At 37.0% G+C, this 137,536-nt stretch overlaps 2 protein-coding genes across 5 annotated transcripts; both read left to right on the top strand.

Moving 5' to 3' along the window:
* Positions 1-22,687: 22,687 nt before the first annotated feature.
* LOC113060658 (forkhead box protein N3-like) lies at positions 22,688-78,834 on the top strand. The gene is made up of 6 exons (XM_026229767.1): positions 22,688-23,647; positions 26,712-27,268; positions 41,932-42,068; positions 53,867-53,935; positions 74,055-74,163; positions 76,784-78,834. Exons 2-6 carry the CDS (start codon positions 26,726-26,728, stop codon positions 76,811-76,813), a joined length of 888 nt encoding a protein of 295 aa, XP_026085552.1. The 5' UTR covers positions 22,688-23,647; positions 26,712-26,725; the 3' UTR covers positions 76,814-78,834.
* Positions 78,835-87,718: 8,884 nt separating this feature from the next.
* On the top strand, positions 87,719-111,708 carry LOC113060657 (stonin-2-like). 4 transcript variants are annotated; one of them, XM_026229764.1, is made up of 8 exons: positions 87,719-87,805; positions 92,289-92,448; positions 93,160-93,321; positions 98,028-98,225; positions 104,667-106,538; positions 108,428-108,630; positions 109,883-109,980; positions 110,090-111,708. In XM_026229764.1, the coding sequence occupies exons 2-7, from the start codon at positions 92,373-92,375 to the stop codon at positions 109,931-109,933; spliced, it is 2,562 nt and encodes an 853-aa protein (XP_026085549.1). In that variant the 5' UTR covers positions 87,719-87,805; positions 92,289-92,372; the 3' UTR covers positions 109,934-109,980; positions 110,090-111,708. The 4 variants fall into 4 exon arrangements, with proteins under 4 accessions (XP_026085549.1, XP_026085548.1, XP_026085550.1 ...); XM_026229763.1 differs by having other exon boundaries at positions 109,883-111,704; XM_026229765.1 differs by having other exon boundaries at positions 98,043-98,225; positions 109,883-111,692.
* The last annotated feature ends 25,828 nt before the right edge of the window (positions 111,709-137,536 follow it).

The raw sequence follows: 137,536 nt of genomic DNA, 5'->3' as shown, positions 1-137,536 counted from the left end.
TTTTTTATTAAATGGCAACATCAATATGATAGCATACACTTATGTTCAATAAATAATAAAGAATTCTCCTGCTTATTAATGCTGCTGGTGTCTGTTTATGGTTGCACAACGCACACATAATGATGATAGACTAGTGCTGTGCACATTAATATAGGATTCAATTGGTGTGCAATCACAGGTGTTAATATAGTTGTTCATTCATCATACTGTATAGATTTGTTTAATAAACCGAAATGCTGGTTTACATTTGCTTTCATGATAAGGTTTTTAATTTATTGTGATATCATGAGTTATTTTTGCAACCATATAATATATATTAATATCTAAAATAATGTTGTGAATCACTTTTTGCTACCCTTCTTGTTTTTATTCGCACTTGAATATTAGTACTGGGGAACCCAAACAGAATTCCATCCTACAGCTGCTGCAAAAGCTGGATCTTTCTGCCAGACGTTCAGAGGCCAGAGCGTTTGGCAGCTCAGTCGGTTTCTGTTACTGAAACATTATTGAACATGATTAACTGCTTGATCTGAAAATGTACAGTTTTGGAAAGCTCCCGTGCTCACAAGTCTGGCTTCGGTCACGTAACATAAAAGGCAATAGCTCTATATTTTCTACACATCAGCCAAGGATAGGCTTTTTTTTTTCCTCTTTACACACAGTTTTTGTTATAGTAAAGATGTTTTCACAGTTCAGTTGTGTACATACTGTCAAACACTGAACCCTCATGTCATTATGAGCCAGTTATATTAGGATTAAACTGCAGATATAGAGTAATTTACTCTGCATACAGGTTGCATTAAAGCATGCATGCAATTGCCTTTTTAATACTGTGCAAATTTGACATGTGTTAACAAAGAAATCACAATCATGGAAAACAATGTACTGTATCATGCTTTTAATTGTTATATTGATATATGAGCACAGTGGACAAAATACAAACACATTTTTTTATTCATGCTCTGTTTTAGAATTGCATGATCACTTGTGACAGTCAAATCTTTACTAACTGGTTAGAATTTGCATACTCGCTGAAATTAAAACTTGAAAGATATTTCCACATATAAATAGAAAAATAAATAAGGATATGAGAGAAGAAAAAATAGCCATAATAACATGACTGTCTGTCTCTATCAGATGCTGTCCCATCTTGTGTCTAGGTCCTCATCTCATGGTTCACGGGGGTCTCCCAAAATTTCCAGTAAGCCACTGAGTTTACATTGTGAGCATACTGGTCGACTGTTATTTAAATAAGGGCCAAGTTTCAGTTGAGACACTTTATGATCCTCATGAGGCATTTTTCACATAAGCATCCAGGGTATTTTACTAAAAAAAAAAACCTTCTCTCTCAATCTGTTTTTTGGAAAAGAAACGAGAAGCGCAGTTACAAAGCTCCCTGCCGAGGAGGTGGACTCAGCCCCCAGGCTGATCATATGGCCAGCGGCCTGATTCGTACAGCTCTTGACAGATATAAGCAGCCCAAATTTCCCCCTGTTTTGCAGTCTGCCGCTCCATGTGTTGCTTATATTTATAGCCTTGGCTGTAGCGTCGGTGCACATAATAGTTTTAGCATTGCTGCCACATTTTCAATAGCAAGCACTTCAGAGTGGTAGCAAAGGATTTTGGGGTTTAAATATTAGTATGTTCTTGAAGGACATAACTAACATTAGGCTTTTAGGTTTTCAATCTGTTTTCTAAGGACTGAAAGGGAGATAAAAAGCAGGGGTTTTGACCTTTTGTAAGATGTTTTTTAATGGCAGTGATTTGTGTGCTTCGATGCTGCTGATGTCATGGAGGGATTTTGCAATGACCTACTTTAGTCTGCTTGAGCCATTTATCTGAATTTGAGAAAAAAAGTATATAAACATTGACTCTTTTAAAGGAGTAATGCAAACAAATATTCTCATCTGCCCATCCTTATGGTGTATTATTATTATTTTTAATCTGTGTAACAGATGTTAACCAGAATATCCAAGCTGCTCTTTTCCTTACCCGTCAGTAGATTTTAAATGTCAGTCTCCAAAAAGCACCATGAAAAATAAAACCAGTTGATACACGCGCACCATTCTTTTAAGTCTACTAAAGCTTTGCAATAGCCCTTAAACTGTACAGTATTTCCTGTTGCCTCTTTAGCTTGCTGCAATGCAATTGGTCACATGAAATGTGAGAAGCAGTTTTTGACGTCATTGATGTCAAACCTGCAGATAAAATTTTAGATCTTACAATGAAGACAAATTTTATAGGAAATGTTGTAGGTGAATAGCCACGTCCAGCTATTGCATTCCTCCAGGAGACTATATATAGCACTATATAAGTTTTATGCATAAAAACATAAATGTATATATTCAGCCCAACAAACTTGAGCAAGACTACAAACAGCGCAAATGCTAAAAATGCAGTCTTTTATCAGAGTTTCTATCACCTATGGATAAAAAAAAACCTCAGTATCAGTATCATTTACCAGTTAAAATATCTATAATTTTGTTCTTTTTTTTATTTTAGAAATCTAATTGACACTGGATTAAGAAAAATAAAGATAACACTTAATTTGGATGGAACACTAATTTGTTTTAAGTTTCATTATGAAAACCTCATTCAGTTTTGCTAGATTTCTCTAAAAGCAAGATTTGGTATTTTAATGTCCTTTTATCAAAAAAAGAAAAAAAGAAAAGAAAAGCTTAAAGCAGGATACATTTACCCCAACCAGGGTTTTTTTTGTTGGTGGTGGTGTTTTTGCAGTGTAAATTTTTTTTTCTTTTTTTTTTATAAGAATCAATTTGTAAATGATCTTGTAACTATTATATTGTTTATCCAGGTAATGGATATCGGACAGCTCTAGATCTTTATCCATCTACAAACACCCAGTGGATCTGGCACAGCGCAGGTCTTATCAGCCGTCTGTAGAGTGTAGCCCTGGGTTACACATGAAAACAATGGATTCTTTCAGTTAACACCAGAGACATTAGGACCCAGCGAGTCTCCTCCTTCCTCATCAGGCTCCCTTAGTTCCAGAGCTCAGTGAGCGGTCTCAGAACAGAGTGCAGAAAGAGAGGGAGGGAGAAAAAAAGCCAAGTGAATGTTAAAACCCACTGTGGTCACTGCTAAAATACCGAATCTGAGAGAAATGGAGGGATTAACCAGTGGGATTTAAAAATCTGGAGCTCATGCGGAGGCAGCCAATCAGTGGACGATTTGGATTAAAAGGTTTGTGTGCGATTGATCATTCTTGCTGTTATCTATCAGGGCTTTCTGTTGTGTCAGGAGTCAAACAGTTCGCGAGCACATAGACGTCGCTGGGAGCTCCTGGCTGGTGAGTCTAGTTACGTGTGGGACATGTGCTACTTATGCCGGATGAAATATTGTGACAGCACAGACAGGAAAGAGGGCACGCTCCTGTCACTGAGGAATGGAAGTCCATTGCAGCTGTAAACAGTCCTAGAAGAGGTCTGGACCGTCCCTCACTGAGCATGCCTCGGGGGGTCGTTCCCTCGCTGTCCTAGTGGACCGTGTTGATGTTTTCTTGGTGCCGATAAAGTAACATCTCGCCCTCACGGGGTTGGGCACGCTGTTCTGGTTGTTATTGTTTGTATTTGAATGTTCTCGGATTCAGCACCCAGGGTTCCACGCAAGGAACTTTGCTCCGAGACTTGTCAACAAATGCAGTGTTAAATAAACCAGCCACCGAGTGAAGTTTGAATGTGCTTACGGGTGGAAACAAGTCAGCCGCAGGGAAGAAGTGAGCCACATCGCTCCAAACGATTTCACCCCGCTTAAACCAAGGAGACAGAGATATTACTGGGAAACTATGCAGTGAGCGCTTGTGTGTGTGTGTGTGTAGCATGAGCTTCCTATAAACACACAAACAGTGTTCCTGTCTGCAGGGATAAATAAGCATATATTGGTTCATTTCTAGTCTTGTGTTTTATTCCTTTGCTGAGCTGGGAAAATGAAGTTTTCTCATTGTAAATTCTCCAGTTCAGCTGTCTTTTCTCTGCACGCTTGGACACAACAGCTGAAAGTCCTGTCCTGGAAGCATGCTCCATGTCAGCTTGTTTGCTTTGCAACAGTAATCCTACAGAGTGTCTATTCATTTGCATTCATGAGCATTAAGTTCTTCTCATCCACATGCCGTGGATTTATTGTCATTAGAGCTGGACTCTGGGAACTCTGGCTGTTCCTGCTGAGCGCTGAGCTTTCTGTGGTTGTCTATCTGCAAGTCTCTTTCTGGGAATCTGAGATGCTGAGCTTGTGTTTTCCACAAGAGTTTCCATTTTTGTCCTAGAGGATACTGAAATACCTTGATGGCAGTGTCCTATTTGGAAAAGCTTGTGGCGCGGACGCTGCTTTGCTGGAAAAAATGAGCTCTAGGATTTCTAACCTACTTTAGTCTAGTCACTAGATGTTTTCTATAAATACGTTAGAGTGCAATGAAGACCGTTTGGGCTGTTTTATGCAGACTGAGATGCCGTGCTGTAAGTTTTTCCCTGACCCTCTGTTTCCATGGCCCCCTCATGTGGCTTGCTCTCCCATCGCCTATAGCACGAGCTATCTCCACCTATGAAAACACGGCACGTGATTGGATGATCCTGCAGATGCACAGGAAGTTCAGGGTTTCTAATAACCACCCAGAGACACAGTTACCATAGAGACAAAGATAAGCCCCCTCAAAAAAAAGGAAAAAAGCCTGCATGTCATCACAGCAGCCTGCAGAAGGCGTCTGCTTTCTCTCTCTCTCTCTCACTCACTCACTCACTCACTCACTCACTCACTCACTCTCTCTCTCTCTCTCTCTCTCTCTCTCTCTCTCTCTCTCTCTCTCACTTGGCAGTTCTCCTATTAGCATCTGCTCAAACAGTACAGCCCCCTGCCTCATGAAGGTTGCCTCAGGTTTTCTCTCACCGCTCTTCAAATGCACTCTGCACTCAACGTGAGTTCTGCTTTGCTTTTTACAAACTTTCCTCAAATCCTTTCTACGTCGTTACCGCACTCGTGCACTCACTCGTGCACTCACTCGTGTAAACTACTGGTGAGCACACGAGCACTGGAGGCTTTTAACAAACCTAAAGCATTGACCCGTGCCTAGAGGGCATGTTTGTGCTTTTGTTGTGCACCCTTTCCTCTGTTTTGCACAGGCCATAACGTTTGTCCGTCCGTCTGGCCAGAGCTATTTGTGGATCTGATGTAATGGCAGGCTGTGTGTAATGTTGATACCACCGGCTGCACGTTAATTGATTTCAGGAGTATTGTTGAGGCTGTTAAAACGCTGCCTCTCAGACCAGGCGCATTTGAAGGACTTGAGGCCACAACCCACACTTTTAAAGTCTGGCTCCTTTCAAACTGATTTCTTCTAGCTTTAGCAAGCCTCTTCTGCAAGTTTCCTCAACAGTTGGAGGGGAGGCTGTGGGGGCTGGGGTTGAGGAGCTGTTTAGTGTGACGTGCCGAAAGGGAGGCAGAGCTGCCGGTGAAAGGGCTTCCTGTTGACGGGAGTTCTTGTGTTATCTGAGGAAAGGGCCTGTTGGCAGGAAATGTGTCAGCCGCTTGTTTTCTTTAAAGTAAGAGGATGTGTTGTGAATCGCTTGTTTCGTCTTCAGTGGGAGGTTTGGAGAGGGGAGGGAAATCGCTTTGCTCTTAACTTTTGTGAAATTCAATATATGTTGCCTTGACAATTTCGCCTCAGTTGGTGTGCGCCGCTGTTGTCATCACGGCATGCGAACAAAGCCTCTTGAAAGATCCAATATCCTTGAGCAAAACTGTATGCCCCACCATACACCCTTTCAAATTCAAATGTCATAAAAAATGCCTGCCTGGAAAAGTGAGTATTTTAGTTCTGATTGGGTTGTCGGTGCAGTCTGAGCCGGTCTTAGAGGAGGGTTTAACCGTGTCCCTTTACACTCGCAGCATGGCAGGGCTTTCCTTCGAGACCCCGTCTCCCGTTTGGCACATTTGCATTTCAGGAGATTAAGCATCAGAAGTTTCCCAGTATGGTGGGTGGCTGTTGGCCCGGGGCATGCAGAGAGGCGGCATTATTTAAGCACGCTGTGCCGCGGGACGAGACTAGAGTGCCGTCCGTCCGTCACAGTTGAGAGGTGAAGCTGGCTGCCGAGGAGGTCAAGCCACTTTTTATTTTGAAGCAGTGGAGTGTGGGGCTCCTCAACGGTGCACCTCGTCGTCTTTGTCTGTCTGAGATCTTATAACAACAGCCAGTGGGTTGTCAACGGACCGAGTTTTGCACCGCCCCTCATGAACATTAAACAGCACGGCAAATCGGAGACGAGTGCTTGACGAGGCAGAGAAATATGTCAAAACATCAGCGGAGTAGACAGGCAAAAAAAAAAAAAAAACACCTGATGGGAAATGTGCATGATGGTTCAGATTCAGATTTTCGCTCAACGCTCTACTGTCGCTCGTCTTCTAGAGCGTAAAGTGAATACGGAAGAGGATAGATTCAGATAGTCCTATTAAATGTTTTCGCTTGTGATTTGCAGCTGAATTCTCCAGGGCCTTTTCCTTGTGATGTGTAGCTCGGCAAACCGTTGGAGTCTGTGATAAAGGTCTCCAGTCAAAACGCATCTGCTCATCGGGTGTTCTGTCGCGTGTGACTGAAAGCGTCACGTCCTCAATCAAAATGAGGCTATACGTCTTCACCCCTCTATGCTATCTCCCCTCTATCGCTCTTTCCCCCTCGTGACCTTCAAGCTTTTTTATTTTATCTCTATCCTAGTGATTAAGTATCTGGAACGCATGTGATGATGGTGGCAGCCTAATGAATGATAGACCCTTGGCAGCAGTACCTCTGGGAAGCACGTTTACCGCTTGCTGGGCACTGGTTAAAAATGAGTACCCTACAAAGAGATGTTCTGAATCTCATACTTGTCCTGTTTTAATCTAAATTAACTTCATCCCCTTCTAGACTACCTTTTCTCCTTTTTTGATTCCTTTTTGCATGGTCTTTCCTTATTTTTGGTGCCTCTCTGGTTGCACAGGAGGGGGAAAAATAACTGTAGATTTGATGTAAACACTCTGGTTTCCAGCAGAGAAAAATGAGAAGTGTAGCTGCTGCCGAAATGACTGGCCACTTAGGTCCAGTGTGAGTGCATGACCAGCTCTCCAATGCACTGGAATTATGTCCCCAGCCGCCCGCTGACGATCAAATAATAACAGACTCTAGAATGGTATTGATACTCAAGTTCACACCTGGGTCAAAAGGCTCTGTGCTGCAGGCACAATGGAGGATTGTGCCCCAGAATGCTGACTGACTGAAACAGCTCTTTACAGTGGCTTTTCAACTATGTTTGTGAACACTTGACACTTTTTTTATAGCTTATAATTAATGAAAGGGGTTTGCTCTAATATAAATAAGTATTAGCCTTTAGCATGTAACTCCACAATGTTTGAGCTACAGCAGTGGTGGCCAACACTGCTCTTGGCGATCGACTGTCCTGCAAAGTTCAGCTCCAACCCTAATCCAAGGCATGAATCAAAGAGCTTTTTAAGGAGATATTAAGAAAAAAAATCAGGTGTGTGTTTTTTTTTTTGGGGTTGGCTTTGTGTGATGTGATGATAGTAGAGATGGGCCATGGTTCTGGGCCTAGTGGATCAGTGTTGTTAAGAGGGCTTGCATTGTTCAGACTGATCCTATTGTCCTCTGTTATGAGCATTGAGAACTCTTTACAGCCAGTGGACATGGTCTATTCCCGCTTAAAGTGATGGACCATTGCCCAAGGACATAAGGACACACGCATTCTCAAACACAGATACACATACAGGTCATATATGAGTCAGCTTTCAGATAAATGTTGAATTTACCTGGTTGTAACAATCGGCAGCGTTTTATGTAGTTTGAGTAAGAGGTTTCGGATCTAGTTGTAGCCTTTAGAGGAGGTTTATAAACAGTTCCACACTTCCGCCGTGTGCTTCATACAAACCTGCTGAGTTTTCTGCTCATTTCAGACAACTCCCAGCGGAGCTGATGCCCTGATTGTTTGAGAAACCTGACAAGCGCGAGCTATCTCAGAGTTCAGCTTAAACACATCCTCGAAGGCCGGAACTCGTTCAGAAAACTCGGGAGAATCAAGTCATTTCCATCTCCTCTCCCGATCTATCAACAGTGTCATATTTCATTGATATTGCTTTCATTTTTGTTCTGTCAGGGAGGGCACAGCCCTGCTGTCGAGCATATAAACAATGTATTTTACAGGGCTCTTGTGCAGCAGGGTGGCTCTCAGCTTCATTTTAGTGCACTATGGTTTGTATCACTCTCTCTATTCGTCACACACACACACACATACTGTGCCCAATCACAAGCCCAAGGCAGAATGTGTCTTCAGTGAATGACTGTCACCTCTCAGTGTCAAAACACATTCAAAACATTGTTGACGTCCAGGCACTGACTCTGCATCGATTTACTACTCAAGCGAAAGTGTTTTATCATGCCGAACATTGAGTTTTTTTTTTTGTCAACTTGGTTTATTTAGAGAGTGTAAATTCTTTGCTGGTGGCTTCCTCAAAGCTGCACTACATTTGCTGCTTTTAATGTGCAAATCTCTTCATTCTCTGCCGCCACCACTTCCCATTGATGACAGGCAACAGCCAATCTGCCTCTGCTTTCCCACTTACACACTCCGCTCATAACATAACACTTTTCTCTTTAGCTTCACTTAGCAGTGTGCCCCCAGTCCTCTTGACCTGTTTTCACTCAATAACTGTTCATTTAACCTGAAAAAAGGGACTGTTTCTAAAGCGGCATCCCGGCTCCTCAGGCTCTATGAACGAGCTCATCAAATAAAGAGGGGTTGTAGAAGCGTTAGTGACTTGTGGAAAGCCCTGAGCCTGGCCTGAGCCCTCATTAATGACTTTAGAGAAGCGGCCAGCGCTGATGAGCCTAACCCCTCAAATTACTCCACTTTCTCCAGTGCATTGTAATGCTTGTTTGATTGTAATGAAATGCCAGATGAGGATCGGTTCTTGATTGGGAGAGGGCTTGGAGTGCTCAGGGAGCCATTCCCGGTTAACAAGTGTGAATTTCAGTTCGGTGGATTACGCAAGAGTGGCTTATTTTCTCAAACATCTGGTTTTTTTTTTTTTTATGTGGTAGTAACACAGGCTGGCGGGTTGGTGCGGAGTCTGACAGCTTTGTTAACAGCACGAGGGTATGGGTCTGTTGACTGACAGATCGCAGACGTTTCCGCTGGGGGTGACGCACCAGACCACACCAGAGGAAGGACAGCACGATGTGGGGGAAGAAACGTTGCACATTTGACATTCTTCTATTTTGCACTTCTATTTTTTCTTTCTCCATCACCCACACTCATCCTCCTCTTCCTCTCTTTTTGAATGTCTGTGCATCAGCACCTTCCCTAAGGTGGACGATCTAATCAGGACGGTATCATTTCTCTCTCCTGTGGCAAGCTTTGCCTCAGCAGCACCTGTCAAATGCTCTCTGTCAGAGGGCAGAGTGACTTTGAAACCCTACTAATGACCCTAGACGGCTTTTCTCTCACAATCTCTTCTGCAGATCTTGAAGAAATGTGCTTCGTCTTGCATAGAGATGATTTGTCAGCTGGAAGTTGTGGTTTCTCTGTGATAATGAGGGAATAAAATGCATCAAAGAGAATTTAAAATAAATAAGCATTATTGTAGCGGTCTTTTAAATGAGATGATACATGAGCAAAGCAACAGTTAGTTCTTTATAAAAATAAGATTTTAAGTTTTCGTCTAGCACAAAACTGGAGTAGGTCGATGTCGAGTTAACTTAATATTTTTCTTTTTCTTTCTTTATTTAGGAATTCATGTAGCATAATGAGCAAAACAGTCTTTTTTTGAGAAATAATGTTTAAAAAGAAAAAGTAAAATTTCATTCAAACTCACTAAGTAAGAGACTCTTTTTTTCTGTTGCTACCAAAGTCATTAAAAGAAAATAATTGTAAAACTTAAAATGATCACAAACACACACACATGCACATATATATACATACACACATACATGCATAATATATTATTATAAAATAATTCAATACCCTTTCTCTCAAAAATCTGAAGGATGCAGTTGATTCTAAAATGGTCATTGTCTTCCAAATCGTTGGCTTCACATTCTCATGTTTTTGGTAGCAAGACAATAATGCCTCTGAAGTCGCGCTTGCATTTTAGTGTGCTTTGCCACCATCCCAGCTGGAGTGCAGTTTCCCTGTTCCCTGTGTTGCCATGACATTATCAACAAGAACAAACTTTGAGCTTCATCCTCCACCAGTGTTTGCTAAAGATAAGTGAAAGAGCCACAGGTCTTTAGATGCCTCAACAACACACGCCAAAGGGAAAATAAAGAGAAGGACCTCTGGCCAGCCATGTTCTGTTTGGAACGTAGATTTCGTTCCCCTCTATGCAAACACTTTCCGTGCCATGAACACTGTGTCAAAGTGCTCCCTCGTGCTATGTTTTGTTTTAACTTGATTATCAAAAGAAAACCAGTCTTCCACAGCCATCGGGCTGCATTGTCCTAGCAGTTTGTCATATTTTTCCAGGCCGAAACAAATTCAATTGAAAATCTAATTTTGTTTGTGCGGGGAGCTGATTAGCAGGGCAGCGTTTCACTGGGGACAGTTTATAGTGTCGTAATGGTATGACATGTATAAATTGTCATTTGACACAGAGATTAAGTGAACCGGAGCACAGTAAACATCGTCGTCACGTATCCTTTCAGTTTATACACTTCACCTTGCTTGGTTTAGTGACTGTGTAGAACAGGGACAGAGATTATATGTTATTTGTCCCCTAGAGTTGATTTCCTGGGGCAATTTTTACCTTTATTAAGGACATTTTTACTGTGTCTTTGTTGTCTTATGTCACTGTTACCAATAAAATGTCATTAACAACACCAGAATCCATGTTTACACTGCAGAGGTGGAACAGAAGCTGCCTCTGTCATGGCATTTGTTTATTTTCACAGGTTGTGAAATGAATTTATAATGTAAATAGCCTACTGTACACAAAGTATGTAAATTATAAAATGAAAACGTAAAACAAGGTTAAAGCTGCAGTCTGTAACTTTTTTGTGATCAAAATGTTCAAAATTTATATAATAAGCGAGTACACAATGGATCCATTTTCCAAACCGTGGCTTGTTCCGAATTACTACGGTACACCTATAATAGGTGTTTATATTTAGACTATTTAGACGGATTTGGGTAGGTACCGGGTACTGTGGAGTAGTCCAGTATCTTTGTGATTCACCATAGACATAAACAAGAGAGATATAGCTACAATGTTCTTTCGCAAGACGCATGCATGTTTAATAACCCGCAAGAGCGCCATAAGATGCGGACCACAGCTTTAAGCCTGCAAAGTTATGACAAAAAACATTGTTTATTTTTGCTTTTGTTATTGTAATAATGATTAAGATTTTTGTGTTTGGGGAAATGGTGCGTTATATTCTGACTTCACAGACAAAATAAGCTAAGAACCCTAAGTCATAAGAACCATTAATGAGTACGTTTAGATGGTTTTACCCATTAGAAAATCAAGACTGGTTTGGTTATTTTAGTAGCATGAAAAAAAAAAAATACCCAGTTAAACAAAATAGGAATATATGATAATAGGGAATAATAAAAGGGAGTTATGTGCTCTCACAAAAAAACAACAACAATCCTGTTACAATTAATCAATCGGTCTACAATGCAAAATGAATCTTTTACATTGTATTTGCAGTTTTTGCGCATGCTGAAATAAACTCATCACTGCAAAGAAAATAAATGAATAAAAATAAATTCTGATGCAGTGTGAGAAGATGTAAATGTTACGCTGCAATTGACACTTTTCATTTATTTTCAAGTTTCACTTTAATCACGACAACTATAATAGAACTGTACAGGGTCATTTTTTTGCCCTCTTGTCTTAAATTTTGTACATTTTTGTAGCTTTTTTGCCCCTATCCCCTATTCATTTCTGCCCCTGGTATAGAACCAAGCAGTCAAGGTTACACCAAGGCCACAGAATATTCTCCCAGGCATCGCGTGTGCTTCCCCAGCACTAATTCTGCAAGGACCCAGTGTTCCTTTTTCAGAACGATGGGATAGAGACATATGCATTTTTTTTTTGGCTGCGCGATATTAACCTCAGCTCTAATTGCCTGTGTCAGCTGTGGGCAGGGATAGCGAGGCGTGATAACTTAATGCGCCAGCCCCGGATCCTGCTGACTCAAGCACAGCATGTGTTTTCCTCTGCCTTTCCTAGCCCAGGACAACACTCCAGAAATCTAAACAAGATGTATGCGCTGCCTTCGTCCCGTGCGCACTACTAAATAGTTTGTCACTGCCGCTTTAAAATTGGATGTGAATTATGCTCCTGGGGAGGTGGCTGAGATGAAAACTCATCTGGATGTAAACATATGGCAGGCAGTTAAGTGTGATAGGTGTGTTGGTGGTTAATTAGCAGAGGATAGCGACTGAGACCGCGTGTTTGCGTGTGTGTAATCGCGGCCTCGGCCTCATGCCTTTTGTTTATCTGGCACACGGTCAGGTTGCAGCTGCGTCGGCCTGAACCAATGTGTGTGTGTGTGTGCTCACACCTGCCCACTCCTCTCCCGCTAATCAGAGCAGATTACACTCCGCAATTAGTCTCCCAACAGCTCATCACACCACGCCAAGACCAGAGCTCTCATCACCTCAAAATCAGCCACACTTGGCAGCAAAAGGTGACTGCTGGATGTATGAAGATCTCAAGCAAAGATCTCTTAGCCTGCGGAGCAAGAAAAGAGAGAGATCTTAGGAAAGGTGACTCTCGTTTCCCTGTCTTCTCTTGCCAGCAACATCTTCTACATCTGTTATCCATGCCTGCTGTTTATGCTCGAATATGTGTTTATGGAAGGGGGTTTTATACGCCTGTGTGTCCTCCGCTCCTCGCAGGGCCCGTTAATCTGTCTAGATCAAATAAAAGTCGTCAGAGATGATAAATCCTGCTTGAGACCATCAGCTTGAGACCCCAAGCTTCGCCGTTGCTAGGCAACTGTGTCAGAGGAGCATTGTCAGATTGCACAGCTCCACTTTTCCGCCAAAGCATTGGCAGAAAGTACAAACACCTGACTCCCTCAGATTAGGCAGCCTTTAAGGAAGTGTGTGCCTGCCACTGATCAAACTCTGACTCCTGCTGATGAGCGCATGAGTGAGGCGGAGAGAGATCGAGAGGAACAGGATTTATATTCTGATTACCTCTGTCTCCTGCCCAGGTTTGAGAAGGATCCATGCTCTCTGTAGATTTAAGTCTCTGCTAGATTCAGGACACGATAAAAAGTCTCTGAAAGTTTCATGACATAAGTTTCTTATGCTAACCAAGGCTACATATATTTTTTACCAAAATACAGTAAAAAATATTGAAATATTATTAACATTTCAAACAAAATGTTTCTCATTATAGTCAGTGCTGAATAAAAGTTTGCTGCTTAATATATATATATTTTTTAACCATAATACATTTTTCAGGATTCATTGAAAAATAGAAAGCTCAAAGGGCATAATTTATTTGAAATTGTATTAACTTTTGATCAATTGAAATAATCTTTAATGCTTATTCATTTCTTTTAAAGAATCATACTCACTCCAAACTTTTCTTTCAGACTTTCAATATTTCTTTCTTTTATGCATATTTTATTCCTTGTTTACACACAATGATGGAGACACTCAACATTTAAAGGCTGAGATGCACTCTAAATTATATAGATGGGAAGAAATTCGGAATTTCAGATTCTCATTCATTCTAATAATTTCAGTTTATTAATGTTTTCATCAATGGTTATTTATTAATCTACTGAAAAGTAGTGGTGTTGTGCCACTGTTAGAATATTTTAATAAGTTGTTCCACATTGGTGGCACGCTGGGAAACTGGAGTACTGCCTCCAGCACTGCAGACATCACAGTAGGCCTGTATTGAGGTAAATGTGTGCAATTATTGCAGTTTTTTTTTAGTTAATTCTGCTGCCATAATTTGGGTTATGTCAGCTGAGTAAGTGTATCATAAACTCCTGTAATCTCACTCTCACTCTCTCTCTCTCTACGTTCACTTTTTATATTTTTTTTAAACCGTTCTTTTCAGAAGAATATGTGTAATATAATCTAACCCATATCATCTAACCCGTCTAACATTTTGCAGAATGCAATGTTCAGTCTGAATAGATCTATCCTAAAATGCACAGATTAGATTATTTTCCATGAGAACCTACAGATGAAGGACTTGAGTTTAGTTAGCACTGAATTATCAGTATCATGGATTGTCTGTTAATGACATAGCAGCTGTTTTCTATAATTTCTGCCTTCATCAAGAGCCCGTGTTTTGCAAATGACAGCTGGGTTCATTTGTATTTTCACCTGGGTCGAATTTCAGTTTCCGCCACGGGCACAATTTCCATTTAATAATGCCACAATGTTAAAAAAAAAAAAAAAAAAAACGGGGGGAAACTGTTGACACACGTATTTACAATTTAATGGTGTTCACCTTTGCTCATGTTCTGTTTAATTGAGGAATAAATAATTTGCAACCATTTAACCTTAATGGTAAATCAAATGCAATGAATAATATTTTAATTATGCTGCGCCAGCACTGCCGGCGTGTGAGTATTTGTGTGTGCACGTTTATGCGTGTGTGATTTCGACTGCCTAAATTTAGTGCTGCAGACAGCAGCTGTTTTACTCACCTCATTAAGGGCTGTATCCTTTTACAGATGAACCGTGCAGCTCATGCTAAGATCCGCCGTCAATGCACACGCAGCACTGCCTTTACACACACAAAAATATATATGCTTATACGCGAGGTGACCTCACATTGACTGTATCTTCGTCAACTCCAAAATTGACTCTCTTTCTCTATACTGTATATAAGGGTTTGCGATCATTGAGATTTTTTTATTTTTTAGAAATTATTTTATTCCAAGTATGCCTGTTTGAAGCATGAATACAGTTTTAAAACCTTTTTATTTTATTTTTTATGTCAGTCGTATTGATGTTGCCAGTGATGTCTCTTCCCCGCAGCCTTATGGGATAGTAAAGTGGATGCTAAGACATTTCTCTCTGTTTTTTGCATACTGTAAAATAGGAGGCATATTCAGATACAAAGATACCTTTTGGCAATATTAGCTTTAAAAATGACATTATTTCCCTCTTTCATTAGCCCTTTTAAGGTCTTTTCACGTACAGTATATTTTTGAGGACTTTTCATAAATTTGTGCTTTACAAGCGTTGTGAAAGACAAGCACATAAACAACATAATAGATCTTGGTTTATATGAAAAGTGAATGAATGTGGAGCTGAGAGCAGGTCATATGAGCAGGAGAGCTTGAGAATCTCGCTCACATGCTTCCACTGACCACGCTATCACTGAGACGGCTTCGTTTAGCGCTGATGTGGAACCTCTTTCTCTGGTACCATGAGCTTAATTCAGGAGTGCCGCCTGCCACATTGATGAATGATAGCTTATCTCTGTGACCACAGTTGACCTCTGGGACATATTCAGCTGGAGGGTGAGGGTCAGGATTTGTCGACATTGTAGGGGCCGGTAAATGACCCAATAAAGAAAATGGCTAAATAAATATACTTAATGTCTTAACGTAAAAGCAAAGAGGTTTTTGCGATACCTTGGTTTAGGTTTACAGAATAGAAAATCTCATTAGCTCAGTTGGAAAGTTCTCAGCATGATTGGAACGTTTATTAGGTACGTTTATTATCATACTGTATCTTTAATGTGGTTAATTTACATGAACGTTTATGTCACTGTTTGTTTATAGAGGAGGATGCTGGGTGATTAGAGGTGGATCCAGAAGATGGTATTATCATCCAACGTTTCTGATCTTGGTGATTTAAAGATTAAGATGAAGCATCTAGTAGGATTTCTGCGGAAAGTCGTGGTGTGCCCGTGTGCGAGGGATAGAGACATGTGTCAGACACTGAACTGTGATTTACTGACCTGATGGTCTCTCTCTCCCTCGAAGGACTTCAACGTCACCTTGGTCCTTCTCTCAGTCCAGTGCTCGCTCTGATAACATCAGTCTCCACTAAGAGAGGCTTATCACTGAGCCAGACCTGCCATTGTGTTTATGGTGGTGCTTTGAATCAGTGAGACCCCTCTAATATATATCTGGAGGGCTCGTAAAGGAGCTGCTGTATAGCTTTTATTGACTCCTCTGGAAGACATTGGAGACGTAGATCAAAAGGAATGTGCTCTGAAAATGCTTGCGGTCGGGGACATATATACTTTCATTTAAAGGTTTGCATGCTGCCTTCTCCTTTGAGTAGTAAATGTAGAAAAAGGATGCGGTGCCTGTGCAGTTGCTGTTTGTTTTAGAGTCAGTTGCTTTGCTCTGAAACCTAGTGAGGCGTCATATTAAGGCCAAGTTTGTTACAAAAACGTAGTGCTTGTTAAATTAACCTGTTTTAGCCATGGCTGCAGCGCATGTACTGTTCACAGAGGATGCAATCCCAGAATGCACTGCAACAAGATCAGTGGAGAAAATAGTAATGAACTTACATTTTATTCAGTACTGAAAAGTATCTGTATAAATATTATAAAACTAATTTTAAAAGAAAAATTGTAAACTATCTTTATGTACTCTTATGCTTATGAGGCCATGTTTCAAATGGGATATTTGATCTGTACTTGCAGTCTTATTTCTATTTACATTTACAATTCAAATTTGTATTTAAACACTTGGTTTAGATTTTTTTTCATAATTGAAATTTTTTGCTACTTTTTTTATTTTTTGTTCCAAATAAGTCACAAGTTTTTAGGATGCTGGCTTAAAAGTCAGTATGCATTGAGGCAGCTCACTAGGGTTTGGAAGAGTAGGGATGTCTGTAAAGCTGCTGCTCTTACTCTCTCTCTCTCTCTCTCTCTCGCTCGCTCTCGCTCTATCTCTCTCGGTCGGTAATAAATGCTCCCGCTGCAGGCTCCCAGAGGTAGTCAGACTGGAACAATTATAATCTTCCCCGTGCTCCCGAGACCGCAGCCCCGCCTGCATGTAACAGCATTAATTGCATTGTTACGTGTTATTGTACCGAATAACACTGCCGTCTTGAGTGCTGTTTACTAATGAAACGCACTGCGCAGCGAGACAGTTTGTGCCCGTTTATCGTGGCTATTAAACCTAAAGCAGCCATACTCTGATCCCTCCCTCCTTTTGGGATTGAAGAAGAAAGAAAGAAAAACTACAACTGAAAAGTTCCCGTGAGGCGCACCTTCATTAGGAGCCTGTTAGAGCGGCCAGAGTGAACAGGAAGAAGCTGTCTTTCCCCTGCCTGCACATACCCTCAGAAAATGAAGTTCTTCAGTGGTTCATTGCAGCACCTTATCTTCAGCAAATAACTCTTTTCTTGTCAGGAACCAGATTCTTACTGTATAGTAAGGCTGTCAATTATTGTACTACATTTTCAGTAGTCAATACTGGTGAAATTGTGCTATTCTTAACACCACAGTCAAAAAAATATTCAGTTCAATTTAATTCAGATTATATCTGTAGTGCTTTTCACAATACGAAGCATTTCAAAGAAGCTTTACAGATTGTTTTATTGTTTCTAATTGTTTCTGAAATTAAGAGTAATGTGTTATTGAAGGTGATTGGGTGACAAAAGTAATATCCAAATGACTGAAATTAAAAAGCAATGAGCACATGTTGTGAATATGCTATTGAGCAAATCTTTTATTGAAAATTTCAACATTAACTTAAATATTAACATTAAATGTCAAATATTAAGTAAGCAAATTTATGTAACTATTTAAATGTAAATATTTATTTTATTATTACTATTATTATTATTATTATTATTATTAATTATTATTTCATACTTTCAATCCATGTGATTTTATTTATTTGTTTTTTCATCCAAAGATGTGATTATTTTTAATTTAATTGCATTTTAATCTGGTAACTGACTGTGTGTACATGGATGTTCTGACAAGACTTTTTGATCAAATAATGCATTTTAATGTCACTTGATACCAGAACTTTCGATATCCCTGTAAAAGGTGCTTGAGTTAGCTGTTTGGGGATATAAATTATTGATGCTATATTTAACTTTTTTTCTTTTTTTTCATATAAGTATCTAGGTTTCTGTAGTATATATAGCACCAGTACATAGATAGAAAGTTCTTTTAGTAGCTTAAAACTTTCTTTAGTGCCATCAGGCTAGTGAAACACAGGTCTGTTTAAACTGTATCTGCTGAATTGAGGGGTTTGGGTGAGCAGCGTCTTGATTTTCATTAAGTGTCCTCTTCCCTTGAAGCCCTGTTTCCTTGGACTCAGCTTCTAACTGGGTTTCCCTTGTCACCGATACACAGGCAAATTAAATTTCCTGTCTCCCGGGTCTTCTCCACAAGTCCTGAGTCGACGCTCGCAGCAACAGGGACTTACTCCATCATACTGCAGCCCCAGGTTGAGCGTGGTGACTAGGATACAGTTACCCATCATCCCATGTTTCCTGTTGAGATATGCTTGTACATGTGTTAGAGGGTTGTGCGGACGTTTTCCTCTGCTCGCGCCTCTGTCATTGGGATTAGATTAGCCTGTACTCTCATGCCTGGATGCTTTGCTGCATTAGCTGAGCCCCAGCAGGGCAGTGGCATTCATGGGGAGATGGCCGGTTTCTACAATAGAGATAAAGCTGCTGGATTTCAAATCACACTATGCTCACTGACCTTCTGTGAAATGTTAAACCTCAGCCCAGCTCGACCGCTGCGCAATCACACCGTCTGGGAAGCATTATGGCCAAGATATAAACCTATGGGAGGAGAATTCTGAGGGAATTTGAATGTCAAGGTGTGTGTCTATGGTTTAAAAGCTCTATGGTAGCCAGGTCCATTTGATTTGCGATGTGATAAAACCTCTGTGGTGTAGTGGGACATATGCATCAACGCAGCAGCTCTGTCAGATTCACTATCGTTGAATGCGGTTCCTCTCTGCTGGGTTGGGAGCGGCAGCCATTCTGATTTTATCACCATATGTCGCCTCCGGCCCCCACGCAGGCCTGTCCTGGGTGGTGGTTGCTTAATGGTTGAAGATCGTAACTGCTGTGAGAAAGGTCCCTGGTTTAATTCAAAGTAGAAGCTGAAATTAGGGCTGTGAGGGTTGCCACCACGGATGTCAACTGCCACCGGCGGCAGTGCATGACGTCACACACTCTATAGCAAGCACAATACAAAGTTTTGTACTGTATACAAATGTAATAACAGTAATGGTTGCAAATTGTTTTATTTAGACTATAAGTCTATGGTAATTCACAAGTTACCTCAAACACCATACACAGCGTTTCCTTTAGATTGGCAGGTTTGAGTGCAGGAAAATACAGTTTATGAATTCAGCAAATTAATTTTGTGTTGGGCGATGGACCTTGTTGGGACACTTGCTTGGCGATGAAACAGTGAACCGTTAGGACCCGGTCAAGTTTTAGTGAACACAGGACATTTGAACTCTGTGTCAGTACCTTATAAATAGGATGAGGTAGTTTACTGTTGGGGATTTGTCATGTGTCCTGGCCCAACCAGTTTAACATCACAGATTATTATAATAATAATAATAATAATAATAACAATAATAATAATAATTATTATTATTATATATATATATATATATATATATATATATATATATATATATATATATATATATATATATATATATATATATATATATATATAAATAATAATTTTTTAATAATTTATTAAAACATCAGTTTAATAATGTTTTTTTTAAATATAGAAAATTTTAAGAAAAAAAGTAGATTTACATTATAAATATTCATTACCATATGCATTTTTCTTCTCATTTGTTGTAAATATAAATTGTTATACTATTATATATTATACAGTTTTAAAATCAGAATATGTATTTTCAGAATTTAATTTCAGAATTTTTCTCGTGTTTATTTTTTATATATATTTTATATATTTTTATCAATATGTATAATTGTATTAAGTTAATGTGTAACATAAAACATAATCTTTTCTAAAATACTTTATGAAAAATACTGTTCATACACATTCTATCTGTCTGTCTGTTTGTCTGTCTAAATCATATTTTTTTTACATCCATATATTCTTTAAAATGTTTTAGAAATGTTTGATTGTTACTAATTACTAGCTAGCTGTCTCATAGCCTGGGTATCCAGTATACCACAGGATCGTGACCCAAGCACAAAGAAAAAGTCCAGTGCTGTTTATAGCCAGGCTGACTGGAGTTCTTAACCCTGCTGTCAGAATGGTAGTGGTGGAGGCTGCATGAGGGGGTTGGTAGATGTGCTTGAGATCCATTAAGCATGATTACATTATGGATATAAATCCATGGCTGAACACAGCTTTGTACTTGTATGGAGATCCATTACAGCATTTATTCAAAGCTCTTGTTCAATTTGTTCCTCCCTTTGCCTCTGATGTATCTGTAAGGAAAAAGAATGAAGCCGTGGCGGTAATAAGCTGAGATGTGGTGGAAATCGGACAGTTTTAATGAGGTCTCAGATTCCGATGGAAATGAAGAGAAATGGTGGTGATCCCCTGGGGTTCATGGGTGAAAGATTTAACACCGCTTGTCGCTCTGTCCCAGTCATCCTCTTGTTACCAGGGTAAGGGACGCCCCTGTGCCTGCGAGTAACAGTGGGGACACAGTTGCTGCTGCAGCCTGACTGAACCTTGTGGGCAGCAACCCAGCCACAGCTGAAACGAACAGGAACTGGGAGTTTCTGCCTCCACAGAACAGTGATAATCTACCCTAATGACCTCTGCGGGGAAAATATATGTAGCCTCTGACACTATTGAGTCTCTGTTTTTGCTTTAATGAGCTCTCAGCTACTAGGTAGAACATTCATGGTAATCTGCTTTTTGGGCACTGTGAGATAAAACAGTTTTAGAATATCATATCTTAAATCCAGCTTTATGTGCTCGACTTGAAACAGATACCGTATAGATCTAGATGAAGGACAGTTTAGATACTACTGAAATGGCAGAATTAGGTATAAGGGTACATCTTTGTTGACTGTATTTTTGTTCTAGTAAATAAACTTGTTAGGATTCAAATTGGATGGCTTAGGAGGGGGGGGGGGGTGAGCATTCAAGACTAAATGTAGACTTTTCCGACTTTTCAGGAGCATGTTATTAAATCAGTTGTTTTCATAAATACTAGCTTTTCCAAGAGTCTTTTTCTTTACAAGTTGTAGCAGTGTAGTGTGACCATAAAGCTACATTGCTGTTTTCACTCTTGCATTGTAATTTGCATGTGGTTTTTACTGTCGCGCGAGTTAAGTCAGCAATCAGACGTGCTCTCATATGTGGCTCTGGAAAATCAGATTCATCCTAATGAATCGGTTCATTTGGAGAATAAATGTCCTGATTAATTTTTTTTTTTTTTTTTTCACAGATTTAAGAATCTGCGTAGTATTTTAGGTCTTCTATTTATATATGAATAATATTTAGTTAAATGTTGCCTTTCATGGCTGTGTTTTCAACTGTTTAGTTAAATTTTATATAAAATTTATATTTAGTCTGAATTAGGGCTGCACATTTAATCTAATTTCTAATCGCGATTACAATTATGGATTGGCACAATTACGTAATCGTTCAAAGCTGCAATTGATCGTATAAAGTCGACTTACGTTATTCTGCATGCTTAAGATACGTTTTCTACATTTAAAAAAAAAATGTTAGTTTTAGTATAACATTTTAATACCATTAATATTTTTACTTTTTATAGGCTTAATTTAAAGAAGAAACCAATCCGATGTATAGTTGACATTTGTAGCTTAATACTATAGAAAAGTTTTTCAGTTAGCTTTTTTACTTTCATATAAAAATATGCAGTTGCATCAAACAATGGTATAAACATCATTCAATGTAATCAATTGAGTGATCATCAATGTGATCATCGTAATTAATATTCGTAATTACAATTTCAAGGAAATAATCGACAGTTATGATTTTTGTTATAATCATGCAGGTGATGCAGATCTAGTCTGAATATAAGTTTGATGCGTTTTTTTTTATTCATTAAAATAATTACTGTTTACCTGCCAATAATTATAATCTAATTAAATTACATCTGTTAATATTATTTTTATTATAAATAAGTATTAATGTGTAATGTTTATATTAAAAGATATTCAATATTTATACAGAATAAATATAGAATTAATTTTTCAGTCAGTGGTTAGTATCTTGTAGTAGTACGGTGACTACATTAAATTGTAGGTTAACAAGCTATAGTTTCAAAGTAGCTTCCACAGCACTAGAAAGTGTATTCTACTCAGCCAGAACTTCATTAATACACCAGATGTGTTCAGCTACAGTTTAAGATATTGTCTGCTCTCACCTCTTTCACAGAAGGTATAATGAAGCCTTGCTCTGGGACGGAAAAGAGAGAGCGTGATGAGATAAGACAGAATCTCACGAGCTACGTATTTTGTCTAGTCTGGGTCTCAAGAAATGTTTTTAAAAGTTGAAATATTTGTCAAACATTTATCCGAATATTGTTAAACAAACCTTGTATTAAACCTGGAACATTCCTGGTCAAGAATGAAAGGAAAGTTATGCTCCGACAAATCTGAAACTTTGAGTCACTTGAGTGAACCAGCATTTCAGTGAAATTGTTCACAGACTGTCTGTGCACAAGGTTTTTTGGCTTTGAATAAGTACACTTGGGTAGATTAATCAAAAGAGTGGTTATAAATCATTACCGCAAGTACTTACCCACGATAACCGCGTTAAGCTGTGGAAACTCTTGCTCAATACTTTGCTTTGGGCATAACAATACTGTGAGAAGAGAGCTGCGCAGACCAGCTGTAATTAAAAGCTGTAGTTTCAGATGGGATAAAAAGACTCTTGCAACTTTTGTAATGTTTTTTTTCATGCCAAGATTAAAGCCCTTTGATTATTTCTTGTGTAATTGGGGCTATTTGAACGCTGAGTGGTTGTTTTGTGTCTGCTTAGTCGAGGCTTTGAGTTGGACGTGGTTTTTGCTTTGAGCCGTATGAAATCCCTACCTGCCACTTCTCTGTTGTGGAGTGATAAGAGAACAGCTCTAAAATCAGGCTGAGTGCAGCTATTTACTGCCACTGCAGCAGAGAGAAAGTGACCTTTCACCTCTCCTTCGTTCCTTGAGTATTGACAGCACATGACTTTTTTTCTTGTTCGAGCCGAGAGGAAAGTCTGGATTTGTTTTCATGGCGTCAAACGTGGATTACCTGAAAATGCCAGGAGTCCTCCAGCTAAGTCGTCTTCTGTTTGTTTTCCTCATGTAAATGACATTTTTTGTCTCCGTTTTCATTGAAACATGTCTCTGCAGCTCATATGAGCTCACAGACCCGCGTCCAATCAGCTGCGACGGGGGCGGGGCTTCTCCAGTCAGGTTTCAAAGCCTGTGATTCCACAGGAGGAGGGGTTTCCACAGGTCACACCCTTTGAGAGAAATCTTCCAGGTAAACAATCCAGGCAGATGAGTCGAGGCTTGCCGGCACTTTGACGTAGGCTGTGAAGTGTTTATGCCGTCAAAAGAGAACTATTACGTACTTCGGAAATATGGGTACCGTGGTGTGAGATTACATATAAATGTGTTTCTGTCTAGAGGGAAGGAAAATGTTTGTCACAAGAGCTGAGAGAAGCCTACGCCAAGCTTATGAATGATATCTCCGAGCAGGTACAGAGTTTGTTTTTACTTTTTCTCAAAGGCCCGTTTATGTGTCAGGTTGATATTAAGTGTGATGTAAGGAAATGGGAGTCTTGTGGGATGGATGGCAATTGTTTTGATGTAAAGCTTAAGTTCTTGTCAAAGTATCCTTAAATCGGATTATTTATTCTAGTGTAGTCCTTTAAAAAAAAAAAAAAAAAAACACTTCTATCTTCAAGCAGCAAAACAAATTTTTCTAGGACATTGCAATCATTTAAACCACATTGACATCTGGTTCATCACCTGGTTTGCCTGAAAACAGAATAAGACTGGGGAGCTTTTGAGTTAATCCAGTATGCCGGCACTTCACAATACCATAACAACGGGCTAAAACACATTTAGAACACCTTAGCAACATCCTGGCAACCATTTAAGAATTCTGAACATGTTGCATTTTCTTCTGACCTTCTAAAAATCTAGTTTAGTCTAATTTGAATCATTTGTTGAGAGTGCGGCATATTAGAAGTCGAGTTGCACAGAGTTGACTTTTTCTTGTTTTTGTGGCCGAGCGACTCGGTGAGCGATTTATGACCAGCATGAATAGACTCATTACTTGTTCTTCACCCACTTTAAATGAGTTTTGCGCTTGTTTTAACGCAGCTCTCCCGATCAAGCGAGCCAAACAATGACAGTTCGGCAGTCGCCCTGCTTGTAATATCAGGACGGTACGCGTCTGCATGTTGAACAGAAGATCTCTCTTAGCACTCGTGTATGTGGTTAATAGTCAGATGTTAAGATGGGTGATGAGGGAGCAAAGTGCTGTTCTTTGTCGTTGTGCTGTCTTCATGTCACTCATACTGGGATGTTAATGAACATAGCTGAATGTAGAATATCATTATGCATTTTAACACATGGCGGACATGGGTGGACGTTAATTTATTCAAGCCCCAACGGCCGGTAGTTTGCATATGCAGATGTACTGTATATGACTGTATTAAACACAAACTGCATGTATGCATGCATTTAATCACGGATTCGTGATGAGGCTGCCAAACAAATGTTGATTTAGACAGGCAGATGGTATTTGGGCTCTGATCAGAGCTTCATGCATGATTATCTGTAGCTTTAACCCACCCTCTGTGATCTGGCTTTCTGTTGTCATCTGGACGCACAACTGGAGCACATTTACAGCTATTTGCCAGTGAAACATGATCCTGCAGAAAGATCCGAGCTTAATGCGTCATTCACAACAATAACTTATGTATGCATGCTTTTCTTTTCTTTTGGTTCCAGTCGTCGTTCAGTTTAGTGCAGATGGCCTTAAGAGTCCGTGTTAAAGTTTACATTTTTGAGGCTATTTTAAGAGCAGAGTGATAAAAACTTGCTTCCCATGTTTCAGTTCATGTTAAACTATTACGAAGAGTTTCAAAAGACACCCTCAAAGAGAAGCTGTCACATTTTGAAATGAATTCGCAAAATACTGTGCACGAAAATTTGTTCTAAAATAAGTCAGGATGGGAGAGGAAAGGGAATTCGCATCATCATCACACTTCCTTGTCATGTGATACTCAGAAGAATTTAGCAAAAACTTTCTTTGAAGTCAAAAATAATGGTCAAGAATGATGTTTCGAGTCTCTCGGGACACAATTGGCAGTTGCCAGCAAATTAGGCCTAAACAGAGCCCTGTGTTGTCATGGCAACAGTGCAATTAAATTACTTTACTGTCAGCTGTAATATAATTTTCCTGTGCAGCGCCTCACGGGACCGGAGCGCCTCCTCATTGGAAAGATGCAGTACATTGATTTTTCATGAATGATTTTAGTGTCCGTGTTGCATTTCAATGCGTGGATGGCTGGTTTGAACAAGAGGACTTCAAAATCCTGCTCTCTCCACAGCGCTCAAGTATAATCTCTAAGCATTTCTCTTTTTCTGAATGACAAGCAGTGTAAAGCAGAGGTCTTGGTGTTTAAAAAATAAAAAAAAAATCTGCCTTTTGAAGAGTTAAATTTTTCTGTTTTCATAGAATTATTTTTGCCAGTATCATGTTTAAATGTTTGATGGTGACTTTCTAGTCATTGCTTTTGCAGATGGACTGGGTGTGTAAAGCGAGAAAGCGGGACAGTAGAGACAGCGCCACACAAATTGATCTTTGTGACAGATCACGGGGACGGTCACAGTCTGTTTTTCTGGTGTCATGTTCAGAGTATTTGATTCAGTGATTGACATGCACCTGTAGTGTCTTTTCCCTCTGTCACACCCACTTCTTTATGGGTTATTGTATTGAAATAGATAGTCGGCAATTTTTAGATTAGTGATACCACAGCTGACATTTTATTTTTAAACTATGTCAGAAATTAGCTGGTTGTGGTGACATCTTAAAATAGCGACGATTTAGCTCATGGATATGTGTGCGCATTCAGTATGCTCATGAATCATTCTAATATGCTGATTTGCTGTTTAAGATTTTTTTTTTATTATCAGCACTTTTGAAAATGATTGCGCTTTTTTCAGGTTTGTTTGAATTGAAAGTTCAAAAGAACTGAAATCGAAATCTTTTGTAACATTATACATGTCTTTACAGTCTTATTTGATCATTATATCACATTTGTGACATTATATGTATTGATGTCTGTGTTTTTATCTGTTTATGGCAACTATAAAAAGAGCAGTTGAGAGCACATAAAACAGACAGAGCAGATCATTTGTCGATGACCTTGAGTGTTATATTCCATTTACTAGAAATATTTCACACTATAGCAAGGCATCTTCAGTTGCTCAATAGCTGTTCAATCATCTCCGAGAGCAGACTTGGATGGTACTCATAGTCTCGTTCTTTTGTGCTCTCTGAGAATGTTTTGTCTCTTGGATGGAAACAAGACTTTCCTGTAGTGATCTGAACATCAAGTGATCTTAGTCATCCTTCAAGACTGTAAACTTCTACAATAGTGGATTCGGATTGAGAAATATTTCAAAATATATGTGAAGTAGTCACTTCATAGTCACTGGCGCTATCCCAAATGGTGCTCTTAATGAGTTTTATTTTCACCTCTGATCTTCTGTGATTGTGATCATGTTCTCTTGGTGTTTTCCACAGGAGCCTTGGTCTAAATGGGTCCAATTATGCCTCCCAGTAAAAAGCCGGAAAGTTCCGGGGTCAGCTTCACGAGCGGCCTGAGCCAGTTCTATCAGGCGAGCTCCATCACGCGTGCCCTGCAGGAGGCCGAGGAGATGGACCTGGCTCTTCCCACCATCAAACTGGAGAAGGGCAGCATGGAGGACGAGGAACTCACCAACCTCAACTGGCTCCACGAGAGCAAGAACCTGCTCAACAGCTTCGGTGACCCTGTGCTGAGGAGCGTCAGCCCCGTCCAGGACTTGGACGATGACACCCCGCCCTCCCCGGCCCATTCGGACCTCCCTTATGACGCCAAGCAGAACCCGAACTGCAAACCCCCTTATTCGTTCAGTTGCCTCATCTTCATGGCTATAGAAGATGCCCCCTCCAAGAGACTGCCAGTTAAAGACATATACAACTGGATCCTGGAACACTTCCCTTATTTTGCCAGCGCCCCCACGGGGTGGAAGAACTCAGTCAGGCACAATCTGTCCCTCAATAAGTGTTTTAAGAAAGTGGACAAGGACAGGAGTCAGGTAAGGATGCCAAAACCGCTGTTTATTTTTGTATATAGCATTAAAAGCCTTATAGCTATGCAAGACCAGGCAAAATAAATGCACTTACCTAAAGTTCTTTGTTGGCTGCTGCTTTGAATTCCAATTCATTTGCAGTGAATCAGTCTGTTGGGATCATCATTGAACCGATTCATAAAATAATTTGTGAATCAATTTGAGACATTTGAATTTTTTTTTTGTAAGAAATACACAAATGTTAACTTAAACTTTTATTTTATTTTTAAAATGAAAAAAAAATATATATGTGTGTGTGTGTGTGTGTGTATACAGGTTCTTCTACACTGGTGGGGACTTAAACCTAACTACACACCAATTCATGGGGTTTCAGTTTAGGTCCCCACGGGTACAAAAGCTTATAAATCATACAGAATGAGTTTTTTTTGAGATTGTAAAAATCCAGAAAGTTTTTTGTGAGGGATATGTTTAGGTGTAGGGTTGGTGTATGGCGATAGATACAGTTTGTACAGTATTAAAAACCATTACGCCTATGAAGGGTCCCTACAAGGATAGTCAACCAGACTAAGTGTGTTTTTATGGTGTGCGTGTGTTTGCAAGTTAGTCAGAACAGTAAAGCCATTCCATGTGACTCTTACAGTTCACTGCCATCTGGTCCCTGGCTATGGAGCGAAGAGTTTTTTTCTGTATACGTGTCTCCATAGAAACAGCTTTGCAGTTGACATGGAAAGTAAGCTGTTGCTGCAGCAACAGAGAAACTGATTTGTGTGTGCGTTGTGTGTGTGTGTGAGTGTGTTCTCGCTGGGAATGACTAATCCACTGATGATAGACTAGTGTCCGATCAACCCTTTCACATTACAGTCTCTTTTGCTGCAGGGAGCCATAAAGAATGAGTGTTTTTTGTTTCATGTTCCAGTATCATCTTTGGTTGACCTGGTCAAAATATTTAACTTTTGGGGCACAAATTTTTGTTTATTTATTTATTTAATGTAGGATCGCAATGACTTAATATTGAGTAAAGTTTCAATTGAAAATCTTCCCTCAAAGCACTGGGGCTGTGGTCAACCGTGATGCTCGACTCGACTAGATATCATTTTAGTTCTTGTCTTTAATGCACTAATCCAATTTTATTTAACAGCTTTGCCATTCAAAATGTATTTGTACCTTGCTGAGATTCACAGGGTTTGAACTGGTTTTCCTTTATTCAAATTATTTGTGCGAGTTTGAGCTCTGGGCTTTTTGGAATTAAAGGTTGCTAGGGCATTGGTGGTTGCATGATTGTTTTTTTTCTTTTTCCAAAACGTGTTACTATGATGCTAGCATATTGTGCATGTGAGTGGGTTTTGGATGGTGTTGCTTGTGCATAACTTGCAAACATGAAGTTAGGGTGGTTGCCAGGGTGTTGCTAGGCGATTGCTGGTTTGTTGTGCAAAACTTGCAACCATGATACTAGGGTACTGTGCATGGTTACTAGGTTGTTGCTTGGTGGTTTATAGGGCGATCTTGGATCTTGGAGGTTACTGGATGGTTCTTGTATGTGCAAAACTTGCTGAGTGTTATGCATTGTTACTAGGGAGTTGCTAGGTGGTTGCAACAGTGATCTAGGTAGTTGCCAGATTGTGATGCATGCACAAAATTCACAACAGTGGTGCTAGGGTGTTTTGCGTTTCTGGATAGTGTTGCATGTGCAAAATTTCCCATCATGATGCTAGGGGCTTACGAGGTGGTTGCTGGATGGTGTTGCATGTGCAGAAGTTGTTGCTGTGCTATGTTGTTGTGTGTGGTTGCTAGAGGTGAGTCCATAAAATATTTGTTACATTTTTTTTATTGTCGGACAGATCTTTACTCAAATCACTCGGAAAATGTCAAAATGTAATACTTAAGCTTTAGGGGTTATTTCAAATTCTCAGGTCTTAGTATGATAAATAGTAACAGTGATAACCTTAGCAAACAACACTAATATTACATGACAACAGTAAATATTGGCAAAGCTTCTACCACTTAGTGTTGTATCTTCAGTTTTCAGAGTTGTTTATTTAACTTTTTTAATTATTTTTAATTATTTATTATTATTTTTTTCTGTTAGGTCACAAAGTCATGATTAGCCGTATGCCTGTTCATTTGGTATTTGATTAAATTTTTCTAGCCTCATTGGCCTACTTAATGAATGAGACGACTATTTTAGGTCTGCTTTAATTTCAGATTCATTGTGGATTTGCTATGCAATCATGCATCACTCTACATAATGAGACAGTAAGGGGCAAATTAAACCAGCAAAATAAGAGTCTGAATAAACAAACATCTGATAGATGTGCAATCCCCAGGGGTTTACAGAGGAATAATTAATTTCGGCCAAGAGGAGAACCAAATTAAGAGATCCAGACCTCAAGATAATGTTGTTTTTGGTTTTTAAAGACTGAGAATGAGTTGCACCTGCTGCTAGCATCATTTGCACATGCTGTCTGCACTGTTTTAGCACCAGATTCGCAAAGGAATTATGCAAATCGAGTAACTGTGCAAAAATTTGTGTTGCATGGGGCAGTTGCACACTGTTCACGTGAATGTGCCTAAACAATAGCTTTAAGAAAGCAAAAGGTACAATTTTCACACAAGGATCTTAAAATTATTGCTTCAGTAATCAAGAGGAAATGTGCAGAAACAAAAAGTTTAAATAAATCTCTTTACCACGAGCTTCCCTGTTCGGTAATAGTGCATCTTAAAATTGGATCAAGCAAGTAGTGCTAACGTTTACAAATCCAGCACATCCTATAATAACCCTTATTTGCATAAAGAACAAGGTGTATTTGCTCAGTTAATTAAAAATAAAAATATAAAATGTATAAATAATATTTTAATATTACTATTACAAGAATTATATAATAATAACAAATATTCAATTTATTAAAGAAATTAAACTTAACTAGATCCTGGTACTAGCAACAAGAAGGCCATAAGGTCAGTTCTCAGGGAATGAAAATACTGATAAATACATCTGCAGATAACTTTAAATAAAATGTGCTTTTTGATAAATATTTGTGCTTGGTGCTTTTGTACTAAGCAGAATGCATTCCCTGGAAATCAAAGTCATGACCTTGGTATTGCTGCGTATGTTGAGTCATCTTTATTTATATAGTGCTTTAAACAAAACCTATTGTGTCAAAGCAACTGAACAACATTAATTAAGAAAACAGTGTGTCAATGATGCAACATGACAATTAATGGCAGTTCATCATTGAATTGTGATGTCATCATTTAGCTCAGTTCAGTGTGCAATCATTTGCTGTCAAGTCAACGATATTGCTGTAAATGAAATGTCCGCAACTAAGCAAGCCAGAGGCGACAGCAACAAGGAACCAAAACTCCATCAGTGACAGAATGGAGAAAAAACCTTGGGAGAAACCAGGCTCAGTCGGGGGGCCAGTTCTCCTCTGACCAGACGAAACCAGCAGTTCATTTTCAGGCTGCAGCAAAGTCAGATTGTGCAGAAGAATCATCTGATTCCTGTGGTCTTGTCCCGGTGTTTGTCTGAGACAAGGTCTTAACAGGGGATCTGTATCTAAAGCTCATCTAGTTTTATGTGAAAATAGACCAGGTTTAATAAATCCAGTACACTAGAGTAGTGGGCGACTGATATATCGCCAAGGCCGATATTTGTCTTTTTTCAAATATCGGCATCGGCTGATAAATTTTTCTGCTTTGTCAAACTCCTGTGCCAGAGCACACAGTGCTCACATTCTTCCTCTTGTTTACTGTTACAGTTCTGTCTAATACGGATAGAAGTCTGTCTAATAATCCGATAGAATGGTTAAACAAAGGAATTAATACAGAAAGTGTTATAATGATTGTTTATATATTATTTGTAATAGAAAGGCAAATGTTATAATAATTCCGCGTTTGAAGTCAGCCTTAAGCAAATATGCATTTATATAATTTAAACAAATCTTTGAATGACTAATGAACAATTAATTTCACAAACCTTGCAAACTTAGTTGAATCCCGCTGTGAGATCATGTGAAGTGTGCATGTGATCTGCAAGATCGCTTGTTCTCTGTCTGACTGGTCGGTCTGTGTTAATTGCTTTAAACTTTAAACTCATGGTTTCAAATTATGCTTTGCTTTATGCATTTGACCACTGTAATATTCATATATTTTTTTTTTGTGTGCTTTATGTAAGATAAGTGCTAGCCTTGCTTTATTTGAAAAACATGATTCCCAATGCACACAAACTTCCCAGAAGGCTGAGTGCCAGGTTGGTTACAGTTTACTTCCTTTTTAATTATATTAATATTAATTATTTATTAATTTGAGAAAAATACTTTGTCATCTAAAGTATGCTGTAAGTATGTTTATTTTACACATTTATTTTTTAATTCGTTGTCAAATGATTTCAAATTTCTTATTAATATTAATAACAAAAATTAAATTTATGTCAGCTTAATATTGGCTATTGGCCCCCTGCTTTCCAAGATTTTGATATCGGCTGTCAAAAAAAATAAAAATAAAATAGTATCGGTTGACCACTACACTAAAGTGGTGCAACAGTTTAGTGGTTTTGTGCATGCACGTTTCTGTAATGCACAGTGACTTCGCAGTGACTGGTGAAGAGTGAGTGATCTAGAAATGACACCCTGTCATCTGTTTCCATGACACTGTTATGAACGCAGGATCTGAACTTGGCACCTGAGAGGTGGTAATATAGGTGGTTCCCCAAAGCTCTTGTGTCACTTACATCGTCTGGTTCACATACAGCCACCTGTATTGGTGTTTATACATTGAGGGAGCTTTGATCATTATCGTGTCTGTTCCATTGTTTATGACATCTCCATAGCAACAGGACGAAGTTACACAAGAGTTGCAATTGAACAAGTAGCAGTGGAGTGGTTTATGAAGAAATGCAGGATGGAAGAGCACGCATTGGCATTTCCAGTAGGTAGCATTTTCTGTACTGTCAGCACAATAATGGTGATGTTCTGGGTGTTTGCCTGGACATTTGATTGAGTTGACAAGTTTAATTATTTAAAGAGCAATGTGTCAGATCTTTATATATATATCACTCTCTGTTTGTTTTTCTCTGATCCCTGCTCTTCAATCCCCATCTATATCTGTGAGGGTTTACTGCGATAATGCTGATCCGTGTGACACGATTTATCCATTGCTCTGAAAGCCAGGTTGATGTAAGATAAAGCCGGCCTGCTCGCTGACATGTACTCTGGCCAGCTGTTGTGGTCCCTCTGGACAGATGTTGGTTGCGAGGGAATTCACGAGAGATTTGCACGCAAACCTACTGTTGACGTCACCAGCCCGCCCAACTTTCGGAGACTGCAGTGTACAATGTAATCAAGGGTTACCCGACCATCCCCCAAGGGATCCTGATGCTGACACCACAGTACCTGCCGATCAATAGCGGATACGGAGCTGAGCTCGGATTTTTAAGATGTCAGCACCTTCTAGAATCTGAATCTTGCACTTAATGAGAGCAGGATGGAGATTTAACCAAAACTTAATGTCTTCTCCTTATTGACATCTAAGTATATGTTTTGGTGGCAAAGATAAGGCTGGCCTTGATGATAAGACTATTTCATAAAACTTTGGGGAACGCTATGAATCTTTCAACCCACTTTACTTTATGGTTATTGTAGGTTTTGATGATAGAGAAAATGAAAGAGCATTCTGTGTTTGATTCATGACTCACTGACCAGTCACTGAAAACGTTCACTGGGTGCTTTCTATGCTGTTTAATCTTTGCTCTAATGGTTGTAAGAGACCATTATTAGCACCTTACATCCTGCAAAAGGAATGCATGTTTAAAGGATTAGTTCACCCAAAACATGACAAATTCCTCATCTTTACTCACCCTTATCTTTCTTTTGGGAAAACAAAAAAGAGAAGTTTTTAAGAGTTGTACAGATCGGTATGGAGCTTTTAATTTCCGAAGTCCTCTGAGGTGATATGATAACTGTGTGAAAACCAGACCAGACAGAATCATGAACTTATAATGAAGACTGATTTTATGTGCTAATTGAAAAGATTTGACTCAAAGCAATGATTAATGATGAATGGACAATGTGAATGAGCTAAGATCTATGGCTTGACACTTTTATTGAATTGGCCTTTATCACACTTCCAGGAGCCGGATGACCTTATTTTAGTACAGAACTGCAGGAAACTTAGCCAAAGCCTGAAATATTAATTATGACTAAAAACCGCATGATTAAATTAAAATGTTGGGGGAAACTTATTGTATTAAATAATAATGCTCTCATTTTTCATGCACGCACTTTACGATGCAATCCTCAATAATTACATTAAATTATAGTTGTTCAAATAAAATCTTTCCAGCCTGTTGATGATTATTCAAAAATAACTAGATTGATCATCTTAAATGATTCATATCCTACATGATTAAGTGATTGAATAGCATTATACTGTGTACAAACAGGAGATTAATTATAATAAATATAATGCTAGAGTAAACAAAATAATATTAAAAATACATTTAAATCAGTATGATTATTCCTCTGGGAGTAACTTGAGCAGCGTGATGCTTTGATAAAGGCCCATACTGACGAGTAAAGTCATTTAAAATGTTACAAAAGATTTGTGCTTTAGATAAATTGTTGTTTTGGAATTTCTTTTCAGAATCCAGAAAAAAAATGTATGACAGTTATAAATCTCATAAAATATTAAGCATCACAACTGTTTTCAACATTGATTATTATTATATTAATAATAAATGAGTATTGAAAATTCCGTTTGTCATCATAAAAATAAATGACATTTTTTAAATATAAGAAAATCATAATTGTTAAATTGTAATATTGCAATATTATTATTTTTTTCAGTTTATTTTTGATAAAATAAATGCAGCCTTCGTGAACATAGTAAAAAAAAAAAAAAAATTCTTCCAAAGTTATCTTTTTTTGTGTTTAAATAATCAAGCAGAAGAACTCAAGTGCGAGTAAACTGACAGAAAATGTTATTTTGTGATCAAAATCGCATCCTGGCAGAATTCGCTCTTAACAAGACTAACGCTGAACAGATGAAAGGATAATTGCAGCTAATGCCGTCGTTTGAGCTGTACAATTGAGCAATTTTAGAGATTGCTTGACTTGTCTGTTGGTCTGTTTCTGATATAACCCCGTTAGTGCTTCATCATTAGGGCTTTTCACCAACGGAGCAGTGTGTCTAAATCTGTGTTGAATACAAGTCTGTCAGGGTGAGAAGTGTTGTTAAGTGAGATAATCTCTGTGTTCGAAATCTTTACCGTCTGATTATGGAAATCAGCATCTTTTGTCAATTGTCTGTGCTTAAAGAGCCTCTTGGCAGAGCTTCATGTGCCTGAAACGCAAGTGAACCTCAGCAGTTCAGTCCTCAGGATGTCTGGCTGTCTGTTTGTCTCCCTCCACAATTATTAACAGCTTTTAGGGGTGCACTGCCTTATTTTCCAGATGTCTGTTGCTCATACATAAGGTTTTGGGTAATTGGGGTATATTTGTAGCAATAGCCTAAAAAATATTGTATGAGTCAAAATTATCGATTTTTCTTTTATGCCAAAAATAATTAGGATATTAAGTAAAGAACATGTCCCATGGAGATATTCTGTAAATGTCCTCCTGTAAATATATATAAAACTTAATTTTTGATTAGTAATATGCATTGCTAAGAACTTAATTTGGACAACTGTAAAAGTGATTTTTTTTTTTCAGTATTTCGTTTTTTTGCACCCTCAGATTCCAGATTTTCAAATAGTTGTATCTTGGTCAAATATTTTCCTATCCTAACAAACTGTACATCAACGGAAAGCTTATTTATTCAGCTTATATATTCTTTTTATTTAAAATATGATGGCATGTGTGAGTCTGTTCACTTCCTGCACAAGTTGTTTCTTTTTTTTTAAAGATTTATTTATGGGCTTTTTATGATTTTTATTTGGAAAGGACAGTGTAGAGTAGACAGGAAAGCATTGGGTGAAGAGAGAGGGGAGCAGGATCGGCAAAGGACCACGAGCTGGGATTCGAACTCGGGTTGCCGTGACCTCAGTTGTGCTGTATGTCGCGCTCTAACCATGAGGATATTGGCACTGACCACTTCCTGCACTGATTTGATTCCAAGGCTTGGTCTCCTCACGCATCATGGCCGTATGCTGCACCCGTGGGGGACACCATATTGCTTGTGTATGATCTCTGCATGCGCTGACTGTGTCAGAATAAACATGGTGCGTGAAAGCCAAGAGAGACGGTTCGCTCAAATGTGTGGATTTTTTTTGGGGGGGAATGCATCTCAGCGGGACTTGATCTGGCCACCCTTCATCACTGTTAATCATGTACAGCATAATACACTCATAAGATGGTATGAATGCACAGGCACAATTTCACACACACACACACACACACACACACACACACACACACACACACACACACCCACCCACTCTGTCCTGGGTACTGTTCTGGCACAGACTGCGCTGTGGGAACAGAACTTGTCTCAATTTATCATGTCATCAGCTCTTACTTTTGTATCTGCCTTACTCTGGATGGCTTCAGGCTCTGCAAAGGAATCCTGTTTAATTAGGATTACACAGGTCATTAGCAGTTTGTCATGTGCTCTTTTCTCCTCTGCCTCAGTATTAGGACAGATTTTGGCATTAAACTAAATTCTTGATCGTGGTTGTCTCAATGGCATTGCTTGGTTTAGCTTTTGGTGAACCAAGCTACTTATTTTGGACTAGTATTTCTGGAAAGATTTTATAACAGTGTCTTAAAATTCTACATCATTAAAAGGCAGCTCATGAAAACTTATGCTGAAAATCCATTTCCATCCATTTTCTGTTGCAAAGAACATTCAAAAATTCAGAAGAGTTTTCAGACATTTTTAGGAGATGAAAGTAAGAAATACTAAAAAGTATATAGAATGATTTTAGAATGATATTTTTTTATAAAAATTTTTTTTTATATAATTTAACTATATTTTTGTAGCTTCATGAATTTTTTTTAATGGTTTTATTAAAAATGTATTGTCAAATCATATCCTGATAATTTCTAGAGACTAGAATATTGTATTTGTATATGTTGTAATTTTGAATTATTTAATAGTAATTATGATTAATATAAATAATAGGAACATATTATTATTATTATTATTATTATTAATAATACATTTTGTAGTTTTTTTACTCTTTAATTTAGTTGAGTATTGTAATGTCCATATATAGTAATTTTGCATTAAAAATAATAATAATAATAAATGTTATTATTATTCATGATTGAATTTTTTTATGTACCAAGTAATATAGTTCATTAGATGTTTGGTTGGTTGTTTATGTTTTTCTTGCAATTTATCAGCTTTGATGCATAATTCAATGGGTGTGTGTCCACCGGTATATTCATTTTAGGATTGAATGCCACAGAAAAAAACCAAGCCATTGTAAAACAATATATAGCAGAAATTTTACAATTGCTTGGGTTTGACCGTGGCAGCTAATCAGAATTCAGAGTTGGCACAATCTTTTTCATAACTGTTCACGTTGTTTTTAATGTATGATGAAAGTAGGACGCAGTGCAGTAGCCATTGGTGTCAGTTGTTAGAGGTGTGATGTGTTTCTATGATGTTCTTTGTGACACACTGCCACTGTGGATCTTCAAACTCTACTCAGCCTACAGAATGAGCTGCACACACTTAGAAAGACTGAAAGGACAGAAGTGCGAGAGTTGGATGGGGGTGATGTGTTGGAATCATCTCCGTGAATAGATCCAACAACAGCCAAGCTTCCCCCTCCCCAAACGCCCTCATTATGAATGACCTTCCATACCCTTTCTAATGCACTGAGGGCCTCTGAAGATGAACAGAGTCATCGGGCCCTTAATGCTCCACTGCAGAACTCCACAATATAGACCTTCTTTAAAAATGCCATTATGTGCAGAATTCAGCCAATATGAACTGAGGTTATCGTGTCTCCACCAATCACAGAGCGAGCTTACCGCTTCTCTGCTCCTTCATGTGATTTAAGCTGCAGAGCCTCAGAAGAGATGACGACTCTGGGGCCGCAGACATTAGCAGCTGAAGATTGCTGGGATTTGGAGACCAAAGCAATGATGTCCTTTTGGACACCTTGATTTATATGATTACCTTACCACGAGAGCATTAACACACTCAGTTTAGGAAGTCAAGTGCTCTGAGTAGTAGTTAGCATGCTAAATAGTTTTGTTAAGAGGTTACTTACTGGTTCAATTTAAAACCAAACCAATGATAAATTCCCTAGAATTGGCTTAGGACCCTATGTAAGGTTTTTTTTTTTTTTTTTTAAATGTGCAACAAGATTAAATAAGCTCATGATGAAGGAATTCATCCAATCTTGACCAAACATTTGTTAATTTGCGGCCAATAAATTATATGGTACTGTTATTGTTGATTAATACTAGAATGATCCAAAAAATTGTTAATTAAAAAAAAAAAAAACGAAAAAAAAAAAAACAGAAATATAAGATTAAAAACTTTGACAACCTTTGTTAAAGCATGAAAAATTACTGCAAGTAAACTAAAACTGAACTAAATCTAAAAATAAATTAAACATTAAATAGTAATATAAAAAAACATAAAAATTACAAAAACGCAAAATTACTAAAAATTATAACTAAATTGAAACCTGAAAAAGCTAGAAGTATAAATACTAAAATAACATTGATTTGAAAAATGTTAGTATGAAAAAAATCTGTTTAGAAAGTAATAGCACGTTTTCTCTCCTTAAGCCGTTAGATTTGAGTTAGTGGTAATGTCTGTAGGACTAATGTATCTTTGAGTAACATGCCATAGCTTAATACTTAGGGTTAAGGATTTTTTTCAGAATCTCTTAAATATAAGCATTGTAATAAAGAAAAAAAGAGCAATTTTTGCTTTAAAACACATTAAATAATTGGCAGTTATCTCATCACGATGGATCCACAACTTGGAATATTGGATTTACTTTTTCCCCACATTTTCTTTTTTCACACACAAGTCTTGAGCATGAAAGAGGGGGACTCTGGACAGTCAGGTTGAAGGAGGGGTTGTTTCATAATAACAGGTTTTTCATTTTGCTCAGGAACTGATAGGATTAACTTTACTGCTTATAATGGAATATAGCATCTTCAGAGGCCCGTGCGTCTTAAAGAGAAAGAAAGATCTCTCTGCCAAGTATATCAAACAGTCTTTATATACTCCACATTGCCTGTTGCCTTGGAGACCTTTTCCCTGGCTTTCCTTTCCCTTTTTCACCCCCTCTCTCTGATTGGAGACTCTATTGGCTGGTGCCATTGAGCTGGCCTTCAGACGGACGCAGCAGCTGTCAGGGAGCTGGAGATAAATCGGAGGCAATGTGCTCTGAAACCTATTGATTTCTCCTGATTACAGAACATTTGGAAAGATAGACCAGTGCAGCCTCTTCTCCACGGAGCATATATGAATAACCTGATGCTCTCAAGATCACATATCACACCCTTTAAAGACGGATGTGGCCTTGTTCCAAGCTGTATTGTGTCTGCACATATACTTATTACTCAAATACACAAGTTGACAATGTAATCACTGCAATTTTAACCCATCAGTAGGTATTTTTTCACTCTCTTGAAATTGTCAAATATGAATTAGTCACTTTAACAATAGTTGTTTTTTCCTGCAGGGCTTATACGATTTATGATGCTATTTTAATTAGAATTGATTGTCTTGTTTTAACTGAAACCTTTTGTCAGTTCCCAAGAAACAAAAATGCCTGTATAACTTTTCAGTTCTATTTTCTTCTTCTGTATATTGTTTATATTTTAAGTGAAACAGTGTAGCACTTTTTATTTAATTCGCTTAATTTTTCTATGTCCCTACAGTAATGATAAGTTGAATGATAAGGGAAGTTGAATGATAAGGGAAGTCGTGGCCTAATGGTTAGAGGGTTGGACTCCCAATCGAAGGGTTGTGAGTTCTAGTCTCGGGCCGGACGGAATTGTGGGTGGGGGGAGTGCATGTACAGTTCTCTCTCCACCTTCAATACCACGACTTAGGTGCCCTTGAGCAAGGCATCGAACCCCCAACTGCTCCCCGGGCGCCGCAGCATAAATGGCTGCCCACTGCTCCGGGTGTGTGCTCACAGTGTGTGTGTGTGTGTTCACTGCTCTGTGTGTGTGCATTTTGGATGGGTTAAATGCAGAGCACAAATTCTGAGTGTGGGTCACCATACTTGGCTGAATGTCACTTCACTCACTAATATGAATATTTATTTTATGAATAGTATAAATTTTATAAATAATAATTTTATCAAAAAAAAAAAAAATCTTTAACCAGTTGCTGTACTTTCCCATTTCATTGCTTCCACCCTGTTAATTTATTTTAACTCCCCTATTTTTCATTTCCATCAGAGGATCTTCTGGACGGTCCATTTAAGGATTGAATTTCATGGTGCAGTTCATCTTTGTGGTTGGTCCAGGTATGGTTTTTAAACACGCTGATGAAAACTTGACAGCTTAATTAGGTGGAGAATGTCAATTTGTGCTGAGAATAAATGCATCCATTGCTTTCAGAAGAAAATTGAATTCTTTGTTAGGAAAGACTTTTCCCTCTGGAAAATATTACATGGCATGAAACAATGCTCCATAGTACTGCTATTCAATTATTTACTGAAATAGTCATATATAATTAAAATATTGAGCATAAATTGTAATAATATAATATAGATTATAATTAGTAGTCATTTTAATATGACTATTTGTAGTGATTTTTGTTAATTACATGTCAATTATTTGATTTTATTAGTATTAAAGCAATTTATTCTATATATTTATATAACCATTTTTTATTGTTGTTTTTCTATCTCAGATTTTACTGGTCAGGCTTTCAAACAGTGCAAATAAATTCTGAGTCCAATAAATGTGCTGTTTATTTTGTTTGCTAAAACACTCCAAGGGTTTGAATTGTTTGACTTGTGCTGGTACAAATCTTTCCACTGAAGCCAAATACTGTGGGTAAAGAACCGAGCGCTCGCTCTGGGCTTTGCTGCAATCAATAAACTTTGTTATCGTTTCCGAGCCCTTGTCAGGAGGATCTAGTGTTCAAGATGAACAAATCTCATAGCAGTTCTGTGTTAAAGATATGTTGGTCAGTAGGTCAGTAGGGCCAGCTGATTTCAGTGGTTTAGGTAGCGAAAATGAAACCTATGCAAAAGCAATGTCCGGTTTGTTAGTTTAGCGAAGTTTGAATACGTGACACATGGCCCTGGCCAGAGTATGTGTATTGGTTCAGGGCACACAGTATGACACACTGTCACTTATCCGAAGGTCATGACTATTGATTCATTGAGAACACACAGTTTGTCTTAACAAAACAGCACACGCTGTCCATAACTTCAAAGTGCCTGAGTGAAAGGAAATGACTTTACTTTACAAAAGCACTGTGATGGTCTACACTTCTGTGGTGGTGGTTTGCTGATTGTGTAAATCTCTGACAGTAGAGGGATAACTTGAGCTGAAAAATGGGGCTTAGTAACACGACACTGATTGTAGTCTGTGCTAATGAGCCCAAGTAATTTTCCCCTGATATCACTTTCAAAGTGACATTTTGCCGTTTCCTCGTTTTCAGCAGGATCTGTCAGAAGAGGTAATTTATATACCAGGAGCATTCGCTCTTAAAATGCTGAGTTTGTCTAAGTGGTCTGTAGCATCTGTGCTAACTGTAGTCTGCACTTCTTGGTTATTTACGCATCATTTCTACCCATTTCCCTTTAATGAACTGGAGAATGTGGAGGTCAAGGGGACGCAGTTGGTCAGGTTCTAATTTTTTCCCTTGTACTGGATGAAGTAAACTCAGTCTTATCTTGCAACCAGAGCAAACCTTTAACTCAGAAATTCACAAAATGAACATATATTTGTATATGAAGTGATCTGCAACAACAAAGTGACCAGAAGTGTGAATACGGTAGTCCTTCATATTTCCATTTGCACCCTGATATTTCCATTTGCACCCTGTTGATTTACATCATACATACAGTATAGCGCTTGTACAGTTGAGTCCAATAAAATTTGTTGTAAAAGTGTTACCTACTTACCCGAAAAAGCATATGAATATATAATCAAATCTTAATAATAATAACAATACATGTTAGTATAAAAATTGCATTTAATATTTAGTAAATCAGTAATGTTATTACATATTTAATATATTTAAATATTAAATATATTCATTAAAATAAATAATATACATGTATTAAATATTTTAGTGTTTAATATAAATTACTATTGACTAAATAATAAATATTCTTAATATAAAATGTTATGTCTGTATTATGGTATTAACATTTCTGTCCATCATGTTGGAAAAAATGCTACAGTATATTAGTATGCTTAGCTATGCGTCATGATTTCATTTATTTACTTGATCTGATGTTTCAGTATGAAGTAAATTTAAATTACAGAAATTACGGAAGCATAATTACGGAAGCACAGCGCAATAACTTGTGTCCATAGATATGATCCATACATTGAAATCCACGTTCCAGAATAACATGTGATTCATTTGAGCCAAAAGGTAAAAGAAGCAGTACACAAACACCAGTTTATGCCACAGCTGAAAATCTCTGACTGGTTCTGCTAGCTGCCCTGACATATTTAGCAGCTTTTTGTCTGTCCTGATGTATTCCTCTTCCTCCTCCACAGAGTATCGGGAAGGGCTCCCTGTGGTGCATAGACCCAGAATACAGACAGAATCTCATCCAGGCGCTGAAGAAGACGCCTTATCATCCTTATTCCCAGGTGTTCGCCACGCCTCCCACCTCTCCTCAGGCATATCAAAGGTAGGCAAGCGGCCCACTGGACACATCGATCCTTAAACCTCACCAAATGTCTCTCTCTCCAAGTTGCATGCTTGTCCCTGTTGGTATTGGTTAGCAGCGTAACCCATGGGTGTCAGCATGCTGAGCGGAGCTATCAGAGCGAGTCCAGGCATTGGGTTCCGAGCGGCACCCTCACCGCTCCATTTCATTTTGATCCAGCTAACAGGTCTGCATGCTCCCAGCCACTCGACTGTGCAGGACAAAATAATTGCTTTACTGTAAAACTCGAACTAGCATATCATCCTTAAAGGATATGGACCAAATGGGCGGCCAGCTCAGAGGCTAGAAAGGGAAAATGCAGATGAATGCTTTTAAAGAGATTGAATTTAACTGAACAGCTCTAGTAAGAGACATCAGTTGGGTTTCAGGTGTTGCTCATGTATGGCTAGATGATTAAGGAATTAGGTGGAGAAAGAGAAGCTCAGATGTTTTTGGATTGGGTTTTGTCACGACGGCCTGCATTTCTCCCTTCAGCAGTATTGCAAGCTGCAAGCACATTGCTGCCTCATCAAGGCAGAAATCTTATAGCTCGACAAACAATTGCTGAATAGGGTTGTTTCTTTAAAAAATATGTACTTTTTTCTCTCAAAATGCATGTGTGCAGGAGGTGAAATTGCGCTGTTTGCCAATTTTTGCGCCACGGAATGCTGAGTGAAAATAATCCCATATCCGATGAGAGGCTTTTTGAGAGGAATGATAATTGGTGTTATTTTACTCTAAGGTTTCTGATTGTATCTGAAAGATTTTTCAAAAGCTTTGCTCCTGGTAAATCAGTCTTATTGAATAACCACCCTCAGTAATATTGAACCAGGTATACTATCAGGTACATGCTTTGAATTATAAAAAAAAAAAAAAAAAAAAAATATATATATATATATATATATATATATATATATATATATATATATATTTCAGATATATTTTTTATGTACTTGTATTTCCATTTTTTATTACATTTTTTATTTAAAAGAATATATATATATTTTTGTAACCAGACTTTTTGCAAACATACATTGATCATATATTTGAAATATGTTGTTGCCAGAAAATATGTGTGTGGGCATTTTGAAGACCCAGAACTCAGAACTGACCTAAAACATGGAATAGAGCTGGGCAAATTGTATTATGCAGTAATTTTTTGGCTGTGTTTTTGCTGTTCCCTGATTTGCATAATTTTTTCATTGAATCACATGCTAAAACAGCGCAGACAGCATGTGCAAATAAATGACTCTATCAGTGGGCGCAGTTCATTGTTAGCGAATTCGCCTTCTGTATTGAGTGTTGCAGTCAGTTGTGTTCTGCTGATAACACTGTGTGGGAAAAGCACTAGGTTGGTTATTAGCACCAGGTGTTCAAAGACGCGGAGGCCCTGTGGGAAGAGGAGATCACAGAGGACGGTCCCTGTAGCCTACACCTCTTAAAAACAACAGCCTAAAACAACCTCACAATACTATTTTCAAAGACACACTCTTAAAAATAAACTTTCCAATTAAAACCCAAAAAGGTTTTGCAGCCTAATGCCCTAGAAGAATCTTTTTAAAGTCTACAAAGAATTTTTAAATCTCTAGATTTTTCGAAGTGCGGCTTTAAAGATCTCAGGCATGTTTAAATTGTTCTGTTTTAACACAGATTCACAGATCTGAACTTTATAATGGAACATTAAGAACTTTTTTAATCTTCAAAGAACCTCGCAACCTAAAAAAATCTAATGAATCTAATGCAATGATTACTTGCAGTGTAAATTGGTCTTTTTTAAGCCCAATGCTTTTTTTATTAGCAAATCTGTTACTCTTATTGAATGAACTCGACCTCATCTAATTAATATCTATAAGTTGCTGCAGTTTATACTATATTCCGCCCTCACATTTCAGATCTTTCTGGTAACCCTGGTGTAAGGGGTGTGTGAATAAGGTAGCAAAGATAGCACAGTAGTGTTTGGCACACACAGGCTCGGCTTCCTCTCTCTCTCTCTCCGGCCAGATGGTCAATCTGCGTATAGCAGTGTGTAATAAAGTGTTTATCTGGCCACTGCGGCTCCCAGGAAGCCAAATGAAGCTTTTTATAGCATTCCTAAGGTTCACGCGAATCAGCTGAGTCATAGACTGACACACTCCTTTTTTTTTTTTTTGCTCATTTTTTAATGCACCACTCTTTCATCTTTGCTGTTTTTGTAATCACAGCAATAACGTGGAGATTATTAGATCCTGAGGGTAGTGAGCTGAGAGCTTCAGCTCTTTTTCAGGTTGTTGGTCAGGAAGACAGATGGAATGAATGCAGAGTTTGCTCTGGTGATGTCATCATCAATCCCTGTGGATGGGTACATATGTGTCCTTATTCACTGTGGAGGGATGAGGTGGTTTCATTTAAAGAAGGGAAAATATGGAGAAATTAATTTGGGTTATCTTTCTTTGAAATAGAATAGGTTGATCTACTTTGTAAACATTACATGAAAGTTCAAAACCTGAAGCTTCTGTCCAATTTTAATTGAATTTCAATTAAATTGTGGTAGCAACAAATTGGGGGACATTAAGATTTATATATTTTTTTGAAGAAACTAATCCTTTTATTCAGCAAGGACGCATTATATTGATCAAAAAAGACTTTTTACACTGTTTCAGAAGATTTCTATTTCAAATAAACACTGTATTGTACATCATGTTGTTTTAAAGGTCAGTGAGAGGATGGAAGCGACTGGTTTTGATGTAAGAAATCTTGACTAACATTTTAATGGCAGGGTGTGGGCTCAGGTAGATGAGCATTCCTTAACATGCTCACAATGTGAACGAGAGCGCAGGAGGAACAACTGGGCCTCGGAGTTCACCGATGCATGTTTGCCCTTGCCAGGTTATTAGCGTGATAGTCGCCATAGCAACAGGAACGCCTCCATGGTAACACATAGCTGAGACAGGTGCAGTTGCATCACAGGGCTATTTGTTGCCTGGCAAAAGGACAGGCCATTAGCGCTCTGGAAATACAGTAGCGCCCTGGAAACATGCAACTCTCCATGGCAACTGCAGATGGCCTGGAGCATATTTTAGGGTTTTCTGTACCCGCTTTTGTCTGTCTTCATAAAAATTCAAAGACGCGTGAAATATTGGAGATGACAAGTGGAGGTCCAGTCGCTTTTGGAGATTAATTTTAAATGGGACTGTGAATCTGAAGAAGCCCAGAAACAAAGAGAGGGAGGAAAAAACAGTGAGTTCACAGAGAGTGACATAGTTCTCATTTTTAATAGTCGTCATTTCAGCCTGTAGGTAAAAATGCATTACTAAAAAAAAAAAAAAAAAATTTACAAGCTGATGAAAAGCTCTAGTTGGGTATCGTCTTGTTTCGCTTCTTTCTCTTTTTCTCTCCCAGACTTGCAGTCTTGTTTGTGTGCCTCTGCCCCCACCTCTCCTGCCGTCAAGTCTTCTCAGTAACACTAAATGACTAGATCGCCCACTTTTCCACGCTTACTCTAATGGCCGGTGCTGTAAATGATGGGGCTTCCATATCTGGCAGAAACCCTCAGTGTGTCAGATCTTCTCCGTCTATAAAGTTTAGAGATATATTAGCTTTTCAGCAGCCCAAGACTGATGACCCTTCCAATGGGACACGTCCCATGTCTCTTTGATTAACATAGGTCTGAGAAGAACATTCTTCGCTGAGAGAAGCTTTGGGGGTTGGTTGAGGTATTTTGAGGATTTAGTGTTTATGACATGAGTGAGGATTTCTTTAGTTCATTTAGCATACACAAACATCTATTTTAGCTTCTCTTACAATCTTTTGTCATCTTTTTAGGTGATTTAGAGAAACAAAAAGGAGGTTGTGGCTTTTTTGGGTGGTGGTGGGCAGTCATTGAAAGCACATCTGTGGAGATTTATTATCTTTGAGGTATTTTAGTTCCCTTGGAAGTTTGTCAACAGCCTGCCTTTTTCCTGTTAAAAGTCCATGGAAAATATTCAGTCTGGATCCACAAGTCGTATTTTTCTGTGCTCTAAAACCACTTCCCTCCAGCTCTGATTTAGTTGTTTTACAGACATGTTTTGTATTGCAAATACACTTTCTTTGAGTTTCACAATCAAGCTTCTAAGGGTGGTTTTGTAGCGATGCAACAGAAGAACCATTTTGGGCTCCCCAGGGACCTTTCTATTAGCGATTTATCAAAAGTTTGCACAAATAAATATCACAACAGCATGCGATATCTGAACCAGATATAAAAGGCTTCTTAAATAAAAATGTTACAAAAGGTCAAAGGTATAGGTCGACGCATATAGCTGAGAATTGTTTGAGTGCGTGTGCGCATGCTTTGGGTGTGTGTGACGTCTATGCACAGAGAAAACTGCCCCTGCGTACAGCGAGTTGATTCTTTCACATCTCCTTTTTGAACAGACAAATATCCACAGAATTGTCAAAATACCTGTCTCGACAATTGTTCTCGTAAAAGCAGTCAGTTATGTTTTAAATGAATGTTAACAGCTAAGAAAGAAATCGGATGTATATCACCATACCACTGGATCTGTGCAGTCAGTCTTAAAGTGACAGCAGTCTATAAATACGTGCTGCTGAATATGTCACTAATGTTTATCAAAAAAAAAGATATTAACAAATATTCATCTAAATTTAATTCATACAGTGAACACTATGCAGTTGTATTTTACACTTGATTCTTACATTTCTGTACCTGAATATTACTGTTTATTTTATCAATTCTTGTCATTTGTATATTTGTCCCCCCCCCCTTTTCCCTACTGTTGACTGTTCAGTTACCTTTAATATTTTTTTAACTTTCATAGGCTATAGGTTTTGCTCTGGTATATGAAGAAGTCTTTAAAGTGTACTTTAAGTAATAAATAGAAAGCAAAGTTATACATTTTCTTGTTTGTTTTTTCATAATGATGTTATAATTATATTTCCTGATTTGTGACATTTTTATGTACCGTATTTTTCGGACTAAAAGTCGCACTTGAGTATAAGTCGCATCAGTCCAAAAATAAGTCAAGGTGAGGAAAAAAACGCATTTATTTAGAACCAATAGAAAATTGGTTCATTTCTCTTGGTTCATTTCTCTCGGTTCATGTCAAATTAATTTTGATAAATGAGTCGCACCTGACTATAAGTCGCAGGACCAGCCAAACTATGAAAAAATGTGTGACTTATAGTCCGTAAAATACGGTAATGCTAAAACTTTTAGAAGTGTCCCAAAAAAGCACGTGAAACATATTGGTTGTATTTTTTCATTTTAAAAATATTTTTAAATATAATTGTAATTGACTTTCCACACTTAAGTCAATATTTTATGTCATATTGAATATAAAATTATTTAACGAGGTATCAAATTTTTCTTCAATATGCCACTGCACTTATTTCAATTAAAAATTCTTAAAAGAACCATTTTTTCTTAGTCTTAGCTGTTCTCAACCTCCTGACCCTGAGAAAACCTCCATTGTGAGCCGTTGAGCCCGGATGAGAGCAGTTCAGATTTCACACGAACAAAAGTTAAAAACCTCAAGGTGAGAAGTAACCTGCAGGGGAGAACCGGTGCTGGCACCAATTAGACTTTAGATTAGTTAAAGAGGATTGCGATTGTAGGGGTAAAAAGAAAATGTAGAGGGCGATAGGATTTGAAATTAGATTATAGAATCAAGTGAAAGGAGGTAAGCTTTGTTTAAAAATGAATGACCCAAGCCTGCTCCTGATGGAGATGGAGAAAGCAGCAATTCCTTGAAAGGTGTGAGTGTTTGCATTTACAGAGCAAACAGATAGAGCACGCCAGATTAAAAATAGATGGGCTATATACTCAGCAAGACTCCAGCCGGTGGCACATGTGTTTTACATTCAAACATCCAGCAAGGGCAAAAGAGCGCCCTTCCCCATTGATGTTTAACATTTTTTGAAAATGCTCCGGCAGGCGTAGCTGCACTATCAGAGCCCTGAAGAAATCTGTTTTTGGCTTCATAGCTGGTGTTAACATTTCATTAAAAAGCATTTGTGCTGAAGAAGTGAGCCACGTTCCCACATAAAGTGTTCAGAGAGGTTCCGCTATAGCCGGTTGGGGTCGTTTCTGCTTAGATTACCGGGATATGCATTTGTAGGCCAAGGTAGTGGCTCTGTTCTGTTCTATGCCCTGTACCCTGGTGCAACCCCTCCCCCTCCACCCCTCAAATGTTGTTATACAACATGTTTTAAATAGATTTTTACATTATTTGAAGAAAATGAGGTGTGCTTACCCATGCAAAACTTACTGGCACAATGCTAGGATATTGAATAAGGCCCACTGAATAAGAGCGTATCAGATTTTTTTGCGTAGTTGACGGAAATGTCACTTTGGTCAGCGCATTATCTTTCATTTCTTTGGTTATGTTCATGCATTTTATACATTAAAATATACCTATTTTATATCTTTTTATTTATGTATTCCTAATTGTAAATTATTTAAAATGTATTCATTATGTACTTTATTTAATTATTGATATTTTATTTTACATATATATACAGTTATTTACTTTTACATACATTATACATACAATTATTTTGAAATAAAATACATAAGTCAAATATAACTATTACAAATATCAAAGTATAATTATACATTTATTTATAATTTAAATAATTTTATAAATAATTTATTTTATTTAGTTTCATTATATATTTTTTGAAATTTTATATATATATATATATATATATATATATATATATATATATATATATATATATATATATAGTTATAGTTATATAGTTATATATTTATAATATTTCATTTTATATTTTGATTTTTGAATTTTTATTATTTTATTATATAATTTTTTTGAAAACTGTTTTATTTATGTGTGTACTGTGTATATGTATGTATGTGTATGTATGTATGTATGTGTGTGTGTATATTATATATATACATAGGTGCGTGTGAGTGTGTATATATACATTAAATAGTTTTGAAATAAAATACTGAATTAATTAAATGTAACAATTAAAAAATCTATATAATTGTATTTTAATTAAAATAATTATATGTACAATTATATAGTTATACATTATAATTAGAAGGGGGAAAAAGGATACCTTTTTTTGTGAGCCACTGAAATTGTGGTAGATAGGAACTAGAAATGTGAACTACTGGCCTTATTGGGCAAGCAGAAAAAAAAATCCTTACCATTGAGACCTGTAGGCTGTTTGCCATGGTGTCGCTAGGGTGTTCTGGTTGGTTGCTAGGTAGTTTATCGTTGTCCTAAGGCCAAAGAGTATACCACAAGTCTCTGATTTTCCCTCCTTTAATTTAGTTTATTGTTTGCCAGGCAACTAACCGTATGATTCACAGTATCATTCATGACCATAGCACAAACAGTTTTGTGCCTAAGCTAAATAGGAGTTCGCTCAAATCACTAACACTTCGTCTGAGTAACAGTAATAGTTCCTTTAGTCAAGAACAAAAGCTGCTATTGATACAAGGCCGCATCAGGGCTCTTGGGCTCAAATTCCATCAGCAGCTGTTTGATTGTTCCCTCCTCTCAATGTGTTAAATAATACTGGCGAAATCATGGGCCAGATAATTGCAGCTGGAGATCTCATTTCTTTTTATTATGTTCAGAGAGTGGAGGGCACATAATAACATATAAATAACATAGTACCATAAAAGCTTTCCTGCTTTTTTGGTTTGGTTCTTACAGCTGATTAAAAAAAGGACCTGGGTCGTCTATCATGAGGCATGCTGTGTCCATGGCAACACATACCATAGCTGTAACCCGATACAAAGCATTTGTGCATTAGGAGTATGAACAGTGCTCTTGAAGTAGAAAGAGGGAGAAATGGCATGTTGAACCCAACACTGCAGGGATCTTGCTCTTTCATACTGTACTTCAGCCTTGTGTCAGCAGCATGAATACCTACACCTAACTGTCCCTCTCATTCATTTGAAGCTTAGTGTGCTTTTAAGTAAATTCAGATAGAACAAAACTCACTTTCTTGGTCTATGTTTTTGTTATTTCATTGGAAATACTACTTCTAACTAACTACTTCTTCTTAAATAGTAGGGATAAAATAATGCTGTATATAGCAGCCTTATAATTTTTATATAATTTTTGGATCATGCCAACATTATCAATTTTTGCAGGTTTTCAGGTAATTAATTTGGTCAATATCTACCTTTTTAAAAAAATTTAATTACATAATATATACAATGTGTATATATATTTATATAACAGTATATAATATATAAAGTATATCAAATGTTAATCAATTGAATATAGTTGTATAAATAAAATATAGCATAAAATGCTATAAATATTAAATATAATTTTGCATCTGTTTATATAAAATGTTAATTAATAAACAATCAATTGAATGCAATATAAATTGATATTAAAATATATGTTAAATACATAAAATATTTATGACTACTATATATATAATATATATATAAATTATATGATACAAAATTATGATTTGTTTAAATAAAATATAATTCTGTTTAATATTACATGAATTTCTGCCTTTTCTACTCAAGTGTTCAACTCCAATATCTCAATCAGAAATTAAATTCACAGTGGTCTTTTTTTATGTGATAAAAGTTTCACATTTTTGTGGTGTAAATGTTCTTATACGCTGATCGGTCTCATTTATTGTGGTTGTAAGGAGTTAAAGTAAACATAACAAACCCAAAAGAATTTATTTTTACCTCCCTGCTTATTTTAAGATGGTACTCTTTCATTTTTGGGGTTTCGGAACTGTCGGATCCTGTACATTAGTAATGACTGAATGCTATACTCAGGTGTAAGGTTAGTAAAAAAAAAAATCTGAAAGTTGAAAGTTAGAGATGTTTTAGTTGCTAGGCGACTAGTATGCTAATGAAGATGTTCATCTCAAGCTGTGTCTGAGCAGTGCTGAGATATGTTTTAATCACTCTCAACGGGAAAAAGTAGGGGGAAAAGAATCTAAAACATTCTGACGGAACACTGTAATTAATGGCTCCGTAAAGAAATCGAAAGGTTCCATTACTTCTCACACTAAATTGTCCTCAATTGTCAGGGCAGATACCTGAAGTCTGACAGCCCTGTGGAGATTAGCAAATGTGAAGTGGCAGTGCTGTGTTTATTCACCTTGGCACACGGCCTCTCGACGATTGGAGATGCCATGCACCGTAGAGCGCTCCTTCATCAGGAGAGGTCCAGAGCCAAAACAGCCCTGTCAACCCGCAGTCTTAGGCTTTTAAATACAACATGTAGACAAATGTGCTCAAAGCCCTGTGCCACCTCTGTTTGTTCTAATTCTCAATTAGTTAATATACTCTAAGAAGATTAAGAAGGGGAAGGCGACAGAGCCAATGTCTACACATACTGAATCTACAGGGAAGCAGAAAGTGGATCGAGGGCTAAATCGAAGATTAGACTGCTCCTGATTAGATTTGTGAAGCTCGCACTGAGCGAGGAATCGTACACAAGAAGGTAATTGATCGCAACTAATCAGCTAATCCACGAAAAAATATTTTGTAACCTTTTGAAGCAAAAATATTCAGATCAGTAGGGACTGTCAGGAAACAGAGATGTGGAAAAAACATTTTGAAATACTGCTAAATGTGAAACCATGCTCCAATAGACCAATACTTCACTAATCAAAAGGTCAGGAAATTCATATTTGCTGTCACAGATGATCAGTGTCTGGGAATGCGAATCATTAGAGGAGATGAAAAAGATTAAGAGAAAATTCATGACTTAATTAAGTTTGATCATATTTGAAGCACTCTTAAATCTTTACAAATGTTTTCATGTAGTACATTTGGATAACATTCATAACGTTACAGTTTACATACAGTTGCAAACACTTATAATAGTTTATCTTTTACATTTTTTTATCATTTATTTTATATTGTTTGTTTTATTTATTATACATTTATATATATTTGAAATAAATGTAAATTTTATTTATAGAAATTATAAATTAAATAAAAAAAATTATATAACACATTTAGTAATAATAATTATTCAATATTTTTTGTAATAAAATGTGTTACTATATTGTTATAATGTATATAATATTGCTTTGTTATTTTTTATTTCTCAACATTTTATGTTAATACAATAATGGTTACATTTAATTATCAAATACGTATTAAATTTACCATATATTGTTTAATTTATTATACTAATGTTAATTTGAGTATGATGTTTTGTTTCGGTGACCCTGACATAGATAGCGTTTGAGTTCGTACACACATCCTGCCTCATACCATCACTTCTTTTCATGAAGGGCCTGTTGACCTCCTTTTCCAACCACCAGGAAAAATCAATAGCTATTATATGTGAGCAGTCCTGAAGTCTGGTTTCATTTCTCACAGCCAGCACAGTAACTTGCTTTTTTCCCCCTGTTCATCGCAGGTATATTCAAATGTCTGTTTTCAGGCATTTTTTTAAACCAGTAATACAGATAAAAAAAAAAAACAACAACAAAAAAAAAACCTTCCAATTTTCCTGCCTGAGTGACAGCACAGAGCATTAACATGGTTTACCAGATCGCTCCGTTCATTTGTTCCCAAAAAAAGGTCCCACCAGTTGTGGGTGTGTAGTTCAGCTGAAGTGTCTCCCGCTGTGAAGCTCCATCACCTGAGCCGGCCTGTCATCTCAGGACTAGAAAGTAATGATTAAAGCTATGAGGGCTCAATTTGAAGGAGTTGCTGCATAGTCAAGTCTCAACATTGTATAAGCCTCCAACCCTCCTCATGTTCTGCCGTTGTACCCAAAGTTTACTTTAAAATATCAAAGTTACTAGTTGCTAATAAAAGGTTGACTAATTTTGGATTTTTTTTAAATTAGATTTAGATTTTCTATTGGATTTTTTTAAATATATTTCTAGAATTGATTATTTAATTAGCTTTACCTATTACTGTTGCTCCTTCAGCCGATAAATCACATGGTAAAACTCTCTAGAAAAGTTGTTTTGAAATTCATCTTATAATAATACGTGAAGGAATGGTTCACCTCAAAATGAAAATTTGCTGAAAATGTACTCACTCATTTGGAGAAATGTATCCAGTGGATCCTCTGCAGTAAATGGGTGCCATCAGAATGAGCTGATCACAGTAAAAATCACAGTAATCCACGCAACTCCAGTCCATCAATTAAGGTTTTGTGAAGTGAAGAAAGAAATCCATCATTAAGATGTCTTTAATGTCAAATGTCTCGTCTGAATCGGGAGTGAAATATGCACAGATATAAATATATCGGATATAAATATAGATATAAATATATGCGAAATGTCATCAGGGGCTTTTTCACTTGAGGAAACCTTATGGATGTAGGACTTATGTTTTGGGCAGAACAAATGGTTTAGAGTTAAATCACCTGGATCTGTTTGTTGCAAACATACAGCTTTTCACTTTATAGTTTGGTAATTGATAGACTGGAGTCATGTGGATTACTTATGGATTATTGTGATGGTTTAACCAACTGTTTGAACATTCTGATGGCACCCACTCTAGCTGCATTCGTTAATGTTATTAATGTAAAACTGTGATAACATGATCTCATAACTTGAATCCTGTATCAATTTATGATTTTACAGTATCAACATAAAAAGTGGCTACGCTCACCATGGTATTCCTTTGTGAATGTGTACATGCGCTCTCTGTCTGTTTCACTCTTGCTTTCTCTTTTGGCACCTTTTATCTCTTAAAATATCTTTCGTGCCATTTCGCTGTCTGTTTTTCAGGATCGCAGTCCATCTGTCAGTTGTACATCATCTGTTTGTGTCACTTTCTCATCATTCTCTCCACTGTGTTTTCTTTACAGTATGTCCAGTCCTCCAATTTGGCCAGGAAGTCCCTTTTACAGAAAAAACAAGGGGGGTCCTGCTACAAGGTAGAGTGACGTGTCTTACCATATTGACATGCTTTGAACCATTTTGTCCTTAATGTGTTGTTTGTTCCACTGACAAGTGCGCTTTGTTCATTTTTACCCACATCAGTTCTATTACAAGAAGGGTTCTTGGTTTATTTGCATGCTCTTTAGATGAGCCTTTTCTTCAGCAAAAGGCTCATATTTATGTGCATGACTAGGTCATAAAGGAATAAGCTGGGTGGGTGATTATTTGATTTGTTTGCCCTGGTTAAAAACGAGCTGCTTCAAATCTGAATATCTTCTATAAAAAATAAGGGTAGTATTTAAAATATTCCCCCATTATACAAAAATCTGTATCATTAAAAAAAAACTTGGTAATAAAATTCTTTCTGATTCTGATTCGTACAGGGTTAATGCTTGGTGCATGCCTTAAAACAAATTGTTTTGTACACAAGAACCCTTTTAAAGTTAAATCTACGATAGCAAACCTTTTAAAACTAGACCCCGTGGCTGTTTCCTTGCTTATTTTAATAATGGCTGCAATGAAAGCCTTATTACACTCATTAGCCTCAGCAGGCAGAGGATTGGACGGCTTGTTGTGCACTTTTCCTGGGTATCTTCATCCCAGCACTCGGAGAGTAAATGTTAACGATAACAGTTATAACATTATTAGTTCATTTATTCAATGCAATAGCAGTAAGTAATGTTTTTAAAGATAGTAGACTTCCTATTTGTTGCATGTGAATTTTGCTGCTTTCTATTGATAGAGATGGTGGGTAGAGGACAGGAAGTTATGCAAAATCAGAATCACATGGCTGGTTCATGAGCGCAAAGCACAGTTTGGTCACAGTTTATGCTATTGAACTAATCCACCTCTTAACAGTTTTATCCAGTATAAGACCAATGCCTACTGTGGCCCAATGTTACAAGTGGTTGACTTATTGACATGCCCAGAAGCGGTTCTTTAGACACCTAAATGAATTTGCTTTTAGTGTGCCTAAGATGTGATCTATATTTAATTTGACTGGAAATTAATTCTCGCCAAGCTCTAAAGACATTGACCGATGGCTTGGTTTGTTTCACAGCGCATGGTCCATCTTCCTGATATACTTGATATTCTTGTCCTGAAAGTTTCCTTGTTCAAATCTCTCCTTAGTATGTGCTGGATCCCTCCACATGCATTTCTTTGATGAGACTCATGCGTGTGAATCATAGTAATCAGAGATTTAATTAACCTGGTGGCATTTAAAGCGGTACACTAATGGAAGTGCGGTGCGAGAGCTGTTATTATAAATATGTTTCTCATCCAAGGTGCAAGAGTGACGCTCACGGCAGTCCAAAGCCCAAGAGACATCCACCACCTACATCAACACAGCAGAGCAACTCTAGTTGCTCACTCACAGCCTGATCATTACTTAGCTTTTTGTGTGTGTGTGTGTGTTCAGTTACATAAACCCCTGCACCATAATGAGTATCTGATGAATGCGAATGTATAGTCGGTTATACATCATCACCCTCTTAAACACGCTTATATGACAGAGAAAATCACAACACACCCTCTCGAAGAGTGGCATTTGAGCGCTACATAGAGGTGCTGTGCAGGCAGCAACTTGCTCAAAATAATTGGCAGTTAACTGTGTGTTTTGTGGCTGTGACATTATCTGACGCGTGGGGAGGCGACAGCGATACACCTGCAGCGGCTGCCATATTTGTAGGAGGGACGTCTGCTGAGCTCTGAAGTGCTAGTGCACACTAACTCGTGTTGCACGTACTGCGCCCTTCGCCATCCTTCTTTCTCAGATACTGTATGCCTTTGAACATTAAAGCGAAGTTTTCTTCTGCTTGTCAAGGCCCTGGTTGTTGCGTAGCCATTGAAACATCAATTAGATCTAAGATGCCTGCTTGATATGATTATCCGTTTTAGAGGAAGTTTTAAAAGGCAAGTAAGTTATTAAGACTAAATAAGCCTTTTTATGAAAAAGATGGATGTGAAGTGAATTCAAAGGCAGGAGAAGAAGTGCGAGCCGGCTTCATTTCAGAGATAACACTTTTCAAGAAGATTTAGCATTTTGTTTTTCTTACAAAAGCTGATGTGTGGTGTATGAGCAGTGGAATGAATTGCTCTCAGTTTGTCTGCTAGCACTGGTGTCTCACTAAATAGTCGAAATGGCACAGAGCTCTGGATTATGTCTCCGAGGATCTTGGGAAATGACACTCCAGACTGTGTGTGGAGATGATGTTTGAGGGAGTGACAGGCAAATGAGCTGTTTGATATTTATTGTGGACCATGATTGACTGTCTTATCACTCTAAAGTACAAGTCTAAAATATTGAGGTTTTTTTTTGTGTGTGCGTGTGGTCTTATACTCTCTGAGATGAAGATTTGCAGTGAAGTCACTGGATGGACTAGCTGCTGGTCTTTTGACTTTGGCTTTGGTGACGGGTCGATCACTGGCACATTGTCAGTCATGGCAGCCCAGAGGTCATTTAATTTCAAAATGGCTTTCTTTGAAGTCTACTAGAAACTTCTTAACTTGCCATAAATTTTAAGCGAGTGCGAACACAGATAGTCGACATGTGTCGTTAAAGTCAGCTGGAATTTCTGCATCTGCATCCCATTTTAAGGCCATAATGTGATGGGAAGTTTGATTAAACAAGACTATGTATGCAAATAAATAAATAGACAAAAAAATATTGATTTTATGTGAGAAGATAATGGGAATTAATGCATCCTTGTGGCATAAAGTACAGAAATTTAAAACAACAACTTACTGACATCAAACTTATCAATGCTGGTGTAAGTATGTATTTATATATTTAATTTGATTAAAAAGTGTCAAATCATTTTCTTATTTTCAAGTGCAGGTAGCTTGTGGTAAATTGTGTAAAATGTGTACTGATCCTGCACACTAGAGATTTGTATTGCAGCACTGTGACAAGTGGTCCATATCCAGCCCTCTTATTGGATTTTAACAGACTTTTTTACTGACGGAAAAGACAAGCACAGAACTGCACAAAGACCAAGAAGTTCTACGAACTATTTAGTAAGGGATTACCAGTGAGATTTACTCCTTCAGTTTCTGTCTCTCTCTCTCTTGCTGTTATTTTCTCACACTCTCTCACAGCTAAGCACCTCTCACCTCTCGCACAGTTACCAGTAGGTCGGGATTGATTTGGTGATTGTGGAAGCCCTTTTGACACTCCATGAAAAACGATCCAAATAAACCCCCCTCTTTCCTCTCTTTTACTCTTTCCTGTTTTTTTTTCTCCAGCCTCTTCACGTTGAGTAGCGCCTCTGAAGTTCAAAGCCTTTAGAAGGCTGTGGCTGTGTTTAGAAATGCTGTAGAACACAAATTCTGCTTCTGTTGCTGAATTGGTGAAAGGAGGCTCAGTGATTTATAACTTTTTACATATTTGTGAAAATCCCTCATAATGCTAGGGTGTTTGCTAGGTGTTTCTTGGTTTGTGTGGCTGCTCGTGTGCTTTCTATCATTTCCAGGTTTTTCTGGGAGGTCACCGAGTGGTTATTTCATCAAGTTGCATGATTTTAGGTGCACACATTTACTAGGAAGAGGTCCGTTTTTTTATGAGGCATGACATTAACAATAAAGATGAAGGAAGTCTTGAGTAGATGTCCCAGTTATCCGTGCACGTTTCCCCTCTTTGTGACTCCCTGTGGTCTTTGGGTTGTTATAGTAAATTTCACTTTATGATTCCATTAAATCATTCCGGACCAATAGGATCAGGACCCAAAACATCCTTGATGAGCTGTGACATATGCATTGGAAGTGCATACATATTGGTCACATCCACTGTTTGAAGGCGGCAAAGAAATGCAGATAAATGTCACACCTTAAAAGTAAATGAACCAAAATTGCTAAAACTCTCTTTCCGCATTCCGAATGTATTCATCATGCAAGCAGCACATTAAAACGTACTTTTGTTTTTGAGTTCTGATGAATTACAGTAAGACTCATCTCTCTGAGAAGAAAGGCTGTCAGGATTGGACGGAGCTGTGGAACTCTTTCAGTAATACTTTTCAGACCTTATTATTCTCAACGCCAGCAAGTGTGCGCTGGAACGAGAGCGCTGTCTCCTGCCTGCCTTGCAGCCTTGCACGTTTCCTCTTTTATCTCCTCTTTGTTCTTCGAGAGTTATATCGAAATGGACGTGACAAAACTGAGCCGTGTTTTGAAAATGTAGTCACGTCTGGTAACATGAGAATGTATGTACTTTCATGTCTGTGTTTGTGTTTGTGCACTTTCCATCCTTTCATCATTGCTTAGTGTTCCCTTACTGCAGTGTCATTAGGGTTATCAGTTATCTAATTCGATAAATGTGACATCACAACCATATGCATTTTAATGGTATAATCCACGTTAAATACAATTTGAGCTTAATTGAATTGTTTTTTTTCTCTCAAGATCAATTATTTTACATTTTAATACGATTTACTGTTTTCAATAAAATTGATTAAATATATATATATATATATATATATATATATATATATATATATATATATATAAACAGTATGCCTACGTCAAACAATAATATTTTTTACAATGTAACCTAAATGCATTTTGTGGGCTAACAGACCTAGATAATGCAAATGTAGCCCGACTTTGTCAACATTTTAACTCGCAGAACAGTTTGTTTTATCAGAACACATGGCTACTTTTGAAAATCTCTTCTGGATTCTTCAGAAATGCATGCTTACTGTAGAAAACTGAATGTGTTTTCTTCATGTAATAAGCAGTAATGAAAGATTGTAGGAGAGTGTCTGTTGGCTTGAGGCTTTGCTTCAGGGGATCAGGCTGAAAATGTTCCTTGTGCTCAGTTCACCTGCCATTCCTCAGATTTCACAGTTGATAAATAGCTGCTGTGTCATAATTGTTCTGCATTTCTTCCTCTCTTTGAATTAGTTGAAAGAATGCGAGGAGCATAGAGAGAAGGGGTGCAAAGAGAGCACAATAGAGTGCTGTGTTGTCATGCCGGTGACATTACCTGTCTTCTCTAGAGGTGGATGCATAAATTCTCATTTCAGACATTCTTTCATTCTTTACTACAGCGGCTGCTTTGAACCTACATGAGTCAGATGAGTTACTAAGAAGTCACACTGAAATGTATTCATCTCTGCCTCTGATGCCACCCCGGCTAACGGTGGGGGGTCCATTCTAAAAGCTACTTGCCTTCCAGCATCTGGGAGAAATGTCTGGGGAACCCTTTTCTCATCATTTCACAAGGTCCCAGCCAACATTAAACATACTGTATAAATGTAAATACACAGTGGGGTTTCCATTCAAATCTGGGAATCCAATATTTTATTAAATCCTGAAAATATTTTAGAAGTATTACAACAAGTTAGAATAAAATAAGTAATGTTAATTAGTAATAATTTACGTCCAGTCAGATTTGACATGCAAAGCAGAATTTAAGTTTATCTACTTAAGATCCTAATTATGAGACGATGAGCACATTGAACTTTGTACTGTGCTGCTTATATTTATCAAGCAGTAAAAATGTCCTAAAATAAGTCCTAAACAAGAACTGGTGGTGCATATGTCCCTCACCATTTCACAGAGGGTGAGTGCAAGGACAATTTTAGAATGACATGAGTCATTTATCTCTCTTTGTAGAGAATATATTGACTCCGAATAGACACTGACTGCCTTTGGGTCAGATTATTAGCATTATTATTATTTTGTATTTTACCTGAGGTCTGTCTATCTTTCCATCTTTCCCTCTTTCCATCCCATCTTTCCTCCATCTCCTTCTCCCACTCCCACCGAGGAAGGAAGGCATTGTGTCTGTATGACTCAGCCGAAACAAGAATAAATCTCCATTTTTGTCAGGCTAGTGTAGACAATAAAATGAAGTGACAGAGAGAAAGAAAGAAAAAATGCTTAAAAAATGCCTTGAATGCCTCATCCAGGACATTTCCACTCTTCTAAAATCAGCTGAATATTTTGAACTTATTAATATACTTTGGTAGAATACAGCAGTTTTTGTTTGGTTGCTAGGGTGTTAGGAGGTTCCTAAGGTATCCTCGAAGGTTGCCATGGTGGTTTTGGGAAGTGCCATGTTGTTCTGAGTGTTCTTTAGAGTTGCTCTGTGGTTGCTAAGGTGTTCTGAGGATGTTGTGGTTGCTAAGGTGTTCTGAGGATGTTGTGGTTGCTAAGGTGTTCTGAGGATGTTGTGGTTGCTAAGGTATCCTGGGTGATTACAATGGTGTTCTTAGAATGTTTGAAAGGTTGCTAAGTGTTGTCGAGGTATCCTGGTTGGTTTCTGCAGTGTTTTGGATGGTTGCTAAGTTGTTTGGAGTGTTTTTTTTTTTTTAGCATATTGTTATGTGATTGCTGTGGTGTTCTGGCGTTTGTAGTAGTGCTTCCCTCCTCAACAAGCTGGACAATTTGAGGTTTCTTTCCTGAATATAACAGTTCAGGACGAAGCTTACAGCTTAGTGTTAGGGGTTTTGAAAAATTATTATGACTGAACAATAAGAATAGTGATGTTTACCTTAGCAAGCAGCCACTAATTATGTGTTGGTCATCTCCTCCAAATCCTTTTTTTTCCTCATCAATTCAGTTTTCCCATTTGGGAAAGAGAAAAATAACAGGGAGACTGACAGAAAGCAGATAGGACAGAACTAGAAATATTAATCAGGAGAAAACTTTTTGGGCTCCCAGATACATCGAGCACTCATCTCTGAGACTGGCGGCAGAGTGTCTGTTCTCTGCATTGTTATCTTGCCCGTCTCTCAGACGGAGGTTTGTGGGTGTTGCGTCTTACTGAGCAAATTGAAATCATCAAGTGGCATGGTTCATGCTAATTGCTCTGTGGAATGTGTAAAGTTTATTGAAAGCTGCTATTGTAAAGCTGTCCACAGTTAACAATCACCATCCTACAGCTCTACCGTCCCGCTGTAAAAGTGCTTTCACTTCAGTGGTTCAGGCTCTAGGATTGCAGAATGACTAAAGAAACATTAGAAGCTTGATGGTATAAAAATGTAAATTTATTGTGTATTATCACCCACTGCCACGTATACCAACAATGGAAATAAGCTCAGTAAGAATAGCAAAATATGTGAGAGAGTGTTGCTGTTGTGTGACTATATTGTATTGCAATTGGTAGCACTTCAGTGTTTTTTTTTTTGTTTTGTTTTTTTTTTTTTTTTTGAAAGAAGACTTTTCTGATTATAGAGGCTACTTTTATTTAATAAATAAAATACAGTAAAAACAGAAATATTGTGAAATATAATTAAAACTGTAAGAAATTAATACTTTTATTCAGGAAAGACAAGTGATAGTAAAGACTTGGTTCAAAAGATTTTAATCATAAATTGAATAAATGCTGTTCTTTTTACAGAATTCCAAAAAGAGTATCACCAAATCATTCAACTCAACTTTCTGTTAACATGCTTGGATACAGCACTCTGTGAACAGCCAGCTTCTTTGGCAATGAATGTTTGTGGCTTACCCTCCTTGTGAAGGGTGTCAATGATTGTCTTCTGGACAACTGTCAGATCAGCAGTCTTACCCAAGAAAGTGTAGCCTAGTGAACCAAACTTAGAGACCATTTTGAAGGCTCAGGAAACCTTTGAAAATGTTTTGAGATGATTTGCTGATTGGCATGTCACCATATTCTAATTTGTTGAGATGAATTGGTGGGTTTATGTTAAATGTGAGCCAAAATCATCACAATTAAAAGAACTTAAACTACTTCAGTCTATGTGCATTGAATTTTGAGTTTCACAATTTGAGTCGAATTACTGAAATAAATGAATTTTCCCACGACATTCTAATTTATTGAGATGCACCTGTAATTGAAATGGCTTAATAACAGCTATTCATTATGGTTATATTCAAACTGGTTTTCAAAATAGATGGAGAATAAAAAAACACATACAGTTAATTGTACCGTGCATTAATGTAGAATGTTACATGAGCGAGGGAGAAACAGAGTTCAGAGACCCGAGAAGAGAGCCAGAGAAAGGATTGCACCAGTGGAAAAAAAGTGATAAGAGCAAAGACTCACCCGCCTTAGCTACTGTTGATACGTCTGACAAGCCATGCTGCTTTCATGCCACACATCGTGTTCTCGCCGAGGAATAATACATAGCGGAGCATAGAGGAACGATACGTTTTACATTTTTACTTAAAGCACAAAATAAACATTAACACCAAAAAAGTCGGAAAGACAACATACACACCATTTTTCAAGTTTAAGTCCACTGACATTAATCTACTCTCTTGTCTGGTTTGTTTGTCTGCCGAAATAGCTGATTCGACATTATGATTGGTCAGATCACCTGTCAGTCAAGCTCCCTGTGAAGGATCAGTTGTTATTCAAACTGACCAATCAGCAGATTGCAGCTACCGACTGTACTAAAAGTGCGACAGTCAGCTAAACCCCAATGTATACACATATCGGCCTTGATCACTATCAGCACCTCTGTGTCCTCAGGAATTCCAAATGGCCCTTTTGTTGCACATTTGGGATAGGAGAGCAAATGTCTTTATTTTCAACCATACACTGTGGTTAAACGGCTCTTTTACGGAGGTGTGCCTGGAAAGATTTGTGTGGATATTGCGTGTGCATTATCAGAGATGAAACGCGTGTAGCGCATTGTGCTGCTACATTGACATGCCCTTCAAAAAATGTCTTGCTCTGTTTTATGTCCACTTTACTGAAAATGCCAAAACAAATAAACCATCCCTGGCTTCAAGATCTTATCTGGGCACATCTCTCGGGTTCACTTAGTAACTCTAGTGCTCTCTCTAACTGCTCACGAGGGCTCTGGGATCAGTGGGAAGTGGGTTTGAGTATGACCGTCATTCAGTAAAGCACACAATCTGCTGACCTGAGAGCAGTCTGGCTCTACAAGTCATTTACAAAAATGCGTTTTTGTCCCTGTTATATAAAGTGTGTCCTAATTTCTCTGCTTCCTCACAGTAACTTCTATAAATACACTCTGAAGTCAGGGTCTGCGTATTATAATATGTGTTATGTCAGCGTCCACATTTATAGTCGCCACCGTGTGTCTGGCTTCTATTACTGGCTGTAAACATGCTTCTGAAAGCCACGACTAAGCAAAGACAGCTATTTCCTGTTTTAGCCTCGGCCGTTGCATGATAAACTGTTCTCAAGTGTGTGAAATGTGAGCGGTTGCCATGGCTACAGCAAGCCCTGGCCAGGGGAGCGAAGGGAAGTGAGAGGAAGGAAGACATCCGGAGATCTTACATAGTGCATGGTGCTGAAGAGCTTACTAAGACATCTTAAAGAGCCGTTTAATTATTTATTATTTATCTCAACACACCGGGCCATTTTACAGTGCAAAGCCAAAAATAAAAAACAGGAGGGAAGGTCTGTGCCTGACAGCTCTTTATTTTCCGCATTGCATTGTGGGCATTGGTAAAACTAGTTTATAGGGATAGTTCACCCAAAAATGAAACTTCTGGTATTTACTCACCACCTGTATGACTTCCCTTCTTCTGTAGAATACAAAAGATGAATTGTGACCCGGAGCTGTCAAGCTCCAAAGCAAAATTAAAGGAATAATTAATGCTGGATGGTATACCGGTTCATACCGTATACAAGTGTTTATTTTTATGATGATATACATTTTTTAAATACCGCAATACCGGTGTAGTTTAAATAATGTTCGGAACTTGTCTGAGAGGGGTCTCTTTTCACTGTTGCACTGTGGCGAGGACACGGCTGTATAAAGATCCGAAACTGAAGCTGTAGAACTAGTAGAACATGACGACACAGAAGAACTCGTCCACAATATCCACTGACCACCACCACTGATCTATAAATGTTCTCTGTTATAGATCAGAGACCACCACACACATCCACCGGCTGCTGCCTTCAGCTCCTGCGCCTCAGACACGAGTGTGACTTCAGCGCTAGATTTAGCAACCCTCTACGCTTTTAGCGGCTTTTTTATACTGACTTTTTTGGATAAACCTTAGCTATGATTCAGTTGGAAGATGTCGCCAGTGCTTCCCCGCGAGCGCAAGGTCTAACTCTCCCGGTGCAGTGTCCTCTCTCGCGGTGTCTGTTCTGTGCAGTGAGCGGCAGAGAAGCATCACTTTCAGCTGGCCGTACCGCAGACGACTCGTCAATAAATGAGTGCAAAACATGTTTCCAAGCACCTGTTGCTTACTGACTGTTTGGAATTACAAATATGAGCATAGTTTGTCTGTTAATATGCACTATTTGTTTTGTTTTTCCTGTTACTCAGATGCAGGCAGTGCGCTGCATGAGACAAAAAAGTAATAAAGCAAAAACCACCATAGCTGCTCAACATGCATCTACTGTATATGCATGTTAATTTTATCATGTCGCGATTATAAATGAGGTTAACCTGTATTTTTGGGCTGCGTTTTGTCACTATTTAGAGTGGAATTTTTCTACAATATTCCTTCATTATGACAGTATATAATGGGGCATTCGAAGTCGAACACTGCAGTAACCTATTTCCTCTCTCAAGAAGTAGAAAATGTGGTTTACACTCGGTCATGCATGGAAAAAAAAGATAAATATGGTCATATTCCGTGAAACCATCATACTGACCCTCACTAGGAATAATTCACTAAAAAATTTAAATTGACTAAACATTTATTGACACAGGCCATCCATGATGTAAATGAGTTAGTTATTCATAAAAATGTAGTATTTCATCACTTGCTCACCAATGGATGTTTTGAAGGTTTTGAAGCCAGTAGACTTTATTGATCAAACAACAAAGTCGAGTTATGGTTTGCCAAAGGTAACACCAGAATGTCGGTTTCACACTGATATATATAAATATGCCTGAAGCTGTTTCATAATGCTCCATATATGGTTCGTTGTATTTTTGGACAAAATGTCTTGTACCATATATGTGTCCTTGAAGGTGATCAATAGCTTGTCATGCATGTCTTCTCCATAAATGTGTTTAACAAGCTTTAAATGGTTCAGTAAGTTTACTATGGTAGTAGCTCTGTGACAATTTCATAATCAAAACTCATTAATTTATAATATTGGATATAAAATTTATATTTTGCCAGATAGAATGCCAAATAGTAATGTATGAAATTAAAATCAGCAAAATTCTTAATTCTTAAGATTTTCACATACTAAAAAAAATATTTTTTTGTCTGTTCTTTACACACAAACTTAAAATCTAGTGCACAACTCGCATATCAACTACTGTTATGGTGCTTTTTGTCATTGTTGGAGCTTGATAGCCTCTGATCGCTCGTATTCAGTTTAAGTTTAAAGCAGCTTGAGCATCCTGCTAAACATCTCCTTTTGTCATCTGTGGAAGCAAAAGCATCGGAAGGGGTTCGGAATGACATGTGAGAGTGGCATTCCGTGACATATCATTGAGAGTGGGTGGACTACCCTTTTACAGACGTGAGGGAGAGGATTGTCCGGCATGTGTGTATTTGTGTTTAGCAGGGCTAGCAGAGGGGGGAGGACAGAACAAGCGCGCTCTACTGTTTTAAGCTCTACTCATGCGTGCAGAGACCATTAGAGGCTGATAAAACACACAGACGCTAGTGGCTTATCTGCCGGGTTGTGGAGGGCAGCATGGGGACAGGGTCATTACGAGAAGGGCGTGTCCCAGAGGGGGCGAGACTGACTGGTGTCCACACGCGCCGAGTGCCACCGTAGTGTTTGATCTCATTCGGCTGATGTGTGTTTGGCTCCGCCACAACGCCCACAATCCTTGTTTGGGGATTTAAAGACAGAAGGGGGAGAAGAAGAACTGTTTGAGTGGACGCTGTTGTAGCAGCGGCTTTTCACGCTCCACTAGCATGTATCGACATGCACCAAAGCAAAGAGAGAAAACAACACAACTCCCTCCTGTGGGGTACCGCTGGGTAACTTAACACCCCACACTCAAAACAAGAACTGAGCTGATTCGGAGTACTGATGGTTGGCTAATTTGCCCACCCAAGTGTGTATGTGTGTTTTGGATCTAGATATACTTTTGGTGATGAATTTGCTGAAGCAGTTTCTTCCCTGTTAGGACATAAAAAATATTAATAAAGACAAAAAATATTAAGGCCTAAATTTACGATTAATGTATTTGAATTACATATAAATGTTTCAAAAAATTTGGACAGTCATACATATATAAACATGAAAGCACTAATTTAATTCATATTTTCAAAAATTATTTTATTCTAATTACTTAGAATCAACAGAAATCTGTTCATTATGGAAAAAAAACTTATTCAGTTAAAAAGTTTGTTTAAATATTGTATTGTTTAAATATGGCAAGCAGTATTCAGTTAGTTAAAATATATGAGATTACAGCAATTGGATTTATTGTTAAATACTGTACAAAAATCTGTTTATTTTAAACCGTTTATTAATGCTATTACATAAGTAACAGTATCTGTTTTATTTTTTACTTTGTTTTGTTAAAATTGTGTAGTATTGTGAGTGCATAAAAAATGCATCTAAATATTTTTTTGTTGTTTTATGTACAATAGTAATAAAATAATACATTTAAAAAAAAATGTATTAAAACATTCATAAAAAGCTCTAAAAGCCTGCATTTTTATTTTAGCTGTGTAGAGGTTACTTGTAAAAAAAAATAAGAATAAAAAAAAAAGCAGAACATTTTTTATTTTCTTTTTATTGACAAATTTTTTGACTACTACATTGCCGAACCATTTCTGAAGTAATTTATTTGTAATATTTTATATTAGACTGTAAAACTTGAAGCCATTCTCACTTCTTTTGCCTTGCATTGAATACCCTCCTTTCACTATCCGTATCAATAAAGGGGCATAAAGGTCAAAACAGCACGAATAATAATTCATATTTCAGTGTGTTGAAGGGTATTTTTAGGATTGTGGAGTAGGACTTTAGCGACGGTTAAGTGGCCCGTTACCAGTGACAGAGCAGGATTCATTTAGCAGCTAATGTGCCAACTGTAAGCCCTTAATCTCTGAGCACTCCTGAGGCCTACGCACCGCCGCAGGGCCTGAGGCGGGCACCTGAGGGAAATGACTGACTTCTCTCAGCAATAGAGCAGTTTCTGCATATCAGCACGGACCACAGAAACACGCTCGTCGTGTTTATTCATCACTGTAACATTGAATGCCTCCAAGCTTAGTTTTAGCGGTACAGTAGAGTCAACGCCTTTGAGGCGACCCACTACAGAAGTCACTTTAATCTTAAGAAAATGAAAAGAAAGGACACCCAAAATTTTGTTTTTATGTTTTTAGTTCGTTGTAGTTTCTAAAAGCACTCTGATTTAAAAGTGTTCTGATGTGTGTGTCTGTGTATTATAGATTTTGCCCACTGAAACTAAAACAACCAATGCATGAAAAAAGTTTAGCCTGTAGTGTCTTGCCTTCAAACAATCACTTCTCAAGTATTTCTGGACCTCTCTGTCTTTTCTGTCTCGTTCTCAGACTGTTTCCCTCCCTCAGCCTCTGATATCTGATTGCTGGGATCTGTTTGCATATTTTGGGAATGCACTTTGTGTTATTAACTGCACAATTAAACTTAGATGTTGCTGCAAACAAGCAAATCCCCATCCACATCATCATAAAAATGGTAATTGACCTTTCGCAGGGGTTTTGTGAGTCCCTCCAGATGGTGGGATGTTCCTCTACTATGGCTCATTGCTTAACTGGGACGGCTGCTCTTGTGGATTCAAATCTGATGATTTATGCTATCGATTCGACTATTTAGCCATTGCAACATGAAAAAGACTATAGAGTCAGATACTTAGTTCACACTCTTAAAAATAAAGGTTCTACATGGGTTTTAATAGTTCCATGAAACCTACCCATTGTACAAAATATTCTTTATTGTGGAAAAAGTTTTTTTTGATATAATTTTTTTTCCACAATAACAAAAATGATTGTTTGAAGGCAAGACACTACAGGCTAAAACTTTTTTCATGCATTCGTCAATGTTGAAATAAATATCACTTTTCGTGACTTTTTTTTGTTTTAAGACTAACACAAAGAAAATATATATATAAAAAAATTATTTATCAATTTATGCATTATGGGACTTCTTCTGTTTGTGATTTGTTATAATACACATCTTTAAATGCCATTTTCTCCAAATCAGCTTTTTCTCCTGCTCTGAGTCAGAAATATACACTAAACATTACAGTTTTATTCCTATCTGTATTCTGAATGTTTTTACAAATGGGTTTGTTCATATACATTATAATTTGCCTGCTTTGATACAACATTTAATTCCTGAAAAACATGGTGAAAATGATCTTCTATGGCTTTTGGCAGTATTTTCTGATTCACGATAAGAGCTATCAAAAATCCTTTCTGTAAAAACATTTAATTCCAATGTCAACAAAATAAAACAAATTTTTTTGAACCTGGCTTTATCCAGTTCACACTTCTGTTCTGAAACTGTGTGCAAATAAGTGCATTTTTAATAAGAATGTCACATTTGCAATTTTATTTTCACATAATATTTCAGAAAACAAAAATGTTTAATTTCACGTCTTAATGTACTTTGGCAAAGGTCTGCAAGCTGGGACTCAAACTCGAGACGCCAGAAGCCCAACGGGTGCTACAAGCCCATGAGGTTATCAGCTCTGACGTGACCTTAATTTTTTAAGGCATATTATACCCAAAAAAATTATTCTGAGTTCTGTTACAAAAAATTCAGAAATTTCTGGTTCCCATTGACCTCAGTTGTATGGAAACCGTTTGTACCAACATACTTCAGAATATCTCATTTAGTGTTTACAGAAGAAAGAAATTCCTACAGGTTTGGAACAGTATGTGGGAGTTAATAACGTAATTTCCATTTTTGGGTAGACTATCTCAGTCCTAGCATAGTTATATGACTTGATTTATTTTGTTTTTCAACTTGCATACTTCAACTTGACCTCAACTACAGGTTTATTTGTAAAAACTTAAAAGAGACTTAAAAATGTTTAACCCCGGGGCCCTGACACAGTCAACGCTAAGTTTGTGTACCCGACAACGTGTGCTAAAATCTCATCAGAACCTAACACTTAAATGAATGCTGGGTCTCCACCCTGTGAATAATAAATATGTTTCAAGCCCTTGAACATGTTCATTTGTCTGGAGAATCAAAGGAGAACTCACACGATGAGCGTTCAGAACATGCGCTGGCATCCCGCCTGCCTCTGTTTAACGCAGCCGGCGCTGACTTAAAAAGAGCATTCGTTTACTCGCATCTGCCTTCTGTCAGTAGGAGCGTTGCTTAACGTTGAGACCCTGTGTGCTGCTTATCTTTTCGGCCTGACCTTGCTCCTGGTCACAGTGGCGAAAGGCAGGATCTGAGTGAGATGTGAACACTCAGATATCAGTCTCGGTCACCGTGGCAGTCTGGTAAATAGTTGTGAAGCAGCGAACGGGAGATTAGTCCCTAAGGAGGTCCCTTGTCACTGTGTGACCTACAAAGGGCCCTTCGATTTCTGCCAGTGTACTGACAGCAACTCCTCCTGAAATGATATCCTTAAACGGCATTTTGTTTGGATTCGGTTCGGTGGCGTGGCATTCACTGTGGCTCAATGAACAAAAAGGCATCTTCTGTTGAACTCTGTTTCTGTCTCTCAAGGCTTTGTATGTGAGATGTATACGCTAGCCATCTCGCAAGTGTGTGTTGAAGCTTTTATTTAGACGTGACGGGAGAAGGACTTCTCATAACCATCCGCAAATCCATCAACACAGCCGAGTGCTCTCTGTAGCATGCAGGAGAATTGTTTAAGACGCCGGCATCACTTTGCTCTGTTATTCCTGCCTCAGTGCCTCAAGATAGCAGTGCATCACTTGACTTTTCCTTCCTTTTAATTCTGGCTAATGCAGACATTTATCACGCTGCAAATATTTGAGCTGAAAACCGATCCCCTCAAATCCAATATACTTCCTATAGTTCATCTGGGAGAAGAATTAAGCTAAATGCATGGGCTTTATTGCACAACAGCAGGTGCCAAGTTTACAGTACAGGGAATTTGTCATCGGCTTTACTCTTCCTTTCAGTGTCTGTCTATGTGTTTATCTGTCTTTATCTCTTTTCTCACTGCGTCTCTCTCATTATACCCCAGAGGAGTGATTCCAGCAGATGCAGTATTAGATGAAATGAGCAGGCATGTAAATGCTTGTTTCTCTGGTGCATTTTTACAAAGCTGTAGTCACCATTTAAGTCTTGCTGGTGTTAATCTGGATTCCTTTTTACTCATTGAAATCAATTTAAAGCAATTACTTCAGAATTTACATTAAAATGGTTAAATTTAAGTCAATTATAATATTAATATAATATATATATATATATATATATATATATATATATATATATATATATATTTTTTTTTTTTTTTTTTTAATTAAATTATCTAAAATTGTTTTGAAAAATGTACTTTTATAGTTCAAAGTCTGAAATCATAAATCATATTACTATTATGGAACTTCTAATGTGTTTGTTTTTTAATTAATTATTCTTTATTTACTTTTTTATTATTATTTATGCATGCTTTCTTGCTTTCATTATTTAAAAAAATGAAAGTGATCATTCTTCAAAATATTTCCTTTTGTGTTCCACAGAAGAAAGAAAGTCATATATGTTTGGATGGTTAAATATTTGGGAGCATTGCATATGAGATGACGACATCACCGCTTGTAGTTGAAAGACTATTGACGTTCATTTTTATTGAAAATCATCTCAGAATATCATGCTGGATAAATACTAATACATGTATAAACACTGCTCTTTTTGTATTGGTCTTTGTGTTGATGGTACATTAACCATGAAGCTGTAAAATGTTTTCATAGCAAGTCAGGCTTTTAGTCTGTCATTCAGTACGGCCTCTGACCTTGCTTACTTGAACCTGCTCATACGAAAGTGTGCCAGTTGAATACAAAAACTCTTTAATTTACATTTACATTTATGAATTTATCAGACGCTTTTATCCAAAGTGACTTAGAGTGCATTCAGGTTATACATTTATTTACCACAACCTTTTTGTCTGCTAACGCAGTGCTCTACCACTGAGCCACAGGAACACAAGTACACCTTCAGTACACCTCCTCCTCCTCCTCCTCCTCCACTGGTGTTTATACAGAAGGAAGCCCAGTGGCCATAGAGCCCATGTGTGCAGGCTGATTCTTGAGAGGACGTGGAGTCCCTGCTGTTAGGCTTTTGTGAGAAGAGAAGCGCTCGCTCTACAGAAGCAGTGGTGCGTGTCATAGGCCCGAATGTACGAATCACGCAGCCCCCAGCTGTATTGTGAGAAAACAATGGCCAAAAGCACTCTCGTCCTGAAACTCTTTGTATAAGAAGCGTTTTTAAGGTACTTCTTAATGAGTGTGTAGTTTGCCCAAGGAGGAGTCCTGTCAGGACGGCTCATCTACAGACTGACTGCTGTGAAATTTCATGTGAAGGAGTTGTAAATCAGGTATTAAAGGGATAGTTCACGCAAAAATGAAAATTCAGGCTTGATTTACTCGCATTTAGTGATGAGGGGCTTTTAGGGTTTATTATTTAGTAGAATGAATTTTAAGGTTTTTTTTTATGCACTTTGATATTGTAATATGGAATTGCATGGAAAGAGTGGACTATGTGCTCCGTTAGACATCTGCTTTGTTGTGAATGACTCCCCCTGGTGGGTAAAAATGGCAAAGGCTGGTGCTGAAAACTTGAGTACTTTACATTTGTTTCAGAATAAGAACTATTGCCAGGCAAACATGAACATACACAGGTTTCAGCATTTCTTTCTTGATTATTTTAATTATTTTATAAATTCTTTCTTTTTCTTTCTTCTATTTTGATTTTTAACAACAACATTTTAACAAGAAGAAAATGTCTTAAGGCGTCTTTATGCATGATGTTATATGTTTCCGCTGTTTAATGCAAAACTTGACTGGTTTGTGATAATTCTCTTTTTTTATGTATTTTTGTAACTTTGTCAACTTCTTGTCAGCTTAATTTGCAGCAGCGTTATTTTAGTACCATTGAAATATTTCTTAATATATTCGTTTTTATTTTAGAAATTTGGTGTTTTCATTTTAGTTAAAAGTTTTAGTAATTTTGTTGTGTGCTTTGTTCATTTATTATTAATTTCTGTAGTCATGTTAGATCATTATTAACTAGCTGAAATAAAAAAAATAAAAATATATATATTTAATTTAACTGAAACTTCATTTTATTTCAAGTATCAAACGTTTTCTTAATGTTTTCTTTTAGTTTTAGTTAGTTGGAGTAACAATGCAGAATACATCAAAGTTTTAAGTTTACAAGACATAAAAAGGTTGATGTTGATACCCAACTCAGCTGTCCCCTGTCAGAATACAGTTGTTAAAGAGGGAATTAGAGAGAAACTGACTTTTCAATACAGAATTGTGCAATTGGGTCGCTGCCACTGACATTAATGTGCTTGAGGGGAAGGCCGAGAGAGAGAGCGTACTAACAGTCTGATATCATTTGTGCACTGACTGCCTCTGCATTGCCCCTGTGAGAGCGCCGGGCCACCTTCCCCTGGGCATCAGCGTGACCGAAACGCCGCTGAATCACAGCTGATGTTTGCACAGTGTTGCGTGTATGCCGAGCTTCCTGGAAGTCACCATCCGTGGTACTTTATTTATTACCTGCTGTTAAATGCAGCATTATCCGCACATAATGCCACATCGAAAATCTCGGTCATTGGTGCTAACGTGAAGCCATTCATTGCCATTGCAGATCTAGATTTCTTTTCTATTGAGCCAGCTAACACTTTTTCGCCTTTGTTTAACAGCTCTCATCCACATAAAAGAGGGAACATCCCCGGGCACAAAAGCCTCACTGGCTTTCTTCCTGATGTGGCTGCACTGTGAATATGATCTGCTTTTGTGTCCTGCTGTTGTTTCTGATGCCTGGATGGATGGCTCGACATGAACCACCTAAAATGGGCCGAGATCATTAGCCATTCAGTTTGCTAGCCCATCCACGCTAATTGGTGGAGAGCCGCACATCTCTGTCAATTCTCATTGTGCACTGAGTTAGCTGGGACGGCCTCTGTCACAGGGCATCGCTTCACCTTGTTATGGCAGTGTGTTCCCTCAGGGCGGAGAGGCGGGTGAAGAGGGCACCCAGCCAGCCCAGATGTTCCACTCACTGTCACCTAGTTGAGTTCCGCAACTATGGCATGCATAGGGGACCAGTTGCCTAGGCAACAATGCTCCTGCCTAATAGCCAAATCAGTGTGCTGGAATCTGAATGGATGGTTATTTTGTCCTTTTTTTGTGTTCGCCATCTGCTAAGAGTCCAGGTTCATTTTCCAGATGGAGCTTTATGTTGCCTCATACTTTGACTGAGAGAGGGACAGCAGACATTACGTCTGTTTGACTGCAGGTTCAACCCTGTTTAAACCTCATTAAGAGGACGCTGCTCTCGGATGCAAAAATGTTTGATTGGATACTGAGTGTGATCTCCATCAAAAAGCTATCTAATAAATAATAATAATAAAAATATATATTTGTTAATAAATATATGTATTTGTAAAATAAATGTTTATATATATATATATATATATATATATATATATATATATATATATATCATTTTACTTTTGTTTTATTATTATATATTGCACATAGTGTGTGTGTATGTGTGTGTGTATATATATATATATATATATATATATATATATATATATAGAGAGAGAGAGAGAGAGAGAGAGATCAATGCAATCAATCAATCAAATAAACAAATTCCCTGTAAAATCATGTGACAAATTTTCGAGACCCGACCTTCTATGGGTTATTTTCATTATTATAAATGAACTAGAAAAGCTATAATCATCCAGTGGGTTTGGAAAACTTGACAATATTTTCACTCTTAGAAAAATGAAGATTGTTTGCTTTTGTGCACTATTTAGGGGTCAAAGTTGCAAAAGCCAGCCTAATATATTTAAACTAGTCCTTTAAAACAGCCCTTGCCTGTTCGAGCCAATTTGAAACCAGAGGGGAATTTCATCCAAACATTTTAAACTGATTTCTAATTGTTTAACATGGTGTGGTGCTTTTAAATGGATTACAGTACATGTCTGCTATAATACATAGCAGGATTGTTTAAATTGTGTATTTTGGCTGCTATATGCTTTTAGGTAGCATTTGCATTAACTTACCTTATCTGTGTTCTCTCTCCAGTCCCTCAGGGAGTGATCCAGAACGGAGCTCGAATGATGAGCCAGGGCCTCTTCCCAGGAATCCGACCCCTTCCCATCAACCCCATTGTCAGCAGGACAGCCGCTGTCAGGTCAGTCCTGTCCCTCAGGTCACTTTGAGCCCATTACATGATTGACAGGTTTATCAGCATATCAGAACCATGCTTACCCTGCAGTGCTTTGACCCATATCTGATCTCTCCCTCTGACTCCCTGAAGTCTGGCTTCTCTGTTCCTCACATTTCATTAGATCAGAGCAGGTCATTGCAGTCATCAGCGCAAAGTCTTATCCGGGCTTAGGCCCCACTCTTGCATGCATGATGTGACCTGAATAATGATCACAAACGCTAAGTTTTTTAATGGCATGACCAAACACACAGACTGACTGTCTTGCCGTGAAACATTCATAAGTTGGGGCTCAGAAACAGGCCGCCCCTCAGGTACTGCATGCTAGTGCCAGTGCACTTCAAAATCTACACAAAATGTCCCGTCAGCCGAAGGTAATTGGGCTCTTGGTCTGGCCTGGTCACGAAATCATACATTACAAGCATTACAAGCTCTGCTGCATCTCAATGTAAGATGTAATGATGTAATCTCAATGTAATGTAAGAACGGAATTAGAACATAGTGCTCGAAAAAGTGTAAACTCCAAAGAATCACCAAATAAAAACAGAGGGGTGTGCATTATGTGCCAACATCATATAGGCCTAATTACATTTTTGACAGGAATGAAAATGAGACATTGTTTTCAGTGGATTGTATTACTGTTTAACAACATACCGATTGTTCAACTGCCGAAACGTCTTTCTGAAAAACAAAAAAAATACTTTAGAATCATCTTTTTATTTAAATCAGCATAAATGAAAAAAAATGTTTTTTGTATATACAGTAACTAACGAGAATTACATAAAATATTTAGGAGTTGAAGACTCTTAAATATTTAATTGATACAGTCCAATATGCAATGCTGTTTTACATTTGATCACTTTATTCAATTTCTGTAGCTAAAATCTAATGCCAAACCTACCAAAAAAATCACTGTTTATTTAATTTGTATCTTTACTATATTGGATTTATTTGTGCTGTTGCTTGTAGTTAGAATATTATTATTTTTTTTTTATTTGAAAGGTTTTTTCCCCATAAACATAGCATATAACGAACCATACCGACTCTAAAACATTGAAATAATCCAAACCGTGAAAAAGTTGTACCCCTAGTATATACAGTGTGTGTGTGTGTGTGTGTGTGTGTGTGTGTGTGTGTGTGTGTGTGTATATAATTTTTGGCACAGTGCTCTACCAATTGAGCTACAGGAACACGATATGAATGATACACTCATGAAGATAATGTCTTAATGGTGCTAAAATATATATTTTTTGTTTATTCCTCCAGTATTTGTGGTGAAATATGACCCAGGTTTATTTTTTCCCCAGTAAGATTTATTATTTTATTAGAATGAAACAAAGGCCTAGACATGATAACTATCTCAGCCTCTTTAAAATGAGTGACACTGCATTTAGGAATTAATTATTGAAACAGTTTCTTTAGCCTGCTGTGCTGTGACTATAATTTATGAGTCATAAATGCACATATGAGGCAGGAAGTGGAAAAGCTCTTAGGATTATTTTTCGAAGCACAGAGGGAGTTTTCGCGTTTCTGCAGTGATTCTGCGAAGCGCGGCTGGATGTTCTTTGTCACTCAGAGCTGCTGCTGTATAAACTGACCAGAAGCACAAAACAGGCATCACTTAAAAGACACTTCATTAATGTTTCTGAGGCTTAAACATAGTTAAACTAGCTTTATTTGCCATTTTGCATCATATTATTTTACCAAAAAGTGGAGAGTTTTGTAATTCACGAATTAATATGCTTTTCAGTGTTGATGTTGGCCAGCTGAAGAGGTGCTTCAAAGAAAGCTCAAGTGTGTTTCAGAGACAAATGTTTAATTGTTTTTAATATTTAATGATGAGGCACTTGAAGGCTGCAGTGTTTATCACATAACACATGAAAAAAAAATATGATATGTGTTAACAGTTGTAGTTACCACATTTAACCATACAATCAAAACTCTCTCTCTCTCTCTCTCTCTCTCTCTCTCTCTCTCTCTCTCTCTCTCTCTCTATATATATATATATATATATATATATATATGACTGAAGACTAGAGTAATGATGCTGAAAATTCAGTTTTGCCATCACAGGAATAAATGAGATTTTTAAATATATTACTATAGAAAGCAGTTATTTTAAATTGTAATAATATTTCACAATATTAGTGTTTTTACTGCATTTTTGGTTAAATTAACGAATCATTGGTGAGCATAAGAGTCTTTTTCAGAAACATAAAAAAATCTTACAACCCCAGAATTTTGAATGGTAGTTTATATTTAACAATTTTTTTTTTTTTTTTACTATTACCTAGGGATAATCTTGACAGGTTTTGTGATTTAGATTTACTAATTTTATATAATACCAAATGGGATGAATTTATTCATGTGTTCCAGAGGTTGTTGCCATCTGTGCAAAAAACTTCAAAACATCAGTCCAGAGTGTCCGTGTTAAACATATTATTATAATTAATTACTATGGTAGCATAATTACATGCAGCTCCATAAAATAATTACACAGTAAGCCCATGTAGTTCATTTGTTTTACTCAGGGACAGGAACAGCATGTGTGCACGTGCACTAATGCATCTCTCGTCTGTGTTAATAGGTCAGTACTCGGATACAGATTAACCAGTGATGACGAGCCAACCCGTAACTCTTCACTGGTCAGCATTGACCCCAAGGAGGACCACACCTACAGTTTTGCCAAATCTTCCAGCTCGGATGTCGGAGAAGATCTCCACTGCGACGGAAGCGAGTTGGACGAGGCCGATGCCGAGGAAGACGACAAGAGCAAAATCAAGAAGGAGCCAAAGGAGTGGTCCGTAGACGCCCTCGCTCTGGCCCAGCACAAGAAACGGCAACATTTGACAAAAGTCAAACAGAGAGTGGCCAGTGACACTCTTCCTCTCAAAAAGAGGCGCACGGAGAAGCCTCCAGAAAGCGATGACGAGGAGATGAAGGAGGCGGCCGGATCTCTGCTTCATTTGGCGGGAGTCAGGGCTTGTTTGAACAATATCACCAACCGGACGGCAAAGGGGCAGAAAGAGCAAAAATAATAAACTGACTATTAAAAAGAGAGAGAGAAAAAAAAACATCACTTTTAATAGAATTTACTATTTTTTTTTCCAGGACATCAGGTGAATTCTACTGATTTGTGGCAATATCAACAATCACTTTGTTTTCCTATCCTAATAGGTAACATTTTCCTGAGGGTTAACTTTTAGTTTGTTTTATTGTGATTTCTGTTTGTAATCTATGGAGATTGAAGCCATAGCATTCCCTTTTTTTAAGATATCCAGCAAGTTTCATTCGACTGATAGAAATATAGCGATAGTAAAATATGCCCTGCTCCATTGTCATACAGTAGATAAAGGAATAGCTCATCCCAAAATGAAAATTCTGTCATCATTTACTCACCTTCATTTCATTACAAAACCATCACACTTTCGTTTGGAATGCAAAGGATTTTTACCCATGAAATTAAAATCTGAAAGAGTTCTGTCCCTCAATTGAAAATCTAGTCAACCAATGTTCATAAAGAGAACAAAAAATTAATCCATGTGAATGAAGTGATTTGATCCAAGTCTTCTGAAGAGACATGATTTCTTTATATGATGCTTTTATTCAAATACAAACACTGAGCGAACTATTTTGGTCACGGAAGCTCAAGAACCAATGAGGTTCATTCCGGCATCATGCCAATACATTTGAGCTTCTGCAAGAACCAATGAGGTTTGCTCTTGTTTTTTTTTCTTCAAAAGACCTGGATTAAACTGCTTGATTAATTTAGATCTTAATGTTTTGAAGCATGAATAGATTTTCAATGGGAGAGAAATCTCTCAGATTTAATTAAAATTATCTTTATTTGTGTTCCGAAGGTCTTATAGTTTAGGAACAACATAAGAGTGAATAAATGATGACAAAAGAAAAATTTGGGGGTGAACTAATCTTTTAAAAACATGACAGCAAATTGAGTTTCCAGAGTAGTTCTCAAGTTAGTGATAATTATGGGTTATAGTAATCTCCGGTGTAATATCAATGTTTTAGAAGCACAGGGCAGTGCCAAAGACAATCCTCAAGCAGTTTCTGTGATGTCACTTCCCCCTGATGCTCTGGCCGTTAAAGAAGACCAGCAGCATTGTGTGGAAAACACTCCTGTCTGTAGTTGTCGTTTGGCTCGTATGAATCATAGTTCACTGGGATGAGAGTAAAGCCATAAACTTTTGTCAAAGTGCTTTTTGGAGTCAAAAAAGTGATTACATTTATCAATAAGTCTCTCAAAACTGCCCCCGTTTTTTTTCTGAGCAATCTAATTGAGCGATATTTTCCATCTAAACCGATAGTGGATGGTGAAACTCTTTCTTCGGCACATTGAAAATGAAAACTCTTGAGCTAAAGCTACAATACCTGCCAAGTTTATTTTAACAGCAGAAAATATTGACTGTGGAGTTGTTTTGTGTATGTTCATTTGTTTGTTTGTTTGTTTGTTTTTTCTAACCCTCATGATGTAATAAGCAATTTCATCCGGTCAGGATAAACACTGTATAAAAGTAACACTAGACCATTTTCCTTTCTTAATTTAAGCAATGTAGCCAGCAGGATTTTCCAAATCGTGTTGCATGGGTTCTGTAAAGAAAAAGAAAACCGTAAAAAAAACAAAAAAAAAAAAAACAATTCAAAGTTCATGTAAGGTAAATGATGTATTTAGCATGGAGCATGAATTATTTTCATATAAATTTAGATCCTAGAGAACGAAGGCGCCGCTTCTAAATTCTATGCCAATAGGCCTAGTCTCTTTCGTTGTTTTTGTCGGATTTGATTTCCATTTGTCATCCTCGTCGCCTTTGTGTTGAAGCGGGCATCTTAACAACTACCTTCTTCAGGGACAAACACTGACTGTTGGGAAACTCTCTCTGCAATACGAGGACTCAGGCTTGGACCACCTCGGTCCATGCTTGTGGCCGCCCCGAATACTCACCAATACCCACTACGTCAATGTCCACGTCGTCAAGGAGAAGTTCGTAGTGAGTGTCGGTCCCCTTCCGGCTTCGTGCCTGCTTTTCATCCATATGTAATCCCGATGTGCGTGTCTGCGATTTATTCAGGGTCTTCCATTTTGTTCTGCGAGACTTTGGATCTACAGTTTTATTTTTCCTGTATTTACATGTAGCACTGTTCAGGAGTCATCAGTATTGATTCAGTTGTTCTTGGTACAGGCATTCAGATGGTTATTTACGACTCCATGCATATATATATATATATATATATATATATATATATATATATATATATATATATATATATATATATATATATATATTAAAGCACTTATAAATAATAAAAACAAGTGATACCAGAGCTCAGTGCAAATGCTAGTGTATATATTCTCACGACCTCAACCAATTGCACTTTTATTGTTTTAAGGTGCAGTAAAAAACTTAAGGATTCAGTGCCAAAGCCTGTAATGACTCTATACACTGCAAAACAGATGATGTATACTTGATATGTCAGTCATAAACATGTCAAAAAGTTGTAGCATTTCTGTCAAGTACTCATGTAGAAGATATTCTCAGTCATATTTGTTGATATCGCTCTTCATTGCTGTGTTTCATGAAGTCACCTGCCTTCCCCGTTCATCTGATGATGATAATGGTTCGACCCGATGTTTTGTAGCGTGTTGAATGTTATATCTGACCCATGAGTGTTAATGTGATGTCTCCAGTTGGCATGCCTTTCCCTAACCAAGCTAGACATTTCTTGACTCAAAATCACCCTGATTATAACCTTGTCCTCTGGTCTTTATAAAGATCTGTCATATCACATTTCTGTTCAATATGCTTCAAACTGGGAAGCCGTTAGTACAGAGAGCCATGAGTCCTGTATACACTGCCTTTCCTTCAAAGACAACACTCACTACGGAACTTTTCCTTTTTTAGTTCTTTCAGAGGAACCTGAAACAGGTTAAAAAGCATCAAGAAGAGCCAGCCAAAAAAAGAAAAATGTTAATAGGAGGCAAAGTGTTTCTTTTTCTTCCTGTTGTTTTGTTTTTTACTGCCATTCTGTTATGTTTTTGAGTTGTTTAAAATGAAGGTAATGGAGTCCATTTGGTTTGTAATGAAATATTCAGTCTGATGGCATGTGCACCCTGCTAATATGTCAACATAGAGGCGTTATTGCTCTCTGTATTTCCTTTGACTTGTAATCATATTGCCAAAGACAACAATTTTATCAATTAATGTATATACCACTTTGTCCATTGCCATGACAAATTCGATTTGTTTTGGGTTTGTTTTAGTTTTTTTCTCCAACCCTACCATCAAGTTTCTGTGATTGTATTGTCTTCCAGTTGCAATAAAAAAGATGTAAAACGTTTTTTTGCAAAGGTTTACCTACGGTTTACCTACCTACTGACTTTACTAAATGCAATTGATTCACCCTAATATGTGTTGCAAAAAGGAGCAAAAATCAATAAAATAAATTGAATTATATACTGTAAGAATAAACTACACAATCATTCAAAAGTCAGAGAAATTTAAAAAATGTTGTTTTTATGTTTTTAAAAGACTTTTTCCATGCTCACCAAGGCTGTATTTCTTGAAAAAATTTAAATATTGTGTAAAATTGACAATTTAAATATTTTCTATTTTAGTATATTTTAGAATGTAATGAATTTTCAGTTTTCAGGGCCATTACTCCAGTGTTCAGTATCACATGATCCTTCAGAAATAATAATATGCTGATTAAATGCTCAAGAAACATTTCTTATAATTTTTTTAAACAGTTGTGCATCCTTGTTGAAGTAATATATATTTTTTCCAAAAAATTTAATCTTACTGACCTTAAACATCACTGTTGCTAAAGGTATATTTAAACCTATATATATATATATATATATATATATATATATATATATATATATATATATATATATATATATATATATGTATGTATGTATGTATATATATGTATGTATGTATGTATGTATATATATGTATGTATGTATGTATGTATATATATGTATGTATGTATATATAAACTCTCAATAACTTTTGTTAACCTTCACAAACCCTAAATTATCTTTAATATGTTGTGTTTCTACTGTCTGCTCATGTCATCTTATTTTACAGTTCATACGCCACATTTTATGATCTTTATTAAGGCAACAAACATAAAATTTTAGTGTTGAAAGAGTTTGATGATGTCTTCTATCCCTATTGAAGTGAACTTTTCTAACCCTAACCCTAACCCTAACAATTGTTTGCACATAATTTATCAGCCCTGGTGCCTGTGGCCTATTCTTAATCAAAGAGTGAGGGTTTGGAAATCAGAACTGCCTCCCTGCACCCTGTCACCACAGCTATGCTCGTGTGTGTTGCTATGCAACTGCAGAAAAAGAGAGACTGAAAATCTACAAGAAGCTTTTTGGTGGACTCGTACAGAGTTGATCTATATTTTGCATGGGTTACGCACAGGTTACCGGAGCTGAGGTGAAATGCGCGCGTGATTTTACACCGACATAGTTCGGGTGAAATTTCTATTCAAACAGAACTAAACACCAAACAAATGTCATTATTCAATTTGGGCTGTCTGTGCGTGTTTTTGTTGAGTTTGGCATACGCGTGACTTCGGCGTACAATCTCAGCAAACATCACACTGGCAGTCAAAAGGCTGTTTCATTTACTCAGTAAAGCTATCTTCTCGTTCCTCTGAAATCTCCCACGAGAGTTGGCTTCCAGAAAACATATTCCACGTGTTTGTTGCCAAGGAAACAAAGCAAGGTAGCTTTCATTCCAGCACATCCGGATGGTATATATACCGATGGTTTGTTTTTCCTTTTTTTTTTCCCGAAAGGCAGAATGTAACATGACAAACTGCACTGGGCTTTATCACATTGTTGAGTCTGGGAAGTGGCTGACTCCTTCATCACCTAAAAACTTGTCGCCTCAGGAGGTTTGTTTAGGTTTGGAGGACCCAAAAAACCAACTAGGGCCTACTACTCGTTTCCAAGGTAGCTGGAAACCGAGGCGCTCATTGGCAGAGCGAATCAATAAGTGCACTCTTTGATGGAGCACGCCGCGAGATAATAACCGTTCAAATCTGCCACACGGTGCCTTCAATTTGTCGGTCCTTGTAAGTCAGACACAAATATGGGAGTATTACTGCAAATCTGTGGCATTAAGGGAAGAATGTTTGAATACATTTGCAAGTCCATACATCTTGCCTTAATCTGCCTGATTTGCATGAGGGCACAGACGAGGGATTTGAGGAGAAATTGGAATCTATGATACTATGACTGGAGAAACGTGCCAGGACTTCATTAGTAAGGGCATGTTTTTCAGGTCTATATGGTCTCTCTACGAAATCACCAGGGTTTGAGCGGTTACACATGCTGCTATCTCTTTCATTGATGTATAATGAGAGTATAAAACCCTGGTTACGTTACCTGAGGTGACCCATAAACGTCATGAAGTATTGTATTTTCACTGAACTAGATTTGCAGCGCTTCCCTTCGCAGCAAAAGGTTTAGTTTTAATAGAAAAATCCTCATTCAAGTTGGGTTCAGGTGTAGACAAGAACAGAAATTGTATATACACACCGATGTTAATATTCCAGGTTTTATTCATGTGATGTTTCAATCTGTCAGGTGGTTGTCAGGCAAAAAAAAGCTTCAGGTTTTCAAATTTAAAAGAAATAACATGTACCTGAAACATTAAATTGTGCTGAAGATAATAGATAACAAAACTAAACTTAATTTCTAAATCGTTTGTCTACATTTTTTGAGCATGTTTGATTATTATATATTTTTTTATCGTTATACATTTATAATATATTTTGTTTCTCAAATTAATTTATCTTGTTTTAAGCATATACCGTATTTTCCGTACTAAAAGTATCTAAATTAATTTGACATCAAAGAGAAATGGACCAAGAGAAAACATTTCCGTCTATAGCTGCCAGAGGGCGCTCTATGCTGCTCAGTTCTCCTGTACTCTACACTGAGTAGCACAGAGCGCCCTCTCGCGGCTGTAGACGGTAATGTTTTCTCTTGGTTCTTGGGTCTAAATATATGCGACTTACAGTCCAGTGCGACTTATATATATATTTTTTTCCTCATCATGACATATTTTTGGACTGATGCGACTTATACTTAGTTGCAACTTATAGTCCGAAAAATGCGGTACATGCTTTACTGGAAACTAAAAAACTAAAATTCTGATTAAGAAAATGAACAGGTGAATAATTCAATGGCTAAAGACTGTTAAAGATACACACACACACACGCACATAATCATAATAATTTTTGCTAATAAATGTAAGAAAGAAAACTTTTATTGGAAATCATTATTAAAATGACATCACTGTTGGATGCTGAATGTTTTATCAGCGTCCAAATCAACTGGGAATTTTTCAAATATAATTCCAAAGTTCTTTAAAATATTAAGTTTGCAATAAATAAATAAAAATAATCCAAAGTCCTACTATGGAAGAGTCCATTGCTTACACCAAGTCTGTGCTCTGGGCTTAAGAGATGAACTAGCTGAAGTTGTGTGAATCGTATGGTGAAAAGAAAGAGGGAGAGAAGAGGGATAAGGTAATGAATCTGACATTTTTCCACAGAGGCGTGCTGACGAAGCAGATGGAAATGCCGGCTTGAATGGTCCCCACTTCTCTGTTTTGCTCTCCACACTATGCTTTCCATGAATTGTACACCTTTGGACACTGGATTTGTGAGAGAGCTTCAAATCAGGACTGATCTCTCTCTACCTCTCTCTCTCTCTCTCTCTCTCTCTCTCTCTCTCTGTCACTCTCTTATTCTCCTCTCCTATTCACAATTACACACACACACACACTTTTCTCTCAGTTATAAATGAGCCTGCGGTAAAATTAATGTTCTGTAACCATCGCACTAACTGCAGGTACCCTGTTTCTGCACAGACGGCAGCTAATGCCCTTGATCTTTCATTAGGAGTCCACCTAAAGAACCTCAGGGAAAGCTGGAGCCAGTGGAGCGAGGGAGAGGAGGAGAGAAATCCCTTCCATCAGCAGCCAAGTCTGTCCATCCGGCCTTTGCCAGAGGAAGGACTACCTCAAACTTTCTGCTATTTCTCCAGCACTACAGTACAATGGAGCAATTCTGTTTAAAGGTTTCTGTATTTTCTGCACAAAGTATAGTTTAGTTATTTGTGGTCTGGTTATTTGATTACATGCACGTTATTCAACCCAAGTTCAGTTTTAACTGTTAATGAAAACTTTAATTATATTAAAATGTACTTTTTTTTTTTCAACAATGATGCATTGTTGATAAATTGATCAAAAGACAATAAAGGCTTTTACATTGGTACACAAAAAATTCAAATAAATGCTGTTCTTTTGAAATTTCTACTTAAAAGAATCCTGGGTAAAATATATATATATATATATATATATATATATATATATATATATATATATATATATATATATATATATATATATATATATATATATATATATATATCACTGTTTCTAGAAAAATATTCTGCAGCAGAACTGTTTTCAACATTGATAAAAATAAGAAATGTTGCTTGAGTATAAAATCAGCATATTAGAATGATTTCTGAAGGATCATGTGACACTGAAGACTAGAGTAATGATGCTGAAAATTCAGCTTTGCTATCAAAAGAATCAATTATATTTTAAAATATATTAAAATAGAAAATAAGTTATTTTAAATTGTAAAACTATTTCACAATATTACTGTTTTACTGTATTTTTGATCAAATAAATGCAGCCTTAGTGAGCATTACATTGAATGTTAGTATACAGTATATGAACCAATAGCATTGAAAGTGTGTAACATTACAGAAGTCAAAGTTGTGATGTGTACAACTTTCGGTCCAATAGTGGCACCAAATGGAATTGCAAACACTATTTTCAAACACCTCCCATTAGTCATTGTTTGGCCCAAAAGGGTGACCCTATCCCATACTTATGCTTTGGGTTAAGCCTAAAGTCCGCATTTGTCTGCTTAAGACTGCTCAGTTGACCATGAAATAACTGCCTGAAATTACATCAGGTTTCAGATCCAAATCTGTCTTGACATCAAGTCACCAATCCCTGTTTAGTCTGTTGTGTATATTGAATAACTTGCTTTGACAGGGAATTAACTACATTGGTAGGGGCATTTTAAAATTTGAGTTGAAGTCAAAGCGCATGGACCACTGGATAAGCACTTGGTACATTGATAATTTTCCACTTGGTGTAGCAATCAAACCCGTTACCTGCAGACAGAATAGACCCCATTCACTATGAGTTCACTGAAAACTTATTTAAAGAATGAATGTGTCTTGGCGAAGGGCTGTAGCTGTTCTGATAAAACTAGGGTGTTTGAAACTTCATTTGAATCCAGATGCACAGCTACTCCTGCGATCTCATTTAACTGATGTGGATTAGAAACATGCTTGAGATTTATTAGATCAACATTTCAATTTAACTTCACAAGAAACTTGGCATAAAATCTCTCTGAGATGTTCTGCTGGCTTGGGATTCGGTTATTGACTTTGTTTGCTGGAGATGTTCTTGCGAGCAGATGTAAACATGAAAGGAAGGCCGTGGTGCGTCCCTGATCCACACAAATTGGATGTAATGTCATTTGAGTTTTACAGCTTGGTGTCTTCTTTAATTCTAAAACTGTATCAGTGCCTAAGCTAGTCTATGATGTTCTCATCATTTTTCTATGCCAAGAGAAATGAAAGAATGAACTCAGTGTCTGTGTGCAAGAGAGAGAGAACAAGACAGAAGAAAAGAGTAATGCCCTGAAGCCCTGGGCATTTTAATTGTGATGAAAGTAGGTTAACCAGAGGGGATAAATTACCAGCATGCGGAATGGATGGGAGACTAGGGATCGTGTGAATGGTCCTTCCTCTCACCTTGACTCTTAATAAGACACACGTCCCAGGGAGCAGACAGACTATTCATGGGTCCGCTCTTACAACATGCCTCAACCAAGAGCCATTAGCAACAAAAATGAATTATAAAGAAAGTTGTTTTTTTAAATTCATTGACAGTCTTTAGCATTTTTTACTTCCTCTTGGAAAGTCAGAAATCATAAGATATTTGATATAGCTACACATAATGCCATTATATTTAACATACCGCACACACGAGTCTCTACCTGCACATCAAGTGTTATCCTGCACCTCTGAGCATATTTTTATTTTGAGCTGTATACTTCTTTAAACTTCTTTATTAATACATTTTACCTGGCTCCAGGAATGACGTGATGACTGGCCGCTGTCTCTGACAACAGTCACTAGTAGTAGTGCGACGTGCTGCTAACACACAGCCGGTCAAGCGCAGGAGAGACTGAGTGAGTGTTTTCATTGAGGACACTGAGAGCTCAGCAGGGTCTCTACCATTTCACATTAAAGTGCCAGAAATCACCTGGCTGCTAATGCTAAAAATAAAGCTTTACTTTCACTGATGGATGTGGTGACTTGAAAGTTGTTTTGTGTTTACTTTTATACCTTCTTATTCTCTTGTCTCTCAGGATTCCTGGAAAAAGGTCCCCTGCTGGTCCCAAAGCATGACAGGTTGATAGACAGGTATAGGAAAGCGCCTGTAATCTTGACACACATCTGTCTGAGGTCTTACTGATCATACAGGCAGATACCTGTGGATTGGAAACAAGAGTAAGATAGCCGGTTTCATATGATATATATGTGTCATTCGTCAGATAGAAAACTAAAATTCTGGTGGATTGAAGATATGTAATTTAATTATTTCTTATTATTTTATTTAATGCTTTTCAAATAAATATATAAATATATATCAATATATATCAATATATATAAATATATAGCCAGATGTTATATATATATATATATAACATCTGGCTCATACAGTTGATCTAAAGTTACATCTAATGTAAGGCGTTATAAGAACTTTGGCGCCCCCTGTAGGAAATGTTTGTTTTACAATAACTATGTCATTAGTACCTCAAACATTATTCAGAAATATTAAGAAGTTGCATTTTACATGCATTTTAACCTTGAAATAATGTTTATTTTTATTTTATGATTCCTACCTAGGAATCGATGTTCAATAATACTAAAAAGAGAAAAGCTGCCACACACAGACATGCCACAACACAAAACCAACACAAGAATTTACATCCAACAGATGGCGTAATGTGTGGAAGCGTTGCGTTAATTAGACGTTACATTCATTTATGTCTCCCTTTCCTGTTTTTGTATGTTTGTACAAGTGTTGAAAAACAAAAACAAAAAATGACGTTACATTCATGTATGTAAATCCATGACATGACTGTTTTCAGTCTTTCAAACATAAAAAGCCCACGGGGTAGAAGACATAAAATGCAACATAGACTTTTAAAGCTGTCATTTACTAATATGATATGATATAATATAAAGGACACTTTTTATGATGCGTACGCCACCTGGTTTGCACTTGATTGGACATCTGAAGCAGCGCTGCTTTAACCATCCAATCATGTGATTATAAGGTGTGGCATCGAACAGCGCTGCTTCCACTGTCCAATCAGCTGCGAGTAAGGTGGGGCAATAGACCAGATTCACCGGGAGCGAGTGAGAGCTACCGTCTGCTTGGACTCAACAACACGATATCGGTATGTAAATATTCCCGTGCACTTGTGTTTTTTGACCTTGTCGCTATGTTATATACAACACTGTCTACTTAATTTGCTTAAGAATCTTGAAATAGTTTCACAGGTATATATTCAGGGTTAAATATTTAAGTTACATTAGTTAAACTACGTGTATCTCAGTGTTGCAACAGGTTGTTGTAAGCGCGTGTGCTTTGTTTACATTGGTAGCAGGATATATGTAATACGTGGCAAAAAGTTATCAAATGTCTGAATATAGAGATCGAAGAGCTTTTTATTGTGATAAAGAGACCTTTCTAGTTGTTTTTGTGTCATTGTTACGTGTTGAAGCCTGTTTTATTGATTTGATAACATCACAGCAGATTGTTGTGTGGTCATCATATATATTGAAATGATAATGAAAGGAAACGATTATATCCGTATATAACGTTGCTGTTTTGTTACATAAACCCTTATTATTCTGCATGATAATAATGCGTGATTGTGGTAACATTTTATTTGTATACATGTATGCCGCCATTTCTGCATATTCAGAATTTTTGAAGGGTTCACCAATGATTTTAAAGAACCATCAGTCACTTATTTTACAATAGGAATACAGAAGTTACTCAATATTGGACAATATGGGAAACTGAAACTTCTGTGAAAAGTATGTGGAGGTGGCAGCGACAATGTTTTTTTTTTATTTTTATATTTGAATAACATGGCACATCAGAAACTTTTCTCTTGCCGAGTCATGACTAGAACTGGGCTTGTACAGTTTGCTTTTGTCCATGTAAAAACACCTTGAAAACAAATGTCTTGCTGTGATTTAACAGTCTACTAAGAACCACTATAACACCTATTTAAATACTAACCTTAAATGAGTATGACGTTTCATATATGACATAATTTATATACCCCCATATTAATCTTTGTCCTTCGGTTTTGAAATTTTGTTCCTACAATCATTGCTAAACCTGCCAACAATTCCTACTTATTCGGTGACTCATGGTAAAGTCCTAAATGTGTATTTTATCTCAATTATGTTTAGTCTCACTATATGAAAAGTGTGTAGTTGTCAGCACACGGGCGACATTACTGCAGGGCACATGGTGTGGCTATCTGAGGGGAAATGTCCTTAGCTGCATTCACCTGTCCCAGGTGGTGGATCGACCTCTTTACCTATACATAGATTTAGTTACTGATATTTGTTTTTACTTGTTCTACTTGTTTTGGAACTGTTAGCCGTGTCTTTGAAGACTGAGCTCAGCAGGATTTTCTGGTAGAGCGTTTTGAGATTATGGTGTTATTCATGTGAGCTTTGCTGCTCTGTAAACAGTTTTTCTGTGAACTCGGCATGAAGCTGAGAACTTTTGGAAAGTGGGGGGAGGGGGGGTGTAGGCGCTTTTTATTAAAATCAAACTACTCTTTGTTGTCTCTTGGTGCAGAGTTATAGTGAGACATCTCAGCAAGCCAACTCCATGAGAAAAGGCTTTGGGGAATAATAACGGGATCGCTCCTGCTAAGCGGAGTAGGGGACGTTGCAGGATTTAAGGAAATCTCCTTTTCAACTCACAGGGTGCTGGTGGCCAGTCTAGCTCTGCACTGGTCCCTTAAACCTGCTGGGCTTGAACCAGGAAACATTAATGCCAGTGGCCGGTGAGGCAGGACAATGTCTTCAACATTTATATTTCAAAAACAATAACAACATAATCTGGCTAGATGGATGCACAACAAAACTAGCACGTTAATCTCGATCTGTTTAATTATAATCAAGCTGTCTGGAACACCTGTTTTTGTCATGCGGTAAAACTACCATCTGCCTGAATTTTTACAAACCATACAGTAGGTCTGACTGATTCATATTAATGTTATTTATCATTTCAAACTGATTTCTATATTATACCCAGTGTTATTTTAATTTTATTGCTATACTTTTTATATATATATATATATTTTGAAATAGCTGTCATTTTATTTTGGATTTATATTAATATTAAAATATTATAATATTTATATTAATATTAAAATATTATATCAAAAATATTTAAATTTCTTTATAGCTTTATATCTGCTTTTGTTTTGGCAATTTTAGTTATTTTATTTTATTTAGTTGTCGATGCAATTTTAAGTTTGTTTAAAAAAACATTTTTAACAAAAAAAGTTAAGTTAACAAAATTATTATTTAAAATCATTTTAATTTTAGTGGTATTTAAAATTAACAGCACAGGTGGCTCATGATAAGTGCAATATTTATATTTATAGATCATGCTTTGGATCATTGCTGTCCTGGCCCAATAGGAGGCTGAACAGTGCTCTTTCGGCTCTTGGTGATGAGATGCACCTGATGCTTGTTTTGTTCTGCACTACTGTCATATCCCCTGGTGTGTACACAGTGACCACCATGTATTTTTGAGGTTTAGCTGTGACTTGACATAGCAGAACTACCACATAGATAATAACAGTTTGTTCCTTCATTTCTGGACACTGTTTTCCTGTTTGTTTTTAGTCCTAGATAATAATAATAATTATTATTATTATAAGTGTTAAAACTTGGACTATGTGACTACGTGAGGCAAACTCATTGTGACTGTGAGCACTGACAGAAGGAAACTATGCAGGGTCTAAAGCACAGTCTGAATGATGATGTCATGCATGATCATGAGCTTTGGGATGGTCGTGCAAAAGAGAGAGATTTGACACAGTAAAAGAGTTCTGCCAAATGTCCCAATATTGTGCACATATCTTGTGGACGGCTGCATGCACCGCTGACGTAACTGACAGACTGCCAGAGACCAAGCCTGTTGGCGTCTGAGAAGTGGTTTGGAGTTTTATAAGATTTCGCAGCTGTAAACATCAGTGTTGCTTTGAAATTCTGGCTACACGCTCTAAAGGCTACAGACAGAGTGCAAATAAAATGGCCAGAATGAAAATATTTCTGATTATTATAATTTTTTTTAAATGTAGTCAGATGGGGCAGCTTTATTTGCATGTGTGTTATTGTATGATTTGAATTAGTTAAACAGGTTCACAGATATCTCAGACTCATCCGTGAGTACATTGAAATAATTACTGAGTAAGTGACTGAATTTTGATCTATTTTTTTCCCATTCATGTCTGACTTAATTCAAGCCCTATGCCTTCACAATTAAAGTTTAATTGTTAGTTTTCATGGCATTTTATATGTTTAAGTTTAGTGGGAAAATGGTGGTAATGTATTTTTGTTTCATTTCGGACCTGTGAAATTGGTTTTATTTTTGTCATTTTACTACATGAAGCAAATATATAATGTTATGTAATATAAGAGTAACAGTATGACATTTATATAGTCACATGAAAGGCTAAAAAAATAGCAATAGCATCCAGTGCTAATAGCATCCAAACCATTGAGTTTTTCAGTGGGTGTTGTGAGATGTTGAATGAAGTTGCTATTCGGAGGGAGGTGCTTGCTTTGTTTGTTGAGAAATAGGGGGCTGATGAAGGGTAGCTTGAAGCCAAATTGTGAATGCAAAGGAGAGATTTACCAGAACAAAAACATGTTATGGAATTGGTCCAGATCGTTTAGCACATCCAAGTGTGTTTCCTCGATGAAAGTTTGTTTCCTGCAGGGTCTTGATTTAGGAGAGAAAATAGGCCATCTCTGATGTGGAAAAAATCTGATCACAATGGCCGCTTAGCTTTTGTCACTGTGTTTTTCCTCTTTTTGATGAGAAGACATTAGAGTGCAGCAATCCTTGACACTTAAAACATAGTTTTTCTTTTAAATGTAAACTTTTATGTCTCCTCTTTGAATTATGTTTGATCCGAGTAGCCAGGGGGCTGTAGTAGCTATTTGTGTTATACATTCTTTTCAGTTGTCAGACATTTATCAGTAGTCCTTCCTGTGGCTTTGTACTACCTACATCCTGTTTTAAAAGGCCATGTCGAGGCATGTTGTTTTCTGTTTGGCAGTCAAAAACACATTCATTTGTGGTGTCAAAGCCTCAAATTTGCAATCTTTTTGTATTTTCAACAAATACAAGTAGAACATAACTCATCCTGTAAAGCCTGACTGATTGAGTCTGTTTTTTTCATGCTATGGAAGTCACTGTCTATGGCCAACTGTTTGGTTATGCTTTAAACTACTGATTCCTGAAACTTCATAACTGCACCAAATCAGCATATTAAAATGATTACTTAAGGACCTTCTGACACTGAAGACTACTATAGAAAATGGCTGCTAAAAATTCAGCCTCGGAATAAACTACATTTTAAAATATAATCAAACAGAAAACAGGCATTTAAAATTGTAATAATATTTCATTATATTACAGATCTATGATCAGTTTATGATATGAAAAACACGTACTTGTTTTACTTCTTTAACATTTGGATCTTTTGGCCACATTAATTATTTGGTCAAAGGTTCCTTAATGCCTTTTTTAAATGAAAATACATTTTGCTGCAGATACCTTCATCAGAATATCAATTCCTAATAAATATCTGGTGGTTCTCTCTTCTTAAGCCGTCCTAGGTGGGCATGGAGTTCAAGATTTGGGAAGAGTGAGACGACGTTACACGGTACAAGACACAGGACAGGACAACTCCCATGGCTGCTACAACCAGTAGCAGAACTGAAACCAGACCAGGCTGGGTTGCTTTTTCAGATGAGGAGTCAAAGGCAGGTCAGTACAAACGTTGAATCTGCTGATGAAAGTCTATGAAACAAATAAATGTTAAATAAATTTTCTATTTGGCCAGTCAGTGATAGATCTAAATTAGGGCAGACACAATTACTGAAGTCTGTGAGGGATGGACTACTGTCTTTACAATGGTACTGTATAAAGGAACTAGACTAGGTTGTGGATTTCCAAACTCACAACTTTTAAAACAGTTTTATGAAGTTGTTGTCAATATAAAGTTTCTTTGGAAAGATGTTTAGTCTGCTAAACAATTGGCATGTTGTTAAACTATAGTACAGATCCACCAAACAAACTATATTTCTATCCTTCACAACCTTGTTTTCATTCTTGTCAAAAATGAAAGAAGGTGTTACCCTGGCTAAAGTCTGTCAGTTTTAGACAGTTGGGAAGCTGTGTCCGATGCTGGATAGGAGGATTGTTGGGGTTTGCTTTAGATGGCAAAGAAAAAGTTCTAGAAGTTCTTTTGTGTAACTGAAAATAGTTTTGGGACTTGCTGAGTGGATGTCAGTTTGTTTTACTCCGTCTGAGTTTGCATTCAGACCTTTCTGTGAGATTCCTGCATCCTGAGGTCATTCCAACATAGTGATTTCTGCTAGAATGGTCCACACCCTACCAGATTTAATATTTAACTGTGACCTTTTTACTGAGAAGAGGCTGTATTTCTCCAATTGTGTTTCTTTTTCTGGTCCAAAGGTGAGGACCACCTCCCGCCTTTAGACCAGCCTGTGCTGGACTCCTCTACTTGGGCAGAAGTACCATTTCTGTCTGGTCCGACAGCAGAGCAGCCGAAGTCCTGGGTTCAGTTTGATGACAAAGCATGGCCACCCTCTCTTCCTCTCCCATCACAAGTAGAGGGTATGAGAACTACTTAATTTATTATTATTATTATTATTATTATTATTGCATGGAAAGAGAAATCTAACCATGAGATTTGGGTACTGTGCTCCCAAAGTCATGTTTAGGGTTCAGTACAGTGTATGCAATGAAAATGCAATGAAGTCATATAATAAGGAATCAAACAAAATCTTCTGAGAAAAGAGTTCGTTTTAAGTTTAAGTATTCAAATGTATCCCCCCTCCCCCCTGAAACCAAAAAGACTATATATCAAAAACTCTATATCGGGGTGCATGATATATACCGGCCAATGATTAATGCACATCTCATCAGTAAAGCCGGTTATCTAATCAGCAGTAAAAACCATCAGGTGCGTGATTTCACATAGAGCAGCTTTTACTACATGGACCCGTTGTTAACTGACAAGCTGCGCAAATCCACGTTCCACGTGATCCACAAACAAGGGCTGCACGACAAATTGCATGTGATTAGCATGCAAATCTTGTCAGTAAAGCCGGTTCTGTGATTAATAGTAGGCTACAGATAAATCTGCATCACAGGCTTTCAGATGGAAAATATTCAGATGCATTTAATACACAGAGCTGTAGATCACTGACAAGCTACGCTATATTGTGTTCATTAGCTGAATCACATTCAATTATGAATGCGATACTGCGTAACTTGTCAACATTAGTGTTTTTAATAATGCCATTTATGTTTTTGTTAATACAGCACATAGCACTAGTCAACTAAATGAATGTAACATGGCAAAGATGAATGCACTTTTGAAAGCTGAATGAAAGGGAAATTTCATTTTGGAATTTCTGTGGTCTAACGTGATGTTGTCCATGATTTTTGTTGTTGTTGCGGTAATTAATTTAAAGATGACTTGTTAATGCTTTAATCCCAAAATTCATTTTGGGACTGATGAATGTATTTCCAGTCCAGTGCCTGTAGCCTATATAAGATTTGTATTGACCAAGTTCAGAGGATTTCATATGGGGATCAAATTATGTATTTTCATCAGTTTAAGTATGAAAAATAAATTTCATATTGATTCAATGGATTTATTGCATTTTGGGAACAAATATTTTTTGTAATAAATCTTTGAAAATCAAAGCCTGGATTTGATTTTTTAAAATTTTATTATAACCTAAAGATGCTATGTGGAAGTTTGAAACAAAAAAAATAGTGGTTTTCATCTTGCCACTTTCTTGGTAAAGAAAACACATCTTTACTCAAATTAATCAAAATGGATTTATTTTGTTTTGGAACCAAACTCTCTCTCTCGCTATATATATTGTTACGAACAACATGTTAAATTTCTACTCATAGTGAAATAAATCTGTCCATAACAATTAACTGGGATCTACATAGGGAAGATCCCTGGGGTCCCCGCTCTCACTCCCCAAGTTTCTCAACCACAAAACACTGATTTACTGTAGGTTCAAATTAAGGTTTATTAAATAAAGACAAACAAAGGAGCGTCTTAACTTAGGAGGGGCACATTGCCAAAGTAAATTACAATAAACAAAACTACTACTACACACAAACTAACCTAGAAATCAGAAATCAACAAATAAAATACAAATTTTTATCCCCCTGCTAACATAAACAGGAGAAAACTAACAAAACAAAACAGGAACCAACTTCCCTACAAGGCTTCACTTAACCAAGATCCAGGAAGCAAGCAACCAAACATGGACAAGCATAAGATACAACTAAACCATTACTTAAATTCAGTGATTGACAACAAATGTACTATGCTAGTGATCCTTTCGCCACATGCATTTCACAACAGGACCAACGGTGTTAACAAAGACAGCAGGAGAGCGGGGAGTCAATGATTCTTCTTCTAATTTTTTTTTTTTATTGGTGGCTCGCAATCACCAATTGAGCACTACTGCCAGCCAATGAGTCCTTCCAACCGGATGGCTTAAGTAGTGCAGCAATCCTTCCAATCACCAACCAGTCCAGGCCTCATAATCAGCTCCACCTGTAATCAGTTAGAATGAAGCGGAAGAGACAGAGAAAACACAGGGGAAGACCTACACTTGCACACACGAAAATGAAATGCGGCTTCCCTAGTAACAGACGAATCCAGTCGTAAAAATATTATGTATGTATGTGTGCGTGTATATATATTTACCCACATGCATATAAACATATGGGGGAAGTCGTGGCCTAATGGTTAGAGGTTTGGACTCCCAATCGAAGGGTTGTGAGTTCTAGTCTCGGGCCGGACGGAATTGTGGGTGGGGGTAGTGCATGAACAGCTCTCTCTCCACCTTCAATACCACGACTTAGGTGCCCCCAACTGCTCCCTGGGCACCGCAGCATAAATGGCTGCCCACTGCTCCGGGTGTGTGCTCACAGTGTGTGTGTGTGTGTGTGTGTGTTTGTTCACTGCTCTGTGTGTGTGCATTTCGGATGGGTTAAATGTAGAGCACAAATTCTGAGTATGGGTCACCATACTTGAACCGCCGCCCGGCTAGCTCAGTCGGTAGAGCATGAGACTCTTAATCTCATGCTCTACTCTTAATCTCATGCAGAGCACAAATTCTGAGTATGGGTCACCATACTTGGCTGAATGTCACTTCACTTTCACTTTCACTTACATCCATATTGTAAAATTAATGATAATAAAAGTAAAAAAATAAAAAATAAATCATGTTCATGTAAGAGCTTCATATTTCTTTTCTTTTTTAAACCATCAAGTGCATTTCCTCTGTTTCATAACAGTAGTCATAATAAATTCGTACTTTCATAATGATACTCAAAACATGCTCAAAGTAATGGGTGACAGATGTTTCCTCAACAAATGAGTAAATATTCATATGACATATGATATTGACAATTCCCCTGGTGCAGCCTGGGGTTATGCCTTGCCATTACACCACACCCATTTCAACAAGAAATGTCTAGTTTTCCAGGGAAAACATTATTTTACTTATTTCTATAATGAGTTGACTCCATTGGGTTGGCCTGAAAAAGGACTGTGTCACTTCCTTTAGGCTTGATGCTTGGTCTAGCCTGTCACTGTGTTTATCTCAGTCTCTTTTTTTCCACACATTGACTCACCCACTCTTGTCGAAACCCAGCAGCTTTGCCAGCAACTCTTTCTCAGGAAATCTCCTATGAGAGGACGAGTGCAGCAGCACGTAAATGGCCAAACCCTTCTAACCCTAATTGAAGCCATAAGCAGAGTTTTCATCTCGGTTGTTGTTGCTCTTGCATGAAATCTGCCTTAGAATGAAGTCAAGGGTGCAGCCGGTCTATCATTCCTTCATAACTTCATAACTCCGAGATCAAACCTGGGTTTGTTAAAGAACTGCTTATTTAGTCTGATTACAGGGGCTGTCCAACATATGATTTCAGGTTTGATGCCTTAATTTCCATGTGTGGTCTAGAGGAAGCTTTAGCAGCCAGAAAGATGTAGGGTCAGATGTAGGGTTTGTCCAACCACATCATCTTAAATTATTTATAGTCAAAGGCATCCAGATTCATATCACTTTAGATCGACTGAATGCTATTTATTTTTTATACGGAAATAAAACAACATAGAGATGGGGAGTGAAAGCAGTGTTTCTTTAATGCTAACACAGCAGAAACTTCATGTTGCAATTATTATATAACATAATGAGTTTTTTTTTTTTCATTGACTAAAAATACATTGGATAACATATGGATCCATCTGAAGTTATTTGTGGTGATATCAGGGGTTTGGGAACCCTTAGGAAAAGGAGTGTTAGGTGGAGTAATCCCACGTGCACACTTGTTTTCGTGTCTCATAGACTGAGAATATTATTCAAATCTTTAAATCTATTGACTTGAATCTTTGAGATTTCACTGGCAAGACAGTAAATACAGAGATTTTGAGTAGTTGGCATTAGTTCAAATTCTGTTTATAAATTTGAGGGTAGACTTTTAATTGTAATCTTAATTTGCATTCTCATTCATGGGTGCCATTCAGAACCAGAATTAATTTATGAAAAGGGGATTTTTTAAAAAACATTTTATTGTGCACATTAGTGACAAACAGGCCATTGTTTATCTCGCAGCAACTTGTGTGTTTCACTTTTTGTCTGTGTGAAACTGCATCAGTTGAGAAGACCTTATAAGTGTTTTCCTTATACTTTTGTTTCAATGAGTTTTGGAGAAATCAAGACCTTTAGACAATTTAAGTTTAGTGGTACATTTTAAAATATATCGTTCCATTTATGTTGCCATTCACAAAGTTATCAACCAAGTTTTCCTTAAGTTTTTTTCCCTCCCCTTTGGCCCTTCGTAAGTGATAATTTTTAATGGTACATGTGCATTATTCCTTTTAGAGTTGGTTCACTGTACTTTTATTATTATTTATAGCTCTATCATTGTTTCAAAGCATTCTTCAACACAGTAAGTTCTAACATAAGTAATATGTCCTCTGATAGCAATTACAGCAGTGCTAATTAAAATCATTAAGTAGATTGATTCGATTGTTTTTACGAGGCTGATACACATCAGTATGCTGTGTAATCTCACCTCACCCTTGATTTTTATTCCTTTTACTAAAGCATTTTTCCGTTTTAAAATATATTCAAACAGAAAACAGCTGCTTACATATGAACTAGCATGAAGGATGTGCATAAACAAACTTTTCCTTTTTAAATTCAGAATTTTGCTTGTTTGTGAAGATGGCAGTTGTTTTATGATTACGTATGGATCCTAAATTTATACCTCTAAAGATTGTTTTATTGCAGGTCCCAGGCATAGCATTTGCTCTTCTGCCAGTTTCTGGAGTGCCGTTCCCCCATCAGAGAGCGGCTGGACCACCCAATCAGAGGAGCAGAGCTCTGTGAGCATGGGGGCGTCTTCCTGTGACCTCCCATCTCTTAACACTGAAGAGCCTTCCAGTCAAACACCCTCCTGTCCCCACTCTCCTAGTGAGTAGCACACACACAGAGTCATACCTACTACTTAATAAATGGGTAACTCTCATCAATCGAACATCTGTAAGTGGCGGTTTCATATCCACCCAGTGCCTCAAACTGTAATTAAAGTCTGCCCCCTCGTGAGAAGATACAAGGAAGTGAGAATCACACAGGAAATGCTTCACACGCTGAATTATCCATCAATAAATCCCTTCCGTTGCTCAGCACAGCCTCCAGGGTCGCGTCCAGGATCGCAGGCGGAATGAAGAGACGACAGGTTTAGGAGTAAATGATGGAGGAATCGGGACAGATAAATTCACACAGTCTGTGACAGCTGCTCCTCAGACGCTTCTCTCGTGTGAGTGATGGTGGCTCTGAAGGAACGCTGTGCTGATTTGAGGCAGGACGCTCTTTCTCTCGCAGGTAATTTGTGGCGGAGCGGTTAGCGCTCCTATGCGATCCATCATGGGCCTCCAGCATTAGCTCACTCAGACCAAGGTTTCTATGGAGACAGGAGAGGGTGAGGTGCTTAAGACAGTTTTATTTATTAAAATGCAGCATGCTTTATTTCTCAGACTGTTGGGGGGGAGATGGAGTCACTGCAACAGAATTTTCACTTGAGGCAGGAGTGAAAAGAAGTGCATGATATTGAGTGTTAGATAAAGCAAATGTTACACTAAATAGTCACTAAATAATGTGTAATTAAGGCAAGCTGCACTGGAGTTTGATCACGTCTGAGGCTGTAAGAAAAAAGATAAGAACATTCTTTAAAAATATTTTCTTGTTCAGGAATACAGAAAAAAAAAAAAAAAAAAAACTTAAACTGCGATGGATTTTAGTGTCATGCTAAAAAATATACAAAATCTTAAATTACTAGATTAAAGTGATAAAATATTTTGAGAATTTATTTTCTTTTGGGGTGGGGGGGGGGTGCGGGGGGTGGTTGCACTTAAATAATTTCTGTGTTTTATTTCTCTCCTAGTAGCCTATAGTTTATAGTTTCAGTTCAAAACAGCTTGCGCTCGCTCTGTCAGGCTGCGTGTGAGACTGACAGAGACGCGCTGTTTAATGTGTTTGAGATGTGTTTTTATTAATGTATTACTTACATTTCACAGGTATAGTCACCGTCTATAAATATTAAAAAGTCATGGAAATATTTCAAATTTTCTGTCAGAAATACGTGAGCTTTTGTTTTGCGATTCTCCGCTATCCTCCACAGACTTAATTTAGAACGCGCACCAAATAGTGATCTCAATGAAATGTGAGCGCAATAACTGACTAAAATATATATTTTGCTGAAATATTTGTATATGGACAATAAATGGGACATACGTAGAATTTTAAACCTACAAGTAAGTGTATTTCTATGATAGCATTAACTAAAGTGTAATGGGGTATCCAAAATAGCCCTTTTACTCAATAAGTCTGTGCTTTTTTATTATTTTCATTTTTAGTTTAGTTACTTTAACTTCTGCTTTAAAATGATTATTTTTGTTTGTAGATTGCTGTTGTAATGTTATAATGTTACAATGTGATTTTAATGCTTTTTTTGCACATAATATATGCCTGCATGCTTCCTTTGATGATATTTGTTTAATCCAAATACAAAATACCTAGATATATATAGGATACCGTATACCGCATATCAGCAAAAAAATACAGAGATATAATTTTTTTGCTCATATCGCCCAGCCCCATACAGAAGTGTACTGGAGTTTTGTTGTTGTTGTTGTTTTTAAATAGTATATATATATATATATATATATATATATATATAAAAACTTACAGTAAACCTTAAAAAACTGTTTAAAAAAAACCAACAACAACAAAAGAAAAACAATATTATGACTTTATTCATGCAATTTTTACTTTATTCTCAAAATATTGCGACTCAAATTTCATAATCTTAGAAATATTAATATTAGTATTATTATTTTTTATCTTTTTTACATGGCACTAAAACACCGTCATAGAAAACAGTGATAAGAAATTATTTTAGGAAGAATTTTAGGAAGAATACTGTGCGTTGCCATTCAAAGTTCATAGTCAGTCAGATTATTTATTTATTTATTTATTTAGGATTTCTGAATGACCGTGTTTCATAGAAGCCTGGAGAAATGACTGCTGAAAATTCAGCTTTGTATTCAAATGAATAAGTTACATTTTAGAATATACTAAAATAGAGAATAGTGATTTTAAATTGTAATACTATTTCACAACAAAGAAGATTTGAAATATAATTCATGCCTGTAGTTCAAAAGGCTTAGTTATAGGTGAATGTTTAATATTTAGGGGTATGTATGAGCAATAGCAATCATTATTAATAAGTATTTGTAGAAGCATTTGGGTTTTTATATATTTATTTATTTTTTGTTTTTACCCTATATGGCCATGAGACGTCAAATTGTTTGAAAATGTGCTCACCCTACCCACTTTCACCCTACCCACTGGCCTTTGCTCCTGCTCTCACTGTGTTGATGAGTACACTGCTAAAACCTGTCAACAGGGTGTCATACTGTTCGTTTTTGATTTCAGCGTGACCCTTGGGTGTTCCAAGATTGTTTATTTACAGCAGAACTGAGTGTAAATCTGTGTGTAATTGCTGATGTGTACATAGTTCTTCTCTGCTGTAGTTTCTTTGAGTTGCATTCACTGTTTATACACATTTCACATGCCTTGTGTCTACTTTAAGCACTGTTTGTAAGATGTTGTCTTTAGAGGGATTCTTTATGTGGTTTACAGCTTATATCCATGAATGATACATTATAGTTATGAATGTGCCATTGTAAGCCGAGACTATTGGTTACGAATGAATATGAGTGTTTATGCAGCTGTATGGTGCAAGCCAGGTCTTTACGAAAGCTTGTGTTGGGCTAATTTACAGGCACAGTTGGCTGATGATGTTTGTTATCCGGACGTGCAGTGCATCTGATATACAATGCACATTTTCATTTCCTTCTCATTCCATTTCCGGTGGTGCATAAGAATGCTGTTGTCCATAGAGATGCAATGGTTGTGTGTGTGCAGTCAGGAGAGGAAGAGAAAGCATGTGTGAAATGTGGTTTTGTCATATCCAGTGGAGCACACAAAAAGGCATTGTTGTCAGTTTGCAAATCTCTACAGAGAACAGCAGAAGTTACTGTAATTTCAGATCCACAGAGGTTATAGAGTAGAGCAACAGCTTGTTTAAGACTACATTCTCCTGGAAATCTTGCACTCTTCCTCACTGTCTGTGACCTTTGACCCCTACAAATGTTCTTGTGAAAAAAAAAAAAAAAACGCCTCCTGTGACTCAAACTTGTAGCTATAACTTCGCTTCAGATTATGGGGAAGCTCTGCCTGTCAGAGATGACACTTCCACTCTGTGTCTTCTCACCAACATGGCATGGTGAGTTTCAAATGGGACACATTATGCAATGCAATCTTTAAATAAATGGTTGAATAGCACAAATTTACATATAGATGTTTTAAAGCTTACATTTAAAAAATAAAAGAAATTGTGTGAATTTTCTAAATTTAGTATACATTCAGAGTTGACTTTATGCAAATTATTCCAATCAAATAATGGAGATTGTGATAAAAAAAAGAACTATTTTGTCTTAAACTCTCAGCAAAATTTAATATGGATAAAATCTTCAGGTTCATTCTCTATAGATAAAATGTTTCCATATTTCTGATACTACCAGACTATTTTTTTGTTGAATATCCCTTTTCACTCAATAGATTACATTATGGAAGTGAAATGGGTTGTGAATATTGTTTCATGTTAGTTTAGGGTGATAGTGAAAAATTATCATTCAAAAGTAATATTAAAAGAGTGTCAATCTGAGATAAATGCATGCATTTGATGTGAACATTAATGCAAATGAATGGGTGCATATTAAGGCTGAAGTAATCCCCAGTTAATGGTCTGGTTTTGTTTAGAAGGACTGATCTGAAACTAGCAAAATAAGGGTCAGCAGCTTAATGCTAGAAAGGATAGAGAGATCTCAAGGCAGATCAAGACACATTTTGTAGCTGTAAAAAATAGTTGTTTACTGCACACCATGTTATTAATGAATCAGTTTCTGTATAACATTTCCACGTTAATGTCTTTTTTATATAAAAAATATTCAATAGGACAGAATCACTTCTCCACATGGTTACAGACAAGCATGGCAGAGTACACTCAAGTGCAAGTGACTTTCTGACCTTGTTTTCCATCTATAAAGAATGCCTTTTTTGAGAGTGTTGAAGTATGGTTTCTGTAAAGACAACTACATGTCAAAAAGTTAATACTTGTCCTTTGAGGGAGGGAGGCAGGCAGACCGACAGGCATCTACATGTCTGTGCGGGCACTTCACATGACAGAGGAGATCATATGACCTGCTTTACTAACGCATGGTGCCATAGAGAAGCCTCACAATTGGTGTCCCATCTGTTTCCTCTCTTTAGCACCTGGACTCCCGAATCTGCTCTGCTGGAGTCTTTTTCCTTGCACTGTTGCTTTGTGTCAGACTTTACAGAGTTTTTATGAATCTATGAATACTTGTGGTTGTTGCAAATGTTCGTTTAGCCATTCTTCCTTCCTCTTTTAAGAAATATATAATGTGATCTTTTAATGCTGATAAAGCATATATTCATCTTTCAATTCTGTATTTTGAGACTGGGTAGTGTGCTGTAAAAAAGAAGGGGGTGAAAGCATTTGTTAGTCTTCACTTGGCATTGCTTATATAGCCTCAGGATCAGTGCTCTATCCATGCTGAGTTTTACTTGGAACTGGAAGTTTGAAGAAATAGCAGTAAGTTGATGCTTAGCAACATCGTTTTGCATTCATGATTTACTCAGTAGAACAGACTCTCTAGACTGCAAACAATTGTTTTCTTAATATTTTGTCCAGTAAATCCTTAAAGAAGCAAAGTTGTGTAAGATAATGTTCTTGTTATAAGCATCAAATCTCACTAAACTGTTACAGATTTTTTTTTTTTGCAAGGAAAAATTTCAGTTTGGTAAAGAATTTTATACGATATAAGTAAATAAGTCTTGGATGTTTAGTTTATTAGAATAAAATGACTAGAAAAAAAAATTAATAAAATATCAGTTTGTTTTTTTGTGAATTTAACTGGAACTTAATTGAACTTTGAAAATGTTTGCTGATGGTTACAATTTGCATCTAACTCTTTGGCTGATTTGATTTATCCCTTTGTAAGAACATGAAAAACTTGCTTTGGAGGTGTGCAGATACTGTTCTTAAGTATTCATGTCTAGGAGATGGATTTTTTTTCCGAACTGAGATAGTCATTTTACCTTCTCCCTCCAGGGATGATAAGATATAAGCCTTGAAATCTGAGTCTCTTTATGTTTGTGGCTGCTTCTGTGTGTGCACATGTCTTGTATTGTAGTCTTTTATTACTTTCTAGTAACGGTTGGTACATTTCAGTTGAGTTGATTTGTAGTGTGATGAACCCTGTTGAACTAAAATGATAAGATTAACAAAGCCACAAGCCATAGTACACACACTCTCTGACATTTAAAAGTACAAATGCTCTTGTTGCATAGTGCAGTCATGTCAGTTTTCAGCATGTGAGCCAGACCATTCACTTACTGCTTTGATGCATCGGCAGAGAAAGTAGGTCTGAGGTGGGGAATGCTGGTGCCTAGCAGCAGGTAAAGACTTTCTCTCTAATTTGATATTGAAGAACTAGTAGATACAAGAGTTTGAGCTTGGTTCAAGAGAGCAGAAGGATTAATTAATGAATATGCATTTTGGCAGGTTAATTCCAAATCATTGATCTTTTCAGTTTGAAATGAAAAGTTTTTACATGACGTTTTAAAAAGATGTATTAGTGGGACATCAGCCTTTTGAAGTTCATGTAAACATACTGAGTCAAGGTCTATAATCTGAATGCGGTATGTATATAGTAAAAATTGTTAGCAGTTAAGAAGTAGGGTAATTGCTCAAATTAATTCAAGCTCTTGGGATATGGTAAAGCTGTTTTCTGGGACCTTATTACATAATTTGAAATAAATTGATTGTTCAGCTTTCCCATTGTTCCTAAAACTAGATCCATTGTGCCTTGAGTGCAAATAAACTAAAGCAAATCTCTTAAAATGTTGTTTTTGTGTAATTGCTTACACTTCTTCTAATAAAATATTAATATCAGTTTAGAAATGAATGTGTAGCATATGGAAAAAGAGAATGTATGTGAATGCATGCTTTTGAATCGTGGATGATTGGAATCTGCTTCTTTCCTGTTAGTGGAAATGTCTTTCAGTCATTTCTTGATTTGGACCAAAATAATCCAACCATTGTGACTCTCATTAAGTTTCATGAATAGGCTCAAAGGACACTGGAAAGACCATCCGTTTTCTTGCTTATAAGAGTATGTCTGCCTCTTATATATGATATGTGCCTTTCTTCCTGTTCAAAGTTCAGCTAAGAGTGTTGAAACAGTTGTCTTTTTTTATTGTTAGATTCTTCTGTCTGCCAAGAGGAAGGAATGAACATGGATTCATTCAACTGGACAGCAAACAACCAACACACCAATGGCCAAGCTTATGTCACCTCCAACCGCTTTGCCAGCTGGGTCACTTTTGAAGATGATGAGGACTCCGTTTTCCAACCTCCAGGGAGACAGTCTAATATAAAACTGGATAACCTCAACAATATTCCTCTGCAGGATGCCAACAGCAATCTGATCTCCTCTTCTTCTTGTGGCCAGAAGACAGAGGGACACATCCTGGGCTTGACCCCTGATGGCACCAATGCCATGTTTGCCTTTAATAGCACACTATCAAACAACAGCGTTCCTTACAACAAGAAAAACCCTTTCCTGGATGATGAGTTCTCAAACCTACAACCTTCTCCTATTAACCCATTCAGTGCCTATTTTGACAATACAGACCTGAAAACATCCCAAGGCATTGGGTTGTGTCAGGAGGTATCAGATGTGTCCACCTTCAGCTCGCCATTCTTTGAGTATCAAGATGCTGATATAAAAAGGGAGTCTCTGTTGCTTTTTTCATCACAGAAAGACTCTGTAGTTGCAAAACATAGTATCCCATCAGGATTTCCTGTAGATGGTCTGGATCAGCTCAGGAATATACACATCTCTGACCCTGACAATGACTGTAGTCCTACTCTACCAGATGATTCAGTGGAGGTAGTTGACTCTGATGATTTAGCCTATAAACCAGACCATATGACTCCTCAGGAAGGTTGGCCCATGCTCCTGCGCATCCCTGAGAAGAAGAACATCATGTCCTCACGTCACTGGGGACCAATATTTGTCAGGTTGACGAACAGTGGCCAGCTGCAACTATTCTATGAGAAAGGACTGGAAAAGCCTTTCAAAGAGTTCCAGCTGAACTCTCAGCATGAAATATCTGAACCTAAGCTCCAAAACTACGACGAGAATGGCCGTGTTCATACCATCAGTGTAGACCATGTGGTTTACAAAGAGAAAAGGAAGATCCAGCCCAAGGTCACTGTGGTTCATATGCCTGTAAGAGAGCAAGTGGTAAAGCTTGGGACAACAAACTACCAAGACTTCTTGAGCTTTCAACATACTCTGCAGGAGAGGCTTGTGGGCCTCTCAGTAGATCAAGAAGGTCTAAACTTGCCAACGACTTACACTGAGGAGGAGATCCATGTGGAGGTGAGGGATAACTTCTATGGGATTGTCTCCAAAGGGGACAGCCGTATCTTGGAGCAGCAAGTTATGACCCGAGTGTATATGCTTGCCTTCTTGAATGGATCCCCACCTTGCAGTATCGGCCTAAATGATGTCAAGGTCAAAGGTAAAGAGGTGGTTTCTCGGCATGACATAATTCCCAACTCAACATCACGTTGGATTCAACTTCGGGATAGTCGACTGCATGAGTGTGCAGACCAGTTAGAGTTTGCAGAGTCCCGAGCTATTACATTTAGCCCACTGGTTGGTCGTCACTTTGAACTGCTGCGTTTCCGTACGGCATTTGCTGAAAAATCCCTTCCATTCACTCTGAGAACAGTCGCTTGTGTCAAGGGTGCTGAAGTGGAGATGCAGTCCTGGCTGGTGATGTCAACAGGGTTTTCATCCAATCGGGATCCTTTAACATTAATACCATGTGAGAATGTTGCTATCCGTTACCCCATACCAGAAATTTGGGCAAAGAACTTTAAGCGGGAGAGTGTGACAGGAGAGAAATCCTTGAAGGCTCGCTTCAATAAAGGAGCCAGTTTTGGTTCGACCAGCACGTCAGGTTCCGAACCGGCCATGAGGGTCACGTTTGGCACAGCAAAATATGAACAGGCCTTCAGATCTGTAGTGTGGAGGATCAGTCGCCTGCCAGACAAGAACTCAGGTGGGAATTTAGGTTTTTAGATGGCTATAATGTCAAGTTGTTTAACAACAGGAGTGTATTTAAGACTTTTTGAATACAAAAAAGTAGAGCCCAACCGATATATAGTTTATCGGTATAAACCGATATTTTTTTTTTTTCACAGAATATATAATGCAGATAAAAAGCTTGAAATGGTGTAATTACTAGGTTTTTCCAGCAGAGCGCACTCCATTATTTGCAACTGGCGACCTACATGAAACGCTTTAAAGCTTTAGTCTATGGAAAACCATTGAAACCTTGAACAGACATATCTCTGTAAAGGCGCTGCGAATCCGCACCAAATTCGATAATTTTTGAAATTTTGATAATAAAATAATATATATTTTTTGTCAAATAAAATAATGGCATATTTTTATTAATTAAAAATAATCTGATTTTGGAGTTTGGCAATGAACACATTGCAACCATGCTTGGGACAGCCCACATAAACACTTGATATAAACTTGACTTATTAATAATAATTAATATAAAATAATTATTTCTAAACCTTAAACATTGACTGTCAGTCTTTATTCACCTGTTTCTCATTAAAATTTGTATAAATTACATCACTAATGTCATATTATAGCACATTGTAACGCAGTGTTACAAAAAATAAATAATAGATCGGAGATTAAAATAATAGCAGATTTGTCTCATTTTAAATGAATAATAAAAACTGAGATGAAAAATTTTCTTAAGCCAGAATTTATATTTAATTATGGTAAAATAAATGTGTGTTAAATAAAACTAACCCCAAATTACTTTGTGCCCCACGCTCCCCTGTATCATGTCACACTTCACACTTCCCTAGTAAGTTTCTTCTGTGTGTGAAGACAGTAGCACAATATATATAATATATATATCAATATATATATCAGCCTTTTTCTTTTTTTTTTTCTTTTTTTTAGTTTAAAAGTAGTTTAGATGTCCACCATTTATTGTGTTTTCATAACCAGTCATTGCTGTCACTTATGAGTACTCCTGCTCATCCCTGATGTTAAATGTTTTTGTCTGTTTAGTGACCTACACATCAAAATGGTTACAATAAAGCATTAGCGTAGCATAGCAATCCCATAATATGGTCTCTTTAGTCAGGTCAAACTGATCTTGTTCTCCTCTCTTACTCTTATCCAATAGCAAATGCAAATAGTTGTTTAAGAGCTGTTTTATCCGTCAAGCCAGTAATTTCACCAACATTTTGACTTTTTCTTAAGTGTCACTGTATAATGATTTTACTGTTGGTCTGTATGAAAGATGTTTAAATAATGCCAGTATTTGATAATGCTATGTTTATTTTAGTGTGTGTTTTCCACTCTAGTAATGATAATAATATCAGTATAGATAGTAGATTAAAGATTTAGTAATTTTGGTGCTGCTAAATAAATGCTTACAAACCCCTAAATCACAGTGCTGTGGTGAAAGCAATGCCTCTTAATGCAGTGTTGACTCCTGAATGAAGTGCAGCGGTCTAGAAATAATTCCATAGAACTGCAGCTCTAGCCTGTCACTTTTCTGTCTTTTTCCAATCCACAAATATTTAGATCACTTCTCAAAAGAATAAAACAAAGTTATGTGAACATAATGCATTTTGGCCTTTTACAATCCAAATAAAGCAATCACTAAAAACAGCAGGACATTCTAATACGTTTAATGTGAAAACACTTAAAGTGCCTTTAAAACAGTAATGTTAGAAGATCAAGGCCAGTTCTAAACATATCTATGCTGCTCAGGTCCAAGGGTTTACTTCATCTGAAAGGTCCTCTAGTAATTTGCATTAATTAATTAGTTGCTTGCATTATTTAATTATTTGCTTTAATATTGCACACATCACATTAATATGCTATGTAATGAATGGTATTTTTTTGTAGCACTCGGACATCCTCATACGTTCTTCTGTCATTTGGAGCTGGGTTCAGATTGGGAGGTGCCTGCAAAGTTTGAGTGCCTGGTGGAGGTTGAGTTTGACATGCCCTCTGCTTCTGCATCCAGAACCACTGTTCGTTCTCTGTCCGTGGGGGACAGAACTGACTTGAAGAAATGGATCACCTACAAATCACATTACTCCTATCAGGTAATCCGTCTGTGTGTGTGAGGAGAGGGTGAAGTAGCTGTGCCACATTTTATTTAAGTTGTCCTCCAGGCAAGGACTGAAAACTGAAAGTGTGTGATAGGACCATGAAAAAATATATGTGTGTGTGTGTGCGTACGTGTATATATATATATATATATATATATATATATATATATATATATATATATATATATATATATATATATAACAATCCAAACTGTTCAAAAAAAAAAAAAAAAAACAAATACTACAAGTGATGAAAATACAATATAAAGACAAACTTTAACTAACTGAATTTAAAATAAATAGAGAAATTGTAAAAATAAGAACTGATTCGGAATATTATTAATATTATAAACTGTAATAGTTTTATTTATTATATAGTATTATGTAGTATAAAAATGTTTTGCATAACAATATCACTTTTCTCAGCACTTTTACACGATGGATGCTTACTAAATACCATATGTAGTCAAATGAAAAACATTATGTAAAGTTTGAAAGATTAATGGTTGACACATCATACCCACTGACACATCTTACTCCGCTGTCCCCTAAACATGTGTTAGCGCAATGAATATAGCTACCATTATGTTGTGTTATATGTTATACACTTGTCCTCACCCTAAAAATTATACTTCAGAAAACAGGTGATTTAATTTGTTCATTTAGTGGTCATTTTCAAACCTGTCCGGCGGGTCTGAGCTAAATGTCATGGACCCTGTGAAAAAAACCACTGAAAAACAGGTTGTCTCACTCAAGCAACCCGCTGTGTCAGCTACCATAGCATGTTTCCCTACTGCATTCCAAACACGTCATTAAGGTGGCTGAAGCTGTTTTCTATAAACATCTGTTCCTATTACTGTTCAGCTGCCACAGGGAGTGATTCATCACTGAGCAGAGGTGGGCAAATAACAGCAGGGCGGCAGGAACAAGATGTAAAACTCTGCCTGCAACCTTAGTACAGGAATGACAGAGAAACCTGCTGATGAAGCATCTTGCTGTATATAATAAATGCAGCATAGCTGTGAGGCAGGACAGTGGCAACAGGTGTCTGAACCCTGATGAGGTCAGTCATGGGCAGATTGAATTGGGATGAGCATGTGGAAATAGGTGATGTTTGAGATTAGACTGTTCTGATTACACTAGATTCTTAGTCCCAATTTCCCTTTGTTGTAAGTGACTGCCTCCTTGTGGCGAACATTTGCTACTTCTCCAGTACTTACATGCACTTGCTTCTGTTGTCCTGTAGGTGGCAGTGGAGCAGAAGAATGAGAGCACATTGGAAAGCCCTCAGAAGTAGCAACCAGGCCAGTGCCCTCAACAGTGAGAAACCAGGAGGAGAGGAAGGTTTATAGCTTGCACTTGTTGAACAAGAGAATGTTCAACCCTAAACTAGGGTAATTTTCGTTTACATTTCTTGCTCATTTGGACATTTTCTTTTTCTTTTTTTGCAAAGGTTACTTGCAATATCGAAAGATCACAGATCCCTTGCAACACTACAGTATATTTCCAGATCTCCACAGGCATTGCACGTCCAAATATTTCAAGAATATGATTTGCTATTGCAGCAAAGTCCAGAGCTTTTATTTTATGGACATGGAAACCTGACATTGCCCACATAGCGCACAACTTACAGTCATCTCATAAAGTAATCATATTTGCCTAAAACGATGCAGCTGTCATGGTTTGTCTTGACTGCAGATATCACAAAAATGTTGTGTACATTTTTCTGTATATTTCGGCCTATGAAGAGTCATTTGTGCAGTGTTACCAAGTAAATGTTCTTGCTATTTAAATTTGTACAGAAGATAACAAGGGACTTAAATACAAGGATTAAATAACACCTTTTTTTGTTTGTTTAATTAGAAAACAAATAAGTACACCTGAATAATTTCTAATTAAAAAATACTTGTTAGTAAAATGAAAGGTACCAGCAATGGAATAGTTTAGCTTAGATTTGTGTTTATGAGTCTTAAATGAGCACATTTTAATTTGTTTTTATGAATATTTATTAGAGCAACAAAAACTCCAAGTGAAAATCTAATTGGCATTGAATTAATTTGTTTACTTTTTTCTTTGGGTATTGTTTGCCACACACACAGAACCAAATCTGGGTAACTGCAAATGTGTTCAAGTCTTAGTCTCATGGGAAAGGATCATGAATGTCAAATACACTGTAGTACACATGAGTTTAAGTCAGTATGGTTTTTTAAGTTTAACAATTAAGTAGGTTAAAAAGTAGTGTCAAAATTACTAGAGCTTAAACTAACAAGTACTTCTGTAATTTTTCTTTGCGTTTCTTTTCAGGTTTATCTATGGTTCATTTAACATATTTTTTGGTGGAGTCACAGTTGCTTTGATTGTTCGGTGCAAAAACTTTGTACTAATCATGAATGAGTTTGAAAATGAAATAACACACGTTTTAATCATATTTAAAATGATTATGATTTAAGATTGCTTCATTTTGTCCTGTAACACAGAGGAATACACTAAATGGAAACATCAAGTGCCTCATGTTGTTTAATCTGACCTGACCATGATCTCACACTTGTGTTACACTAAAACCAAAATATGATTAAAAAAAAAAAGTTGTTGGCTTTTTTTTCATTGTGCTAAAGCTTGACATGTTGAGTACATGTACATGTAAATTTTTATAAAATGCATTAATGCAATGTTTCTGTTAATACTGACACTTTAATATTTGGCAACGGTATATTTTGCCTTCGTGTTTATTATGTTTAAGGAATGTTTTGTTTGCTCCAGGATTGATTCATTGATTGATTGATTAATTTTTATGTATTTATTTTTTTATGTATGTTTGGGAAATATAACTAAATAATTAGAATAATGAAATATCTAACGGTGTATATCTAACAGTATATTAATTGTAGCATCTTCCTCATAATAGTAATTCCACTTAAATCAATCCCTTAGTGAGTCATCATCTGTCAGCTAGATGGCATGCACACAATAAAGTATTTTTGATTAAAAAAAAAAAATCTTGTTACTTAATTATAAGTCAGAGAAGCAGAATCCCTAAACTATCACATATACTGTATATACATTATTAAATATTAATTTCTTTTTTTTGTACCTAGGTGCTGAATGGCTTTCCTTAATATTGTCAAGTGCTTCACCAGAGATTTTTCTACTTCTGAATCAGGGCTATTTGGCCTTTTTCAGGACAAAGACCAATGTTTCATATTACATACAATTGCAAGTGTATGATACAACCGAATGTTAAAATAACATGCATATAGTACAGTTTTACATCTGATGCTTACATTGCAAAGCCATTAGATAATTTTAGGCTTAAATCACCAGTTTTCTTAGATAATGTTGTTAGAGAAAAAACAGTTTGGATGCTGGGCTATTCAGCGACTGAGCTGCTGTGTAGACAGTCATCAGTTTGCACTAAATAGATCGGTCTAGAACATTTATTATTGTACAGCGGTAATAGAACCAGGGCTTTAACTTTCATAGCTGTCTGCACTTTCAGACATTTTCACATTTATCCTCAAATTTTCTGGGTAATGATCTGACTTTTTGCTTTTATATGCCCTCTTTCCCATTATTATCTTTTGTCCTGCATTGGTCTTTTTGTATATGCTTTGTTGCTGCTACAATATACAGATGATGTCAGATAGGTTTGTGAGAAATATCATGAACCTATACTTTCCAGTATATAGCCTGAATCTAAAATGTGAAGAAAGTATTAGCCCCTCAAATGATCGTAGTCAACATTTCATGGGTTTCCATAGTTACCATCTCAAAATTTGAAATGCGGCAGATGTGAAGGAAAGGTCCGCTCGAGACTAAGACCTGCAACTTTATTGTATTTTCCTACGCTGATGATATAGAGGATCCTGGATAGGCTTGAGCGTTCTGAACCCGTGATATTTTGGAAAAGTAATAGCTTTGATCTAGAGAGAAATTAGGACTTTTTTTTTATTCTGCAGAGCAGCAATTTCCCAGCGCTTGTCGAGTGACACTAGGTGAAGCAGATATTGATCTGGCAGAGGTTTCTCTCCTGCAGGGACAGCACCTTTGAGGATTCTTACATTCTTAATAATTCATCCTCTGTCTGCACATGCATAAATGTGATAGGGTGAGACTATTTCAGGAGATTCAGTTGAACTATAGTCATTTTAATTCAATATCTCCAAAGCTCACATGGACTGTTCTCAAGGTTCAAAGTTAGATTTTTTTCCCCAGTTAATATTATTTTTAACAGAAGCTGTAAATTTATGTTTTTGTAATCACAAACATGAACAAGTGATTTGTTACAATCTAACTTTAGATAGATAGATAGATAGATAGATAGATAGATAGATAGATAGATAGATAGATAGATAGATAGATAGATCCAGTAGATAGATCTTACCCAGCAGAGGGCGCCAACAACAAACTTTATTTAAAAATGGAGAGCGATGACTCAACAGCTGCTTCACCCTAGTTGTCCACACACTGACAGATGCTTTTCTTGGGCTACATTTTTGAAGTGGTTTGTATTCATCTGCAGAGTATTTCATCAGTATATAATGTTTCTATGTGCTAAATATGGTCCTTTTAAAATCAGTTTGGCTCAACTTCTGCCATAACTCCTATATACGATGGCATAAAAAAACTGACAAATCACCATGTCCAAAATTTACTGTAAGTCCTATTTTTGTCAGTTTGTCATATTGATGTGGCATGCAGTGCGTGTGATGAATCCACATTATTGATTTCTTCTGGGTGGGTTAATGTTCTGCCGGTGTGGGTGGCATACACACTGTGAGCTGCCAAGATGGTTGGCACAACCATCTGGCCAGCAAAGCCGAGGGCACTGTAGCGGATCTTAGCGTGTTCAGAATGTCCTATCAAGCCGTCTGCATGTTTGTTTATCAGTCTTTTTATTTGTCAATTTGCTGTCTGTCTGGGAACAGAAGAAGGTCAGGGAAGACTGCCAAACCTACAAAATGACCCTGTTGACCAATAAAGTGCCAAAGCTAAAACTCGGATCACAGATCAAAGATTATGGTGTTCCTGGTTGCATCATGGTCTCACGATGTCTTAATTTAATATGAAAATGCTGTCATTTATTCGCTCTCATGTTGTTCCAAACCCATCTGAGCAAGAATTAAAAAAAAAAACCAAACTTAATTTACTAGTGCTTTTTTTTGAAATGCCATTATAGTTAAAGGGGGGGTGAAATGCTATTTCATGCATACTTTTTTACACTGTTAAAGAGTTGGATTCCTATGCTAAACATGGACAAAGTTTCAAAAATTAAGTTGTACGTTTGAAGGAGTATTTCTGTTCCAAAAATACTCCTTCCGGTTTGTCACAAGTTTCGTAAAGTTTTTTTCGAGTATGGCTCTGTGTGACGTTAGATGGAGCGGAATTTCCTTATATAGGTCCTAAAGGCACGTCTGCCGGAAGAGCGAGCGCTCCCGTATAGCAGAGCACTGAGAGCACAACAGACTTCACTGATCAGAGCGAGAGCATCGCGAAATGTCACAAAATAAATTTATTTTTGGTTGCCAGGGCAAGACAACCCTGCACAGATTACCAAAAAAAAAAAAAAACAGCATTAAGGGACCAGTGGATGGAGTTTATTTTTACAGAGCATCAACAGTTGTGCAAGTGTTTGTGTTTGTTCCCTGCATTTCGAAGATGCTTGTTTTACAAACAAGGCCCAGTTTGACGACGGATTTGCGTATCGTTTATTTCTTAAGGATGATGCAATCCCATCGAAAAAGGGTCTCGATCGTGTGTTGGAACCGCAGGCGGTATGTAACGCCGCCTTCACACTCGTAGTTGAAATCAGCTCCGATACGGCAACGAAACGACCGGAAGTCATTCATTTCCTATGGAGATTCGCAGACCGCATGCGAATGGCTACGAACCGGGTCCGAACGAGTGCGGTGTGAAAAAAATTGTGTCCGTTGGTCATCCGGATGCGTTCAAAAAATTTAACTCTTGCGAAAGGCTACGGACGGTTCCTATCCGACAATTCCAGCGAAAGTTGGCGTTGCTATGGTACTGATAAACAAACCTAAATTCATAACTTTTAATACAATAAATAATGATTTTATAACGATAAGTTGTCATGTCATTTTTTTTATTTTCATGATTTTCTAACATTATAAGGGCACTTAATACAATTAAAATGAATAATTAAATATCGTGCCCCCCGCTCTCAGACACACTCGGTCTCTCTCGCTTGAGTGCAGGGTTGTTGCAGCCCTATATACCACTATATCACATTTAGCTGACCTGACATGTACATTCAGATACAGACAATATCAATCGTTCTAATCTCTCTGCCATTTTTGTTCTACTCGCTTCCGAAGCTTTTCAGTGGTGTAGTACGACGTCCACTGGGGGAGTATTGCGTATTACGGAGCGGACAACTGCCAGTGTGAAGGCGGCGTAAAACTGCTTAAAATATCTCTGCCTCCTTGTTAGTGTGTCCGCCTCCCATTCCGGAGACCCGGGTTCGAGCCCCGCTGCTCTCATTCAGTTTCAGCCTCGGGATCTGATTCTGGATCATAAATATACGCTGAATCTGACTGTTAGCCATGGTTTGTTTTGGATGTTTTTTTCCTCACTGTAATGTCACAGCTTCCAAACGCTCTCAACGCAAAAGCCTACTCGCGCTCGTGATTCTTTAGCTCCGCCCACACGTCATGCCTCCAGTCGGTCGTGTTTTTCCGGGAAAAATCGTTACAGACTATCTTTCTCTTATGAATATAATAAAACTTTTTGGAGTTATGAAGGATGCAGTACTACTCTATGAGTACTCAAGATTAACAGGATATTGAGTGAAAACGAGCATTTCACCCCCCCTTTAATGCAGGACTTAAGTTTTATTATTTCAAAAATGACACAAAAGCACCATAAATATTGTAAGAGTAGCTCATACGACTCATAATCTGTATTTTAAGTCTTCTGAAACAATCAATAATTTGAAATTGTTATCCACTGAAAAATCCAGAGAGCTCTTAAAGGGATAGTTCACACAAAAATATGTTTCTGTGTTTACCATATGTGACGTGCTCCATGATGGAATGTAAGTCATTGTTTAGATGTAAATAAAAGACTAAATTAAATCTCAAAGAAGAACTCGAGTGTTATAGACTATCCCTGAACTATCTTTTTAACAAATGATTTGTAAATAAATGATTCTGATTAATTTTGTGAACTGTATCAACCAATTCAATGAAAAGGTTTGACTCAAAAGCATGTGAATACTGACTTCAATTTCTGTCGTCTGTTTCTTTAACAAGTTCTTTCAAAGACTTGGAACACTTTAATGGGTCTTTATGTGTCATTTTGGATATGAGTCATGTGTATTTGGATGACAGGAAGGTTAAATAATAATGCAGTTCTCATTTTTGGATAAAATATTTCTTTAAACCCACTTAAATTGTTCAGAGACATCCTTGGCTTTCACAGGGAGTTAATCTGAAGGAGCCCCTAAAGGCATGTTAATACCATGACAGATCTCTACACATCGAAGAAGCAGTCTACCCTTCTGAATCAGAAGAAAACAGAGGAGTGCTCAAATATCAGTCCTCTTATGTTTCTTTGAATCTGGCCTGTGACCCACTCTCTTGCCACTTAAATGCATTCATATGCCCTCCCATCCCACCCGCCGTTAACTCCCTATTCTGGTACTGCGCGGAGGTCCATGCTGTACGTATGTCTACTAAGTTAGACATTCACACATCATTTATTCAGGCCAACTCCATAGTGGTTTATTTCTCTCTGGTGTGTAGCCAAGACAGACAGCCAAAACGATCCGTCAAGCACATTGTCTACTGTATGCATCCACACAGACCTTGTCTCAGAAAAAGCAGCACACTCTGAATCAACCTAAATGTGAAACGTTTACTCATCTCTGTGATCATGTACACAAAGTGCATTACTTTGTGTTCCTCCATTGTAAGTATCATGTTGGATCATTCCAGAGGAATTGAGATCATGTTGATTTTGGCCCTGTGTCTATGACTCTGTGCTTGTTGCTCTTCTTAAGAGTTTTTAATGATTTGTTAATGCGAGGTGATGCAGGGGAATTATCTGTTCTGGTTCTATTAGATCTTCCTGCTGCTTTTGATACTGTTGATCACTGTATATTATTTGAGAGGCTCAGACAGTATGTTGGTATCTCTGGAACAACCTTGAAATGGTTCTCCTCTCACTTATCACATATGTCTTTTTCAGTTAAAATTCTAAATTATGCTTCATCAACAGCACCTCTCTCATGTGGGGTTCCCCAGGGTTCAGTGTTGGCACCATTGCTTTTTGCTGTGCTGCCTCTATGGGGATTAATATGTACTTTTCAAGGTATATGCATTGCTATCCAGATGATATTCAGCTTTATATTCATTTTAAGACCCAATAAAATATATTATATTATATTAAACTTTTTTTAAATTATAAACTTGATAAAAGCTTGGATGCCAAACAATTACCTGCAGTTAAAAAAAAAAAAAACCTGAAGAACTGATCCCATTCTGTTTAACTTTCCCATCATAATTTAGGTGTTCAAATGGGACAAGCTTTGAGTCTTGAGCAACACTGTTCTCAACTATCTGGTTCGAAATAGTTTTTATCAGTTTTTGTAATGGTGAAATTTAGTGAAGACGGAGATGATTATGAATGTTTCTATTTCCTCCTGCCTTGGATATTGTAATTCTCTTTTTACATGTCTTAGTAATTAATCCCTGAAACAAGTGCACGTGGTTCAAAATGTTGCTGATAAGCTTTTATCCAAGTCATCAAAGCGATCTTACGCAACACAGATTTTAATCACTTTATATTGGCTCCCAGTCAAATTTGTAAATTCTATTGAAAATTCTTGTGTTGGTGTTAAGAGCATTGTATGGTCAAGCTCCTCTTTATGTAAATGAGTTGTTGCAACCTTATAATTCCAGCAGGAATTTGAGATCCTCCAAACAGATCTCGCTAGTTGTTCCTCGCTCTAGATTAGACAAAAGGTAACTGTGCCTTTGAGGTAGTTGCTCCCAAGGTGTGGAATGCTTTTCCCTTGAGTCTCAGATATGTGGGCTCTGTGGACAATTTTAAAAAGTTGCTAAAAAACCTACTTGTTTAAACAAACTTACTTACTTGTAGTGATAGCTCTGATGCCTTAAGAATTTTACAATGGCTTTGCTGTTTGTCTTTGCTTTGTTTCCTTAAAGCCGATGACGCCACAATGGCCAGATAGACTGCTTTAATCCAGAAAAGCTAATGTATTTGATGGTTGGCCGCAGAGTAGGCTCTTGCTTTCCTAGAGAATGCAATTGTCTTCTCAGAATGGACCGACCTTATTCGCTGCTGTTAAGCTCCATAGTCCATAGGTCACATTGTAGAACATTGCCTATTGTAGAAAGGTCACTTTGGCACATGCTTGCTCTCTCCAGGCACTACAGACTGACAAAAGCTTCTTTGATTGAGTTTTAGTGGTGAGCTAGGTAATCTAAGAGGTTCCAGAACCTATTTGAAGAGGTTAGGGTTTATCATCTTTTGTGGATGATCAAACAAGAAAAATATTCTATTTATTCTGTTTTGCAGCTTAAGGAGACATTGTTGAGCCATATGGTGTTTTTCTTAGAAACTCTAAACTAAATATGACTGTTTACTCAATTTGGTTGGAATGAGATTATTAATAAATATAGATAGGTCCATTTTGTTGTTAAGATATGCTTACTAATGGCTGCCAGGATGTTAGTAGTGATTAGGGCATTGACAGTGGTTACGAGGAATTACTGAACGAATTGAAAAATTCCCACCCCAAATCTCCCATTCTTGTATATATATTTTCACCTTTTTATGAAAATTGTAAGCTGGATCGCTTAAAAAAAATTCTAACTCACCTTTTCTAAAGAAACCATGTGATTTGTCATCATTCATGTTGGTAATGCAAATGGTGTCAAATAGAGATGTTCCGATACCCTTTTTCTCTTCCCGATACCGATTCCGATACCTGGGCTCAGGGTATCGGCCGATACCGAGTACTGATCCGATACCTGGGTGTATATCTGTATATACAGCTGTATATACTACTAGCCCTGTGTAAATTGCTAGAATTTTTTTATGGTGTGCTTCAGACAGATCCCTCAATAAAACATGAACAAATACATGGTGAACTACTGTATTTATTACAGTATTTTTATTATCTAACATGAATTTGACAGTATTATTTATTTTCTTATGCAAAAAAGAACTTCAAATGCAGCCAAAAATCTAACACCGCAAACTAAAAAAGGTATTTAAGTTTTACAATATAACTGTATAAAAAAACTGCAACAAATAAGTCTAGGAATATAAAAAAAGATCTATTAATCAGATAATCTCTAACAAGTAAAAAAACAAGTAAAAAACAAGCAACCATCTAGGCATAATTATTATTATTATAGAGATGTATTATTATTACTGTAGGCTACAACAGTAGCTTTATATATTGTCAATTTACTCATGTAAACCAAACATTTATTTTAATGGGCTGCCATGAAGATCTTTGAGTGTCTGTGTTTATGATATGACAGTATTCTCAAATGAAACGGTAAATTCTCATGAAGTGACGGTTTATGCGTTCGTGTCCTCATGACACACAGCAGAGACTACAAAACAGCGAGCTCTCGCGCATCTGTGCCAGTCACCCACAGAGATGTAGATTTTGCGGGAGTAATATTTAAATAGTATTTTGCAGTTTAATATTCACAGACACTAGTATATATTCGGCTACTGTCTGGAGCCCTGCGTTTTGACTTACACGGAAGCGACTGAACGCAGTTGCCGGTACTGAATATACTCGAGAGTCTGTAACTACCGGTACTACAGAGACATACTGCTAACCACTGATCTATAATATAGTAGCGGCTTCACTGTCTTTTGGCAGTTTAGAATGTGATGAGTGATCCAGTCATATATAGATAAGGGCTGCTAACGCGTTTTCATTTCTTCTTCGCTGCTCTAAACAGGGGTTGCTTGTGGCAACACAGCACAACTTCCTGTGTTTTCAATGCATTTTGAGCAGCGAAGAAGAACCGTGCAGCGGTTAGGCAAAGCTTGCGGTCATAACTAGGTCTTTTTTAAGAAAATGGTATCGGATCGGTATATGGGTTCATGTACTCGCCGATGCCGATGCCAGAATTTGTTGTGGTATCGGAGATATTTCCGATACTAGTATCGGAATCGGAACAACTCTAGTGTCAAAGTTATGTATTATGGCAGAATATATCTAAAAGATAACTAAAACATATGTATGTAAATGTCGAACATATATTTACAAACTTTATTTAAACGTGGTACTATATGTATTCATCTAGATTTTCCTCATCTGGGCCTCCATGTGTGCATATAATAAACCACATCCTTTTTCTTTTGCAGACCCAACCTTCTCTCTGGGTTCTGTTGAACCTGTTGCACCTTGGTTCACCACGGCTGCGCTGACAGCCTTCTTGCCTCTATAAATCTCCCCAGCAGTTTTCTGTAACCCTGACCTCTCTTAGGGAGTTCATGGCCATTTTAGTGTCCGATATGTTTCCATTCATTGAATGTACAACTTCCTTTCAATCCCCTTGGCTCTTGGCTCCCACCTCTCATTTTGTCTCCTTAGCTGTCCCTCTTGACTCATGGTTCACTTCCTCTATTCATCCCAGTCCCCCCTGTTCCTTGCTCTGCTCACAGGTTAATCGTGATGTTGACTGTAAGGCAAGTACCCGTGACATCCCACCCCTTCTAATCTTCTGATCTGACCTTTTACACCTTGTTTGCTACTTCCTGTGATGCCTTGTTTCTTCTCATTGCACTTCTAATTCTTCTGTATCTTCATTTCTAGCTAATTTTTATATACTATATAGACACTTTTCATAGGCTGTTTTGAAAGATGAGTACATAATTTGTTGTCTTAAACAGCTGCATACCAAATTAATAGATATATAAACATTAATTATTGATTTGCACTGTTATCATTTTTATAATTTTACTTGTTTATTATTCTAAGATTCCACTAAGAAAAATAGTCCATTACAAAGTAAAAAAGAAAAAAAAGGTCTAGAAAAGGACACAGAATTAATTTTTGCATCTGAATAAAATTAAAATCTGAATTCTGTGTTTGCTTCTCGCAATTCTTTTTTTCTTCTGCCACAAAATAAAAAATAAAAAGGTCATCAACTTTTTATTGCATACTTCAGAATACCCCAGCCCCCCAACAATTGCAAAATAATATCTTGCATTTATGCCTTTTTTTCCAATAGTTAAAAACTTTATTTTTTAAATTTTGCATCTCATGTTTTTCACCACAAAATAGGAAAAAAAAATAATGTAATTGCAACTTTCTCAACTTTTATTCCCTATTTTTTATTTATTTTATTTTTTGTTCAATTCAAACTTTTCTTCTCAGAATTCTGGAAAAAAAATGTCAGGATTGTGAGATACAAACTCAGATCACTGTGTATAAATAAGAATAGGTCTGTACAAGGTTTGTACTCTTTTAACACTTTTTCTAATTATCTCACATCATTTCTATATTCTGTTCAATAATTCCTTTTATATTCTTTAGTTCTGGATTCATATTTTGTTTCATTCAGTTGTCATATTGCTAGCACTAATTTTGAGTGTCGTATTGATTGAATGTTTGCAAAGCTGCTGTGTAGCCTATAATCTACAAGCAGTATTTCTGTTTCACTGCAACTCAGTTGTATTATAATGATAGGATTCCCAATTGCTCTGAAACATGAAACTTAAAAGAGTTTTGGTAAGTCAGCCAGCCTTGTGTTACTGACTATGAGAGCTTTTGCAATAACCTCCAGGTGGATGGAAATCTTTGATTTGTTCAGAATGATAAATGAAGTGCATCAACAATTCAGATTACAGTTGTCCAATCAGAAACCGTATTCTGGAGCAAGTGTTGCCCTTGTGGGTTCTTGCAAGGTGTAGTTCAATAGAGACACATAACAGTGTTTCTATTGTATTACAGCTTCATACAGCATGATATAATCACCCACAATTCCTGTCCACTCACTCTCCGGCTGTCCTGCCATTCAAGTGTGAGACATTCATTGTTGTAAACTCTTTAGTTGAATCTTTCTCTTTCAGCCAATCCATACATTTTTCTCCTTTCTCTCACGATTTGTTTAAAATGTTGTCCTGACACATATTTTCTTATGACAGTGGCCTGTTTATTGCCTTTAACTGATGCAATGTATAGACACAGTCTCAATTTGCAGATCGGGGTCATGAACATGGAATATTTAATTATTGCTCTTGAAAAGTACTCAAAGTTTTCTGGAAACTTTCTTCTTTGTTTAGATAATAAAATTTTTAGCCCACCTAAACCACTTTAAAGATATATATATATGTGTTGACTTTGACAGCGGGGGACTTGAAGTTATAAAGGTTGAAAACAACTGAGACTAGAATTCTTGTAATACCATTCTTGATGTAATACTGATGTAATGTAATGAAACATGCTGGTTATGTGCATTATTTAAGATGATTTGAAATTTAATGTAACTAGATATAACTTAATTTTAATTTACTTCCCCCGTGAACTTACTGATGAATAAACATGTTTGCAAATGCTTGTAAAGAGAACATTCAGTCCCTTGGTACACTTAGTTTTTCAGCAGCTGTGTTGTTGCTTGCATTCAAATGTTTCAGTGTCAGCACTACTGATATTGACTTTTAATAGCTAGCGTCTGTCTAGGAGGGGTCAAAGTCAAAATCAGACTGACTGTTTGGACGGAAAGGTTTTTTTTTTAAGCCTTACACCTCTATTATGCAACATTACAATCTCTCTTGCTCTTCCTCTTGGTATCTTACAAACATATTGGACTTTCTGGTGAAATAATAGCATATGATAATAACGATCTATGAATCACACTGAAACTTGTAAAACTGTCTTGAATTTACATCCCTTACTTTGGAAATCCTGTACAGTATGTGCTGTATTCATTTGTTATTTTGGTTTTACAAAAATAGAAGTGAACAATCGGCACTTCGTATTACATATACTGACTTCCAGACCAAAGGACACTGGGATGCCAAGAACCGAAGAGCAACCAAAAGCCAAATTTAATCCTTTAACCGTTGCTGTCAATCACAACATAATCCAGTCTCAGCCCAAAAGACCCTCTTTCTTTTTAGGTGAGTTTTGGTTGAGAACACAATGTTGTTTAAAGGTGAAAATAGGTAATCCCTTCAATTCTGTGGCAAATGATTATATCTAAACAGAAAAAGAGCCATATCATGGATTATTAATGGATTTATAGACTCCGTTATCCAATAGAATGCTAAAATGTCACATAGAGGATGAGGGAAAACACACAAAATTACATTCACATTGATAGTATCTGCATGGAAAGCAAGTATATTGACCATCACTCAAAAAGGAATTGTTCACAAACAAATAAAAACTAAGGTTGAAAAAAAAAAAAAAAAAAAAATAGATTCACGTTATTTAGAACTTATAATAACTATTTGTTTCATACTACTGATGGACTGGAGTCGTGTGGATTATTGAGATGTTTTTATCAGTTGTTTGGACTCTCATTCTCACGGCACCCACTGAATGCAGAGGATCCATGGTGAGCAAGTGACACATCGGTACCCATGAAGAAACAACTCCTCTACAACTTGGATGGCTTGAGGGTGAGTAAATTGTCAGCAAATTTAAATTTTAGCTTTGTTCTTTTAAAAATAGATTTCCAATGACAATAAAAAAGGGGTTTACAACTTTTTTCCCCCATAAAGGTTATTCTACGATACTCTCTATGTAAGAAAAACATCAGTGAAGGCTCTGTTGGTGCTTTTAAGACCCCGGAAACCATTATGTTGATCTGAAAAACCTATAGTGTTACATCAGTATCTTTTCTAATCTCCAAAGAACAGTATAGCAACTCCAGATTGCAAAGACTCACCCGGGAACCTTTTTTTTTTTTTTTTTTTAAGTGTACCTTTAGCCTATACTCTCAGAAATAAAGGTACAAAAGCTGTGACTGGGGAGGTACCTTTTCAAAAGGTACACTTTTGTACCTATTGGGTTCTAATGTGTACACTTTAAGTACTAATATGTACCAAAAAGGACCTTTTGTAATGCTACTGCCCCAGTGACAGCTCTTGTATCTTTATTTCTGAGAGTGTGCAGTTAAGAATATGTGGTAGCACATCACCAACTCACAGACACAATTAACTCTTCATTTTCAGGGTAAAAGTACACTTTCAGGGTAAAAGTTACTGAGTCTGAAACCCCAAGTTTCGTCCTGATACATCTGTCTTTTCCATGAGACATGTTTGGCCTCATGCCAACACTCCTAACTAGCCATTTCTCTCAAGCTGAGAGGCTTTAGCATTAACAGCCAGAAGGTGTTATGGATGGATCTCTTGATTCCTGCTTTTGGCAGAGCAGAGCATATTTGCCCACGTCCCATGAAAAGCTGTAGGATAAAGAACTCACTATTAAAAAGATTAAAACTGGGTGGAATTCCCCTTTACGTTGTTCATTTGGTAACAAGATTTTTATCGGCACATGCATGACTTAAGTGAAGAAAAGCTAAGAAGAAGACTTATGAGCCTCTACAACCCATACATTTCTCACACTTTATCTATGAATCTCTCAATCCAATAGGTATTTTAAGCTACACCCCCATTATTATTGCACAGTTCTTAAAGCAAATATATTTTCCATTTCAAATTAGTATATAGTAATGAATTAATCTACTATTTTTTTGCGATAAAAAATACTTAAAAAGCATAGATTAACGCAGTATTGCATGCAGTAACATGCAAAGCAATGCATTCATAATGCCTGTTGTTTCCACGAGGTTTGGAAAATGGATGGATGTCAGCCCCATGAGAACAAGCGGCTTGAAAAATGGATGGATATGTATGTGGGGTCTTTGGGATACTGGGTCTAATATGTATTTTTATGTATTTATGAATGGACATCAGGCACGTGGACATATATACATCACATATATTTTTTTATATAATTTCAAATATCAGCATTCAACGTTTTATGTTTAAAATATCAAAACAGTATTAATGCATCTGTAACTGCATGTTAAAGCATTCATGTCCTGCATCAAACAGTGTATAAATGCTGCATCTAAATGCCACTTTTAATGCAGCTTCTGTGTTTTTTTTAAATGCTTTGTTAAGGTTAATTTTGTCAATACTAATATTTCAGTTGTTTGGTAACATCCCGAATGACTAATTATTCTAATTGACTGATTCAATTGATTTAAGATTTAAGATTTAAGATTCTGATTTAAGAATTTGACTGAAAAGATGATGCACACTTTAAGAAAAAATGCTTCATACAGGTAAAAATGACCATAAAAGGTAGAATACATTTCTATCACAGCTTGGAACTGATTACCACATAGAATATGCAGAATATCAAAAACTTTAGGAGTCAGTTTCACACACTGAACAGTTCATGAAGTAACAACAACAACAAAAACTATGCTTTTTTTTTTTTTTTATAAAAATGTATAATAAATAAAAAATAAAAAACACCCAATCGGCATGTTAGAATGATTTCGGAAGGATCATGTGACACTGAAGACTGGAGTAATGGCTGTTAAAAATTCAGCTTTGCTATCACCGGAATAAATTACCTATTTTAAATTAAAATATATAAAAGTAGAAAACAGCTATTTAAAATCCTAATATTTCACAATTTTCTGTTTTTACTGTATTTTTTTTTTTATCAAATACATGTAGACTCGGTGAGCATAAGATACATTTTGACCGCAAACTTTTGAATAGTAGTGTGTGCACTGTATAAAATAAAAAACAAATACATTTTTATATTTTACAGTGCATGCAGGTTTGGGTTAAATCTGAAAACCCTGTCAGTCTGATTATGCAGCACACAGTTGACGGCTGTTATACAATAAAATGCTTGTATGTTTTTAGTCACTTGGGAGAAAAAAATCTTCTGCTATTTATAAGTGGGCTGACCCAGGTCCAAGTTTAGAGTGATGCTTTGCTGTCAGTTTTGTTGAGACATAAACAAAGGCTTCACGCCATGATCGACAGTCACTGATCTTCTCCTTTTTGTTTGCTTCGTTCCAGGAAATGTGAACCTGCGACCTCCAGGTGTCAAGCATGCCAGTCAGTGGAAGAAAGAGCGGCTTCCAGCCTGTTCGTTAGTTGAATTGCCATTTGATGTCCAAGTGTCTATCACAACATCCTACAGTAATTGACTAACAACTTCTTTACACACCCCTTTTTTCTCTCTTAAAATCTGCTCGTATTCAAGTAAAAGGATTATTCTGACAGACTTCACTTCATTTCAGTCGAGATTTGATGAACATTAGAAATAACAACAGACTTTGTGCAGCAACCGTTACACACCGATAGATCAACAGCAAATTGAGTGTGCAGAGGAACTGTAGATAATCAGGAGTTCTTGTTATTGTACTTTTGAGGAATTGTTGATTTAAAATTTTCATTTATACTTCCTGATTTTATTGCTAAAAAATAGTTTTTAATAGATGTTGCCATATGAAGAAATGCCCAGTATATCACAGCTACAAGCATATTTTAACATGAATGCAATTGACATTTTAACATTATTACACTTACAACATAAATTCTAAAGCATTAACTAGTTAGTAATGCTTTGGATTAAAACATTCTATTTATGATGGTCCAGATTAAAACAGACTTCTCTAATATAAATTAAAAATAAAATGAGCCTTGTTCATAAACTAGCTTAATCATGAAGAAGAATTAGAGGTTAATGTATTAAAATGTTAAAGTCCATTATCTAATGTATCTATTAGAGTTGCTAGTAGTTCAAGTCAATGGGTATTAACCTTTTGTCATTATAACTTGATGAAATAGTCTCAGTTTGATTAAATAAGGCACCAATATACTATCCCATAATACCTGAAACATTCTTACCATAATTTAATAGTGAATTTCTAGGAGTCTCAAAATTTAACAGGATATTTTTACAGTACAATCGTAAATGCTAAATACATTTTAATAAAAAATAAAATAAAAGAAAACTGCAATTTGCTGTATTTATTACTTGTTTATTAATAAAGAAATAGTTCACCCAGTAATTATACATTTGCTGAAAATGTACTCTTTTTCAGGCCATCTAAGATACGTTTAGTTTTCTGTTAATTTTAACTTTAATTTTAAATTAAATTAATTTAAAAAAAAAAAAAAAAAAAAACCCCATCCATATCCATAACAGTGCTTTGTCCAGTGAAAACATCGTCTCCTCTGAATCAGGAGAGAAATATATACAGATCAAGCACCGTTTGAAAGTGAATACAGTCTGAAACAATTTTAAACAAAAAAAGTCAGTGTATTTTCATGCAGGGTTGGGTAGTATTTAATTAAGATACATGTATTTCAAATATGTATTTCAAATATTAATTTGTATTTAAAAGCCTTTGGAAAAGGTTCGTATTTTTAGTTTTTTCAAAATACATAAAATACTTCATGCCAGTCAACCTCTTTATTAGGTGCTGATTTTGTTCATCAGCTAGTTCAGACACGTTCCCTCCCTCCAACATTCATCACGTGAGCTGCAGCTGTACAGATTCATCCAGCATTGGGTGAGCAACTTTTCTGGAATAAAATAAGGTGAGCTGGTTAAAATATATATGCGTATATGCGTTAATCGACTCCAGAGGGTTAAAGGCAAAATAGTAGATCAGTGGTCTCAAACTCAATTCCTGAAGGGGCACAGCTCTGCAGAGTTTAGCTCTAACCAGCTCCAACTCACAACTGCTTGGAAGTTTCTAGTAATCCTGAAGAGTTTGATTAGCTGGATCAGGTGTGTTTGATTAGGGCTGGAGCTAAACTGTTGTGTAGACCTGTGGCTCTTCAGGAATTGAGTTTGAGACCAGTTTAGTAGATTATTCAGATGTGTCTTCAGTTAACATGAAAGTAGAAAAGAGCAACGAATAGTGTTAGTTAATAGGTTGTTGTTTTTTAGCTTGTCAAATGTGTTTAAAGCATTACTACATACTAGGCCTGGCTGATATGACGATATATATCGTGGCAATGATATAAAGAGTGAATTGGCTGAAATTTTTCTAAAATCGTTTACATAGATAGGCCGAATACATCCATGCAGCTTTTAGTGGGCAGGAATTATTGGAACGTTGGAGTGGAAAAGAATCATGAATGACTGAGCAATAGAAAGTGATGTGCTTGGTGCAGAGTGGAACGCCGAAAGTAGGCCTACACTTTTGACTTAAAGGTCCTTTCTTTCACACGGGACGCCGCAAGCGGTGGAATCACTGTGCAGCTCCCAATTTCTGTCCTAGTGGAAGTGTTTTGTACAGGTGAAGCCTTGTTTGTACTTTCGCCAGGCTCTATGCCGGGAACCTGCTGACCGCCTGCTCCTCGCTAAACGGATGAGGCTTTTATACTTGATGCAATTGCCATTGTATAATTCTGTGAAATGACAGGGGGCGACACAGAGTAATTGTTCTCCAAACCATCAGAAAGCAGCGGTGGAAGAAATCGTTTGCCGAGTAGTTTGTCAAACAGTAATTTTGTGAGAAGTTTGTGAATAAATTAACATTTTTCACATTTAAACTGATTAGGTTGTTGGTTATTTTTGAGGAGACATGTGACAATGTTTTTGAGCACACTTCTTAAACCCACACAAAAGAATTCAAAGAATCTTGTATAAAAACTAGAGATTATGATGAGTGACATTAAAACAAACCAAAGGAATATGATAACATATGTAAAAAACTAAATCAAATAATTCTTTCTTATGTTTTTTTTTAACAACTCAAACATTTTTGTTTATGTTTCATAAATGTTTTTATTTAACATGGATCATTACTTTATTAGTTATTTCTGTTATTGCAGGCTCATTTTGTAAATGTAAGCATTTTAAATTTTACACAAGTGCAAACTTGGTGCTTAATGAAAAATTGGTCACATTTTCAAAATCAGGTGACTATGTTCACCCATATATGCAAATGTATGTTTATGTAGAGACAAAATAATTAGGTTAATCACTGTCCGTCATCAACAATTTAATTAGTGAAGACACTAAAAAACAAAGACTTTTGTACACAATCAGTGTATTTTGGTGTTAATGAAGGCCTTTATAGAAAATAAAGGACCGTGAATCATGGGTTCTGTGTACGGTTACCCATCAGCGAGTCAGCGGTAATGAGAGGAGAGGGTTATATTCCTATGGATGGATAATCCATAAGCCTGGCATGAGCGTGGACTGTCTGGATTGCAGACGAAGATCTGATGTCTGGTTGGAGGTGAAGGGGAAACAATGCTCACGTTCAGGTACCGGTGCCAGCTCATTCCTATAGCACACTAGTTAATGGGTTGTCTGAGAGGTGGAGGATCATCTTGATTACTGACGGATTAAAGTAACTGATCAATGATTTCTTGGAAGTCTTTGGGGGTGGAGGGGGGTAGACCTCTGTCGCATACATGCTACAAAAAAAAAAAAAAAAAGTTAAGGGAAAAGTCAAATGTTTTGTAAGTGCTTGGATCGTATTTCTTCAGTGGCGGTCATTTTCTTTGCTGTTTCTTATTATTATGTAAGGTTATGGTCTTCTTTGTTTTGGTACAGTACACTTTTCCCCCTGCCAAAATGGTTTTGTCAGTTAAGCAAAGTTATGTAAGGCCTGTTACAGTTAATTGTATCCTTTAAAGTGTCTCTCATGGGTGCATATAGTAACTTGCATTGCTTGCGCATATGCTTTCTCTATTCATGGAAAAACACTTTCACAAGACTTGACACTTGGAAGCACAACATGTCCTCCATATAACCGTTTGGAGTAGATACAAAATCAATAAAGCGTCACTATTAAAGTTCTTGTGGGATAAAAGCATGTTTTATTCACAATTGGGGTTTATGATGTTGTTACATAACAAATGCTGTGATGGTTTATGTGAATCTCTTTATAAACTTGGTGCTCTTATCCATGGAATTGCATCATATTTCATCCACTTATTTGAAATTGAATGTGGTATTTTATAAATTCACCATAAATCTTTCTTTTCTATTGTGGGGAAAAATAAACCTGAGGTTTTGACCTGGATTAAATGCCCTCTAAACATGGCTTGACACAGACAGACATGTAATTCTGTGGACTCTTGATAACACAAATTCGACTAGCAAAAGTCAGCTCTGCCCACTCAACACATATTTGTGCAGAATGCATGACGTTGGAGTTTTGCCCATTCATTCAATATATTTTGTATGGACTGTCACTAAGTGTCCCGCTCCAAAACAGAGTGTAACTGAGTTTGTGTTGGTGTGGTGAGACATTATGTTTGCTGAGTACACAGCGTGCAGTGAGCACTCCTGTTAAACTTAAATCTTTTCACAGAAACCGTTGTTTTCCTGTGAAATAGCCGTACGTGGAAAGCCCAGATTATTTTGATGCGTTAAGGGCTTGATAACAAATCTAGAAAAAACAGTTTGATCTGAATTGGGTGCGGGGTCATGGTGCAGTGGTGTGGTAACTGTTCACAACATGCGCACTAGCATCATGGTGGGGAGTTTTGTAGGGCAAGCATCACTATTAATGTTCAGAGTTAAAGTATTAAACTTCACTGCATAACTCATCTTGAACAATTCATGCTACGGTTATGAATGAAACCTCATATCACACGGCTTGTCAAGAAGAGGTGTGCTGGTACTCTTCTAAGATATCAGACAATTTTCTCATGACAACTGCTAAAACATACACTGAAGAATACACAGCGCCCTAAAAAAAAAGCACCCAGAACTTCAATGAATCACATAGCAACACACTGTAAACATACTGTAAATAACACAAAATAAAACAAAAATTGCTAAATATTAGAATAAATATACAAATCACTCATTTTAATACAGCAGCACTGTCCATTCACTGTCCATTCTTTTTTTTTTCTTTTTGTTTCTTTTACAATTTAATTAAAATACAGTAGCTTTACCAAAGCTAAAAATGGTCAAATGAAAGAAATATTTCACCCATAAATAATAATTTGGTGAAAATGTACTCACCTCCAGGCCATACAAGATTTAGATTATTTCATTACTTCATCAGAACAGTGTATATATATATATATATATTTATAGTTTTTACTTTTACCATATTCAACTATTGATCTATAAATGAATTTTAAAATATGGATGGATCTATGAATTTATAAAGGCGAAAATATAGATGGATTTATGTAAATTATATATTTATTTTGGACAAAAAAAGAAAAAACATTTGAGGAATCTGTCAGGGCATTGGAAAGGGACTAAAACAATCAGTTCTGCATGGGCTGTTTTTATTTTAGCTATGTCTCGGAAGATCACAGAATAAAAACACTGTCACTGAGTAACAGTCCTATGTCCCCTGACACATATCAGAAAGTAATTTATTGCACTTGTTTATAGAAACATAATTGTACACCGTTTTTGGACTCAGTAAATAAACATCCTTCAAAAAACATGTTACATCCAGGAATCCTGCATTTTGAGTAGAAATTGACCCCTGCTGTGATGGGGTTCAGACCGGTGTGGAGAAAGGAAATTTATTTTCTCAATCTTTCTTTGCAGTATAAAGAATCTTTTCGATTGGCTTTTTGATTTACTCAAGTCCTGCAGTCCAGTCTAAAAATGGCACATGATGCAGCATAGAGATGTGCAGATTATTATGATGAAATTTTTTCATCATATGCATCTCTATATTTATTAGTCTTATTTGTACACTATTGCTCAAAAGTTTTGATTGGTATGAATTGCTAATGGTTTTGAAAGAAGTCTCATATTCTCATCAAGACTGCATTTATACATACATGCATACATATATATGCATGCCCAAGACTCTAACTTGCAACCTTTGCATTACAAGTCTGAATCTCTAACCATTAGGCCATGACTTCCCAAACTAGTCGTATGCATTGCTCAGGTGTGATTTTTGGCCCATTCTTCCACACAAACAGTTTCCAAGTTTCATGGGACTTTTCTATGAACTCTGATCTTTAGTTCTTTCCATAGATTTTCTGTTGGATTAAAGTCGGTGATTAGCTGGGCCATTTATGCAGCTTTATTTTCTTTCCCTGAAACCAACTGAGTTTCCTTAGCTGTGTGTTTGGGATCGTTGTCTTGCTGAAATGTCCACTCTCTTTTCATCTTCATTATGGCAGTGAATTTTGATCAAGAATGTACATTTCCCCATTTTTCCTTCCTTGAATTATATGTTATATAAGTTTGCTAGTGACATATGCTGAAAAACAGCCCCATGCCATTATGCTCCCACCTCCAAACTTCACTGTTGGTATGGTGTTTTTGGGGTGTGACCCCTGTCATTAGGGTGAAATTCTCAAAATTGAGATTTATACAGCATATTGAAGCTGAATAAGTATATTTTCCTTTGATGTTTCCTTTGGTTTGTTAGGACAGGACAATATTTGGCAGAGATACAAATATTGGAATATCTGGAATTAGGGTGCAAAAAAATTAAATAAATAATAATAAATTCTAAATACTGAGAAATTGCCTTTACAGTTGTCCAAATGAAGTTCTTAGCAATGCATATTACTAATCAGAAAATAGGTTTTGATAAATTTATGGTAGGAAATTTACAAAATATCTTCATGGAGCATGATCTTTAATTAATATCATAATGTTTTTTTTTTTTTTGCATAAAAGAAAAATAGATAATTTTGACCTATACAATGTTTTTTTGGCTATTGCTAAAAATATACCCCAGCAACTTAAGACTGGTTTGGGGGTCCAGGGTCACATTTGATCTCCAAAGATGGTGTGTATTATGGCATCCAAAGAGTTAAATTTTGGTCTCATCTGAACACTATATTCTCCCAGTATTTCACAGGCTTGTCTAAATGTTGTGCAGCAAACTTTACACAAGCTTCAACATGCTTTTTCTTCAGCAATGGTGTCTTGCGTGGTGGTTGTGCATACAGGCCATGGCGTTTGAGAGCATTACTTATTGTTTTCTCTGAAACAATTGTACCTGTTGTACCTATTGCGAAGGTCTTGAGAGAGCTCTTGGTTTGACCCATCATGAGATGTTTCTTATGTGTCACCTTGGAAATAAGACACCTTCTTATAGTCAAGTCAAGTCCAGTCACCTTTATATAGCTCTTTAGACAAAATACATTGCGTCAAAGCAACTGAACAACATTCATTATAGGAAAACATTGTGTCAATAATGCAAAATGACAGTTATAATGACAGTATCTTCCATCAGTAGGAACTGAACCAGGTAATATTAATTTCCACTGACAAGGGGCAGGATTGCTTTCTAATTACTGATAGATTTGAGCTGATGTCATGGCTTTACATGCCTTTCTGTACCTCCCTTTTTTCAAGTGTTCAATACTTTTGTATGGTGACATTCCATTTTATTACACATAACTTAATTTCTGAACCTGTTTGTTTTGTTGTCGTTGTATGAATGGATTACTTGAGTTGTTACTGACATATGGTGAAAATTCAATGTCAGCAACACCTTTAGAAATATATATATATATGTATGTATGTATGTATGTATGTATGTATGTATGTATGTATGTATGTATGTATGTATGCATGTATGTATATATATATATATGGTTTAAGAGGTGGTAGTATGACGTATATTGTTCATTTATAAAACAAATTGTGACTGAATGAAAATGAATGACAATAAATGTGTGGAAGATATGGGACATACGTCATGATTCATGAACCAGTAATGCAGAATGACCATCTTGCACCTGCTCTATTATTGACTGGTCCATATGGATTGCATATGGCTAGATTTTGAATCTTAAGTGCTGGACCTACAGCAAACATGTTTAACAATAGAGCAGTGGTCCAAAAGCCATTATTCTCAAGCAGCACTCTGTGTTGGAGGGTATTTGTGTGTTACTGGATTGGTAATGGACAAAGATGACGTGCATATACACCAGCTATGATGTAATGGGCAAGGGCTATACAGGCTGTATACTTCATTGTTTATGATTATGTGGTCTCCAGGCAGTGTTTATTCTTGGTGGAAAGAACGTCCAGATGATTTTTTTTCTTTCTTTCAGAGAGACATTATTCCACCCCCAGCTGTCTCTCAAACCTGTGCATTCAACCCCCCTCAGAGACAGCCAAAAATACAGGAAACAGTTCAAACTGTTTATATATGAGTCTATGCAAACCTCACTCAAAGACTGTAGGGTTCCTGGGATTTTCCACTTTCCATTTCAGACCTTTTCAAAAGGCTATATTTCGCTGCATGAGTTTGGGTTTGGTGTTTCCTTTCAGTGAGTATGACTTTTGGTCAGACATTTTAACTCAAACAATTCTGCCATTTATTCACACATTCAGACACAAGGACCAATGACGATTGGCATCTTTGACAACAAGCCTATAGAGTGAAATGTTGTGCCATATTTGAATGTGCAAACACACACACATTACACAGACTAAATTGTTCTTTAACACTGACATTCCTTTGAAGACAAATTATGCTTTCCCGTGATCAGTTTACACATGGATTAAATTCAAATTACAGTCTCATGAAGTACAAAATTTCTCAACAATTTTTGGTCTTCAGTCCTATGGTTCCATTTATTAAGCTTCTGGATCATTTCAATGTGCTTACCAGCAAAACATCTGCAGTAACATTCTTGCACCTGCCAAACTTGCCACAGCAATTAATCACTTCCAAGACAGTGACTTGGATTTTAATCAGGGAAATATAGCGTGTCTGAAACAGACAGAGGGAAATGATGATTGTAATCATCTGTCCCATGCAGTATTTCTCCCAGGTGCGTTAATGAGGCATGGATAAGAAGTAGGATATCGAACAGCTCCTAAACATCATTAGTAAGAGATTCTGTCTCGTTTCATAAAAAATGAATTAACACAAAAAAACAGCCACAGCATTAGCTTTCTTTCTATTCTCTCTACTGCATAATCAGTCTTTCTCACGCTCGTGCATACAGTATCACAATTCTTTTCACCTGGAGAGGTGAAATAAAGATTCCTTGTCCCGAAAAGCTGTATGCTATGTGCTGGGCTGGGCTGGTGTAAATTTGTGGATTATTCTGTGTATTATTTTGAAGAATTCCATGTTTCATGATTTGTTATTTGTACATTCAATTAAATTTTGTATGATATGTTTTCTTAAATTTTTATCTTTTTTATTCTTCTTCTTAAAAAAAAAAACAAACAAAAAAATTATCTTGGTACCATAAAAGTATTAAAAGGTATGATATTGAACTCTCGTTGCCGTATTCATGAAAAATTTTGAGAGAAGTTGTCATGGTAAATTTCAGATAGTTGTAATTCAGATTGAGAAGATATTGAATTTAGTAACCAAGTCGTATTAATTACTTTTCTGATTTTTATGTCATATTAAATACATTTATGGTGCGTTTGTGTCCCTTCAATTTCAATCTCCATTCATTGCACAGTAACCTAATGAACTCAGCACAGTTTTTTTTTATTTTCCTTTTCCCCCCACTGAACAAAGTCATACAGATTTGGAAAGACATGAGAGTAAGAAAATTATGACAACATTTATAATTTAAAGTAATGAAATAGTCCCTTAAAGCTCTACAACGAATCTGTGAGGGTAAGGGGACATAGCAATGTCAGTAAAATGATTGTAATCTCTTTGATGCTGTTTGCAGAATAGTCACTTTTGCTGATTAATTTACGTCAGAGCTACCTGAGATTATGGACATCTTCCAGTATTAATCCAATTATCCTCCATTCTGTTGTTTTTGACCTTTGAATAATGACACAATTAGCTTAAGTACAAATATAGCTAATGTGAAAGGGATACATAAAACCATTGATAAAATCAGCCAGAAAATGTTTTATTTCCTTTTCTTGTAATGAATATTAAGCATATTGCCTGCTGACTATCCTGCCGACAGGTGCAGGTGCTCCCTGGAGTAGAATCGTTGGTTCTCACAGGAAACTGATCGCTACACCAGGTAAAGTTTACAATTGTACAAATATTTTTTGAGTTATGTACTAAGTTATGTTTCTAAGAAGATCCCAGAACACCCTCCCAGTGCATTTTCCCATGGTAATGGTGTGAGTCATGCAGAAACAATCTAGTGTGACACACCATGACTCAGGATTGCCAGAACTCCTGGATGTGTTTATAATGTTTGCACGACTGGAATCAGAGCCGAATTCTTTATAAGAGCTTTTTCTTTTTCAAGCATCTTTCTTGATTCAAAGTAATTCCCTGTGAGAATTAAAGATCAAATGCAGAGTTTTTGTGCAAAGCACAGAAATCCCCTAATTATAATTGAATTTCTTTTCTGAACATACATTCAGAAAACCACGTTTTAGAGCCCAAATTGGAGATCCTGCTAACCTCATGTTCAGACCGCAGGGTTTACACAGACTGTATAGCAAATAATTCAATTGGCACAGACAAGACAAACAAAACAAAATACACATGAGCGTAGAGAAACTCCACGCCAGCATTTCGAGGAAAATTGTAGGAGGTCTCTCATTCGCAAGAATGGAGCCACACTGGGCTTGTGGCAGGCTAAAGTCCACAACTTAAGAAAAACGATGAATGGGATGCATATTTCTTCAAGTAGGGTGTAGAACATCTACCCTTTTTTTTCTTTCTTTTCTCAAGCTTAGCAGATCAATTCCTAACAACACTTTTAACTTTTTGGTGTAGTTTCAGTGTTCAGCTGTAATCACTGATTACCACCAGAGTTGATTATTGCACTAATATTTTTTGCCCTTTGAGGCCATGATTCAGAGGTGGTGATGTTATGAAAAGTATTGTTTTCTCAGGGTTTGTATTGAACAACTGACTTATGAATGCTTCTTTGTTTGTGTGCAAACCGTTGTTTAAAAATGAGCTAATCAATGCCTTGTGTTTTTGATTTTTGGAGCTAAATAATTATGCATGAGAAAAATAACTGTTTACAAGATCTCCACGCGATTTCAAAGTATTTTGGCAGATATTTATTTGTCTTATAGAAAGGCTCTCTTTGTGGTGCTTATTTTCTCAATTTTTTATGTATGTTTTTCACAGGTTCTCTGAGAAGCTCTGATCGATTTAAAATTCAATTAAATCAATACAACTCAACATCATATGTAGCATGTAAACTGCACAAACCTCAGTATTTGCTCGTTCAACTTTTTATCAGCTTAAACCTAAAATGCTAATTATTCTCAACTGTATATTACTAGCATTTTTCAGGCACATATTTGTGATGATATGATGAAGCAGCGGTTTGAGGCAGTGCTGTTTCTGTCACAGCTGGGGAGGCATGCAGAGAGCCCATAAGCCTTTAGATGTAATCCCTGCACATGCATCTGATTCCTGCCAGCGAATCCCGCCGCTGACCCACTTGATACTTCTACATTACATTTTTCAGTCAAAGCATGAGCCTAGTCTGCAGACCTCACTGTTTGGGCTGTTATATAAGTATGTTTTCAGATTTTGTGGTGTGATAGAGACTGTTAATCCTTTTCTTTGTATCATGATGAAAAGGGTGAATTGAAGTTCAATCTCAAACGTGCAAATTCCGGATTCTTTGATAAACAGAAAGTCCACTGAACAGTATTTATTTAAAATAGATCAATTTTCATTTGATCAGTGCATCCTTGCTGAAATTATTATTATTATTTAAATGTAGCTACCCCAAACTTTTGAATTGTAGTGCATCATGCTTTCCATAAAAATATTAAGTAGCAAAAACTGTTTTGATATAGATACAGAGAAATGTTTCTTGAACAGCAATTAGCATCTTAGAATGATTTCTGAAGGATCATGTGACACCGAAGACTGGATTAATGACTGCTGAAAATTCAGCTTTACATCACAGGAATAAATTAGTTTTTAAAAATGTTCAAATACAGTTATTTTAAAATGCAATAATATTTCATACATCTCTCTCTCTCTCTCTCTTTATATATACATAT

The sequence above is a fragment of the Carassius auratus genome, chromosome 42 (genome assembly GCF_003368295.1).
Source record: "Carassius auratus strain Wakin chromosome 42, ASM336829v1, whole genome shotgun sequence".
Lineage (NCBI taxonomy): Eukaryota > Metazoa > Chordata > Actinopteri > Cypriniformes > Cyprinidae > Carassius > Carassius auratus.
Note: the sequence above shows the minus strand (reverse complement) of the source record. Positions and strands in the feature narration are given on the sequence as shown.

Coding starts and splice junctions, on each gene's coding strand:
- LOC113060658 (XM_026229767.1), top strand. CDS start 26,726: ATGGGTCCAATTATGCCTCCCAGTAAAAAGCCGGAAAGTTCCGGGGTC. Junction 53,936..74,054: donor AAGGGGGGTCCTGCTACAAG/GTAGAGTGACGT, acceptor TTCTCTCTCCAG/TCCCTCAGGGAGTGATCCAG. Junction 74,164..76,783: donor AGCAGGACAGCCGCTGTCAG/GTCAGTCCTGTC, acceptor CTGTGTTAATAG/GTCAGTACTCGGATACAGAT.
- LOC113060657 (XM_026229764.1), top strand. CDS start 92,373: ATGGCTGCTACAACCAGTAGCAGAACTGAAACCAGACCAGGCTGGGTT. Junction 92,449..93,159: donor AGATGAGGAGTCAAAGGCAG/GTCAGTACAAAC, acceptor TCTGGTCCAAAG/GTGAGGACCACCTCCCGCCT. Junction 98,226..104,666: donor CTCCTGTCCCCACTCTCCTA/GTGAGTAGCACA, acceptor TTTTATTGTTAG/ATTCTTCTGTCTGCCAAGAG.